Consider the following 142,857-nt stretch of genomic DNA (forward strand, 5'->3'; position numbering starts at 1 on the left):
CGTTCTTCGACGAAATTTCCTTCCTCGATAAAAACATTTTCTTGGAAGACCAGACAGTCATACGCACTAACATCTTCTCAAAACATATCATTCGCGAAGACTCGAAACGGTATTTTTTACCATTAAGTTTGTTGCTGATCACAACAAACTCTCAACGTCCTAAACAGACTTAGCCATCTCGTAGAGATGACTCTTGTACATCCGACACAAGGATAATAGCGCTATAAAAGAAACCCAAAATTTTTGGTCTGCACTTCCAGGAGGCTTTAAAATCGTCCTTGGAGAGATGCTCGGTTCCAACCATACAAGTCGTATAAGCCGAGAACCTATCGCGGACTTTAAATCGGTATGGAATAAGGATGAAACTGAAACGGGATACGTAAGTCGAATTAGTCATCGCACCCTCTAAAACCAGGAGTAAACCTAGGTCTTGCCCTAAACCCAGCGCACTGGTCTCTAACATCTCTAGGCATAGTATCAAACACCCTGATACGAGATCCCAAAATTTGTCTCTCTGCCGTATTCGAGAATCTTCAGAAATCCCGCAAGTTTACACACTGCGGAAAACTCTCGAAACAGATTACGGATATAGCAGTTCACACAGAGTTAAATTACGAGATGACAACTCGTAGTCTTCCTTCTACACCATTACAAAACGCCATCGGCAGCAACACTCTTGATAACCGCTACATAAAAACTAGACGGTCTCGCTGGAAAATTAGTCATAAGAACCTTAACAACAAGACGAATTACGAAAGGCTTGATCCCTTCAACAAGGGTACGTAGGCAGCCGTCATAAGGCGCAGCCCCAATCTTATCGTGTTTTACTTTTAGAAGAGCGAGAAGACCACTTGTCACTGACGTTTTCAACCATTAATTCCGCCTAACTCACCTAACTTGCCTAACTTGCCAAGCCACTCGCTAGAACCTCACGCTAGAAGCTCATGGTTCTAACGAGCTGGGGGGCTAACTGTTGGGGTCAAAATCGGTCACGACGGAATCAATGTCTGAAAATTAGTAAAAATCAGCATGAACATTTTTACGAAAAGTAATCTTCGTAAAAATATCTTTACGAAGAGCCTTGCGGTAAAATCTTGTTCAAATCTCAATCGAACCACTAAATACTGATTATCCGAAGCCAACGGACATGTATCCAAATCGGCCGCGGACAAGCTCGAGTATGGAAATCGGACCGCGGACAAGCCAAGCTCGATCGGTACGCGGCGACCAAGCATGCACACAGCTCGGTCGCTACGTAGTGACCGAGCCCGAGCCTAGCTCGGTCGCTACGTAGAGAACGAGCGTCCGTCACGCTCGGTCGCTACGTAGCGACCGAGCTCGAGCCAAGCTCGGTCGCTACGTAGCGACCGAGCGTCCGTCCCGCTCGGTCGCTACGAAGCGACCAAGCTCGAGCCAAGCTCGGTCGCTACGTAATGACCAAGCGTCCATCCCGCTCGGTCGCTACGTAGCGACCGAGCATCCGTTCCGCTCAGTCGTTACGTAGCGACCGAGCTCTTCCGAAACATCGACACGACACCAGTCCATGCATTCTCGTCTATCCTTCGATGCTATCTCCCGAAGACCGTAGCGAACTCAGTTCTTGTTTCCCGCCATTCAAAATCATCGATCAAACTTTGCGGTAAAAACCGCGGAAAGTCCGTTCTTTATCGGAAGAAGTCGCAATAAACGTTTCGAGTCGGAATACGGCCCAAAGGGACCTAAGACACGACTCGAGGCTCATCTTACGATTTCTTAACCAAAAGCCCGTAAACCGTAGGACGGTTTACGCTTGATTCGCAAGGGAAGATAAATGTCAAGTTTCCACGGATAAATACGGAATTTTGAAGATAATTACGAAGATCGGAAAAAATGGAATATCTTCATTTTATGCTATGACGGCTTAAGGGCAGAAGAGTAAATGTGTAAACCGACCTTGGAGCGAGTATATAAGGAGTCCTAGGCGAGAGGCATGGGGAAGAGCTTTTAGATTCGGAATTCTCTGCACTTAGAAACTTTAGGCTTTATTCTCGACAAGTTCGGTTTCTATGTCTGGCACTCAATTACTAGACGAACTCGCCCAGGCAATTCGGTCTCTTGTCCAGCTCTATCAATTGAACTACGTTCGGCTTGATCCTCGAAAGGGGTACGTAGGCAGCCTTTAACAAGGTTCAGTCTGAAATCAATCAAAAACCTTTTATGTATCTTTTTCGTCTTTTGTTATCGAGCTGCGACTCAACTAGGTTTGAGCTTTTAGGCCGCTAGAACTAAGTAACTCACTGACAGCCTTTGCGGCCAAAGCTTTTATGATCTCTTGTAATGATCGCAACGCTCTTACGCGGACTCGAAATAAGATCTACTGTTTTCTCTAAACTCGTTTGTTATCTTTTCATGATTTCCGCATATATTCGGTCACTTGTCGTTGGCTCTCGCAGAGATCCGGGACCTCTGGGAAATTAGGGTTTTCCTAGTTTCCTTATTTAAACGGAAATCGACAGTGCAAATTTCGGTTCCCACACCGTGTACCGTCTCGGTCTGCTTACATCCGGAATGGAGCTTCAGCCAGATACACGACCAGACATCCGAAATGACCGTACCAGAGTTCGTCCTTCCCAGCCATCTCGACAAGCCAAAGCCAACAGCCGAGCCAGACTTGACTTGGATCGAGAGGTTTCCCAAAATGATCACGACTTCTCTCTCTTGGTCCATTTGGCATGAACCAAGTGTCCTAAAGACCGAGCCGAATGACTATCTCTCATGTTCGACACTCTCTTGGATATCTATCATTCATATTTCTCTAAGGCACGAATCATCAAGCTATCTGAAGACTTAGGCCGCATCAGTGCACTGCTCGATCACCCGGCGAACTTTCCAGACTGTCCCGCGTTCGTCCAGCTCCTTACTGATATCAGTCAAATTACCCTAAGGAGTGATTTATACTCTCTCAAATAAGAGATCGAGTTGTAGTACTTAGGGATCAAATCCACAGAGAGATAGGACACACAAAAGATCTAATAGTTATACGATTAAGCTAGGCCAATAGTTTATAAAGCAGTGAATATAGTAAATTGCAGTGGTGAGCAAGGAAGTTGCTCGGCTGATTGATTGAGGGTTGTTTGATGGAAGGATGGTTTCTAGATCTAGGGTATCTATTCATGTAATCAGGATTATAATGATATAGAGACTAATTGTTGTATGCAAGATATTAAAGAGCTCAAAAATTAAGAACAAATTGATCGGTTCTCGCTTTCTAGATTCTTCTATTGACTAGATCTAATAATTTCAACCATCGTTTGTCAGTCAACTAGAAAGTGTCGATCGATGATTCTAGAGGAATATCGATCGATACACTTTTCACGACGTCGATCAATTATTCTATTGGAATATCGATCGATACGCTTCTAGCAATCTTTGCGCACGGTTGATAAAGTACTCACTAGGGTTCCTAGATCAGTTATCACTTGTTTCTAGTAATCATAGTTCAATGAGGATCTATTCAGAGAAAAGACCAAGCTATCGCTTGTGCCTAATGATTCTAAGATCAGGGTTCTAGTTCGCGACTCTAGAACACAAGCAGTAAGAACATCCTATTAATGAATATCACAACCTAGCAACTCTATATTTGGGGCTAATCCCTCATAACCTATTTGAACCCTAAACCTAAAAGGTGGATCTATTCAAACATGAAAAATAAATAAGAAATTGCAATAGATATAAAAACCAATGGAGTTCCAGGAGGACTCTGAAGGAGTTCCTCCTTTCTCTCCAAACCTAGAACAAGAATAATAGAAAGCTTAGTCGTCAACAATGGCTTAGAAAACACATAAATAGAGTTTTAGGTCGTCCAAAGGTATTCTGGTTATTTGTGGTTGCTTCTGGGCTTCAGTCGGTCATAAAATATGCTCAGCCCATATTCTGGCATCACCGTCGACCGACGGCAAGGGTGCACCGTCGATCGATAGTCCTTCATCTCCTCGACAGCTTCCTCTCGCGAGGCAGACTGACCACTCTTCAGTAAAGCGGGCATAACTTCTGCTATAGGTGCTGTTTGACCTCAAACCGGTGGCATTGGAAAGATAACTCAAAGATCTATTTTGTTTCAAAATATGGGCTCAATATAACGGTGGAAAAGTCTCTATCCATAGCTAGACATCTGACGCGTCTGTGCAGCTCTGCACTAAAAAAGGCTCCAAAAGACACCAAAATCATCACATTCCCCCAAATCATCCCTGAACCTGTAAATACTCTAAATAGACTCTATATAATAGTAAATACTCTAAATAGGCTCTATATAGTAATTAGTTACTTAAATGGAAATAGCTAGACTTAGGGTTTTTATTCAGGAATTCAGGATTATAATCTTACAGATGCCTAATAAGTTGTATGCATGATATTATACAACTTAATACTTAATAACAAACCCGTAGGCTTTCGCTTTCTATCTTCTAAATCTGAATTATCTTTTGAATTTATTGAATTTCCTATTTCTTCATCCAACTTTTCATAGGATTTTCTCGTTGCTAAATTTTCGATAAGGTGTCTAACATCTTCGGGGCTCCTAGTGACAAAATTTCCTTCGCTCGCCGTGTCGAGCGTGGTTTTATAAGTCAGGTTAACACCTCCATAGAAGATGTTAAGGAATTGTGGTTCTGAATAACCATGATGGGGACATTCAAGTTCATAGCTCTTGAATCTTCCCCATGCGTTTTTAAATGATTCCCGTGGATATTGGCAGAATGTAAAGGTTTGTCTCCTTACTTCCCAATAGCGATCATCATCGAAAAATTTCTTAAGGAAGGCGTTTCTAATCTCTTCCCAACAAGTAAGGGATCCTGTTGGTAAAAAGTTTAGCCATCTGAGAGCTTCTCCTTCTAAGGAAAATGAGAATAGTTTGCAACGATTGTATTCATCTGGGATTAATTCTTCCAAACCTTCGATGTGATCTTGTGGGTGCTCAGAGAGAGATCCACGGAATGGGTTTCGACGAACCATACAGTAGTAATCTGCGTTAAACTTAGATTTATTGGTATCGTCTCCTGGTATTTTAGTAGCGGACCTATTGGAATAGGTTCTACCAGGATCTAGGTAGTCTTGCATAGGCAATCTTATCTCTTCACCTTTTATCAAGGTGGGATTTATCTTAACAGGGATTTCAGTCCCCTGTTTAGTTTGGCTAGTTTCATTGCTTAATTGACCTATTGGTTCAGTTTGGACTACTTCCTCATTATTAAGCTCGGTAAGAGAAGACTTACCTGCTTCTGGCTGGGCGGTGTCGATCGATGTCAGGAGCTCCGTGTCAGTCGATTCTTCGGTCTCCACATCGCTCGAAAACGTTACATCTTCGTCGATCGATGCTCGGCCGAGCTCTATGTTCTCCATTCTTAGTGTCTGTGTAGACAGAGAAGAAAGAAAACTCAGCAAGTTTTTCGTAACAAGTCTATACTAAATTCTAAATTAAATCTAATGGTAATAAGAAAGAGTCTCCGGCAACGGCACCAAATTTGATATCATTTAAATTACACTAAGGAGTGAATTACTCTCTCAAATAAGAGGTTCAGATGTAATACTTAGGGATCGAATCCACAAGGACTCTAGGATTACTCAATAGATCTAAGGGATTAGAAATAAAGATAGACTAAGATAGCAGTAAATGATGAGTCAAACAAGGTAATTGTTTGGCGGTTTAAGTTGAAGTTGTTCTAAGGATGTGAAAACAGCTAGACTTAGGCAAATTCTCAGGTATGAAAAGCATGCAACTTAGTTCAGATTAAAGGGTTTGACGGTTTTTGAACTCAAACAATGGTAAACTAGATAGATTTTATTTACTAGATCTCGAATCTCAACTGTCGTCTATTGATCTCGAGAAAGAGTCGATCGATGTGACTTAATGCACATCGTTCGATACACCTTTCAAACAATCGATCGACGCCACTGTCATTACGTCGATCGACGGTTCTTCTAGCAAGCTTTGCGAGGGGGTTTGAATCTGTTCTCTAACCTTCTAGACCAACTCTCGTTGTTATCTAGTCAGTTAGATCACGCTGACTATTTCAGGTATTAAAGCTAACGATTGGTTATCTTAATTAATCATAAGATCTAAAATGAGGGTGATCAATCCTAATTTTAGCATTAAGCTTAACAAACATGAAAAAACTATCAAAACACCTTTTTAACAGTCTTATTAGCAGCACATACTTTCAACTTTTATGAGAAATCTAAATCTAACAATTGGGTTTACTCAGACATATTCATGAGAGACAAAGTCATGATGGTTTGAAATAAACTCAAATGAAATATTGAACACAGAAAGTAAAAGTAATAGAAATAAAAGAGTTCAAGATCTTCTCTGTTATGCAGTCTCAGATCTATCTCTCCAATCCTAAGCTCTTCTAATGGTAACCAAAATGCTTCTTCTCCAAACTAGGTCTTTAGGCAAGTTTGCCTCTAAAACGATACAAAACCCTAGTACATATAGCCTCACAGGCGGCTAAGGGCTTAAGTTGCAATTAATAAACTTTTAGGGAATGAAATCTTCTAATTTCGTGATTAATTCTCGGGTGATCCAACATCGATCGATGGCGCTCAGCGGCTGTCGATCGATTTTAATTGGCTCTTGTCGATTGATATATTGCTTTTAAGTGTCGATCGATGCTGTACGCGTAAAAATACTCCAAAGCGTCCCAAAAGCATCATTTCCTTCTATCAAACAACTGAACCTGTAATTGCTTTGAAAATACTCTAAAACATAGTAAATAGATCCTATAACACTTATATATCATAACTAAAAGTGGGTGAAATTCATGGTATATCACACCCCCCCCCCCCCCTAAGATTTAAATTTGAGGATGAAAATTTGGGGTGGAGTTTAGGATTTTTAAAAATAAACAAATAAATACTTAAATTTAATATATATTATTTAAATAGTTTTAAATTCTAATTTTCGGATTTCAAAATAAATTTCTAAAAAAGCTTCAAAAAAAATTATAAAGAAGTTTGAATTCAAAAATATATAATTCGAAAACTACAAAAAAAATTGTTTTTAATATTTTTTATTTATTAAAATAATTAAATATATTTATATATTTATTAAATAATAAGGGTATAAAAATGTGAAATGTCTTTTGGCTCTTTAACGAAAATCTTTTGGTGAAAAAAACACATATTTTAGGATTATTTGTTAGAATTACCCAATAAAAAAAGGGCAAATCTCCAAAATAGCACATTTCTAAGTTTGTATCACAAAAATAGGACTCAAAAACTAAAATGACCAAAATAGCATTTTATCTTTTGAAAAATTTAAATTTTTTTATTTTTCAAAATTTGAAATCTTATCCCCAAAACCTCACTTCTCAACTCTAAACCCTAAAACCTAAATTCTAAACCCTAAACCCTAAATTCTAAACCCTAAACCCCACCCCTTGAGTGCTATTTTTGTGACTTTTGGCCTTGAGTGTTAGTTTGGGAACAAAAACTTGATTTAGTGCTATTTTGGTCTTTTTCTCATAAAAAAATGTAATAATAAAAAATGTCAACCATTATTTTTTTTTTTTTAAAAGAAAAAAAAATATATATATATATATATATATATGTCAACCATTCGATCATAACTAATCTACGTCTCGTCTAAGTTAATTAAAAATCTCGTGTGCTGTGTGTGGAACAACAGCAAGTAAGTACCCTTTCGCTCAAGCTTTGAGTCGTCGTCGTCTTCTTCTTCTCTTCTCCGAATACGCCGGTGCGGTAGATCGTACAAACCTAACGTAATCCATTCCTTCTCCGCTATCGTTCGACTCTGCTTCCTTCGCCCTTCTCTTCTGGGGATTATGATTTCTCTATTCGTTTTTTTTGTCCTACGATTGTTAGATCCATGGCGATTTTGATCATTCGTATCTTAGAATACTGCTGATTTTGGTTTCAGATAAGAGAGAAAATGTGGGGAATCTTGAGGCAAAGAGGCATTGATGGCGGCGGCTTGGTAAGAGGACACGATTTGAGAGTTCTCCTCAGTCTCTGGGATACAGATGGATTTCTCTTTTTTTTTTTTTTTTTTTTTTTTTTCTTTCGCAATTTCGTGATTTTTGAAAATTGATTTTGAACAGTCTCTTAGGAGGACACGATCCGCATTGGTTTCCGCAAGGAGCTACGCAGCTGGGTCAAAAGAGGTATTGTCTCTATCCAATTCAGCTGCTTAGGAAGACGATTTTGGTGCTCTTCATTTCTCCTAAACTACCTGAAGATGACCTCTATACTCTCCCCTTTAAGTGAGCAATAGTCGTTAATTAGACGAAATGAAGAGATAGATAAACATAGAACAAATTGCTAATGACTCATGTCACTGAAATTGGTGAGTTTTGAGGACTCACATAGTAACATTCCTGAGACTACAGTTTTAGTTCTTAAAGGAGCTAACTAGTAAAATGAAGCTGATCAACCTGACTTAATCTTCAGTCTTTTATTCAATATTTTCTGAAAGATGTTGTTCCTTAAATACTAAAATTAAGGTCACTTACATTTTCCGTGTGCAAATCCTTGTTTAGATGACTGTCAGAGATGCCCTAAATTCTGCAATTGATGAGGAAATGTCTGCAGATCCAAAAGTCTTTGTCATGGGTGAAGAGGTTAGTTTCTGCTGACATGATTGATATCATCTAATCCTTTATAGTCAGATATTTACATTTCGTCTTTCGTCTTCTTTTTTTTTTTTAGGTTGGACAATATCAAGGTGCCTACAAGGTTAGAAACTCAGAATTATCTGGCCTGACGGAAATTGAATTTTTTAGTTAAATTTCTCTTGTTTTATCCTTATCCGATGCTGGTTTTTTTATCATCTATCTACTCACAGATCACTAAAGGACTTTTGGAGAAATATGGTCCTGAGAGGGTTTATGATACCCCTATTACCGAGGTCTGGATTTCTTATAATCTTTTTTCTTGTGTATCCTTATGTCCATGTTTCTCTAGTTTGGGAATATTTCTGACAGTAATCTGTTAACCATGTTTTAGGCTGGATTCACTGGAATTGGAGTTGGTGCCGCCTATGCTGGCTTAAAGCCTGTTGTAGAATTTATGACGTTTAACTTTTCAATGCAGGTTAGCGTTGGTTTTCGTTCTATTTTCTAATACTACATTTTGTCATCGTTGACACTAAAGTAGACAGACAGTTTTTATCTTACTATCTCTATCCTAACATCCTTTTGGACTTGTTTCAGGCAATTGATCATATCATTAATTCTGCTGCGAAGTCAAATTACATGTCTGCTGGACAGATAAATGTACCCATCGTCTTTAGAGGACCCAATGGTGCTGCTGCTGGTGTTGGTGCTCAGCATTCTCAGGTAACCACTAACACAAATTCTGTACAACGTATCTTTTCCTTCATACCAAAAGAAAAATGAATAATCTAGGATGAAGAAACTGGCTTTGCCTCTTAACAATGAACAAATTTTCCCTTAATAAATGCATTTGATTGATTGATTAAAACAGCCTTGTGCAACTGTTCTCGTAAGCTTGGTAATGATCGCATGGAATTATGACTGTCTCAGGGAAGGGCCTAAAATGTTGTACTGTATGACTAGCTTTATCGATATGTTAAATTTAGGATTTATCTCTGTCTTTGTAGTTGTAGTATTCATTGTTTAAAAAACATGATACAAGGATCCAGGAATAATCTGTGCTTACGACTGATTTTGAACTTGTATCTGCATCTCTGGGTGTTAAACGGAGGTATTATGCTCTACGTTTTGCAGTGCTATGCAGCCTGGTACGCCTCAGTTCCTGGTTTGAAAGTTCTCGCTCCATATTCGGCTGAAGATGCTCGTGGTCTTCTTAAAGCTGCCATTAGAGACCCTGACCCTGTTGTCTTCCTTGAAAACGAGTTACTGTAAGTAGAACGCTTAATCTGAATTCTGGACATTTGACTAGAGCCTAAAGTACATATTAATTTGATTCCCGTCATGCAGATATGGTGAATCATTTCCAATTTCAGAAGAAGCACTTGATTCAAGTTTCTGTCTTCCCATAGGCAAAGCCAAGGTACTGTCGCTCATATTTGGCGTCGTTTTTGTGTTTATCTTCTATCTAGCAAGTTGGATGCTTTATTGTTGTATTGGCTATAACAGATTGAACGAGAAGGAAAGGATGTAACAATAGTAACTTTCTCGAAGATGGTCGGTTTTGCCCTCAAGGTTTGAGATTTCCTATCTTCACTTTATCACATTTCAGTATTTTGAAACTGAGAACATTTTTGCTAGTTAGTTCCCTGCCTACCATACCAGATCAGATGTTACTTTTAGATGATTTATGCCTCACATGCTTAAGTATTTTATGGTTTTTTTTCAAATTGGTGCACCTGTTTGTTCTGTCTCTGAATTACGTAATGTACATGATTCCAGGCGGCTGAGAAGCTCGCAGAAGAGGGAATAAGTGCCGAGGTATGAAGATTTTCAGTCATCTGTCTTGCAATTCTTCGTTAAAGTGATTCATAAGCTCTGAAACTTTGGTTGTTGATAAAAATGGATAGGTAATAAATCTGCGGTCAATCCGTCCGCTAGACAGAGAAACCATCAATGCTTCAGTGAGAAAAACAAGTAGATTGGTAACAGTTGAAGAAGGTTTCCCTCAGCATGGAGTCTGTGCAGAAATCTGGTTAAACTTCATTTCATCGACTCAAAAAGAACCATATATTTATTGTCATTGTCAAAACTAATGTAATCTGTTATTGGTGGAACAGTGCGTCGGTTGTGGAGGAGAGCTTTTCATACTTGGATGCACCGGTGGAGAGGATAGCAGGAGCTGATGTACCAATGCCTTATGCAGCTAACCTAGAGAGATTGGCTCTTCCTCAGGTAGAGGATATCGTTCGAGCAGCCAAGAGAGCTTGTTACAGATCCAAATGAAAAAAAAATGATCATCGTCAAGAACACATTTTTTCTTTGATGAAAGTAAAATAAGAAAAAAAAAAGAGGAGAAATTGATGTCTCTTTTGCCACAAAACCACCGTTCGTGATTTTTATTTGATCTTTTGCTATTATTATTCTTGCTAATTTTCTCTCACTGCGGTTTTCTTTTTCTCTGTCCTTTCCTTTCCGAATTGAAAATTTTAAATTTTCTGGAGTAATTGATAAAGAGTTATTTTCATCTCAGGTCAGTTTTAAGTTTCTTATTACAGTATAGGGCAGTTAGTGCTCCTAGAACAGTTTTTTACAACTATATAAGTTAACTACATTTATTCTTCTAATTAAATGGGTCCCACAGTTTTCAATTTTATTTTTCTTCTCTCTCTTTCAATTATTCACTCCAAACTCAATCAAATTTAAATAGACATATATATATTAAACTATATACAAACTGTATGACTAAAATGAATTAGAAAATATTTTAAAACTCATAAAAATAGTGAGATATCAATAATGAAAAAAAAAGCGTACAAAAAGAAAGCTTGTACTTGTGTACAACACTAGCGGATTTTGATGTTGTTTGGTAGTTGTACACACAAAAAAATTGTAAGAGTGTACACAAAAAGTTGTTAGAATATGACCAAATATATTTGAAGTTTTAAATATGATATTGTATGAAGAACTCTTGTATGAAAGCATGGTGCAATTTGGTTGAATTTAAGAGTAAAGAACATATGTAACTGTACACATGTAGTTTAAAGAACATTTGCAAATGGACACATGTTCAGTTTGAAGTTAATGTACACATGTACACTTTGAAGTTAATGTACTATTATTTCCAATATCCTCTGTCTCCACCAACCAACATTAATTGTTTCTTATAACAAAAATACTAATATATTTGAAAAAGAATCAAAAAGCATAGAAGTTGATTCTGATATGTAATAAAGTAAACTAGGCAAAATATAAGAAAATGGAGCTCCGCGGTGTAATACATTATACACATGATGATTGATAATTTGATATTATATAGTATTATATGTCAGCAAAATAAAAAACAACAAGTTGATGAACAAAACACAAAATTCAATTTAGTTTGCATTATATGAGTCCAGAAGATCCACACGACAAAAATATGAGATTGACAGCCTTGATAATATATCTATCATATCAGATTACTCAACTTACCAGCACCATCATCAACATCATCACCATTATCATTGTCATCTTCATTTTTACTGTACGTGTAACGTGTGTATGATAAAGTATAATAGCGTACTTGTGTACAATAAATATGGATGTGTACATGTGTACGGTAAATATGATAGTGTACATAGTAAAACAACCAGAATTTAATCAAGCTAACACTTATCATGAAGCTAGCATGAAAACATATGGACAGATCATGTGTACGGTAAATATGATAGTGTACACATGTACAGTTTGAATGTAATGTACACACGATTTTTTTTTCATCAATGTTGCAAAATTACGAAAATAACCCTATCTTCTTCCTTAGCCATTGTCGACCAATTTTCGCCTATCTCGCCTAATTTCCAGGATTCTTTACATTTTCAACTTGTTTTTCATGTATTTTTACCCAGATGTGATATCTTTTAATCCTAATTCATGGCTTTAATCTTGAAAGTTCAAACAAAAGTGATTTTTTTTGTTTCTGATTTGTTGAACGATTTGTTCCATAAAAAATATAGCTTGATATATCTCAAAAGATAGATTGAAAAACAAAGACACTGATTATAAAGATATTTTCTTTATAAAAGATTCAGAAAAAATAACATTCATTTTACAAAAGAAATAAGAAACTCAAGAGGAGGAAACAAAGAAGATGATACATGGGATCCACTTCTTTTGTTTGCTAGGAATAACCGTAATAAAAAGAAAATTAGATTTGAAATAGGAAAAGATTAAGAGAGAGAAGAAGTGGGACCTACTTAGTTATAGTTTATTTTGGTTTCAACTATTAAGCGTAACGAAAAAGGAAAGAAGTTAAAAGAAACTACCTTGGTAGTATAAACTGTCTCATTGTGTAATAAAAAACTTAAAACTGTCTTACAGTGTAATTGTTTCATTGATAAATTGATCGAGAAAGCTAATGATGGAGCTCACAGCACCTGTCTTTTCTTCGTGGAAATTGGAGCACAAAGGCCCCCACCAAATAGGTTCACTACTAAACCTCAGAGACTGAAACTACTATTAACTATTATGTATTGACTTATTCTTGGGTTTATAACTAATAAAATTTGTTATTTCATATTAAATATCTTTTTTAAAAAAAAATATTGTCAAATTATATTATATTTTTAAAATTAAAAAATAAAAAAAAATAAAAAATAGTAGTAATTATAAAAAAAATATTTTAACGTCATCAGCAAAATACTAAATCCTAAATCATAATCCCTAAACTCTAAATCAAAATCATTAAATACTAAAACACTCAAGGGTTTAGGATTTAGGGTTTTAGTGTTTAGTGTTTTTTATTTAGAGTTAACGATTTATTCAAGGGTTTAGGGTTTACCCAAGGATTTAGGGTTTAGGGTTTAGGATTTGAGATTTAGGGATTATAATTTAGGGTTTAGTGTTTTGCTGACGACTTAAAAAAAAAAATTAATTCTTTTTTCTGCAACTACTATTTATTTTTTTTACTTTTTTTAAAAAAACAAAATATAACTCGACAATATTTTGTTTTCTTTTTTAAAAAATATCGAATTTAAAATAATGAAATCCTATTGGTTGGTGTACGGGAGAACAAAGAAAAGACATCTTCTTTCGCCAATTTAACAACTAGACCTTGTAGAGGGTGAAACTTTTTCATCATCAAGACCCTTTTGTAACCAGTGAGGAGCATCATTGGCCACATATGACTGAGTTCTCCATTTTTGGTTAACTTTAGACAATGTGATTAGCCCTCTATTGATATTTTTATCTTCCTTACTTACTCAATACCCATCCAAGGTTCCAAGATTTCAGAAGATAGAAACTTGAAAGATGGCCATCGCTTAGGCCGAGTTATCACTCCAATTATGCACTCATCGTTCATGGCTTCTTCCATTTTATTTATCTTGGTGACTGATTATACTTCTAGCCATTCACATAAACAAATGAATTTTCACTTCATGTAAAGAGCTTAGGAATGAGAATGTACGTCTACTGTGTAGCAGTACATTCCCGAGATGGTCTCTTTATACCTAAGCAACTCATCTAACCTTAAACCTTAGTTCCCATGTTCCCATATTACACTTGAGTGAAGCAGTAAGAGGAGGTTTTATCTGTTGAGGACAATGTTTGCCCTCTGATCTCATGCGCCATAAACCAGGTCTCAGCTTCTTCCTTGATTTTTCAAACAATCTCATCAGTTTGGTATCATTTTCCTTTTAAACATATGTCATTTCTATTTTCCACAAAAACTATATAACCCTGAGAAACACTTTCATAATCTCTGCCATAATCTTTTTAATTTTAGCCATTCCACTGATATAATGATACTTCTCGCATAAAGAGACTTTGCGGCTGTTCGTTTCACCATCTGTCATCTCCATCCAGATGATCCATTTGTATGATCTATTCAGATGATCCATTCAGATTTTTGGGACTGTTTGTTTGTCCATCCAGATGGTTCATCTAGATGAATCATTTAAATGAATTTTATCTTTGTTTCTTTATTTTTATTTCCATCTAAATGAGTTTAGTAAACAAATTTCCAAAATACCCTTGTCTTGATTTAATTATATGTTAAAATTTACTACAATAATAACTTCTAATAAACAAAAAAATTGATAAACATGTATTTGAAAAAAAATAACTTTTTTTAAACTAAAAGAGTATTAATAATAAACCAACTGTAACTTCGGTTTTGGCAGAAAATGAAATTTTTCGGTTATGACGGAAAGCAAGATTTTTTTATTTTCACGGGAAAGCGAGATTTTTCGATTTTAGCAGGAAAATACAAGTTTTGGTTTTGGCAAGAAAAGGCATTTTTTGCGGTTTTGGCGGGAAAACAAGATTTTTCGGTTTGGCGAGAAAACGCGTTTTTCGGTTTTGTCGGGAAATGAGAATTTTTTGGTTTTGGCGAGAAAATACAATTTTTGGTTTTGGAAAGAAAACACGTTTTGTGGTTTTGGTGGGAAAACGCGTTTTTGCGGTTTTGACGGGAAAACAAGATTTTTCGTTTTGGCGGGGAAACACGTTTTTCGGTTTTGGCGGCAAAACAAAATTTTTTTGGCAGGAAAACGACAATTTTCGGTTTTGGCAGGAGAACGACAATTTTCGGTTTTGGCAAGAAAACACGTTTTCTGATTTTGGCGGAAAAACGAGTTTTTGCCGTGAAAAAAACATTTTTGGGGTGAAAACGCGTTTTTGTAGTTTTGGCATGAAAACGTGTTTTTCGGGTTTCGGGAAAAATACGTTTTGGCGGGAAAATATGTTTTTGCGGTTTTCGCGGGAAATGCATTTTTGGCGGAAAAATATGTTTTTGCGGTTTTCGCGGGAAAATACGTTTTGGCGGAAAACACGTTTTGCAGTTTTCACAAGAATACGCGTTTTCGTGGAAAAATGCGTTTTGGGATTTCAGCGTGAAAACGCGTTTTTGTGATTTTGGCATGAAAACATGTTTTTGCGGAAAAACACTTTTCGCAATTTTGGCAGAAAAACACGTTTTTGCAATTTTGACAGAAAAACACGTTTTTGCAATTTTGTGCGGAAATGCCTTTTAGGGTTTTATCAAAATACATTTCCATACTGCTTTGTTAACTGTTGAATCAATAGCTCTTTCCAAATTGTATACTTCTCTAAGCATACGATAGCCACGGCCCTATCTTAGCATCACAAAATCACTATTGTCAAAATATATTTTCATAAACACTTTTGAAAAGAATGAATCAGGTTGATCTACTATTCCCCACCCTAGTTTAGAAATAATTACTCGATTAAACTAATGCATATCCTTGATTGCCAATACTCTTTGTTCTTTTGCTAAACATAATTTTGTCCAGCTCAGCCAATAAGTCCCAAGGAATTTCACCAGAAATCCGCCATTGCTTTCGACAGATGCTCATACAATTTCTTTGTCTGCTTAAAACAGGGCACGTCATACACTGGCATGGATATTTCCATAGCTTTTAGAATTGTCTATTTTCCACCTTATGATAGTTTTCTCGTAAACCAGTTCGAAAGTCTGTTTCTCAATCTATCATAGATGAAGGACAACATGTTTGTCATGGATCCGCGAAAATATTTTTGCAGCCATAGATTGTTTCATGTGCCCACTTCCTTTTGAATGTCGGTGATCCTTTTGATCTTCTCTTTGATCCTATTGGACTTTTTTTGGGGCAAAATCCTATTGGACTTTAGCACCAAAAGTTACTGCTGATTTCTCCAGATTTAGTTTTTGGTCAGTCACTAGACAATAGCTATCAAGAATCTTCATTAAGATAAGAGCTTGATCTTCAGCTACTCTATAGATGAACAAGCTACTGTCAGCAAATAATAAGTGATTAACCATTGGACATGTGTTTGAGAATTGAATGCCTTGCAGCTTCCTCACTTTTATCCTTTAGCTAACATATTAATGTGCTCTTCATTGCATAAAACAAACAAAAAAGGAAACAAAGGATCTCCCTGCCTTAAACCTTCTTTCGGGAGGATTCTTTCATAAGGTTTATTATTATTCAAGGCTAAAAAAATAATAGACGATACACACATTATTACTCTAGCTTTCAGTCTGGATGAAACCCCATACATTTCATCAATGCTTTTGCATAACCTAACTCTATTATGCCATAAGATTTGGGCATATGTATTTGTTGACATAAAGTCACCATAGAGCTTGACATTGGTTCTTAAGTTGTGGATGATCTCACGAGCAATTACGAATTGTTTGTTATTAGCCCTTCTTCAACAAAGGCAGATTGTGATTCTGATATAGTGTCAAGAAGAAATGGCTTGAGTCTCCATATCAGAATCTTTGAAATGGTCTTCTAGAGCACCAAACATATGCTGATGGGGCATAAATTGGGCATCCTCATTATGTATTAACTTTTAGAAGGAGACATAGAAAATGTACCAGAAATGAAAAAAAAAACATGTTATTTCATCAGCTCTAGAAGCACTGAAAGCTTTCACCGCAAAACATATTCCTTTTACTAATTTCAATACTTTCCTCACCAATGATCATTAGCATGAGCCTTTAGGAAGTAAACCTTGGAAGAACTGATCAAAGTTACCAACATTCGCTGACTTGAAAGATTTATATAAGTACTTGAAAGCCTCTTCAACCTTGGCTTCTTTTGAATACTGAAGTTGCACATTTTCATACAAAAGATTTGAGATGCGATTTTTAACTTTGTTTCCTTCATATAAACGTGAAAAAAAATTGGTATTTATGTCCTCATTACAAGTCAAAATTTTACTTGATTTTCTGACTCCAATACTTTTCCTCTTCTTTGTACTCTTTGACCAATGATTTCTTTAGATACTCCACTCTTATACCTGACAGAAAGAAGGTGGACTGCTCTTTTTCAAGAGTTTTTTCAATCTGGTAAATCTTATCCCTTGCATTCAAGTTCTGGTCCTTTCATTTTCTGAGAGATTTCTTACATCTTTTTAATTTCTCAGCAACAGATTCCCCAAGGAGAGGATGGTTAGTTAACGCTTTCTTGTGCTCTCCTTCACCAAGGGTTTATTAAGAAATCTACTACCAGACCTGAAACTGCCCTGGTATGAATCAAAATAGGCAATCAGCTTAACCAATACAAGTGTGTGGTCATAGCCTCTCTTCTCCAAAATGTTTGGTTAGATGTCGGAAATAAGTGAAGCCAAGTTTTGTTCCCCAAGCATCTATCCAGCTTGCTTTGAATCCATAATGTCCTTCTCATTCCATCCCAAGTGAATCTATTACCATACAATTGGAGCTCTTGAAGATAAGCCAAGTCAATCATACTATTGAAGGGTTGGAAAGATGCTTCACTTCTCCTTGGCCCTCCCAATCAGAGTTAGCCCTCATTGAGAGCAAATGAAACATTCGATTAAAACAGCAGATTTTTACAAAAAAAATTAATGGCATCATCTAAGACTAATCTTAGGTATATACCAAAGGTATAAAATTATTTAAAAACATTAGTTTGTGCGATGAAACAACTGTGGTACTTATAATAAAAAAAAATTGAAGTATAATAAAACCTTGAGTTTCTTAAAGAGCAAAATGAAAACAATTGCTAATTATTACAAAATAGAATAGTTAGAGCAGTTTTTGAAATGTTTTTAATGTAAAAACAGATAAAATTGTACTGTTTGTTTGAGTATTGCATAAGAAATATTGATTAAGATAAAAAAAAAATTTGTCAGCAGTATAAACAGAATCATCTTAACTCTGCAAACCAAACTGGTAGCTCCGATTGATTACGTTAGTTATTTTATCTGTAAATCCAATTAAAAATTTATGATTTGTAAACATAAAATAATATTTTTTGTAATTAATATTTTGTTTCTTAGTTTAATTTAATAGGTGTTGTTATTTTTAATACAGAAGTTTTTATGAATTTTTTTAATTTCTTATGGCAGCTATAAAGGTTCGCACGGCTCTGCTCCCAGTTTTCTCCATTATGTATTTTCTTTCTTTAAGATCATGGCTGATGTCTCTGAATGCTGTTTTTGGTGAGTCTTCCGCATATTTGGATTTGTCTTTTCTTAGTGGTTCACCGTATACACTAGAAAAAAATAAATGGTTATTATCCGCTGTACACCAAAGTCGATGAAATTCTTATCCACATATTTATATCTACATCAAGAGAATTCTTCCAAAATACTGCCAAATCGTTACTCAAATCAACAGGGGCTACTGTCATAACTCTATAATATCCCAACAAAAACGTCACGATATTGTTTTGTTTCCAACAAGAACATAATATCAAGGAAGATTTATTTCTCATCTCTCTGAGTCTTGGAATCACCAAGTCTTGTGCCCGGCCTAAATCTTGACAATTCAACTGAGCATTGTCATCTAAAGTTTGAACGGTCCCTCACTTTGGAATACCAATGGTTTCTTACATCTTGAAGAGTTTCAGGATGTCTCCATATCTTCAAACGCCTATCTTTTTCTTCACCAGACTCTTCTTGTTCCAGATTTTTTTTCTCTGTCTTTTGTTAGTCTTCCTCCATGATGACGTTCTTTATATTTCTTTTGTATGTACTAAGACGTTTATTTGGCTTTAATATACTAAATTTTGTCTGGAACACACTTGTGTCATCAACACCAATGCAGAAACCCGTTGGGAACAAAAACCACTAAAACATTATTCGAATACACTTCTGTCTCAGTCTATAAACATCCAATAATTGGGTTAATGGTCAGAGTCATTCCTGCTTTTGTCACTTCTCCCATTAACTAGTTTCTGACCATACTCTCATCCTTCTTACAGAATATGTTTATGTTGAAATTCAAAGATCACTCCCTTACCCTTATCCAGCATTGGAGTACTTAATGGAAAAGGTTTAAGCCATAACATCGTTTTCTGCCCGATGGAATCATTTTCCAGTTCCAATATGAATTGTTTTATCCTTTCTTGTCTAGCTATCTTTCAGCTCTATCAGAAACCATCAGGTAATCTTTCATTCCTTGAAGCATATATGTTGTCATTTCCGGTATGCATGTTATTTGATTGATCCCACCTGAAACACTTTCACTACTCCAAACTGAGGATTTTTTTCTTTGATGATGCATTCTGCTGTTATTTTATGTTTTGAAGGTTTAGAGCTTGCACTACCATCATGAAGCTTCTTCCTTAACTTCATAAGAGGGAACATATTCTGCTAGCGTGTTAACCGTTGGAATGAGTAACATCTCTTCTGAATCATTTTGTAGTCACAAAGGATTATGAACACTTGGTAGGTTGACATTCTCAGATCTCCTCAACAGTTTAGAAATGTCAAACATGACTTTTAATTACCCTAACATAGTCATTTAGTTTGCGTCTTTTCTGGGCCAAAGCAACAACAATAACTTGAAAAGCAAACTCCACCAAAGAAGTGATAGATTATTGGATGTAATGGTTCAAAGGAATGTTCCACATTTGAATCTAAATCTCCAAAAATGGCAAATAATCCATCAGTTTTTTTTCGACCCATCTTTCCATTGCATGCGACAACATATTGAAGGTGCTAACACCTACTCAGAATATCCTCCAAATCGTTTTCCACCAAAGTCTTCTCCAACAAAGATGATATTTTCCAGTTAAACACTCTAGTAATCACCTTTTCTATGACTAGTGATCAAGAGAATAAGAAGATAAGATGGAGAGTAATAGTAAACACGAACAAACCCTAGAAATTAGGTGAGATTTGCTTTGCAAAGAGTTTAAAACGTGTTAAATGGGATAGCTAAGTTGAAATATCAATGTTTTTAAATGCACCTAAACTCGGCGAGATCGATCTTTTCGAAACTTCCTGTCCAGAAAAACTAGCGATTGATGAGTATCATACTATAAGTCAGATATGATAAAGGTGTAATTCTTTACATGATACAAAACCTCATAGATAACCAAAACATTGTCGACTGCTATAAGTGTTGAACGCTAACAAAGAAATGGGGGCAACGTCTACTAAGTAACATACTAGGATTAAGGTATAATGGTTCATCAATTCAGTGCCCTCTAACGCAGATGATACCGCTAACAAATCAATTATTGGATATCGCTATTTAATAATATTTGTTAAGTAACATATTAGTTCATGTAAATGTTGGATATAACAAAACATGATTGTATGTATAACAAAATTCAGCCCTAACCAAGTATTGTATTTCACCCAACAAACTTAAAGCCAAAAATGAGATTGGTGTAATTCTTTACAATATACAGAGTCTTGTAGATAACCAAAACAATTTTGGTTAGTATAATGTTTAACGCTAACAAATGAATCATCGGACATCGGATGTTTTAATAAAGCATCAGCTAAAAACAACATTACAAATACTTGTAACATTAACTAATTATTACCCACTAACAAATATATTAATATTGATAGATAAATTACTCCACATCAATAATTTAGTAAGTAAAATTAATACACATAAATTTAATATAAAATAAAAAGTTAATTATGACATTTGTTAAAGATAATATAACATAACTATTTTTTTTTTTTTGACATCAAAAGGTCATTCTATTACTCAAACTTGAGGTGGTCTGGGTAACCAGACCGGGATATAACAACCAATAAAAAATAACTCCCTATGGAAGGATCTAGCAGTCTTAGCTAAAAAATCTGAAGTCTGATTGCGCGCTCGTGGAACATAAATGATGTTGAATTCCGGGAAACAAATCTGAAGCGTCTCAATCCTCTCCAACTCCGTCGCAAAGCGTGGCCAGGCTTGAGGATCCTTTATCATGGCAATCAGTTCCTTGCAATCTGTTCCAAAGTTCTGGCATGTCGAATGTTGAAGCATGTTCTCCATTGCCCACCGCAGTGCTTCTATTTCTGAATGCAAAGCTGATTCCCGTCGAATGAAGTTCCTTGTCCCCATAAGTTGAGTGGTCCCACCACTATCAATAATCTCATCCACATCCACTAAAATGAGCCGAAGCTGTCCAAGATCCATCTTGTTCGCCTCAAACCATGATAACATAACTATTTATATTACCAATTACATATACATGTACACATATTATATTAAGTAATTTTATATATGTGGATGAAAATGTCCTACGAGCAGTTCAACGGTTAACAAAAAGGTTATGAAATCCAGAGGAAAATCTTCTTACAATTTTCTAGGTGTAATTTTCTGAAACTTAGTAAAGTATAATTAGTGTTAGAGACTAGTTATAAAATTTGATTTAATATTAAATAGTAGATTATTTTAATAAAATGAGATTTGGCCTATAATCTAGTCATAGCAAAAGGTTTAGAGGTTTAATACTATAGCAAAATACTTTAAGCTACGATCTTTTCACCAATCAGGTTCTTTGTTGTCACAGCAAATGACAAATTCGATCAAAAATAGGTGGAATAAACCCAAAAGCAGAAGTCAAACATTTTGAACATCTTAATGCCTGAAACCACAAAACCCATTTCAACAATCTGTACATTCTAAAAAAGTACCTGAACTGTGTTTTTACATGAGAGTCAAACCACATTTCCATTTGTGCAATATCTCGCTCATACTATTCTGCTACAAAGAATATGATTTTCTTCAACTAATCTCTCTCCTTTGAATTGAAATGGAAACAACCTCTTATTCTTGATGCACTAATGTAACTTTCAACTTGTTTCCCGTTTACCTATCCTATCTCCGGTTCCCAAAAACTTCTGATCTGCTTCTGAAAAGTAAGTCCATAGATAGCCCCAGCGCTGGAGGAGGTTTAAGCCCCCATATGTTCTTTCTAGAAGAAGACCCCCGAGTTCCTTCTTTGTTTGAAACCTTTCTCATTGACGTCCCTTCCCCAGCCTTCAGTGATCTCGATGACCCGAAAGAAGCCTCAGGCTTTGCACCAAATACAGAGCTTTTCGTTGACTGATGATCTTCCACTGGGTGCCCAACAGCACCGTCCTGGTGAGGAGGCGGGAACTTCTCGCTCTTGCTCTTTCCATGTGTTTGTGGTACCACTCTGCACCTCTGCAAGACGCATTAGGGAAGTGTCAGATGCACATTTTTAACTACTCGCTCCTGCTCTTTCTATGTGTTTGTGCATGAGTAAGAATGAGATTAAAAGGGGATTTTCTTTCTCACATCTAAGTTTGCTTGAATCTCGGCATTAGCTTCTGGAGCTGGAATGGCTCTCCCAGTTCGATCACCACGATACCTTATTCTTCTTGCTCCTTCAACACCCCTAGCTTTTCCAGCAAGACCCTTTTGCCTAGACAAACAAATGCAGCCACCAGACAAGACAAATTACAAATCAATCTAATCAATAGCAAGTGCAACCAGAAAACGCACAGAAGAAGTAAAAATTAAGTACCTTCTTGCCTCTTCGTCCCTTAGCTTTATATTCAGCTCTTTGGAAGGTGGATATTTTGGTAGACTTGATGGATCACACGCTAAAGGTTCACTCGTAAAGAACTGCACACACAAACCAGAAGTGTTTTTTTCATCTAATCACGAACTTACCATATACAATCAAACAACAGAAAGATTTGGAGAGGAAGGATGACTCACTTCACTACTCAAGGCCGAGGTAGAAGTTCCTCGATCACCAGGATCTATGGCAAGAAGTGTCTCGACTAGATGCACAGTGGATGGATCGAAGCCGTTGAATGCTTCAGCCACACAACGTTTGTATGGATGTTGGGGCTTAAAAAGGGTTGCGTTTGCCAATTTGTACTTCTTCCAGTACAATTCTGAAGGGGAGCCACATAATTTAAATATCTTATGAAGTTGTTCCACCTACAAAAAGAACAAATTAGCAGTTTTAAACAACAGTCTCATTAAAATTTTGGGTGTATATGCATTTAATATGGTCCCATGATCATGCAAGTTGGTTTCCAAAAATAAGTCAACGAAGCAATAACTTCTCTCTGTAATGCAACTAAGATAAAGAGGCCCTACACATCTGTATATGATAAAGATAGACGATGATTTTGTTTTACCTCTGTTCTTCCTGGCATAACGGGCTTGCCTGCAAGTAACTCTGCCATGATACAACCGGCACTCCAAAGATCAACGCCAGTTCCATAGTTGGTAGCCCCAAGAAGAAGCTCGGGAGGGCGGTACCAGAGCGTGACAACACGACTAGTCATCGTTTGCTTTTGCTTTGGATCGAAAAACGTAGCCAAACCGAAATCAGCAATCTTCAGTATTCCATCGTTATCTATCAGCAAATTAGAACCTTTGATATCCCGATGTAACACTCCTCGGCTATGGCAATGCTCTAGCCCCGATAGTAGCTGCTTCATAAAACATTTCACCTGAAGAAAACAAACAAATTGTACTTGAGATTATGTAAAGATTATAAAAATCAATGAATGACAATTCATAAAAAAAAACATTAAAGTCACTTATATAATGACAACACACAAACCTGAGAAAGATCAAACTTGACACGTTGAGCTGCAGCGAGGCCAGTGAGATCATGCTCCATATACTCAAAAACAAGGTAGAGACTACACGAAACCCTCGAAGCAACTAACCCTTCAAGCTTTATGACATTAGGATGATTCAGCCGTCGCAGCACAAGAATCTCTCTAGCCATGAACTTAACACTCTCTGCTTCCAAATTATCAAATCTAACTTTCTTCAAAGCTACAATTTTTCCAGTCAATAGATCCTTAGCCTTATACACATTGCTGTAAGTTCCTTGCCCAATCTAAATAATTACAACATTCATTACATCAAAAAGTATAATTAATTAATCGAAAAAAGTAATTAACTTTCTAATTATATCACTTTTATGCTATTAGTGTTTTGATTATTATACTTACCTTCTCGAGCTTCTCGTATGTGGTGGCTCGCCGTGGAGTCAAGTCTTTGATCGACTCGCCGCAAGCAGCAATCAGCCAAGGTGGCCATCCTTCCGGCGCACGGAGACTCATCCCCAACGGGCGGCGAGAAGAGCCGGCGGAGAAGTCACCGGTGTGCCACGTTCTCGCCGTTTGAATCTGAGTCGAACCTAAATCCTTCTTGCTCTCTCCGGTTTCGATGACCTCCGGTACAGATACGGCGGTGGAGGAGGAAGAAGGCAAATGATTCGGCTTGGTTTCACGGCGGAGGTTTCCCGGAGGAGCTTCATCGGGATTATGCTTTCCTCCAGCGGACTTCTTGCAGAAAACGCAGCCCATTGTTTTGAATCGGCGAAAGCTCTTTTCTTTAGTTTATCATATCTCCGCCGTGAACGGCAAACCGCTAAACTGATGTTTCAGCTTTAATGTGTGCTGTTTTTGTTTGTCTCACTTGGAAATATACATTACACCGTGGGAATAGGATTTTGTCAAAACGACAGAGTTTTGAATCAGTGGAGTCTTTTGCACGTAGGAGAGTGAAGACGGGGTGGTTTTCCGTTAATAGTTAACGGTGGTTTCACATGGAAGATCTTTTTAGAGTTTTACTTTGAGATTTGTCTCTCTATGAGGAAGGCTATTAAAGCTGGAAAAGAAGTCTTTCTCATTGGCAAAAAAGAATTGAAGCCCAAAAGTTATTCTACTTTTTCGTTCAAACAGATTGGACTTTATGTTCCCTTCTTTAACTTAAATTTAATTTTTATTTTATTATGAATGTTACTCAAGCCGTTTGTCAACTACCAAAATAATTTGAAAACCAGTACTGTGTACAACAGAATTTTTAAGAATATCAACATTGGTTTTCAGCATTTATCACATTATTAAATTGTGTAAAGATAATACAAATACTTTATTAGCAATTTCAATTAAATAGTGTAAAATACTTTATTTTCCTATAAACTAATCATCGTGTTCTAATTATTCATACATAATTTGTTAATTGATATCATATACTATATGATTTAAATATTTAAATTTATTGTATCATCTTAAAACAACTAAACTAAAACTATTGTGTCACTGCCTAAACAGAATACCTAAACTCCATAAAAATAGGGCTAAATTAACAAACAAAAAAAAATCTTAATTAGATGGATGGATCTTAATTAAAGTTTTTAGAATTTTTAGTGTGATTTTTTTTATGACACATCTATTGAAATTCTATAATTAATTTAGAGATTGTTTACCTCCACAATTATTTCAGTGTAGGTCGATTTCTAATCAAAATCATATAGCATATCAAATAGTTTTGAATTTAGTTAATTTTTTTCAGTTTATTAATTTAATGATAAATAAAACTCTACAGCCTTTCCTTAATGATTTTTTCCAACGAATTTTGCCAAATTTGTTCAGTTTCAAAATGGCACAGAATTCCTTTTTAACACAACTTCTACTAAAAAGGAAAAAAAAAACCTAAAAAGAAAAGATATCTGGCAAAAACTCTACTACTAAAACAAAACATTCCAATTTAAATATGTAGTTGATTTCATCTCACCTCAGTTAACTTTTTGTTGCGAAAATCTCATTTCAGTTTAAAAAAATTACATATTTCTTATATCATATAGAAACATACGAAAATTAGAAAAACTACAAAAATATCCCGCTAAATCTGTACCATAAAATGAGAAAAAAATTAAATTGAATATATTTCTCATATGAGTTTAGGCAGAGCAGAGGAACATCAAATTTAAAATATTTAGAAGTTGATTGTTTACAAATTTTGAAGTAGTTTTGGTTTTTTTTTTTTTGGAAAAAAAATTAATATTTAGACAGTGGAGTTTTTATAGAAATATATTTCCTACTATCTATGGAAACTAGTTTTTGAAAATTTTGTTATTTAAAGAAAAACCAAAAATTCACTTTATTGGGGATGACTAGTTGAATTGTAACTATAGAAAACTTATTGTAAAATTTATTCTGAATGACTTTTCGATTTAGTTATAAGGGATATAGTTTTAAAATTTATTACAACAACAATATATTTCTTACAGCAAACAAGACATGTTTTAGAAATTAATGTTTTTACAGCTATTTAAAAAAAAATTGTAGCATGATTGATATTTTAAAGGATGTAGATAAAAAAAATAAAGGTAAAATCATCTCTTACAATCCAACCAGTCACGTTCATTAAGTTTTTCAACAAAATTGTTGGTTTTCTATTATTATTTTTCTTTAAAAGTATTTCTATTAATTTCATTAATCATGTTTTAGAAAAAATAACAGATATTTTATATCTTGAAATTAAAAAAAAATAGAAAAAAAAATCAACAAAAACATATTTTAAAACTAATTATTTTAATTAATTAATAGAAATATAGACAAAATACATAACCATAAAATATGTGTGCACCGCTTTGTTAAAAAAATATGTGTGCTCAAATTTCTTTGGAAACAAATTCATCAAATATCTGATATTAATATGTTTTATTTATAATGTTAAATTAATTATATAATAATATATTGTAGTATGTCTAAATATTAATTTAAATTTGTTTATAAAATTGAAATTTTAAATAAAATTTTATATAACTCTCTTGGTAATAATATTTATACTTTTATTATTCTTAGAAGAAATATTTTTTATTATTATCAAATTATTTATTAATTTTTGTAAATTTAAAAGTACTCCATTCAAGTATTTCAAAAAAGAAAACTAAAATCTACAACCAAAAAAAAACAAAAACTGAAAACTAAAGTCTATAAAGTAAAAGCTAACAACAAAATACTATAAACTAAAATTTGAAAACCAAACAAACAATCATCACTTTATTGACAAAGCATCGGATTTATGTAGGGATACAAACAAAATAAAACCAATGATTTGGTACAAAATGTACGATCATGCAATTTAGTCCTTAAGATTTTATAGAAAATGTATTTGACAAAATGAAAGATTATATAGAAAATGTACATCAGCAAGGACATTTGCTTGTCTTAATGACACGTAATCTAAACCAACCCACAAATTAAAGTTGATGTAATAAGCCCTCAAGATTCCATCCTCACAGCTGGAGACTGAACTTAAGTTTATTTTAATGATTAATACTCGAGAATTTATTGACAAGTAGATATTAAAGCAACTTCGTAAACATTTATATCAAGGAATGTTGCGCTATTTTCAAATTGATTAATGCAAGCAAGTCATATAACTTTTTTGACGATGGATATGTTGTAATTGCAAGTCTCCCACAAAAGACCAATTCAAATCCTAGTGCCATTATGTTATCATTCAAAAGAAAATTTAAAAGTGTTATCAAAGAACCAGAAAAGGAAAAAAAAGAGAGAGTAAGCATACCAAAGACCACGACGACGACAAAACTCATGCACGTTTTGTCGAGATATTTTTTTTTCTTAAAAGACCCGTGAGTTTTCCAAAGACGGTGATTTTAAAAATAATTCAGTAATGTTCAGGAATTTAAAATGAGTGAAAAAACTGAGAAGGCAGCAGGATTGGTCAACATTAGAATTTAGTGGTTGAGTTCCAAACTAAGAACATCATTAGTGGGGTATGCAACTCCCGTCTCTTAGTATTAATTAATTTTTTTTAAAAAATTAACATAATTATAAAGAAACGTATCTTAACTAGAGGAAATAAAAAACGCCTCTTCTGAGACACATATTGTTCTTTTGGTTGTTCTTGTGTGTGTTCTCTCTCCATGGAAACAAATCACCGCATCTCTCTATCTTCCCTCAACGGCAGCAAACCTGTCGACGGAAGCAAACCCATGCCTCTATCGATCGTAATCAAACAAGTTTACTGTTAGAGAAAAAGGTTAAGACTTGAGAAGTTTCTCTTCGATCTTTTTTATTCCCCTCGCCTCCAATCGCCCGACTTGTCTTCTGGCTCCGAGCTGATGATCAGTTCTTCGTATATAAGGAGTCCTAGGTGAGAGGCACAAAAAAAAAAACTTTTCCAGAGCAAACTTAGCACTTAGATCAATTAGGTAACTTTCTGTTTTTGTTATTTCGAGCTACGACTCAACTAGGTTCTGCAGTCTTAGGTTATTAGAACTAATGCCGACAACTCTTGTAGCTGAGGCTCCTACCTTGCTGTAAACGCTCATACGCAAATTCAGAATAAGACTTCTTTTTGCTCTCTTTTTACGATTTCATATATTTTCATTACTTTCATTCTCGTATTCTGATTGTTTGGCGTCTGGTTTAGCAGATATCCGAGACCTCTGAAAAATTAGGGTTTTCTTAACTTTCCTAATTTAACGGAAATCGACGGTGTGAATTTCGGTTCCCACACCTAGCTTAATCAATCTGATTTGATTTATTTGGCTTCCTAGCTCCCTGTGGATTCGATCCTTAAGTACTACAACTCGACCTCTTATTTGAGAGAGTATAAATCACTCCTTAGGATAGTTTGAGTGATATCAAGAGTTGATCTCTACAAAATATGTAGAGGTAAGGCTCATCCCAATAGTATATCTTCACATCTTTGTAGAACTTCTTCTTGGCATATCCCTCAAGACCCAATGACTGTCTTCCACAAGCTAAGTAGTTCACCAAATCAGCATACCAAAGACCTTTCTCTTCACCTGACTTTGCTTCTTCAAGCTTCTTCTCAGTTTCACAAACTGCCATCACTGCTCTAATAGCCATAATATGCTCCTCAGGAAGTCCTTCATCAATAGGAATCCCACACTCAATTCTCAGCGTAGACAAATGATCAGCTACACCATTCTCAACTACGGGCTTGTCTTTGATCTCAAGGTCGAACTCTTGTAGCAACATGATCCATCTCAACAGCCTTGGTTTAGCATCCTTGTTGGCCAAAAGGTGTCTCAATGCAGCATGATCTGTGTAGACAATGACTTTTGACCCAACCAAATAGCTTATGAACTTCTCAAAGGTATATATTATAGCTAGCAGCTCCTTCTTACTTGTAGCATACTTCATTTAGGCTTCATCAAGAGTTCTACATGCATAGTAGATCACATGAGTCTTTTTGTCTTTCTTCTGACCAAGGACAGCTCCCACAGCATAGTCACTAGCATCACACATGATCTCAAAGGAAAGATCCCAATCTGGTGGCTGCACAATAGGGGGGGGGGCACTAATCAGCTTATCCTTTAACATCTTGAATCCTTCTAGACACTCCTCATCAAAGTTGAATACAACCTCCTTGCATAGAAGCTTGGTCAATGGCCTAGCTGTCAAGAAGAAGTCTTTGATAAACCTTCTATAGAATTCGGCATGGCCAAGAACACTTCTAATGTCTTTCACTGTCATCGGTAGAGCTAACCCAACCATCACATCAATCTTGGCCTTGTTTACCTCAATATCCTTCTCTGAAATCTGGTGTCCAAGCACAATCCCTTCCTTAACCATAAAGTGACACTTTTTCCAATTCAGCACAAGGTTAGTGTCTTCACATCTCTTTAGGATCCTACAACGATTGGACAAACAAGCAGAAAACGAAGATCTGTACACAGAGAAGTCATCCATAAACACCTCCACAACATCCTCTATACGATCAGATAAAATAGACATCATGCATCTTTGGAAAGTGGTTGGAGCATTACATAGCCCAAATGGCATCCTTCGATAAGCAAAGGTACCATAAGGGCATGTGAATGTCGTTTTCTCTTGATCATTTGGATGTATGGGGATTTGGAAGAACCCTGAATACCCATCAAGAAAACAATAATATGGATGATTTGCAAGTCTCTCTAGCATTTGGTCAATGAATGGCAATGAAAAATGATCCTTCCTAGATGCTGAGTTAAGTTTTCGATAATCAATGCACATTCTATGACATGTTATTATTATAGTTGGTATTTATTCATCTTTGTCGTTTTAACAACAGTGATACCACCTTTTTTTGGAACAACATGCACAGAAAATACCTATTTACTATTGAAAATAGGGTAAATCACACCATCATCTAAGAGTTTGAGAATCTCTTTCTTTACAATATCCTTCAAGTTGGGATTCAACCTTCTTTGATGTTCTATAGAGGTCATAGATTCATCCTATAGATGTATCCTATGCATGCACAAAGAAGGTGATATCCCTTTAATATCATCTAGTGAGTAGCCTATTGCCTTTCTATACTTTTTAAGTTCATTCAAAAGTTTAGACAATTCAGTTTCATTCAGTTCACTACTCACACTGAAAGGATAAGTCTCATTAGGTCCAAGAAATGCATACCTTACACCAAGGGGAAGAGGTTTAAGCTCCAGTTTTGGTGCCTTGAGTTCGCTCCAGTCATCTTCTTGGAAGTTCTCTTGTTGATCCACTAAGGCAGCATGATGAACTTCTTGTAGAAACTTTATGAAATCGTCTTCTCCACTTTTCTCCTTGTGGTAGTCCAACATCTTCACATACTTTGCACTCTCCTCATCTTCTATCAATTGAGTCTCTCTTTCAACTGTTAGGGCATGTTGAAGAGAGTCCTCAATAGCCAATTCCTCCAAGTACTCATCAGCTAGAGCTTCCATCTCATCAATGTAGAACACTTGGTTTTAAATAGTGGATTTCTTCATCACCTCCTTAATGTCGAAGTGTAGAACCTTCTTTTGCTAATATGAAGATCTATCTTCCCTTCTTTAACATTCACAACAGCTCCTGATGTAGCCAAGAAAGGTCCACCTAAGATCAATGGGTCTGTTGGTTCTTCATCCATCTCAAACACCACAAAATCTGTAGGGATCTACAATTCCCAACAATCACATGGAGGTCTTCTAAGATACTTATAGGAATCTTCACCGAGCGATCAGCTAGCACAAGAGAAAGTCTACACTTCTTGTATTGTGTAAACCCAAACCTTTTAGCAATGGAGAGAGGCATAAGGCTCACACTTGCTCCCAAATTACATAGACACTTCTCAAAAGCCAATTTCTCAATGACATAAGGTAAAGAAAAACTTCCTGGATTTTCAAGCTTCTTGGGGATAGTTAGCCTTTGGATAATAGCACTACATTCATGAGTAAGAACCACCATGCCTTCCATCTCTTTCTTCTTTTTAGTCACAACATGTTTTAGGAACTTGTTGTATTGATGCACTAGCATGAAGGCATCAATAATGGGCATAGTAATCTAAGCTTCACTCATTTGCTTCTGAAACAAAGCCTTGTATTGCTACAAAAGCGTCTCTTAAATCTACAGGGGAAGGGAAGTTTTGCTTCATATGTAGGATGAATGAATGGAACTCCTTTTGATGAAGTAGCAGCTTCATCCTTGTTCACAACCTTCTTCTCCTCTCCAACCTTTCCTTTCCCTTTAGCTTCAACTATCTTTTCCAAAATCTCTTCAATAGTTTTCTCATCCACAATAACCACATCATCATCCACATTGATGACCATATCCCCACCTTGCTTCTTATTATCCTTAATGCGAGCTTTAGGAGGCAATTGTTTACCACTCCTAAGGGTGATGGATTTCATTGTTTCCTTGGGATTTTGCTCAGATGTGCTGGGAAGTGATCCCATAGGGCGTTTGGAGTTACTACTCAAAGAAGCAAACTGGTTCTCCAAAGCCTTAAAGTTAAAAGCAAGGTTTGAGAACTTGTTGTAGAGATTATTATAGCTTCCATCAATTTTGGTGTGAGGATTCTTCAACTCATATCCAATGTGCTTCTCACTTCTAGTTTGGGACTCCAAAATCTGTTTCAACATTGCATCAGTCCTACTTTCTTGTGGAGCAGAAGTAGAAGATCCAGTGTGGCCTTGTGTATATGATATACCTTGGATTTGACCCATTTTTATCCATGGTATATAAGTATTTTACTATATATATATCTATGTTTTCTACTCTTCTAGGTATGTTTTCAGGTTCAGGTGCATTTCGGAGTAAAGCTATGACTTTGGAGCATTTTGGAGCTTAAAAGACATTTCATCCGAGCTAACCACTTAGAGGTCGACGAGAGGAAGAATAATCGATCGATGCGCATCAGTGCTGACGATCAATATCAGGAAATGCCTCGACAGATGAAGATTAATATCGATCGATGTACACAAGTACCGTCGATCGATGTCGAGACACGAGACGCGACATTTTGGATTCAGCAGACTTAAAAACCAAGGCCAAGCCAAATTACCAAAATGCCCTGACGAGTTTTTAACCTAGTAGAATATATACTGCCTAGTATTTTTGACGGCAGAAAAAGAGAGCTTTTTCTAGACCTAGTTTTGTTACAAGTTTCATTTGGGAGAGAAGATCACTTGTGATTGGAACTCCTTGTTTCTATTTCTTTTCATCTATTCTATGAGTTTCTATTTATCTATTGATATGAATTGCTTTGCTATGTCTGAGTAGTTCAACTGTTAGATCCAGGGTTCAGATAGGTTTGTGGGATTAGCCCCAAACTATAGATATGCCTTGTTGTGATATTCATGATAGATTTGTATTCATTGCTTGTTTTAGCCTAGCTAACTAGAATTTGATCATAGGATTGCATATTCAAGCACCCTTGTTATCCCATCTTGACATCTATCTATCATATTAGGATTGCTAGAGAAGGCTAACCGCCAATTTAGAATCTTAGTAGGGCATTTCATACTCGCGCATAGGCCTGGCTAGAACCCGTCGATCGATGTCCTCAACTGACAATCGATCAATGTTGGCAAAGGTGTATCGGTCGACGTCTTAATAGACTATTGATCGACACTCTCTTGTGTCTGCATACTAACCGGTGAGACACAAGATCTAGTCTGTTAACCAGTGGTACATGCGACAGCTGATCACTGAGTTAAGCGAATGAGCTCTAATATATCATGCATGCAACAGTTAGGCATCTATAGGTATTATAATCTCCAACACCTGAATAGTGGCCCTGCATCTAATATCATTTCCAACCAAGTTACACTTATTATTTACTCGCTTGTTACTATTGTTATTTCATTAAAAAATTTACAACCTTTAGAATTAATAAACACTAGATTTAATTGTTCCCTAGCTCCTTGTGGATTCGATCCCTAAGTACTACATCTGAACCTCTTTTGATGAGAATAACACTCCTTAGGGTAATTTGAGTGGTATCAAATTTGGCGCCGTTGCCGGGGAGCTTTGATCGCCATTAGATCTAGTTTTATTGATTCTTATTCTTTTTTTTTACCTCCTTTCTAATAAACTTTTTCTTGTCTTTTCAGGTGCATGCCCAGCGGTACCAGAAGCAACAAGGAGAAAGACTTGCTGTTCTCAAACGATCCTGCTCATTTGGAACGCACCATCCGTAGAGGTCAACGTTCCACATCGCTCGACGCAACCATCGATCAATATTCGCACCGCAACGAAAATTCAGGAGCAGGAGAATATTCCCTCCCCAACTAGGTTTATAAATACCTATATAAATCATTTTACACCTCCGAAACCACCTACACACATCAGAGCAAACACACAAGCAAAAAAGATGAACATTCTTTCTTCTACATCAACAGAAAAATCAATGAAGAGCAATCATCTCAAGAACAAAAGTTCTGCAGAAATTACACTGCCATCGATCGATGTAACTGTATCTACATCGATCGATACTACTCTAAACCCTAATCTTTCTATTTCTAAATTGAATGATTATGAAAACACCGATTACGGTTTTCTAACACCTGATGAATTTGGTATTTTCAGGGACCCAGATGGCAACGCACGTGCAATGGATGGAAGGATTTTACAAGTGTCCAGAGAGGACATAGCAGACATCCTTCTAGTAGCCAATGGACCTGACAACCTATTCTCACAGCAACGTGGCACTCCAGACGTCATTCAAACAGATCCTAACAACCACGCAGGAGTCGCCACAACAGAGACCAACCCAGATCTATCACGCCAACCAAAAGGGCAAGCATCGATCGACGGTACAACGGAGACATCGATCGACAGGGTAACACCAACGTCGATCGATATAGATGAACCGACGTCGATCGACAGACGGTATGAATGTGGGAACCGCACTTTCGACATGTACGGAGCCAGAGAGTTCACTTGGGAACAAAGGGACGAGTATGGAGTCTACAGAGATGAGCGTGGACACGCACGAGACGTAGCTGGTGAGATGATACCTATCACAAAGGATAACATCAGGAAAATACTGGAAAGAGCATCTCTTTTTGAGGAGAGCCACATCTGTCTTCCAGAACATGCCACTTCCTTCACACTCACAAGACTGGCACCAGAACTCTACACCAAAGAAGAAATCGATGAGATGGTGTTTGGTATTTGTGGAGCTTAGGAGAAACTGGGAGAGGAGCTCAAAACATTGGTAGAAGATACACATCAGCCTTTGGATAGAGGCTACAATGAGCTTTTCAGATGTATGGCAGAAATGAGGACAGAAATTGAGAGTTTACGTCAGCAACTTGAGAAGGAAGCTACGACCTCAACATCGATCTACGCACCACATGCAACATCGATCGACGTCAGTCTTCCTACAGCTCAGATCCCTGCAGAACCGCAATGTTCAACACAACACAGGGATGAATAGGAAGTCTCATACATCGACACAAGGATGAACGACGTTTACTGCCCTCTCAACAACAACGTGGACTGGCTAAGCACTAAAATCGAGCTACTACAACAAGATCTGGACACCATTCGCAAGAAGGACTAACAACCAGCCACATCGATCAACATGTGTACTTTCACATCGATCGACATGTGTACCTTCACATCGCTCGACGCCAAAGTCTCAGCCATGAATGAGAGGCTGAGGACTTACGAGGATATGCATGACCGTTTATATCACCAGTCATGATTGATTTAAACAAATGGTCTAGTCAATTACTTCATGCCCAAAAGGATGTTGAGAACATTACTAATCAAAGTTTTTTGCAGGCAAAATCAGCATCGATCGACAAGCTACGAGGGCCTTGGATCGATGGCAAGAAACCTATGGAGTTACTTCCTTACACAGCAGCAGAGGTTGACAAGATCACATCCAAGATCTACACTGCTCAAGACACCATTGAGGAACGACTTGACAAACGCTGTGATGACATCTACTTTCCATTCGACAACAAAATCAGTGGACTAGACAACCACGTAGAATGGCTACAGAAAGAAGTCAAGCCATTCAGAGGCAACTCGTAGCTCAACATCAGATATCACCATCGATCGACAGGACGCTAGCGAAATCGATCGATGGCAACTCGCCGAGATCGACCAACGAACACATAATCGCATCGATCGACGCCGAGTCTACCCCAATCGGCGAGCAGCTGATACATAAGACAGTATAGTCAATGCAAAAGGAACTGACAGAACTTTCAGCATACGCCTATGACAACATAGGCTGGCACCAGGTCAGCATTGACAACATTCAAGAAAGGCTACAGAATATCTCCAAAGTACTTGAGATGATGGATGAAAAATGGACAAGAAATGATGAGGCCACAAGAAGTTTCATTGCATCTTGGTCCAGAATGCGCAGAGATGACGTGGATGCTTGCTTTCCAACAAGCAGCTGCTTCTCCAGGCAATAGCCAATCACTACCACAGTCAAGCTAAATGACTATAACCAAGAGCTGAGTGGGAGGTAACCCACTATTAGGTATTTTACTTTGGTTTTATTAGCTAGCATTTAATTTCTTTCGTTTTATTTCTTTCAGATTTAGGAGACCCACCGACGACGAGACGTCGACATCGTTCGACATAGGCAACCACACGACGATCAATGTAGCACTTACACATCGATCGATATCTAATCCGGTCAGATGTATCTTCGTTACTTGTTACATTTCGTACATCATAAACTATTCATCATAACTCCAGCTGAGTTACACTGGGACAGTGTAATTTAAGTCTGGGGGAAGATTCACTGATATAATTTATTTTATTCTTATGTAAAAAGGAATTTCAAATAAATTATGCTTAGCTATTGAAAATAGGGACTATAATTCTATATTGATTTAAACATGAATATCTAACCAATCTTTAGCACCATTTTAGATTTACTGATTGCAAATAGCACTAAAGATGCTAAAGCGGATCAACCTATCAACTACACACTTACCTTGAACCGTATGAAGTAACCAAAGCTGATTTCCAACACTAAACCTGACATAACCGCTTGTCTTGGGGCTTGGTATACATGGGATCGGATTCTCCAGACAGGTCTGGAAGGTAACGTCTGGTTTAGACTATTTATCACATTTTCTCTCTCTAAATTTTCGACCCTAAATTAGTTAGTGAGTATTTAAAATATATATATATATATATATATATATATAAAATATAAATAAGATTTATTGTTTAATTAGGATGAGTCTGAACAGGACTTTGTGGCTAAAACCATTAAGGCTTGATTCATAAAGACTCAAATAAAAGAGTTCGAAACATGACTTGGAGGCGGCAATCTTCAAGGCTCGCTTTCGCAAAGAACTCTTCGATATAGGTCAAAAAGAAGTGAACAGAGCTTGGTGGCAACCACCATTAAGTTTTGATTCATGGAAGCCTGTCCAATCTTGGTCACTGATCCTGGACTTTGACTCAAGAGAGAAATTTAGAGAGAGAGAAACTAGGAACTAACTTTTACCTGCAGCTCCAGATACCTGTCTGAAATTCTTGCATCATGTGATCGATACTCCCAAGGTAAAGCATTCACTTTATATTTATGCTAAGAAATGAAATCAGTAGAGGGGATGTCAGAGGTGAATTGATGAGTTGTGTTATGTTAGAAATGGTTGCTAAGCTAGGATATTGCATAGTGTGCTTTGGTGATTAGGACTTTTTAAATGTGGTTGCAAAATTGTTGAGGAAAGATTTCTATGTTTTAAAATCTTAAATCCCTAAATATTTTCAAACCTCTTTCAGAGAGACTGCCTATATGTTTTGCTTGAGGACAAGCAAAAGGGTAAGTCTGGGAGAGTTGATATACCTTGGATTTGACCCATTTTTATCCATGGTATATAAGTATTTTACTATATATATATATATATCTATGTTTTCTACTCTTCTAGGTATGTTTTCAGGTTCAGGTGCATTTCGGAGTAAAGCTATGACTTTGGAGTATTTTGGAGCTTAAAAGACATTTCATCCGAGCTGACCACTTAGAGGTCGACGAGAGGGAGAATAATCGATCGATGTGCATCAGTGCTGACGATCGATATCAGGAAATGCCTCGACAGATGAAGATTAATATCGATCGATGTACACAAGTACCGTCGATCGATGTCGAGACACCAGACGCGATATTTTGGATTCAGCAGACTTAAAAACCAAGGCCAAGCCAAATTACCAAAATGCCCTGACGAGTTTTTAACCTAGTAGAATATATACTGCCTAGTGTTTTTGACGGCAGAAAAACAGAGCTTTTTCTGGACCTAGTTTTGTTACAAGTTTCATTTGGGAGAGAAGATCACTTGTGATTGGAACTCCTTGTTTCTATTTCTTTTCATCTATTCTATGAGTTTTGATTTATCTATTGATATGAATTGCTTTGCTATGTCTGAGTAGTTCGACTGTTAGATCCAGGGTTCAGATAGGTTTGTGGGATTAGCCCCAAACTATAGATCTGCCTTGTTGTGATATTCATGATATATTTGTATTCATTTCTTGTTTTAGCCTAGCTAACTAGAACTTGATCATAGGATTGCATATTCAAGCACCCTTGTTATCCCATCCTGACATCTATCTATCATATTAGGATTGCTAGAGAGGGCTAACCGCCAATTTAGAATCTTAGTAGGGCATTTCATACTCGCGCATAGGCCTGGCTAGAACCCGTCGATAGATGTCCTCAACTGACAATCGATCGAAGTTGGCAAAGGTGTATCGGTCGACGTCTTAGTAGACTATCGATCGACACTCTCTTATGTCTGCATACTAACCGGTGAAACACGACATCTAGTCTGTTAACCAGTGGTATATGCGACAGCGATCACTGAGTTAAGCGAATGAGCTCTAATATATCATGCATGCAACAGTTAGGCATCTATAGGTATTATAATCTCCAACACCTGAATAGTGGCCCTGCATCTAATATCATTTCCAACCAAGTTACACTTATTATTTACTCGCTTGTTACTATTGCTATTTCATTAAAACATTTACAACCTTTAGAATTAATAAACACTAGATTTAATTGTTCCCTAGCTCCTTGTAGATTCGATCCCTAAGTACTATATCTGAACCTCTTTTGATGAGAGTAACACTCCTTAGGGTAATTTGAGTGGTATCAGTATACTGATTTCCTTTGGAGAAGAAACCTTGAGAGTAGTTTTGTCTAGCTTGGTAACCACCTTGTTGGTTGTTGTAGAAGGGCTTTTGTTGGTAGTTTTTGTACTGAAAGTTAGGCTCCTTCTTGTACCATGTCCCATTAGCATTCACGAAACATAGCTCTTCTTGACTTTCTAGACCATCAACTTCATGAACCACAACTGTCTCCTCTTGTTTCTGCTCACCAACAAAGTTTACTTTCTCTTGTTTGGCTCTATCTGAAAGAAGCAAATCCATCTTATCTTGTAGAGCCTTCAACTCTCTCCTTGTGTCGTTGTAGTATAGTGGTAAGTATTCCCGCCTGTCACGCGGGTGACCCGGGTTCGATCCCCGGTAACGGCGCCAAATTTGATAAGGATGTTTCTATCCTAAGTCAAATCATTGTAGTATTTAAGAGTCAATCCAATTCTAAGTGGTTTCAGTGCAAAGAGAATACAAGTGCATACTTAACCTAAGTGCACTCAATGTAATGAAGTGAAGTGATTGAATTTAACTACCATGACTCTAAGACAACAAATTAACAAACTTTCAAGCAATGGGATAAAAGAGGAATCATGGGTCTAGGAATTTGATTTCAAATGACTAAGATCCGATCTAAAATGGCAAGGTATCAATCAACATATTTCCTTAAGTCTAGACAACAATCCTAAACAAGTTCTTTGTCAAGATAAATGCTCATTTACTCTCATTGATTAAACATCAAATGCCTTTGGTTTGTGTCAATCAAGCAATCATTAAGAACATGTCATTTAACTATTTAAGATTCCCTAACATCAAATGCCTTTGGTAAGTTAAGCAAAGAGCAAGTTGAGTTGGCTCAGACATTTCATCGAACACCTTCCGGATAATGACATGTCTAGAGTTCTAATCTAAAGAGGCCAACTCTAGACTAGCATTAATATCACTCAATCAAGCAAGGAAACATATTAATGTAACTCTAAACACTCTAGATCATCACTTAATCATCATAATCATCCTGACCCATGAATCCAAAGATGACTACTCACTAATTGTCATGATAAACCCAATAATCAATGATGATTTAAGGTTAGTCATGATTAGTGATCAAGATAATCAAGCAAACACAAGATATCAAGATGAAAAGAAGCTAAAGATTGAATCTTTCACCAAAATAGGTTTGTGTTTGGATGGAAAACAAGATATGTCCTAAGATTAGGTCTAAGAAACGTTTATAGTAGCTTAAAATCGAACCGGGTCAACCCAACAAACCTGGATTGACCCAAACACAAATGGGTAAATATATGGTCAAACTCTGAAATGTTGACTTTTTGAACTCGCAGTGGCTTCACAAAACCGCTCCACTAGGCCGCTGAGGCTCTCGCAGTGGATTCCTGCAGTTTACGTCATGTCGTTGTGGTCATCAACAAACCGTTGGGAGCTTCACAACGGCTTCCTTGCTTCGTCTTCAGGCCGCTGCAACAAGTATATATGCGGCATGGAGTGGGGTATTTTCCCAGCGGCTTTAACACACAGCTGCGTAGGGCCGCTCCCACACTTACTCTCCATCCCTCGAGCGCTTGCAGCGGATTTTCGATGGGTCACAAGGCCGCTGGGACAATTGATCATCTCGTCTCATGCTCGAAAATCATCAATCTTGCCTCCAAACAATCTCTAAATGCTCCAAAGTCACCATTTGACATCTTGATCACCTGATAAGGACATAAAGCATAGCTGAAGGAGAACTCCTCGTACCATGTGCAAGTTTGTCCGCCAAGGTGTTTTGTGCTCTTGGAATATGTCTGATCCGGAAGTCAGGGAAGAAAGTTTTACCGTGGCTGAATTCTTCCATGTGTGTAGAGGAAGCTGGCCATTCTTCAGGTGTCGACACCATCTTCACCAATTGAGAACAATCCATCGCAAAAACTACATCAGAAAATTGCAGGGTCTTCATGCACTACATTGTCCAAATTAGTGCTTTACACTCAGCATGCAGGGATGACAGGCTTCTACGAAGATTCGCCGCCCCCATCATAACATCTGTCGAGCCACTCTTTCGACAAAACCACCCTTGTCCTGTCAATATGTCATCTTCTTTCCAGGCTCCATCAATAGAACAAACTCTAGTATTTTCCAAGGACATATAATCCGTCTGTTGTAAGTTCCCATGCTGGGAATTTTTAAGAGGTCGGTTCACTAATAATTGAGCCTCCATCCAAACCGTACATTCCACATCAGCTAGCCGAAGAATCTCCAACGGGTTTCCATTCCTGTTCGAGTAAATCTTATAATTTCTTTCCTTCCATATATACCATAGTATCCAAGGGAAATAACTAAAGTCATCTTCCTTCGGCAGTGTCCAGAACAGATAATCCATACTGGTGAAAACCAAAGATGATGGAAAAATTGCAGGAGAGGACGGGATCCTTGAAAGTGTCCATGTTTGTAGTGCTGGGGAACATTTGAAAAGTACATGATTAATGGACTCCTCATCTGCCCCACACATACTACAGCGTGTGTCACAATCAATTCCCCGTGCCTTAAGGTTTTTTAAAACTGGTAGCGTACCAGATAAAATTTGCCATACAAAACGTCTCAACTTTGGAGGACACTTCAGTTTCCAAAAAAATGCCAACAAAGGTTTTATATTTGGTCCAAAAGATAAACTTCTTTGAACTCTATCTGGATATAAAGATATAACCATGCACCCTGATTTGACCGAATATTTACCAGACTCCGTAAAACTCCATCCAAATGTGTCTGGTTTATGGAATCTACTGACCGCCAGACCCCTAATTAGTTTCACATCATCAGGATGTATATAAGCATTTAGCAAATCCACATTCCATGAACGATCAACCGGATTGATGAGATGTTCCACCCTTAAAGAAGGATTTAAAAATTGAGTAGTAATTTTTTTGGTAATGCTGACATCGGGCAAGGAGCGGGGATCCATGGATCGGTCTATACAGAGATAGACTGTCATGTTCCCACTCTTTTGATTAGTCCTTTTTTAACCAGAGATCTAGCTGAGCAGATACTTCTCCATCCATAAGAGGATGAGTAAGATCTGTGTTCGTCCAAAGGATCGGTATTCCGATAATATCGTCTTTTGAAAACCTTTGAGAACAAACAATCTGGTTTGTCCAATAAACGCCAGAATTGTTTAGCCAACAGGACTGTATTGAAATCTTGAAGATCTCTAAAACGTACTTGTTATTTTCTTCGTTACCCCTTTAGGAAGACTGAAACATGACATGACATGTGTTGGCATCGATGAAGCCACTGATTTAATTAATACTTCCTTTCCCCCTCTTGTAAGAAACCGAACTGTCCAACCATTCACTTTATTATTTACTCGTTCATTTAGGAAGTCAAAGATTTGTATTTTTGATCCCCCTAGACTCTCCGGTATGCCCAAATAAGTCCACATCCCTCCCAAATTAGTAATACCAAGGATATTATGAATATCCAACCTTATATTATCTGGAACCTTGTGACCGAATTGCACCGAGGATTTCTCAAAATTAAATTTGTTGTCCAGACACCGCCTCATAGTCTTTAAGGAGTTTTAATATAACCCCACATTCCTCCGTAGTGGCCTTACAGAAAAATAAACTATCATCCGCAAATAGAAGATGAGAAATATATGGGCTTCCTCGTGCAATTTTAAGCCCGTTAGGCGTTTCTCTCTTTCCTCTTTCCTAATATTAGCTATAAGAGCCTCAGTACAAATAATAAATAAGTATGGTGACAATGGATCACATTGCCTTAAGCCTCTCTCCGGAACAATATGCCCTTTTGGTTGTCCATTTAAAAGGACCTTATAATTAACTGAAGAAATATATTGCATCATGAGGGCCACCCAATCAATAGAGAAACCCATCTTCAACAATAACCGCTTGTCAAAAGACCACTCAACTCTGTCATAAGCCTTACTCATGTCTGTCTTAATTGCCATAAATTTATCTTTGCATGAATTGTTTGTACGAAGGCTATGAAACATCTCCTGAGCAATGAGAATTTTGTCAGAAATTAATCTTCCAGACACAAACGCAGACTGAGTTTCTGAAATCAAATTTGGTAATAAACCTTTAAGACTCTGGCATACCTTTGAAATAATTTTATATCCCACGTTACATAAACTAATAGGTCTCAACTCAATCATTCTATTTGGTCTAGACGTATTTAGAATAAGACAGATATTTGTCATGTTTAGTTTGACATCAAAAACTCCTGATGTAAGGAAATTATTAACCATATCCACCAAATCTTTTTTAATGATTGACCACGACTGTTGATAAAAAAGTGCAGTCATTCCATCCGGACCAGGGGCTTTATCCGGGTGCATCATGAAAAGTGATGTTTTCACCTCGTCCTCCGTGGCCTTAGCCATTAGTTTTTGATTTTGAACTTCCGTTATCGAGTTCGGGACTTCCTCCAAGAAACTATCAAACTCTTCAGGAGAAGACGTATGAATCAAATCTGTAAAATACTTAACTGCTACCTCCTCTACCTTAGATTCCAAACTAACCTAGTTACCTTCATCATTATATAGACCAATAATTATGTTCTGAATCCTCCTTTGTTTAGTGAGGGCATGGTAAAATTTTGTGTTTCGATCACCGCAAGTATGTCATTCCGTCTTACTCTTTTGTTCCCAATATTGTTCCTCGTCCCGATATGCTTCATGTAATTTCCAAGAGACCTCTAAAACCTCATCATTTGTCATTGAAAAAGACATTTATAATCCAAAGGTTAATTAATCTAGACTTAAGTTTTAGAGTTGAGGGGTGAGGTATGATTTTTGGAATGTGAAATTTAGGATTTTAATAAACGTATAAATAAATAACTACAAGTTTTTAAAAATTTTGAATTTTTTTTTTAAAAAATAGTTTCAATTTTTTTTTGAATTTTAAAAAGAAATTATGAAAAAAAAAATTAGAATTTGAAAAGTATAATAAGAAAACATTAAAAAAATCGTATTTTTTATTTAACTAATTATTTATTATATATATATAACAAGGGTTTAAGAGTCTTTTACCTATTAATGAAGAATATATTTTTGAAAATGTATTTTTAGTAGTAGTAAACATGAATAATTGTACTAACAAAGTTGTAAACATGAAAATTCTCCAAACAATGTTATAAACAAAATGTAGAATAACAAAAAAGAAGAAGAGAGATTTGTTAGCGATATTTTGTACATACAATGAACGATAGTAAAAAAAGAAATTGACAGATTTTTTTTATGCTCACAAAACTCAAGCTTCAAAAAATAGTTGAAACAAAATCATGGAACTCCAACCAGTGGATCACAGTAATACACCATCAAATATTTTCAAAACTACCACAAATTCTTCAAACCAAATTATAGATAATGTTGCACAAATATCAAATAACTCGCGCGAAGCGCGTACATACCACTAGTTTATAGTATATAATAATAATGTAGTATCGTGTGTTGGATAATATATTAAAAGTATATTTTATATGTATTTGTAAAGTTTTATCATTATTAGTAACTTTTGTTAATGTAAATAAATAAATTTTAAGGATTTTTTGATGATTCATGGTTGGAGTAATCAACCTTCAAATCCTCGTTTTGAGGTTTTGCCCCCTTTAGAGCATCTCCAACCCAAGACCTTATTTTAAAGGGAGCAAAACCTCAAAATGAAGATTTGAGGGGTGGTTACTTCAACCATGAATCCTCAAAAAAATCTTTAAAAGTTTATTTTTTTGCATTATAGTCCTCAACATTAACAAAAATTACTAAATAAGAATAAAACTTTACAAATACATATAAAACATACTTTTAAATATTATACAACGTACAATATTACAATATTATATAATAAAAATAATACAAATTACATATATAGTAAAACAACACACATACACACAAATTTTAGAAATTTATATTATGTAAGTTGCTTTAATTTATGTTAAATTTGTTTAATACATTTTTGTTATGTGTGAGCTTTATTTAATAATTTTTCTCTTTGTGTGAATTTTTTTTTTTGTGTGAGATTTAATTAATGTATTTTTCTATTTGTGTGAATTTTATTTTAATGTTATGTAATATTTATTCTATTTTATTTTATTTTGGTATATTCAAAATATTCTAAATAAAGTTAGTGGATCTATTTATGAAAAAAAATAGCTATAAAGACTAAAAAAAATGAATAGTAGTTTTGAGGTTTTAAATAGTAAAACCTCAAATTTGAGGTATCACTATTCAAAACCTCAAAAATTGAGGATTTAATATTGGATTGGAATGACAAAAACCTCAAAATTTAAGGATTTGAGGTTGGGTTGGAGATGCTCTTAAAACCTTAAAATAAGGTTTTGAGTTGAAGATTCTCTTATATTTATCATCTTCGAGTTTCGATTGAAAAGAGAGAGAGATAATTGAAGAAACCGTAATTACAGAAAAGATGTTTAATCGATTATGTTCCGAGAAATCATCAGGCAGAAAGCCTATATCTAAAAAAAGAGATTAAATCCAAATGCCTTTCCCTCGCTCTAAAAATTCTTCTTTCTCCTCTTACTAAAATATTACTTATTATTTATATATTTTTAAATAGAAAACATGGGTCCAAAGTGGTAAAGACTTTAAAACCCTTAATGAATTTTGATAATTACTAACCCAACCACTTCTTAGTCGGGTTATCCACCCATATCAAATTAAAAAAAAAATTCATAAATTTAAGGGCAATTCTTTCAAATAGCCATTTTTAAGTTTTTGTCACAAAAATAGTCCTCAAAAAAATGAGCAAAACAGTTTCTTTTTATTTTGAAAATTTTAATATTTATTTTTTATTTTTAAAAATTTGAAACCATATCCACAAAACTCCACCCATTAGCTATAAATCCTAAGTCTAAATTAGTTAACTATAGGGGTAAAATATATTTTTACCCTTTAATAAAAAAAATTTTAGTCATTTTTTTCATTGAGAGCTATTTTGTAACAAAAACTTAAAGAGGGCTATCCTAAAAAAATTTTTAAATTTTTTTTTTTAAATTTAATTTAAAACAAAAGAAAAAATCATAAACTTGGGCCTCCACACCTTTTCTCTTCGTCGTCTACCCATCCGACTCCTCCATTTTTTTCTGCAATCAAAAGAAATGAAATCTGCAAAGTCCATGGAACTAGCTTAGTCTTTATTTGAGACCGAGGTCTTCACGGCAAGCGTTTTCTCGGCATATATTGAGCAATTTCTTTTTGATTCTCTCTATTTTGTTTCCCGATGAGCATTTTATGTGCCGTGTCATACACCGATTTCTCTTCGATTCTCCCCAGTTTGCTTGCAAACGTTGATTCTGAGGCAGAGATGAAGGGCACAGAGGCTAGCCATCACAAGCTCTCAAACGGAAGCTCTTCGATCAATCTGAACATCACAAGCTCTCCAATCGAAGGAGACGGTTGCAGTGGAAGACCTAGTCTTCTTTTTCTCATTAAGAGCTCCAAGACCATTCTTCTCCATCAAAGATCCTTTATGTGCCTTTTGTAGAGGTTTTTGTATAAATTGTATCAATTTGGAGGATTTCACTTGACGTTTCAATTAGAAGACGACGGCCCAAGCGCCCAGAAGCCGATGGCTGTATCTGAAGATCAGAGCTGCAAGGCAGTTTTAGAGAGGGTAATTTTTTTGGACAATCCGTCAAAAGAAGAGTTAGCTTCATGTTTTACGGATGTTATGACTCAGATAGCTCAAGACGTAGGTCTTTTCAATACTTTCTTTAAAGATCTTATTCAAATGATTGTAAGCGGATATTGATACAGAGTGCTGTATTGTTTGCTTTCGTTTTGCAGCTTACGATGTCAGGGGATCACCGTTCTCGCATAACAAGATTGGTCAGTATTTCTACCTTGTAGCGACTGGTTGTGGGTTTGCCCTATCCATTTTGTTTATATTTGTTGATGCATCTCCTGTCTAACTTGATGGGATCGATATTGTTCAGGAATCTGAACTGGTTTGAGAAGTTGAAAGGCCTACCTTATGGTATCACTTTGTTCAAGTAATACTTTGAGGTCTAAGGATAGATTTTCTTTAAGTTTCAGTTAGCTACAAAGGAATCAAATATTATTAGTTGATATAGGATCTTCTGATGTCTTTAATAACAGGGAGGCGAGTTGTCAGTGCATCTCCAATGGTGCATCAAAATGAGGGAAAACATCAAAAAATGAGGGAAACTCATCTCCAATGGTACATTATTTTGAGGGAAAAAATAAGTATATGAACAGTATTACATCAAATTTGAGGGAACACTATTCACAACCTCATTTTGATGTCAAGCTTTTTTTATTTACATAATGATCCTTTATTTTATGCATAAACAAAACATTAACACTAAACATAACTTTTATAACTTTATACCCAATATGTATATACTTATTAAACTTCTTAAAATAGAATTACCAATAATTAATTATTAAAATATAATTAATAATTTAAAATTTTATAAATTATACTATATAATTTAAAAAAAAATAGAAAACAATACCATTGAGATACATAAGTAATACAAAGTTTAAAAAAACACAAGAAACGTAATACAACATTTAACAACTCTAAACATAAGACAAACTTAATACAATATGCAGGCTGTAGCGGATCACCAACTATTATTCTTGAAGCCGTAGCAGATTATGATCTTTGGATATGGCATGCATATTTTGGTATGCCGGGCACCAATAATGATATCAATGTGTTAGAATCTTCTCATCTTTTCTCCAATCTTGCTCAAGGTATTGCTCCTCCTGCTCAGTATGTCATTCAAGGAAAAGAATATAATCTGGGTTATTATTTGGCTGATGGAATATATCCAAAATGGTCTACCATAGTGCAAACTATTCAAGAGCCTGTAGGTCCTAAAAATAAATATTTTGCTATGCAACAAGAAGCATGCAGAAAAGATGTGGAACGTGCTTTTGGAGTTCTCCAGTCACGTTTTGCTATTGTGAAGGGACCCGTTCGTTTTTGGAAAAAAAGATGTGATTCATGACATAATGTTTACTTGTGTAATTTTACACAACATGAGAATTGAAGATGAGCGTGATCTCGATGCACCAATTGTAGTTGGAAGAGAAGTTTCACCTCCGGAAGTTGAAATAGCTGAAGACGAACCTACCCGATTCCAAAAGTTTTTGAGTCGGTTTAGACAAATCAAGGATAAAGAAGCTCATTTCTCTCTTCGAAATGCATTGATTGTTCATTTGTGGGAAAAATATAGTAAGAGTATTGTTTAAGTAAAATTATACTATTACTTTGTATGTTGTTATGTACTTTTATGAATGTAATAAATATTTGTTTTTTACAAGTTGAAGTTTGGTTAAATTGTATAATTTAAAAATAAGTGAGAATAATTTAAAATCTTATAAAATAAAGGTGTTCTTTGCAATATATAAAAAGTTGAAAAATGAATATAATAAGATTTGAAGGAGAAAATGAGGGGAACCATTGGAGCAAATCACAAACTCATTTTGAGTTTACTTCATTTTGAGGAAAAAAATGAGGTAAACCATTGGAGATGGTCTCAAACCATAAATTGTTGGCAATGCCGGTAAGACTTGAGCAAAAGGACAATGTTGACGCTCTTGTACAGAAGGTAAGCATGCTCCCCTGTCTTTCTCAGTGCATTAGTGATGAGGTTCTGTCTCTATTAATGTTAGTTGTGTTTGTGTATTCAGTTTCTTCGGCAAATTTCATGCTGAGACGTTCCTCGGCATCGTCGTCGGTCTAGAAGAGAGGTGAGTTGAGGAAGACAAGAACTGGGTCGACCGATCTTCATCGACAAGGAACCGTATCAGCCAGCAATAAATGGAGGTTTAAGCGGATTAGTGTGATATCATGTTTATTGCAGAGGCAAACTGAAGAGAATACGAAATAAACACATACAGTTTTGTAATCTGATCAAATTAAATATAGAAAAAGATTTAAATATATGTTAATATTTAATTATACACTCAATTTGAGCATGTTTCATTTGAAAAAAAAATTCTCATATTAAATTGCTTTTATAAAATGTAGGATTAAAGTTTAAAAGTCTTTTTTTTTTCTACAAAGACATTTTGTTTGTCAGTAAATATTAAGTTCAGGTAATATATCACATTACACCTTCCATCATTTACAAATAATTAAAAAGTATTAAAAATATTTATATCTTCTTATTTTAATTTTAAAAACGTTTTATGTTTCATAAAATTCTTTTTGTTTTCACATGTTAAAATAAAAAGTACACATGTAAAACATGTATGCACAGCACATTTAAAATAATAATTTACAAAAATACTCATGTAAAACATATAGCCATTGGGCAATTGTCAATAATAGCACTTTTTGAAGTTTATGTCTCAAAAATAGCACTTGAAGGAGAAAGTCACAAAAATGACATTCATTAAAGGGTAAAATATCCCTAATACCCTTGGTTTAAAATTAAATAAACAAATAAAAATAAATAAAAATAAAAATAAAAAAATAAAATAAAAAAAAAAGAAATTTTTTTTATAGTTCAGATTATATGTTTTCAGATTCGAAATTTTTATAAATTTTTTTTTTTGAAAATTTTTTTTTAATTTTTTTTTTGTAATTTTCTTTTTATAATTTAAAAATACGTTTTGAAACTGTTTTTAAAAATTTTTATTTTTTATTTTAGTATTTATTTTTTATAAAATTTTAAACCCTAATTCCAAAACCCCACCCCTTAACTCTAAACCCTAAGGTTTGGATTAATTAACCCAAGGGGTATAAGTGTATATTTACCTCTTTAATGAAACCTATTTTTGTGACTTTGAGCCTTGAGTGCTACTTTGGGAACAAAAACTTGGTTTGGTGCTATCCTAGTCTTTTTCTCTATAGCCATTATATACAAAAATTTAATATTCTAATTACAGTTAGTAATTCTTGGTAATCTTCAAGATAGTAGTAATACTACCTTACACATAGTAATACTTTGGCAAATTTTAAGTTTTATTAATAAAACCATATCCAAATAAAATATCCCCTATATATTAATCCTTGAGCATTACAACATATTTTCGTAGCCATATGTCATCACGAGAATGATTCTTATAATTTTTAGAAAAATAAGTTGGTCCATAGACACATATATTATGTTTTTTTATTAAACTAACTATCAAATTAATTAGTAGTGTACAAGAGAATATTTTTTATTTCCTTAAATAAAAACTACGGAACTACCTAATATGGTTAACATATATATGACAATTAATGATTATGAATAATACATATTTGATAACAATTTATCTAACATATCTTTTTTTAAACTTTACACTATTAAAGAACTTAAACAATCACATTAAGCATATAATAAAAAAATTTAGATTTTTCTTATATGTTATATTTTGAATTTTTAAAAACGATTATAAATTACTAAAAATGGTAAAAGTCACACATTGAAAATTTTGTGATCAATGGTTTAACTTTTTTTTTGTTCAAGGAAGATACAAATGATCATATATCGTAGGGGTGGGCGTTCGGATACATGTTTGGGTTCGTATCGGATATTCAGAATAAAGTTATAGAACCCATTCGGGTATTTATACATTTGGAGTCGGGTTCGGGTATTTTATGTTCAGGATCAGATATTTTGGGTTGGGTTCAGATATTTAAAGTTTGAAGAAAAAATAAATAAATTATTTATTGTTTAAGTTTTTTGTATTTAAAATATATTTTAACTTAACTGGTTTTCTAATTTCTAAAAGACTAAACTATTATTAGGTTAGAAAGACACTAATTTAGTTGTTGTTTTGAAATTTTAGATGCAAATTTTGTTAATGCAAGAAACAAGAGCTTCGTATGTATTTCAAGTGAGTAGCAAATGATTTTGTCCATAATTATATGTATATTATCTATTTTGAGCAATAAGCATCATTAATATAAATATTTTGAATAAAATGAGAGAAGTAAACTAGAAATATAGGGTTAAGTATACTTATGTTTGGTTATCTTTAGATATTCATTCGGGTTTGGATATTACCCGTTCGGATTCAGATATTACCCGAACTGGTGAAATAAGTAATTTGATTTGTTGTTCTTGAATTAGATAATTTTTAGACCGAGCTGGTGAATATATACTTGCCAGACATTTATATTTCGAGTCTGCCCTTATATTCTATAACAACTTGATATATTAGATTTGAACACTAACCTGATAATATAGTTTTCCAGTGATTTTTTTTTCAAACTTTTGAGTCTTAGATATGTATCTGGAGTGAAACTAATTTTTACAGATGTCTATTTTTAAAAAATTTACACATATAATTCACCGAATTCATAGAAAAATTTTTAAAAAGAAACTTAAATCATATCAATGAAACAAAGACGGGAACGAAAGCACAATTTATAAAGGTAGAAAATGAAATAACTTATAGAGAGTCAATAGTTACAAATCGAGAGCAGAAAACCTAACCCTCTTTTGTCATTATACAATCGATGTTGCCTATTTAGTTTTGGTGATTTGTGTCAGTTGCAAAACTTAATTTTTTTTTGTGCATATAAAGTCTTAAAATTAACTAAAATGAGATGTAATATGTTAACTATTCAACAACGATGATATATTTAAGAGACCAACATTTGTATTCATCATTATATAATCGATGAAAATTGTAGTATTGCAAAATGTTAAAACCATTTAATAAATAAACATTATTGTAAAAACTCACCCCGCGCATACGCGCGGATTATCATCTAGTTTGATAGTAAAACCAATGATTTTATACACTGAATGTCATTAAAGGAGAATATTACATAAACAGTTTACTAGAAATAAGTTTTTTCTTATAGATTCTTCTTAGTATAACCTTATGATTCACACAATAACCATGAAAATTAAGGAATCATTTTGAGAAAATGATAAATATTCCTATAACTATAGAAAATAATCATCTAAATAGTTTTAATAGTCTTATTTACTATATACATAATCTACAAATATATAATATATGGGTTTATATGTTAAATATACGCACCACTTGCAATATATAGGAGTTTCAAATTACAGTTAATAAAACCAAGTAATCTTAATAGCCCAAATTACACATAATAAACCCAATAATGCTAGTAGTATGTATTATACACGATAAACCTTGTAATCCTAGTAGTCTGATTACACACAATATATCCAATAATCCTAGTAATCCGATTACACACAATAAAAATATAATAAAGAAAAGTTATCTTCTGGATTTCCTCGCACTTCATTAGGAGTTTGTCTTATTCCAATTCATGTTGTTGCGTATGATACATCAACACCAGTCATGTGTATAACCAAATTGATCAGAGTATTGGGGACATACAAGACAATGGACATAAAAATGTATGTATAATTTATCTTCCACGAGATTCTCCAACTGATGGAAACCATGTTTGTTGCGGTTTTCCTTTCCTCATTTCAATCTGGAAGAAATACTTTTAGTGTATGTAAAACTTCTTCCTTGTTTGTTAATCTTTCTGCAATATTGTGGCATATATTTATGACCTGAAACTCCATAGAAGAACTCATAAAATATTCAACATGTAACATAGTTAAAACTTTTACAACTAATCAACCATAACTCTATAAGTATTATAAGAAAACTCTATAAGTAAGGTCACTATGAAATATTATAACCACTGTACCAAACTAGTTAATTCTTAGTCAGATCATTTTTACTGTGAATTCTTATATTGGCTGTATAGTTTAGGCTGTATAGTTTACTTACAAATCGCTCGCTTGATAATTTTGGGATTGGAGGTTAGTGTTTGAACGTCTGTCATCAAACAGAAGAGCTATGTTCATTGCTCTAAGTGTTCTTAAGCTCTATCTTTCAGTCTTATGTTGCAGCAGACTCCCCAATCTGGCTGTCAACATTACTGGAGGATGAATGTATGCTTTCATCTACTTGATTTTTTGGGTTTAGGCTGTTGTTTATCACTGATGACTGTTGGTTGTTTGTTGCTCTGTTTTTTTCGTTTTATAGCTACTGTGGAAATCTTTGTATGTTGTGGTAATGATGATTTGGTTTATAAATTTACATCAAGTTCGAAAAAACAATGTCAGTTCAAGATACTTTTTCCTTTTAAATAACAACTACAGTTTTTAAAGCCAAGCTTAAACCTAACCACAATTTTTAAAGTCGTTTTCAATTTATCTTTGAATTACTATCTAATTTTACATTACTCATGATATATATTTCATTTTAATGATATTCTACAAACAAATCATCGAAAATGGACATAAAATGAACCTGAAACCCAAAAACACAGTAATGAAAACGTTTTAATCTCTCGAAATTTTCATCAAATCTTATTTTTTATATTATCCATGGTAGAAACTTCATTTTAATGATATTTATTTAAAAAAATCATCAAAACGGACATAAGTACCTCTTATTTGAGCTTAAAAACTTGTCAATGGAGGATGAAGATGATGAGTACGATTGGGAAAAAGGAAAGAAAGTGGGCCTAGTGTGATTTCACTAGTTAAGATTGCATTGTGGAGTCAGGTGGTTGGGATTTATTGTCAATTTATTTAAATGAAAAATTAAATGTATTTTTTTTTTTTTTTTGACGTCAAACGGCCATTCTATTACTCAAACTTGAGGTGGTCTAGGTAACCAGACCGGAATAGAACAACCAATAAAAAATAACTCCCTATGGAAGGATCTAGCAGTTTTCGCTAAAAAGTCTGATAGCTGATTGTGTGCTCGTGGAACATGAATGATGTCGAAATCTGGAAAGCATATCAGAAGCGTCTCTATCTTCTCCAATTCTGTCGCAAAGCTTGGCCAAGCCTGCGGATCCTTTAACATTGCAATCAGCTCCTTGCAGTCTGTCCCAAAAGTCTGACATGTTGAATGTTGAAGCATATTCTCCATTGCCCAACGCAGTGCTTCTACCTCCGAGTGCAAAGCTGATTCTCGTCGACAGATATTCTTTGTCCCCATAAGTTGCGTGCTTCCCCTACTGTCCATCCAAGCCCAGCCACATCCGCTAAAGCGAGCTGATGATGTCCAAGATCCATCTAACAGACAGATATTACCCAAGCTTATGACTTGGGGCACCACATTATCACTCTCTTGTGCCACTGTTTGCACCACATCGTTCGCATCAAACCAGGCATGACATTCGCTTTCTGCATGTCGAACTATCTCCAAAGGATCTCTATCAATCCCCCTGAATAGTTTTTCATTCCTAGCCTTCCAGATATACCAGATAATCCAGGGATAAGGATCTCTATCTAATTCTGGCGCGATAATACTGTTCTTCCTCCAGAATAGATAATCCATATTTGTATACACGCTTGATACCGGAAAAATATCTGGACATGTAGGAGTCGATGATAAGGACCAAACTTGCAGCGCTGGCGGACATTCGAATATGGCATGGGTTACAGATTCTTCTGGCTCACCACACCTAGGGCAATAGTTATCACACCTCATATTGCGCCTTGCTAGGTTCCTTGTTACTGCTACATGACCCGTTACCAATTGCCATATAAGATGGCATATTTTTTGCGGCGCCTTTAGCTTCCAAGCAAAGGCTTGGAGCTTAGTGATGCCCGGCTCCAGAATTTCATGTTCCTCCACTGTCTTTAAGAGATTCTGAGCCACCCAGTATCCAGATTTTACCGTGTATTGGCCATTCTTCGTGTAGTTCCAGCAGAAAGTATCACGACGATGAGTCGAGCTTATGGCCAGACTCCTTATGAGCGGTATGTCATCAAGATTGACATATTGTTCCAGTAGATGAACATCCCACTCCTTTGTAACCTGATTAACGAAATCACTAACACGCATATTAGGGTGCATAACTGGCGCTACAGGGACCGCTGGTCTCGCCGGCGTCGTTGGAATCCACGGATCCTCCCACACCTTAACTCCATAACCTGAATGTACTTTATGTCGTATTCCCAGTAGTAACAGCTTCCTTGCAGCAGAGATACTAGTCCACACATATGATGGACTGTTGGCAGATTCTACTCTTAGTGGAGAACTCAATCTATAGTATCTTCCCCTCAAGACCCGGGCTACCAGAGAGTCTGGGAATTGAACTAGCCTCCATAGCTGCTTTGCCAGTAGAGCCAAATTGAATTCGTGGATCAACCGAAACCCAATTCCTCCCTCTTCTCTTGATCGGCAGACCTTTTCCCATTTCGCCCAGTGTATCCCTCTTTTTGGCGGATTTGAACTCCACCAGAATTTAGCGATAGCACTTGCTAAATTTTCACATATCTCCAATGGGAGCAGGAAAGTAGACATAACGTAGGTCGGAAGAGATAGTAGAATTGACTTAATCAACACTTCCTTCCCTCCTTTCGACAGCCATCTTCCTGTCCATCCATTCACTCTGTGCATCAACTTCTCCTTGAGAAAAGCAAAAAGTCTACATTTTGAACCACTTATGTCTTCCGGGATACCTAAGTAGGTTCCCATTCCTCCTTCATTTTGTATTCCAAGTGAATCTTTAATCTCTTGTCTAATCGTTGCGTTAATCCGCTTACCAAAGAGTAATGACGATTTGTTGAAATTGATACATTGACCTGATGCTTTGCCGTACTTCCTGACTACTTTCATCACTTCTTCACATTCACGGGGCTCCGCCTCACAGAAGAAAAGGCTATCATCAGCAAAGAGAAGGTGGGAAACCGAAGGACACGCGCGTGTGACACGCATCCCCGTTATCCTCCCTTGGTTCTCTGCATGACTGAGAAGGCGAGAGAGCGCTTCCGTGCATAGAATAAAGATGAAAGGAGACAAAGGATCTCCTTGGCGTAGGCCTCTACCAGGGACAATATTTCCTCTTGGTTGTCCATTCATGAGCACCTTGTATTTCACCGACGTAATGCAACGCATTATCCAGATAATCCAGGTTTCCGAGAAGCCCATCTTACGCATAACAGCTTCAATAAACGACCATTCCATCCTATCATATGCTTTACTCATGTCTGTCTTAATGGCCATCCTCTTGCTACGACCACTTGGTTTAGTTCGCAGAGCGTGGAACATTTCTTGTGCAATCATAATGTTATCTGAAATCTGCCTTCCAGCAACAAAAGCAGACTGAGTTTCTGAAATCAAGCCTGGTAGCACTTTTTTTAATCTCTGGCATAAGACCTTAGAGATTATCTTGTAACTGACATTGCACAAGCTGATTGGTCTAAATTGAGTCATCTCATTCGGCTTCGTTGTCTTTGGGATGAGACATATATTCGTGTCATTCAGTCCATTCGCCACTGTCCCCTCAAAAAGAAATTCATTAACCATAAGAGTTAAATCGTCCTTTACAATATCCCAAAATTTCTGGTAGAAAAGTGCAGTCAAACCATCTGGTCCTGGGGCCTTTTCTGGGTGCATAGCAAAAAGAGCTAATTTGACCTCCCATTCGGAGACCGGTCCTGTAAGGTTATCATTCATCTCCCCGGTAATAGTCGTAGGGACTTGTGCTAGAGCCTCTTCGATCTCCTCCGGGATTGAAGACTCAAAAATCTGTCTAAAATAGCTGGTAGCAATGGCTACCAGTCCTTCGTCATCCTCAACTATATTTCCATTCGCGTCTAGAAGCTGCGTTATCTTGTTCCTCCCTCTTCTTTGCTTTGTTAGGGCGTGGAAAAATTTAGTATTCCTGTCACCTTCTCGCAGCCAAAACACTCGACTTTTCTGTTTCCAGAACAGTTCTTCCGCCTTAAGAGCATCAGAGAGTTCTTTCAAAGCTGCTGCAATTTCCGCAGTTGTGGCGTTGTCATCTGCATATAGACCCTCCACTTTTTCTTTCAACTCCTCCACTAATTTCGCCGAATTAACATTATGTTGTCTTCTCCACTCGCTTAAGGCTTTCCTGCAGCTCGAAATATGTTCCATAATAGTCGCACTGGGAGGGAGATCAGGAGATTTCCATCCCTCAAGAATAACTTGCCTTAGCTCCTCATTATCCAACCATCTTTTATCAAATTTGAAATTTCTTGATCTCCTCATCGGTTTAATGAGTATGTTTGCAAGAATCGGACGATGATCCGATCCCCATAGCCTCATATATTTCACATTCGAGTGGGGAAACTTCTCATGCCAGTCTGCATTTCCTACTGCCCTATCGAGGCGACATCGCACAGTTTGTCCTCCTGCTCGCTTCCCCACCCAGGAGAGCATGTTCCCAGTGAAAGGGAACTCTAGCATCCCACAATCATTCAGCATCTGCTTAAAAGGCAGAAACGAACTATCCGGACGTTGTCTCCCTCCTTCTTTCTCAGTGTGTCCTGTAATTTCATTAAAATCACCTATCATGAACCAAGGTCCATTTCTTGTTGTTGAGAAACGCGTAAGGCGTTCCCAAACTTGATCTCGTCTTTCTAGTACAGGATCCCCATAAACAAACGTCATATAGACTTTTATTCCATCAATGACTGCCTCAATGTCAATCATACGGTTATTCGAAAATAAAACATTAACTTGAAATTCATCCATAAAAAATAAAGCTAAACCTCCGCTGAGTCCAAGTGGCTCAACAGTAAACAAATGGTCAAAACCTAAGTCGGTCTGAATGTTTTGCAACATCAGCCTCCTGTTCTTCGTCTCAGAAAGGAACACAAGTCCTGGGTGATGCTTCTGACACATCTCCGTAAGGCGTCGAACTGTGAGGTCGTTCCCAATCCCTCGACAGTTCCAACTGAGTGTCTTCATGGATGAGTTTTTGGGGTTTTTTTGGACCCCTCCAACTCATTAGCATCGTGATGAAACGTTCGTCCTTTCCTCGAACTGGTGTGACGATTGTGTTTTTTGTGTTCTGGATCCCCCGAGGAGGAGACACCATGCTTCCTTGGAGAACCTCGACGGAGGAACTCCACTTTCCTCATCGGCATTCCACGTGGGGCCAAAGAACGTGAGCTCCCCTTACTTGAACCTTTGCTCTTGTTACTCTTTCCTCCAAAGTGGGAACGTACCGGAGCGTCTTGAGACACAGCATCTTCTTCCATTTCTTCCAGCTCCTCTCCAATTAAATCATCCGCTTGCTCATTCCACACCTCCATATCGTTGTTTTGCTCTTGTTGATGCACCACCACACCGTCGGGCTCGACAATCTCCATATCCTGCAATGCACCTATTATCTGACCTCTTTCCAAATCCTCCTTATAACCATCATTCCCCATAGGAGAGAATGTAATAGCTCGAGGATCACCCCTATCGCGGAAAGTGATGTTGCCATCATTAGAAAGCAATCGGGATGGAGTTACAATAGTACTTGCAATTTTCCTTCCGCTACTCCGAGACGTTCCAACTATCTCGGATGGCTCGGACTCAACTTGCACTATTGACAGCCCCTCAGCATGAGTGTCATCATAGCCACCCGACTGCATTATACCACCATGTCGCTGCTCACGTCGGGAGGCCACATCCCTGACGTCTTTTGCTCTCCATGTTTGTGTCTTCTTCACCTCATACGGAGCGTATCTGCGACTATAACGCTGAGGTCCACGTTTGTCCTCTGATCTATGAACCCGGTTATCCCTATCGCTGTCATAGCGAGGCATAAACCGATCGTCCCGCGGTCTGTAAGCAATCTCAGAGCTCGATGATTTGACAGTCTCTGGTCTACGCTCATTACGCAACACAGGTTTGCGATCATTCCAGCTGTGATAACGATCACGCTCTGTTCTATCAGCCAACAAAGATTGGCGATTGTTTGGCTCAAAAGGAAGCTGAACCCGAGAGAAAACCCCAGCCTCCTTAGCCTGTAATCTTTGCTCTTCCATCTTCTTAGGACAATTCTGAGCTTCATGTGTCAGGAATCCACAATGTGAGCAGTGTTTAAAAAGCTTTTCATACTTGAACTGTATGGTTACTTCATCACCTCCTGGAGACTGCACCTTCTTATTGAAAATCAAAGGCTTCCTTGTGTCAACCTCCACCAGCAGCCGTCCCGCAGATAACTCAATTGTGTCAACGTGTCCAAGCTTCTTACCAATATTCTTCAAATTCCTCACCGTCCAGTAGTGCAGAGGTATTCCTGAGACCTCTACCCAGAATGGGATGACCCATGGATACTCATCGTGGACTACGGGTTCCCAACGAACCAGTACAAACATACAAAAATTGTAGTGGAAAGGTCCCTGACTAAGAACATGCTGAATATCCACTTCTGATGTAAAGTTTAGCAAGAACTTTCCATTACCAAGGTCATTTGCCGTAATTCTGTCTTGCAGACCCCATTGAGTAGGCATTGCTTTGATGAGCTTCTCAACGTTCTGTTTCTTAGGGTTCAGAACTTTACCAATGAGGGACATACGAAACTCCCGAATGGTATGAGACCCGTCATCCTCCTCCAACAAAATAGGCTCATCATCATCTTCAGACAAAATTCCTTTCCCTTTAACGTCTGCCATAGGAGCAGAAGAAAACCTATGAGAAGATCCCATAGTTGCGCAAGAGACCACGGATCCAGCGATCCAATGACAAGACGGATTTCTATACAAGCCAAAGAGCTAGTAAAAACCGATCCAGACAAGGGCAACAGCAGAGTTCAAACAGATGTAACAGTCGAGACCGAAAGCAACTTCCTTGGCGGGGAAGCTATGAAGATCCCGATCACCCTGTTGACGGAGCCGTAACACCACACGCACAGAGTCGATGAGATGGCTGATCTAACGTCAATGAACGTCTAGATCAGAGGAAGATCGAAATCCCAAAGAAGATCTCGATCTCAGAAGACGTCGCCTTAGAATCGCCTCAGAGCGCCGCTAGGGTTTTTTTTCGATTCAAAATTAAATGTATTAGTAATGGTGAAGTGTAATATTTATATTAAATAAATGGAAGATTACTTTAGTAAGTGCAAACACTAAAGGGTATTGAAAATAGAGAAGGGGTAGGAAGAATAGTTTTTTTTTTCAATAAGGGCATCTTGAGTTAATGTCCTCTAAAAAGGGAAAATGAAATGTCACCCAAATTGTATATTTTTGGTTGATTTTGCTTACAGAAATTTGAATAATTTTAATTAGTTTAATGACATACAATATAATTTGAAACATTTAAATTTCAAAGTTATCCTCAAATGAACATGCTTCTCGGAAAAAAAAAATATTTTTTTATAAATGTGTTAAATATAATTTGGTAATGAGATTTTTGAACATACGAAAGGCCATATGTTTTTCTAAAAGATTATATAGGATAACATATGTTTTTTATCGTTTTTTATAAGAAAAAGTAAAAGTTGATAGATTTTTGTCATAATATGTAACTTAAAATGTGCATAAAATGAATATTTGAACATAAACTATTAAAATAAAATAAAAAATTCTAAATTGCATATTTAAATATTTGTTTTACAAATTTATACATTTGATTGATTCTCACTTGGATAAACAAAAGTGACAAAAAAGGTGTTATATATAATTGTGGATTTAGGTCGGATGTTTTAAATATGTAGATGTAATATGAAGAACAAATTTAGAAATAATTTTTCAATTAAAAAATAATAATTTTAATGAAAATATAGTATCAATATTAAATTTCAAAGGAAAATATTTCTTCATAATAAATAAAATATTATTACATTTTGAATTGTAATATTATTGTTTTCATTTATTTTAAATTTGAAGTATAAGTAAATTACATTAAAATTAGGAGAAATCATGATATTTACAACTGTTTTCTCTCTCGGCCGAATAAAGCGACTTTCCAAAATTGACTCCAGCACCGGTTGTGCTCATTTCCTTTGTTTTGTTGTTAATAGGATAGATTAATAAAATTCTCTTTTGGTTCTATGGAGAATGCGAAAGGGAACGGGATTTTTAATCTTCAAAATCAGGTCCGTTCTCTGAGAGACTTCATTGACGTTTCTTCGTTGGTGATGATTGCTGTCTGTTTACTCTTGTTCTCTACCAGTACCAAAGCAATTCGCTGGTTCGTCTATGTAACCATTTCGTCCCTCATCAATACTGATAAGAGTTTTTCTGGTTATTTGATTTTCTTCGCCGGTGTCCTTCTTACTGGTATTTACTGCTCATGTTAAGAAATTTAGAGTTGCATTTCTCCAACTTTATTCCTTTGTGCTACCGCAGATGGCTATTTATATGGGTTGTTTATTGCGAGTATGTTTTGAATTCTTCTCTCCAAAGGTTATTTACTCTTATTACTAAACAGTTATAGGCTTAGTGGTACATACTCATCGTAATTGGGATCCTGGAGTATTATTAGTGGAGATATGCATAGACGAAGAAGTTTGTGTGGAACAGTCATACCTCTTGAACAATATGGAAAATTATCTTTGCATTGATATGTGTTGGCCTGCCTCAGTGAATGGAGTTCAATGGAGACGCTCATTTATCGTACTCGTTCAAAAAGTAGTGGATTTCACTATGATTAAGAAACTTGGTATCACAGTTCTGGAGGGGCAGATTGTTATGATGGTGGACACCCGACTAAGAATGTTTTTACTATTAACGAATCAAAAGATGATGATCGGTTTATGTGCTTATCGATATCAACACAAAAGAATATTTATAACTTGGAAAATAACTACAACAAAGCATGTTATCTCCTGGAGCAGGAGTGTGTGGGAACCGAAATTCACACTGTCGATTTCCGTTTAAATAAGGAAACTAAGAAAACCCTAGTTTCCCAGAGGACCCGGATATCTGTTAATTACCACACGTCAAGCAATCAGAACACGAAAATAACAACGATAAAAATAAGAAATCGAAAAGAGAGCAAAGTAGATCTTATTCCGAATCTGCGTATGAGCGTTACAACAAGGTATAAGCCTGAGCTCGAGAGCTGTCGGCGAGATTCCTAGTTCTAGCAACCCTAAGACGGCTAAACCTAATTGAGTCGCAGCTCGAAATAACAAAAACGAAAAATTGCCTAAATTGCTCTAAGTGCTAAGTTTGCTCTGAAAAAGTTCTCCCCTCTGCTCCTCGCCTAGGACTCCTTATATACTAGCTCCAAGGTCGGTTTACGCTTTTACTCTTCTGCCCTTAAGCCGTCATAGCATAAAATGGAGATTTTTTATTTTTCCCGATCTTCATAATTATCTTCAAAACTTCCGTATTTATCCGCGGAAACTTGACATTTATCCTTCCTCGTGGGCCAAGCGTAAACCATGCTGTGGTTTACGGGCTTTTGGGTAGGAAAATCGTAGGATGGGCTTCGAATCGTGTTTTAGGTCCCTTTGGACCGTCTTCCGACTCGACATGTTTACTACGAGTTTTCCGCGGTTTCTAATCCGCGAAGTTTGATCGATGAATTAGAATAGCGGGAAACATGGACTGAGCTTGCTACGGTCTTCGGGAGATAGCATTCGAAGGTTTGACGAGAATGCATGGACCGGTGTCGTGTCGATGTTCGGAAAGGTTCAATCGCTACACAGCGACCGAACTTTGGCTGGAATCCGGTCGCTACGTAGCGACCGAGTGAGACGAGCGCTCGGTCGCTACGTAGCGACCGAGCTTTGGCTTGAGCTCGGTCGCTACGTAGCAACCGAGCGGGACGATCGCTCGGTCGCTACGTAGCGACCGAGCGGGAAGATCGCTCGGTCGCTACGTAGCGACCGAGCTTGGCTGAGCTCGGCCGCTACGTAGCGACCGAGCGGGACGAGCGCTCAGTCGCTACGTAGCGACCGAGCTTGGCTGAGCTCGGTCGCTACGTAGCGACCGAGCGGGACGAGCGCTCGGTCGCTACGTAGCGACCTAGCTTGGCTAAGCTCGGTCGCTACGTAGCGACCGAGCGGGACGATCGCCCGGTCGCTACGTAGCGACCGAGCTTGGCTGAGCTCGGTCGCTACGTAGCGACCGTGCGGGACGATCGCCCGGTCGCTACGTAGCGACCGAGCTTGGCTGAGCTCGGTCGCTACGTAGCGACCGAGCGGGACGAGCGCTCAGTCGCTACGTAGCGACCGAGCTAGGCTGAGCTCGGTCGCTACGTAGCGACAGAGCGGGACGAGCGCTCGGTCGCTACGTAGCGACCGAGCTTGGCTGAACTCGGTCGCTACGTAGCGATTTGTTTCGAGCTTTTCGTCGGACATCTCGATTCTTTCTTCCGTAGAGCTTTTTCGTAAGAAAGAGTCTATTTTGAAAAATACTCTTCGGAGAGATTCTTATTTTTCTCCTCGGACGTTTTGAATGTTAAATTCGTCGTAACCGTTTTTGACCCCAACAGTTAGCCCCCCAGCCCGTTAGAGTTGTGATTCTAGCGGGTGGATAGGTGATTTTGACAAGTTTAAGTGTATTAGACAAAATTTACATTTAAAATTCCGCGGAAAAAAGTTGTCGAGACGACATTCCGAACCCATACTTCTATAAGTAGTGAGCTCCTGTCATTCATTTTCTTCACACCTTTCCTTCTTCATTCCTTCAAAAACCTCTCTAGTTTCATAACTTTCCTCTCAACATGTCTTCCTCCCAAGGTGATAAGAAAGATTCCGACGTCGAGATGGGTGAGGCCACTTCTCCGGCTCCGATTCCAACTTCTCCGGCGGAAGTGCCGGCTTGTGTTGCCGGTCATCTTTCTTTCCGAGAAAAACTAGTTCGTCGTCAAGCCGAGAAAGAACTAGCTCAAACCGGGTCCGAGCTTCCGTCTTCTTCCGTGCAGGTCGTTGCCCCGTGTCATGGGATCGTCGTCGCTGCTCCTCTCCCGCAAGTCCTACCTGCGGGATCTTCCACGACTCTGATCCTCGTCGAGGACAAAGAGAAAGCCGCTGACTCTATACCTCCGCCTCCAGCCAGAAAAGAAATCGTTCTGCCATTGCGTGCTCCTAGCGCTGTCCTGGCTACTCAGCCTAAGAGTCAGAAGAGGAAACTTGCCAAGGGCGGCGACGGGGAGACTTCGCAGCGAGGTGGGTCGAGCCTAGCGTTGGGACTTCGCGGAAAGGTTTGTTTCTTGTTTGAATTCTCGATCGTCTTTCGTGTATTCTTTCCACGGACTTAGTCTAACCAATTTTACCGTTCGCAGTTCATATCGTTGATCGATGGGATGATCAGCGAATGTGGTTCTGAGACCAGTCGCCTTTCCGGGGAGTTGGTGGAGCTTCAGGGCAGATGGTCCGAAACCGAGGCTATGTTGACGGCTGTCGAGGACTCTCACTCTGCGAAAGTGTCGAAGCTCGAGGTTGCGATAGGAGAGCTTGAGAGGGACCTCGGGAAGACGGCGAGTTCCTTGCTTAAGGAAAAGAAGGCCAGGAAGGCCAAATCCTCGGAGGTGCGTCGACTCCAGCGTCAAATCGAGAGTGATGCTGGACTAGCGTGCCGCGGGATCCAAGAGGCTACGGATGCCCTTCGCGCGGAGTTTCAAGCTCGCTTGGCGAAGATTTCTGCTTCCCTGGGTTCCCTCGAGTGTATCCGGAGTAGGGATTTTGCTTTGGCGACGATTGAGGGTGGGATGGCCGTAGTTCAGTCGTTCCAAAGTGAGACTCCCCCGACCTTGGAGGCCGAAGAGGCCCGGCTGTCCGGCTGCAAGGGAGATATGGCGGCCGGGGATGGAGATTTTGATCTTATCCTGGCCGACCTGAAATCCGCATGCTTCCTTCCGACGTGTTCAGAAGACCCAGAGGGGAAAGACCCTATGGTCGGAGAGAACGGAAGTGACGCGGCTCCAGGCTCGGACGAGGCAGCGGGTGAAGAGGGGGCGTAAGTTCTGAGGGTGACTTGGGTTAGATCTCTTGCGAGAGATTTTTTTTATGTTTTTATGTTTCGGCCTTGAATGGCCTTGTTTGTATTTCGGGACTGGCCGTGTGTGGCTTTGAATCCCTGCCGCTCCGCGGCTTTATAATATGATAATCGGATAACGCTTTTTATGAATTTGTGAATAGTGGGGAGGAAGGTGATGAGTTGTCGTCTCATATCCTTCTTCGATTGTGAAATGTTTTATTCGAGGCCTGTTTCGAGAGTTCTTCCGCGAGACGTGAACTCTGCGGGGGTGCTGAAGGTATCGAACGTAAACATAGAGGCGTGGTTTAAGAATCTCCTATCTTTCGATATCATGCCTTTGAGATGTTAGAGACCAGTGCGCTGGGTTTAGGGCAAGACCTAGGTTTACTTTCGGTTTAAGGATTGTGCGGTGACTAACCGGCTATTGTTTTTCCTGTCGCGATTTCTTCCTGATTCGTATCAATGTAAAGTCCGCGAAAAGTTCTCGGCTTATATGACTTGTTTGATACGAATCGAGCATCTCTCCGGAGACCGGAAGTGCTAGACCAAAATTTCGGATTTCTTTTATAGCGCTATTATCCTTGTGTTGGATGTAAGAGAGTCATCTCCGTGAGATGTCTATGTCTGTTTAGGACGTTTGTGAGTTCGATGTGATCAGCATCGTACTTGGTGGCGTGTGCTTTTGTTTTTATTATTTTGCGCAAAATGAATGTTAATGTGTGCATGTGTGTGTCTTTTTGCGGAGATTTCGTTTGCTCGGAAGAAACCAGCTTTGAGGCATCTTTTGCGACGTCTCGCGATGCTAAAGGTTGATTCTCCCAAGCGGCCAACTGATTTCCGAAGACCTTGTTGCGATTTCGCGGGTGAGGATGTTTTAGTAAGTCGAAAACACCAAAAGTGTGGTAAGAAGTTTTTTCGATTTTTTGGGAGTATACGAGTACACGTACCCACTCCCCCCCCCTTTTTTAATGAGGGGGGACAGCTGAATTTGCCTTTCGGCAAACTGCCTACGTACTCCTTGCGGAGATCAAGCCGTCTCGTAGTTCAGTGATTGCGAGTTGGTTTGTTTAGTGATAGTATTTTTTGAGATGCATCGCATTCCAGGTTCTAGGGATTTTTATGCCTTGCATGTTGGTTATTTCGTAAGAACCTGGTCGGACGACTTTTTCGATTTTATAGGGACCTTCCCAGTTTGCTCCGAGTTTTCCCGCGTTTCGTTCAGCGGCGTTTTGGAAGACTTTGCGAAGGACCAGATCTCCCTGATTGAACCTACGATTCCGTACGTTGGAATTATAGTATCTTGCAGCGGCGTGCTGGTAGTTTTGAATTCGGATGAGCGCTCGATCCCGGCGTTCGTTAATGAGGTCGAGGTCGTCCAAGAGCATAGCATTGTTGAGTTCCTCTCGTTCAGGTAAGAACCTTCTTCGAACACCGGGAAATTCTACTTCTGCGGGAATCATGCACTCCGTGCCGTATACCAGGGCGAAGGGAGTTTCTCCCGTTGCTCGCCTTGGGGTGGTACGGTGAGACCAGAGGACTCCCTCGAGTTCGTCGGCCCATCTACCTTTTTTGGCCTCCAAGCGTTTCTTCAGCCCGTCGAGAATGGTCTTGTTGATTGTTTCAGCCTGTCCGTTGCACTGCGGATATCTGGGAGTTGACTTGTTGAGTCGTATCTTCCACTTTTCGCAGAATGCCTCGAATCGGGTGGAAATGAATTGAGACCCGTTATCGGTTACGATTTCGTAAGGAACTCCATGCCTACAGATAATGTTTTTCCATACGAAATTCTCGACTTGGACGTCTTTTATACTTGCGTATGAGTCCGCCTCTACCCATCTTGAGAAAAAATCGGTAAGGACTAGAAGGAAACGCTTTTGCTTTGAATTATGTAGAGGTCCGACGATATCCATGGCCCAGCGCATAAAAGGATAAGGCGATGTGATGGAAGAAAGAACTTCGGCCGGTTGTCGGATAGTTGGCGCATGCCTTTGGCATTTTTCGCATTTTCGTGTGAATTTCTCGCAATCTCCGATCATTGTTGGCCAATAGTATCCGTGGCGTTTGATTTTCACGGCCAGTGATCTTCCGCCGGAATGGTTGCCGCATGAGCCGGAATGTATTTCCTCCATTACTTTCCTCGCCTTTTCTCCTTCCAGGCACGTCAGGAGTGGTCCGGAGAATCTCCATTTGTAGATTTCGCCGTCCACTGTTACGTAGCGTGCGGCCTGTGTTCGGATCTTGCGAGCCGCCCATTTTTCGGCGGGCAGTTGCCCGTCGATAATGTAGTCTCGAATCGCAGCCGTAATCAGATTGCTCCGATGGTGGTGACATCGTAATCTCTTCTTCCTCGTCGTCTTGACCCTCTATGAGATTGCAACGACTGGTGGTCCGATACTCGGATGTTCGATGAATTCAACTGGAATTACCCTTTTGAGTCCTGGATCGGAACTTGATGCTAAGGCCGCGAGGGCGTCCGCCTGGACATTCTCGGAACGGGGGATCCGGGTAAGGGCGAAACAGTCGAAGTCTTGAGCTAGACCTTGGACCAGTTTGAGGTACGCGCTCATCCGTTCGTCTCTGGCTTCATATTCTCCGCTGAATTGACTGGCCACTAACTGGGAGTCGCAGTAAGCGTGGAGATTACGTATTTTTAAGCCATGAGCCAAACGTAGACCTGCGATCAATGCTTCGTATTCGGCCTCGTTGTTTGAGGCATGGAATTCCAGTCTGAACGATTGTTCCAAGATCTCGCTCATTGGAGATGTGAGACGGATCCCGATACCCGATCCTTGCTTGGATGAGGATCCGTCGACGTGGAGGAGCCAGGTAGAATTTGGTTCCTCATTGGTTATTGCCCCCGCTGGAAGTTCGACCAAGAAGTCTGCAAGCACTTGTGATTTTGCGCTTGTCCTTGGTCGCTATTCGATGTCATACTCGCTCAACTCGATCGCCCACTTAGCCAAACGACCTGATTGACTTGGGCTATGCAGAATTGTCCGTAAGGGAAAAGTCGTGAGGATGACAATCGTGTGGGATTGGAAATATGGTCTTAGTTTTCGGGCCGATGTCACGACCGCGCATGCCAATTTTTCCATCAACGGATACCTAGATTCGGCGTCCAGCAAGGTTTTGCTTACGTAGAAAATAGGTTTCTGCTCTCCGCATTCTTCCCTGATCAGGACTCCGCTTACGGCCGTTGCTGACACCGCGATGTACAAGAATAAGGGCTCTCCTTCCACAGGTTTTGCGAGGACTGGAGGAGTAGCTAAATAACGCTTCAGCTGTTGGAAGGCGTTTTCGCACTCTTCCGTCCATTCGAATTTTTTATTTCCTCGCAGGACGTCGTAGAAGGGCAAGCACTTATCTGTTGATCGTGAAATAAACCGGTTAAGTGCTGCGATTCTGCCGGTCAGTCTCTGGACCTCCCGCTTGTTCTTTGGTGAAGCCATCTCGATTAGTGCGTTGATCTGTTTTGGATTTGCTTCGATGCCGCGGTTGGTGACCAAGTAGCCGAGGAATTCTCCTGATGCCACAGCGAATCTACATTTCGTCGGGTTGAGCTTCATGTTATGGGAGTTTAGTTGTGCAAAGCATTCTTCGAGATGTGATACGTGATCTCTTGCTTTGAGGGATTTGACGAGCATGTCGTCGATATAAACTTCCATCGTTTTTCCGAGTTGTTTGGAGAACATTCGGTTCACGAGTCGTTGGTAAGTTGCTCCAGCGTTTTTGAGGCCGAAGGGCATTACCTTATAGCAATAAGTTCCGCGATCGGTAATGAACGCAGTCTTCTCACGATCGTCGGGATTCATCCTAATTTGATTATAACCTGAGAAGGCATCCATGAAGGATAAGAGTTCGTTGCCCGCTGTTGCTTCTACCAATCGATCGATATGTGGTAGAGGGAAGCTATCCTTTGGACATGCCTTGTTTAGGTCGGTAAAATTTACGCAAACTCGCCACTTCCCGTTTTTCTTTTTGACTACTACGGGGTTGGCGAGCCAGTCCGGGTATCTTACTTCCGTTATCGGCCCAACTTTAAGCAGTTTTTCGACCTCATCGTTTACTGCGGTAGCACGTTCGGGTCCCAGCTTCTGTCTTTTCTGTTTGACGGGTTTGAATGTCGGGTCGATATTCAGCTCGTGACATGTTTTATTAATGTCGATTCCTGGCATATCTTCTGCAGCCCATGCGAAAGTATTAAGGTTCTTTTTAAGACAGGTTATGAGTTCTGTCCTTAAAGGCTCGTGGAGATTGGCTCCAATCTCGACGCAGCGTTCTGGAAAGGCTTCGTCGAGACAGATCGTTACCACGGGTTCGCATGTTGGCTCGCGTTTTTCATCTAGAGCTGCGATGCTGCGAGACTGCCAAAAGAATTCTGCTGAATCCTGACTTCGCGTATTTTTGCTGGAGGTCTTTTTCTCCGCTTTCTTAGGAGTAACTTCGAGGATCGGTCTCTTTCGTTTTAGTTCCGCGGCGAAACAAACCTGCTAAACTCTTGGATTTCCCCAGATTACCTCGACTCCGTTAGGGGTCGGGAACTTGAGGCAAAGATGGTAGGTTGATGGGATTGCGCGCATGGTGTTTAACCATGGCGTCCCCATGATAACGTTGTAAGATGCGGGGCGGTCAACGACTAGAAACTCTGTGACGTTAGTCACGGTTCTGGCTTTGACAGCGAGTCTAATCGATCCATAGGCCATGGTCGTTTCCCTCGAAAGTCCTAGCAATGGGCTTGGGTATTTCGCGATTTCGGATTGACTGACCCCCATCTTTTCAAGAGTGTCTTTGAAGATGATATCGGCCGAGCTTCCGGTATCGATTAGTACTCTAGCGACGTCGATATCTCGAATCGTCAACTCGATAACAAGGAGATCGTTTCGAGGTTTGGCCCGATCGATCGTTTCTCCCCCCTTGAATGAGATGACGTTCGCGCACGTCGAATCTCGCATATCGTTCCTGATCATTGAGTGGCTTTTGCGGGTTAGATTGATCCGTAAGTTCCCCTCCTTCTAGCGCCAAACTGTGGGAACCGAAATTCACACTGTCGATTTCCGTTTAAATAAGGAAACTAAGAAAACCCTAGTTTCCCAGAGGACCCGGATATCTGTTAATTACCACACGTCAAGCAATCAGAACACGAGAATAACAACGATAAAAATAAGAAATCGAAAAGAGAGCAAAGTAGATCTTATTCCGAATCTGCGTATGAGCGTTACAACAAGGTATAAGCCTGGGCTCGAGAGCTGTCAGCGAGATTCCTAGTTCTAGCAACCCTAAGACGGCCAAACCTAATTGAGTCGCAGCTCGAAATAACAAAAACGGAAAATTGCCTAAATTGCTCTAAGTGCTAAGTTTGCTCTGAAAAAGTTCTCCCCTCTGCTCCTCGCCTAGGACTCCTTATATACTAGCTCAGAGGTCGGTTTACGCTTTTACTCTTCTGCCCTTAAGCCGTCATAGCATAAAATGGAGATTTTCCATTTTTCCCGATCTTCATAATTATCTTCAAAACTTCCGTATTTATCCGCGGAAACTTGACATTTATCCTTCCTCGTGGGCCAAGCGTAAACCATGCTGTGGTTTACGGGCTTTTGGGTAGGAAAATCGTAGGATGGGCTTTGAATCGTGTTTTAGGTCCCTTTGGGCCGTCTTCCGACTCGACATGTTTACTACGAGTTTTCCGCGGTTTCTAATCCGCGAAGTTTGATCGATGAATTAGAATAGCGGGAAACATGGACTGAGCTTGCTACGGTCTTCGGGAGATAGCATTCGAAGGTTTGACGAGAATGCATGATCCGGTGTCGTGTCGATGTTCGGAAAGGTTCAATCGCTACACAGCGACCGAACTTTGGCTCGAACCCGGTCGCTACGTAGCGACCGAGTGAGACGAGCGCTCGGTCGCTACGTAGCGACCGAGCTTTGGCTTGAGCTCGGTCGCTACGTAGCGACCGAGCGGGACGATCGCTCGGTCTCTACGTAGCGACCGAGCTTGGCTGAGCTCGGTCGCTACGTAGCGACCGAGCGGGACGATCGCTCGGTCGCTACGTAGCGACCGGGTTCGAGCCAAAGTTCGGTCGCTGTGTAGCGATTGAACCTTTCCGAACATCGACACGACACCGGGTCATGCATTCTCGTCAAACCTTCGAATGCTATCTCCCGAAGACCGTAGCAAGCTCAGTCCATGTTTCCCGCTATCGCCCGGTCGCTACGTAGCGACCGAGCGGGACGATCGCCCGGTCGCTACGTAGCGACCGAGCTTGGCTGAGCTCGGTCGCTACATAGCGACCGAGCGGGACGAGCGCTCGGTCGCTACCTAGCGACCGAGCGGGACGAGCGCTCGGTCGCTACGTAGCGACCGAGCGGGACGAGCGCTCGGTCGCTACGTAGCGACCGAGCTTGGCTGAACTCGGTCGCTACGTAGCGACTTGTTTCGAGCTTTTCGTCGGACATCTCAATTCTTTCTTCCGTAGAGCTTTTTCGTAAGAAAGAGTCTATTTTGAAAAATACTCTTCGGAGAGATTCTTATTTTCCTCCTCGGACGTTTTGAATGTTAAATTCGTCGTAACCGTTTTTGACCCCAACAGAGTGTGCGACGTATTGCGATGTAACAGATGGGTCACATCAAATGATCTTATAATTGATGAAAGGCTTTTGATCACAACATATGGCAGCCAAAAATAAGATCATATTAGACCAAAATGAAATTGAATAAAGTTAGCGAATCAGTTTATTCTACGGATGAGTTAGTTAGCATCATGTTATTATTTTTCAATTTCAAGTTCATAAAAAAATGTAACTGTTGAAATTTTGTTTTTTCTTGTAATGTGTTTGAACTTTATTTGATATTAATAAAGTTATAATTGTTTCCGTAAAAGAAAATCCAATTACCACCGTCAGACCAAGTCATGAACCAACCCCTAAAATCAGTCTCCAAATTAAAGAAAATGATATTTGGCTCTCTTTCACTCTTTGTCTTAAATCAAAATGTCGTCAAGAAAGGAGACTCACCAAACTAGGAAGAATTGGGAGAAGCTGATACGAGAAAGAAAACAAACAAGGTAAGTATCTTCACTCATATTGATTTTGATTTTGATTTAGGGGAACGTTATCTCTCGTTAAGTCGTGTATTTTGAAGTCAATTTGGGGTAGCGTGGTGTCTCTCTCGACTCATGTATATAGTGTAGGTAATCAGTGTGTCCTTAACTATGGCAGAGAAGAGAAGATAGATAAGGAAAGGTGGACGAGAAAGAAGAAAGTGAAGCGTGTGACGGAGAAAAGTTCTTCTAAAGAAGAAGCTCGAGAAGTAGAGACAGCAAACTCTTGAGAAGAAGAAGAAACTTTGAACTCTTGTAAAGAAGAAAACACTAAGTTGAAGAAGTACAAAAACAGAAGAATTTGAAGAATATGTAAACTCAAGTGAAAGAGAAAAAGGAGAGAGAGAATCTTAGAAGAGCTCGGCGTCATGGACTCGGATTGTTGATAAAATCCATATGAATGTAGAAGAAAGAGATAAGGATGAAGGAAGTAGCAGCCGAACCATAAGCCACAGTAAGGACACAACAGTTAGTAGTTCTACCTCACTTTCCTCGTAGTTTGGCAAACACATTGGTAGAAATAGGGATCACTACTTCGGTATTGATAGGAAGAAATATTGGTGAGTGATCATAATTAAGTAATTGGACATAGTTTGATGATATCTTAGCTGGTTTTGGGGTAGAACTAGCTAAAACTAGTCTTTTTATTTTTGTACTGCTGGTATAACTAGGTAGAACTTATTCCAACTGTTTACTTGTTGCAGGATTCCGAGGATGAACCGACATAAATACAACCTATGTCCATGTACTTCCCTCTGACAGAGTATAAAAAGAAGAATAATAATATCAAAAAAAGAGTTTTATCGCTGAATGTTTGAAAATCTAGAGGATTTAAGCTCTCTGCTCAATAGAATAAAGAGGAATTGGTTTGAGAATCCTCCACAATTCAAACACATATTCCACATGCCAAAGGACGGAAACTACAAGCTTATAGGCATGTGGATGCTCATGCTTTGAATGACATGCTTTTTGAAGAAAAAAGAAGCTTGGTTTGCGGTAAATTGATGTCTCATCCTCTATGGTATTAGGGAACACACGCTGTTATCAGGATTAGACTGCAAAAACCTATCCAACAAACTACAAGCAAGCCGGAAACATGAAATTAGTGAAAACTTTTTTTGGCAATGGAACAGTAAGATATCAAGACGTGAAAGAAAATCTTGAAGAAATGGAACCTTCTCAACATATGATCATGTCTTGTACTTCCTATCCAATAATATTATCGAGAAGAGAAAGATCAAAACATATGCTATTTATGTAAGACATTTTCTTGGAGAAGATTTTCCTTTGAACACATGCTAAGAGAGATTTCAAAGACTTTGTCTCATTTTGGAGTGGTCGTTAAGTAGGGTGTGATATGGCCGATTCCCAATTTCGGTAATCCTATGGAGGTAAGTTTTATTTGGTGCAGTGACTTACAAATTATATTCGTTTACGTTACTGTCCAACTGATTTGTTCCACTAAAATGCTTTCCATTACAACATTTCAAAAACAAGTGCATAGGATCAGAATATATATGCTACGTGATATATGAAGGGAGTTATGTTCAACATTTTCAGGGATAAATTACGTTATTGTATTCCTTTCCGTTTTTCATATTTTTATTCTATTATTTTTTCATGATAAGTTTTTAGTGAGACAATACCTAATGCAAAATGGATAATCAAAGACGAGTGTTAAGAATAATGATTATCCACCATAATCCACCTTATGAGATAGATACCTATCATAATCTCATAAATGGTATCACCCACTGCACATATTTTTTTCACCTTCAATAAAAAAATGTACGTGTAATGTTTATGCTATAAATGGACTCGTCTTTAACTTGTATAAAATCATTTGCTCATGTTCTCTTTTAGAGGCAAAATATATGTTAATTTTAATATAATTTGTTATCCATTTCGATTCAAATCCAAAGTCTGGATATCTCTATCTTTATGAAACAAAGAAAAATACTGATACGCACTGTTCGTAAGAACAAAGCAAATCTCAAATATTAATATTTTTAAAAATAGATATCTGATCCATTATATGCTTATATCTATTCTATTAAAACAGCAGTGTGACCCATTGATAAAAAGTTATGTCCAACTTAAATTTTAATAATACATACCTTTTTAATATAACTGCAATGAAATATATATATATTATGTAACCCCCCACTTAAAGTACCTAATGATCGGCAACCACCACTTTTTGTAACTGTATCCATATATCTTATTTTTGTTATGTAACCACCATTATTTTTACTGTTCAAATCCCAACAATTTTTTCGATGATGTTCATGTATTTTATTTTTCCTAACATAATCCCAACTATTACTCGGATTCTTTATTTTAATTAATATTTTTTATTAAATATTTTTACTTTCACCCATAAATTTTTGAAAATTTATTGAAACTGTTTTTATTATAAAATTTTATAATATTAATTAAAATATAATAGATATATTTTAATATTTTTATAATTTCAATTTTAAATTTTTTATTAAATATTTTTACTTTTGTATATATATTGATTTAAAAAAAGAAAAAAATTATCCTCCCGCAACCGCCCGCAACCGCAAACGGTAGCTGGAGCCAGCTTTTGAATTTATGAGATTCGGAGCGGGTTGAAGCGGTTTAGAGCGATTTGAGTGATTGTTGCAAACCGCCGACAACCGCTACCAACCGCAAAAGCAGCGTTTGCGGGTGGTAGCGGAAAAACCAGTCGCACAATTAATAGAATTTATGGTATATTTGTATTTTAATATTTTTACATAATTTAAATGAATATCCATATTTGAACTGAACCCGTAATGATCCAAACTGAATCCGAACTAAAATTTATAAATATCCAAATAGGTTTTAATCTCTCATCTAAAGACCAATATCTGAATAGTCGGAATCGAACCTGAACTCTTATCCCTCATGTAGTCTATAATATGAATATATGATCACAGATAAAAACACAAATATGATTACAAAAAAAATACATATATGATATAAAGAAAGACACAAATACATATGGAACTTGATTTATTTAATATACTTACAAAAATTATCTATTCTATTAAATTCATATCATACAAAAATATGATTCTACAAACACACAATCATATAAATTATATTAGACAAAAAAATTTAAAAACAAAACATATACCCGCCCTCTCGAGGGCGGGTCAATATCTAGTATATATTTAAAATTATATATATGAATCAGAAATCTGGTTAAAATTTTAAAAATTTCTGGATATCTGGAACACCGCATATCCGGATAGCTACAGATCGAATCGAATTGGATAATTAGTTATTTGACTAAACGGATCGGATCATAAATACTTCCAAAAACCGCGATATTCGATTCGTGTAAACGACAAAGTATAAACATTACTATTATTTCCTCTTGTTTACTTTTTAAAGAAAAAAAAATAGTATAATATATATTTGAATACACGACAAACTGTATGCATAAGCAACGAGTATAAACATTTGATAAAGAAAAAGCTTTCTTGGTATCATAGGATTAGTAGTAAGAAGTACTGAAAGGTGAAATCTTTCACAGCACACATACGCGCTTGCATTTCTGGCTACCACACTCCAACGTGGACTAATTTATGGTTATACCCCTGAAGCAAAGACCTTCCACGACAAAAACGTTGAGGGTATAAATGGTATTTACACATAAGCCGACAACAAAAAGGAGATGACCGTTTGAAAGATCCGCAAATCTCAGACGTTTCAAATCATTTATTTCACATTAATCACAATCTAAGAAATTAAAACTTTGTTTTCCAGTTCCACCGCTAGAAATAACCACTCGAATCCGTTTCTCACTGAGAACTGAGAAGAGAGTTATCTGAATCTGTAGTTTGCTTAGAAGAAGAGGAAACAAAGAGCATATTTTTTTACAATGTTGATGTCGAATTGTGCGTCGGTGGAAGAAGAGACTAAGGAATCTGAATCCGTGGCGGCGAAGGAAGATGACGCTGATCATCATCCTTACGCGTTTCACGTTTCTGGACCGAGGAACGTATCTTCTCCTAACTGGAGAGATCTAATCAATTCCAGTTGGTATGATTCCTCTCGCTCTGTTTTCTTACTATTTCTGTTTTTTTTTTGGATTCTTCTGTAGATTTTTAGACAATTTGGTTTGTGTTTTTTTCTTTTCTTTCAAGTTTCTGAGAGAGACATTACAGCAAAACCCTGTTTCTGTTCTTCGGATCTGGACTCAGAGTTGGTTTCTGTTTTTAATTCACAGATCTTGTGTCGATTTTCTGTATCTGTAGGAAGGATCCAAACTATAAGAGGACAGTAATGGCATGTTTTATTCAAGCAGCGTACTTACTTGAACTCGACAGACAAGAGAACCGAGACGAGCAAAACGCTCTCGCACCCAAATGGTGGATTCCTTTCAAGTACAAGTTAACGCAAACGCTGATTGATGAGAGAGACGGATCCATATTTGGAGCTCTTCTTGAATGGGACAGATCTGCTGCAATGGCTGACTTAGTCGTCATCAGACCGAGCGGTGCACCAAAAGCAGTACTTGCGCTAAGAGGAACGATACTCAAGAGCCTTACCATGAGACGTGATATCCAAGACGATCTCCGGTTTTTAGCTTGGGAGAGTCTTAAAGGCTCTGTGAGGTTTAACGTTGCTCTCGAAGCGCTGGAGTCAGTAGCGAAGAGATATGGTAGCAGTAATGTCTGTGTTGTGGGTCACTCTTTAGGAGCAGGTTTTGCTTTACAAGTTGGCAAGGCATTGGCTAAAGATGGGCTGTTTGTTGATGCGCATTTGTTCAACCCACCTTCTATATCTTTAGCTATGAGCTTAAGAAACATTGGTGAAAAAGCTGGTGTTGCTTGGAAACGACTCATGTCGATGCTTCCTCCGAGAAACGAGCCTTTGGTACCAAATGGTTGTGAAGAAGAGGCTGCTCCTGGGAGTGTTTCAGGAGGGTTTAGGAACTGGGTACCGAGTTTCTACGGACAGAATCAGAAATCTTCTGTGGATTTGAGAAAATGGGTGCCTCATTTGTATGTGAACGACAGTGACTATATCTGCTGCCACTACACAGACCAGGATGGAGTGAACGACAAGGGAGAAGTGAACAACGACAAGGAGAACCAGAGTCCTGTTGTGAAGAACACTATTCCTCAAGCAGCAGCAAAGCTTTTCGTGATGTCAAAAGGGAAACAGAAGTTTCTCGAGGCGCATGGGTTAGAACAATGGTGGTCGGAGAATCTAGAGCTTCAATCAGCTATTCACAGCAGCAGGCTGATCACTCAGCAACTCAAGTCATTATACAGTGTCAAGTAAACATCAAGAAGTCGTTCAATAAACGCCTTTGTTCCCTTTTGCTATCTTTACGGTTTGACCTAAGAACATTTTTTCCAGGAAATGTAATTAGCATAAGTGTTCTAGCATAAGTGTTAGAACAATGGTGGTCGGAGAATCTAGAGCTTCAATCAGCTATTCACAGCAGCAGGCTGATCACTCAGCAACTCAAGTCATTATACAGTGTCAAGTAAACATCAAGCAGTCGTTCAATAAACGCCTTTGTTCCCTTTTGCTATCTTTACGGTTTGACCTAAGAACATTTTTTCCAGGAAATGTAATTAGCATAAGTGTAAGAAAGACCAGTTGTAATGGATCTGCAACATTTTGTCAATAATTGTGCCAATAACAATCATACGGGGGCCACAGAAAGAAAAAACAAGTTAAAATGCACCGACCGACTGGCTTTTGTTGCCAATACTTGTGCCAATAACCATCATATGGTTGTTGTAAGTCGCTTATTCATTTTGTTGACAAAAAAAAAATATAATTGAATAAATCAGCAAATCAATGCTAAGAAATCCTAGCTGTCTGCTGATGCTGCTGCTAAAAGATCCTCCCATGTGACTAATTTTTCTCTTGGTTTATTTCTGTCAATACCCATTTGTTTTTCTTTGGCATCAATCTTCTCCCAACCACTAGAACCTACCATCTTCACCTCTTTCTTCTCAAGCAACTGCATCAGTCCCTTGCTTCCTTCTTTTTCGCCTTTACCAACACCTTCTTCTTCAATGTCTTGGCTTATGCTACCAACCTACAACACATTTTTTTTAAATCCCAATCTTAATAGATTAAGAACATCAGTGGACAAGTTTGGTGTTGCTTACTGTTTCTTCTGCACAGTAAAGGTTTGTGGCAATTATGCCTACTGGTCCTCTTTTGAGCCATCCACATACGTATAAGCCTGGCTCTGTCTGTGAAATGTCTCCACTAACCACTCGACCTCTTACATTCGGGACAATACCTTCAAACAAGACAAAAAAATCAGAAGAACACATCGTTTTTTTCCTTTCTCATACGCATTTATCGCACAAAACTTTCATATCAGACCCACCTTTCTTGTGATCGAAGGGTAAACCGTTGACTGGAACCGACTTGTAACCAATGGCTTTCAGCACCATACTGCAAAAACCGAACATGCTTTCATTCAAATTTGTTCACTGAGAATCTTTCATTAAAAATGATCTTTTACTACCTGCAGTTAATATCTTCAAACTCTCCTGTACCAACTGCAATTTGCTTTCCGCTTCCAACACCTACAAGTAAGTACCAAGAGACATATGGTGGATCAAGTGTTTACACTATTGTATCCTTAGCAATCACTTATCCATTTCTAGTGCTTTTAGACAGCTGAGCTATAAAGAAACAGGACATGATGATATAGTTTCAACTTGAGGTGCACTTACTTTCAAGAATGGTTTTCTCCAAGTTTACACCAGAAACATGACCCTTGCTTTCATCTGACTCTAAGAACCGCTCAGGTTGGCGGAAGAAAACAAAGTGAAGCTCTCGTTGACCACAGTCTCCTTCGGATGTTCCTTTTGCTGCTGCAGCAGCCTTTGACAGTAATTCATAGATCCTCTTCCTGGCTCTACTGCTTTTCATTTCTTCCTTTGGAAGAAAAAAAAAGGATAAACATCCGGGTCGATATACCACAAAGGATTGAACCAACTTTTGTGGATTCCAATGAAAGTAGGCATAAAAGTAATATTACAGTTCCTCTTAAATGCAAAAAGACGGTTTAAAATAGGTACCTCATCAGCAGGAGTTACACTCAAGTCAGTTTCCTTTATTCGAATGTGCAAGTTCTTAATCCCTGCATTGTAGAGAGATGCAACAAAAGACATTACAAGATATTGCACATCATTAAATATGGAGCAGAATGATAGAGTAGTTTTAACTAAATGTAAGAAAAAACAATGGAACCTGAGGTCTGTTTCTATCCTAAATATATAATTTTGATGCAACTTGGAGAGACCGGTAAATCTCCGAACCCATTTATCAAAAATTAAAGAGATTGTTTCATGCAACCACACTTCCACAGTTCTACTCAAACACGCTCACAAAAGCAGGCTAAGCAGCAGCAGCACACACACCATACCACAGTTAAAATCATATAGTTACAGATTGTTCCCCATTCACACGATTTGGTCCCAAAGTTAATTCCTCTTTGATTTTTTCTTTAGGGGATTTATCGACAAACACAATCTAAAGCCCACTATGCGATGGTTTAGATATGTAACATACCTAGAATTTCTCGAAGCTCTTTAGCAGTCAATGCTGCTTGAACTGGCCCCCGTCTTCCAACAAGATACACCTTCCTGTAGACGTTACGGCTTTGTATTATGAACTATAGTTGGTTGTCTCGACTATAAGAAAGATGGAATGCAACAGTATCTAACTGGTGGACCTTATAGAACTTTCTTCCAGCGCAGATAAAGCATGAGTAGCTATATCAGTCGACGCCAATTCTGTTGTCGGTCTTAAGAAAATCCGAGCAACATCTAGAGCTACATTACCCTTAAATTTGAATGATTCATATGTCAGAGAGATCCTGAGAAATGCATTTACTCGGATACATTTGGTACAAAAGAAAGAATTATCAAACCATATATTATATTAGAGTACCTGGCCAAGAATAACAGCAGTGTCAGAGCTTTTCAAGTCAGGTTTCAAACTACTGTAGTCGGGATGCCCATTATACCACCAGACGAATTCTCTTGCGGAGAACACACCACCCAAACTCTATCAAAGTAAATCAGCAACAAGTATAAGCAACCAAAACCGAGTAACTTATGCTTAAAGACAGGCACATGAAACACTTTTAACGGGCATACCTCACCTGGAATGCCAAGATCTTTGTCACTTTCAGCACCATATGCAAGTACAACCTGAACAGACCATGCTTCTTATAATAATAAGTAAGTTGAAGGTTCTCAGTCAACTTGTTACTGAATTTAGACGTTATGACTAATGAGAGCAAGGGAGAATAAAATGAAATAGGCCTCATGGAGTATAGAGAGTATAGTAAACAGATAAAACTTGTTTAAAGTGCATAGTGAACAACAGCCATAAACTATTGTTAATCTAACAGACAGATCAATGTACATCACATAAGAAGATAGTTTAACGAGAACTTACCACGTGATACAAATCCCGCAGCTCAGAAAGTGATAAGTCGGAACCAAGCTTTACATTCCCGTAAAAAGCGCAACGCTCGTGTTGTGCCACGCGAGAAAACTGATTAATGGCAATCTACAGAAACAAAGATAGCAATGTTTCTAAAGAAACAAGATTCAATTCAGCCAATGAAATGAGATTCAAGTAGAGTACCTTAGTTTCAGGATGATCAGGGGCAACACCGGACCGAACAAGTCCATAAGGTGTGGGCAATCGATCGATTATATCAATACGTGCTCCTTCATGTGCCTTCAATAACTGATTATCAAATCACAAAGAGTTTATTTAATTGATGACTTAAATCACCATTAATCAAATCAAAAGAGAGGAATGAAGAACCTTGTCGGCAGTGTAGAAACCAGCAGGTCCGCTGCCAACGATGCAGACGTGGAGAGGACGGGAGGAGAAGCATCTTGTTACCAAACGACGTGCTAGAAACTTACTCATTGACTAAGTGAAAAGAGCAAAAGATTTACTTGCTCGGGGCACTTCGATTCGGCGTTTAAAGAAAAAGGCTTAACTGATCGTACCTGTGAGAGATTTTGATTTACCGCCGCCGGATTCTGTTACAAACTTTGAGCGTCGTTCATACCTTGGGGGCTGGGCTGGAGAAGAAGAATAAGAAGAGGAGAGACGCTGGCCTAGAAAGAGTCTTCAAACTAGGCAGGTTTTTATTACAACGAATACTCTTGGCCGAAGGGGCGTCTTTCACCATCGTTTCCTTTTTTTTTTTTGTCACGAAATAACCATCCTCGACCCATTTCTCTCTTTTTTCCCAACTAAGCTGCTTTTATTAATTTGTAAAGCACAATCGAAATTTACGAAGCACACTTGAAAATTTCGGAGAGCTATGAAACAGAGACCATTGAGAATTACATAAAAGTATAATTAAAAGAAAAAAATGATTTCAGTTTCTATATCGACTAGCTAAACAAAAAATGATGATAAAATGAATTAGAAAGTTGGGGCAAGTTTACAAGGCTACTAAACTAAGGGTTTGGCCTTGCGTACATGGCCCATGCTATTGACGAGATCTTTACGTGTACACACAGGGAACATATTGACCTTCTTGAGACCTTTCAATCGCCAAAAAACGTATGGGAAACTCAACTGATCACGCGACGTGTAGCGTACAACTTCATTGAACCAGAGGCACATGAAAAGATTCGTTGATGGAGTGTGTTCCCTCACAATCACAGAGGCTTCACACAAAGCTGTAAGTTTAAACACACACAACATCCTCAAAAGAGTTTTTAAGAATTTTGTTGCTGCAAACATAGATCGTAAGAAGACATGATGAACTCACCTTTTTTCCCGTTGAATCTTTTATCCTCAGGTAACTTGTCATGCCGGTACTGATTTATCTGCACTTCAACTTCTTCCGGTGTAGCTTTGTGTTTCTTGACGACAGCCTTTGCCTCGTCATATACGCTGCTTCGAGCTCCATGTTCTGAGATCGCAAGCACCGAGTTTGTCCTCCAAAGAAGAGCATCCAATACTCCTAGTGGATCCCTTCTAAACTGGGACTTGGAGTCTACCCAAATCGAGTACTTGGCCTCCGGGAAAAGGCGATGAGACAACATCTAACAACAACAACATGTAGACCTTCATGAAAACATACTCATATCGAATGCGTGCTTCAAATTTTTATAAAAGTGAGAGTCAAATTTGGTGCCTCCAAAGGAAGAGTACCGTGAACACATCAGCAAAGGTCCAGTTAAAAATAGCTCAGCGGTAAAAGAGAAGGACATGTGTGCCTCTCAAGTAAGTAGTACCTTTGGGATTTTGCCATTAAGCCTTTGGTCCACAAAAGGCAGATCCTTAACGACCACAATTCGCCATTTTCCAATGTAACCATTCTCGCCAATCCTTTGATCCTCTGCCTCCTGCGTTGCGAGTGTAACATCATCCCAGAATGCAACATAGCAAACCTGAATCCAAAAACAAATGAAGCAGGAAAAAGAGTAACAAAAAGAGTTCAAGAGCAGTGGATATGAGAGAGTGACAAAAACCTTTTGAGTTGATGCCTTAGACATTCCAATAGGTTGGTAAAGGTTATCTCCACCACCAAAGGCACATGTGGAGACAACAACTCGACAACTTTGCATAAACTTGTTATCCTCATCCTTAATCCTAAACCCTCCATTCTCATTGAAAAACCCACAATGCACCGAAACAGTCTCACTCACCTAATTGCACAAGACAATACTCAGCAATGGGGAAACCCAAGTTGTTAGAGTTACCAAGTGATGACCTGAAAACTATTCTCTCTCTCAGCAAAAGTCTGGTTCCCAGTAAATAAATTAAAACGCGTGGTCCCATTCACACGAACCGGAGAGCTTGAATCTGTACCGGTTAGGTACACAAGTTTCTTAACAGGGGAGCTTGAATCTTTACGCTCTAAGATATCAAGATGCTCAAGCTCTTCAGGAGGCAGAAGCTTCAAACAACCTACAAACCTATCAATGGCAGATTCAAAGATGAATGGAGAGAGAGAGAGAGAGCTTACGTTGCCTAACACCACCGATAACCTTTGTAGTAGGATCCAATCTATTCAAATTTCCTTCACTTTTCTTGTTTGGGATCGAATCTGGAGACTTTTTGAGCTTCGCAGATTTGGTGATGATCCTCGTTGATTCGAAGAGAAGCAATCCGACGGCGAGAAGGAAAACGAGGACGATCCAGTACCTAACAAAAAGCCTGAGAAAGTAGCGTGGAAGCTCGAAGGTGGTTCGGTGACCCGGTTTCTTACGTTTTCTACGGGTACGAGCGCGGATCCGGTTCTCGTTGGACTCCTCGTCTGATACTGAGATCGATACACTGTTGTTGGTACTGCTAAACATATTGGTTTATAACTGCGTGAAGAAATGTACTATCTTTACTGGCCGGAAACGGCTATTTCAGAGCACGCTGCGAAGGTGATGCCAGACAATGGACAGACACCGCGGAGACGAGAAGTGTGATTTTGTTTGATTGGAGATTTTAATTTACAAAATAGGACATTATTGTAAAAAAACAACAATACTCCTATAATTGTTATGAATACGAATTGGTGCGATGTTAACTCATTTTATAAAAACTAGAGCCGGTGTCCGCGCTTCGTGCGGATTACTTGTTTCATTAAAGTATCGGTGAATTAAAAATGGAAGATTTTTGTTTCTAAAAGTATAAGTTAAGTTTTGTTTCTTTTAGAATGTGAAGACACTGGATGCGCGTCATCTGTTTCATTTTTTTAAACTAAAGTTAGTTTTAATAATAAATTGATGTAGGAAGCGGTAACGTAAATTTTGAAAAAGTTGACTCGTGTCGTTTGCTATCAGGCTTAGGATAGTAGTTTATTTCCTTCCTCGAACCGTTGATACATTGTGTTAGACGTAGAAATAGGCACTCTTCCTTCCATTTTTTTGTTCTTGATTAGTGGTTAAAAACAATCATTTGAAATGTAGTTGGAACAATTAAAATTAAGTATTTTGTAGACAAACGTGGATGTCAAGACAAATGAAAGTTGTTCCTAACAAAGCATTTTTATTTGTGTGATTTGTGATGGGCCATATCCTAATGATCCTAACGATTATTGGTTGCGGTCCGAGGGTGTTGCCCCAATTGTTGTGATCTTTGGCTGCATGTTCTGCACACATAAGAATGAGAATTATTTTGTATTGCCCATTTTTAATAATTCTTATATTTTTTTGAACCATGAGTATTTGGAGGTGTTAATTTTTAATTATTTTGGTAGGTTTGATAGTAGGTTAAAATTTTCATCAAATTTAATAATTAAATAACATAGAACATTGCTGGATTCACTCATTAAATTTTGTGTGTATCTTTCACTTTATTCCGTACTCCTAGCGGTCGTCCACGTTTACGTTTCATTGTGATCGAACTTTATGACTCTGTTATTGGAAAGAAGAATATTTTTAATATATAAAGTTATGACTATAAAGAATACACAAATATATTAAATAATTGTAATCTACAGAGAACTTGATAAGTCAATAGTGTGTATATAATAATTTTAATTAAGTATTAAAAACTAAGAACCTCAATTGGAACAATTAACTTGTTGTCTCTAATACATTATAATAGTATGTATATGTAGGTTGATGTGACCCAATGATAATAGTTGATTTTTAAAAATTGTGTACCACAACTTTTGAATAAACTCATCACAAAAGATCTTTCTGCACTCCTTTTTGGGTAAAATAGAAAGGTCATTTGTTATCTTAGGCAGTACAAATTTAACCAAATTATCTATATTGACGCTTGAGGTTGTATGTTTGAGGTGTGTCAATTCGGGCAAGCCCAACCTAGGGCAGCCCAAGTTCGTTAAGTCTTTGATATTTTCGAGTGTTTGGTTTATTTGAAAAATAATTTGAATGTATAGATAAATATATCTTAAAATATGAAATTTATATAAAAGAATTTTTATAAATTAATATCTCTATAAATTAATAAATTTTCAAACTCTCTACTATTATTTTCCGAATTGATTTTTCGCATTCGAGCTCTAACATGAAAAGTTTAAGCGGTTAAAAATTGTTGGTACCGTTAAAAAACATTGCACTTAGACTATTTTATTTATATATATATTAGTATATTTGATAACTTTAACAAAAAACTAACGACAGGATTTGTATATATATATATATATACATTATTCATTCTCATTATGTATAGTACTGTAATCATCATAAAACTACAAAATAAAAACTAACCATAATTTTGAATGTGACATCATGCAATGTTGGTTACGTAATCAATTTTTTTTTAAACAGATGCAAAGGTTTATGAATATCATATTTTTAAAATCTTTTATAATTTAGCTCTTTAGTTTTAAGGTCTGATGTTCTACTACCCATGAAACTAAGATGTTCTTGCTACTAAGAACCATAACTGTAACAATAAACTTGCTATCTGTATAAAAAATGATTTAAAATAACTCGCTATCTCTATATAAAAAAAAGTTAGATTATTACAAAAATTAAAAAAGTGGTAAGTTCGATTTACCTCCAACAGGTGGAGGATCATTGTTGTTTGATTTGACCATTGTGTTGAGGAAGCCAGCCCTGAAACGAAAGAAAGATTTAAAACGTGAGACAGTGTAAGAGAGAGTTCTTGAAATGTGGAAATCCAAAGATTGAGTGAGTTACGACTATTACTCGTCTCCTCCTTTCTTCTCGTTCTAATGTTTTTAGTGGAAGATGATATGAATCTTAAGCGGAGATGAGGTTGGTAAGCGGTGTGTATCAAATATGCAATCTAATGAATTTATTTCATATATTCTGTTGATATATGTATTAATGAGAGAAAACAAAATTTTGGAAACTATCTGTAATTGTATCCGGTGCTAATTGCCTTAATGATGCAGGAGAAGTGCTTCTTGTCTTTCTGTTATAACTGTCTAACGTGAATTAGCGGGATACGTTCAAAATTTGAAATTCTTGTGTGAATTGAAGCAATAGAAAAAAAGAACAAACAATATGATAATACGAAATCATAATTTTTTTATAAATACGTAGGATATATGAATACGTAAGAGGCTGGGCCAGTACCTGAGTTTTTTTTTCCAATTTTTTGGGCTGAACTCCAATCTAGGATGACATGGCAAATTGATTGGCCAGGAATTTTTTTGCCCATGTGGCTCACCTTGGAAGCCCCCAAAATAGTCCCTTTTATATAGTAGGATAAATTTTCATATATTGCAATAGAAAGTTTTGTATATGTATCAAAAATTATTCAACCTATCTTTGGTCCTAAAATATATTCAATCATATTTTGAGTTTTTAAAGTATTTAAAATATTGATGTTAAAAATATTAAATTATTTATTTCCAAGTTCTCTTGTATCAAGTATTTCATAATTAATATATATTTATATATTAATTTCCATTTGTATCGTTTCCAAAAAGTGTGAACGAAAAATTATGATTGTTCAAACATAACTCCATCATCTTTTAATTTTTATGTTTTAATAAAATGTTAATATAAGAAAATCTATTTGATATTTTAAAATATGTCTTTATCAATGAGTTTAAAATATATTTCAATTTATTTAATTAAAAGAAAATAATACACCCATATAAACATAATTTTTTTTTTTGGGAACGTATCGGCTTGGGTTTATGATTGAAAATTTTAATGAAATCACTGATCATAATGTAAAAGAAGGGAGCAGATGGCGACCTAATAGCTTGTTTCTACCATTCAAATAGATGCTAAGTGATTGTAGTATGTTAGAGTTTCTATCTACTGGAAATATGTTATCATGGGTAGGAAAACAAGTTGGAAAAACTATTGTCAGATGCCGACTAAACCGAGATGTTGGAAATGAGGACTAGCATAAAAAGTTTTCTCACTCTGCTGTAAAGTACATGAGTTATGGAGATCAGATCATCGTGGGGTCTTGGTAGATTTTTTTTTCTGTCAATATGTTTTTTATATTAAAGGATACGGGCCAAGCCCAGAAAAATTACAATAAAATTCCAGAAAAAAAAACCAAACTCGATAACCAATTGGGCCCATAACCGTCTGGCCCAACTTGAGAAACCCTAATCTCATAACCGGATAGAGAGCAGCCGCCTCGAATGTCCAGCTTTTTCGATGCGAGGACACGTGTTGCCATCCTCGACGACGAGGGGACACGTGTCACATCTCATCCTCGCCGGAGATCCAGCCTTCGGATCTCTCGACCAAAACGGAGCTCCGCAGCTCCACCAAACCTCACCGCAAACATCTTTGAGCCTCTAAAACCGGAGAGAATCGATCGCCATGTCAAGATCTTCTCCAACACCGTTCACCGCAACCACCCAAAGAAAATATCGCATGCAACATAACCGTTTCCACCGGAGAGCTTCACTCTCCTCCGACGAGAGCACAAACAACCAAACTAAAATTAAAGCGATGAGATAAAATTAAACTAAAAAGACCAAACCCTAAAGGACTAGGGGACGAGATCCGGCGACGCGAAGCTGTGATAGCCTTCACCCCCCGGGGACTAGAGCCGACGACGGCGGAACTAAGGAAGCTTCCCCGCCACGGATGCAAAGACCAGCGGCGACGGATCTGTAAGAGCCTCCGTCTCCTGGAAACCGAAAACACACTACTTAACCGCCCCGTCCTTCCCGCAAACACGTCGTGACTCCAGTACCATAACCACGACGGTTGATGGCTGACCAGAGCTCCGACAGACGGAAACCGGAGAAAGAGAGGAGGAGACAACGCCTGGTGATTTAATCTGAAGGAAGAAAGGACTCCGGCGGCGGCACGGACGCTCACGCGCCGACCGACCGCCGGATCCCCAAAGTTTCTCTCTAACTTTCTCTGTCTAACTTTTTGACGTGAGTGTTTTTTTTTATTTCCGTGGGGTCCTGGTAGATATTCCCACAAAACCACAGCATTAACTAGGCTATGATATTTATGAAATAATTTATATATTACCCTTTCTTACTTTCACCTCTTTTTTTAATTAACTTTATAAGTTTAAAAATTACTTATTCGAATTTCTTAAATAACTATAAGAATCATAGATTTTTTTTCTGTATATGAAATGTTTTGAATTTTTCAAAACTAACATATATTTATAAATTGTACGTTATAATATAATGTTTGTCTATTCTATTTACGAGACATAGAATAGAATTAAAATTATACAATATGTATTTGCTATATTTTTCCCTCTATTTAATTTTTCAATCTCCATCTCTATTCCTTTTCATCTTTCCTTCTTTCTATGTATCTTTTTTTATTTCTTTCTCTCTCATCTTTTCTTTCTCCAATATATAATGTTCAAATAATAGATTATTGTATTATATTTTATTTACGAAATATGGAATAAAATTGTAATTATACTTTTTTTTTCTTTCTCTCCCTCCCTCCCTCCCCCTTTCTCTCTCTCTCTCTCCCTCCCTCATTCCCCTTCCCTTCCTCCCTCCTTCACTTCCTTACTTCTAATATACTTCTACATACTATACTATATGGCCATCACATATGGAATAATAAATTGTTTTAATTTGTACTATATCAACTAAATTTGCTTTTTCATATACTATATCATGGTAAACCATTTGTACTATGAACAACTATACTCTTTTATATTACACATTATATTTATTCCATTAAACACTACAAGTAAATAATATAAAGAAAATTAAATTCTTCTATATTGTTGAATTTCTGTTTGAGATATTTATACTATATAGATAATATAAATAGAATGGTATATGTTGTTGCGTGTGGCATACAAACGTTCACGTACTACGGAGAACTTTAATGTTTATTTACGGGGTAAAAAGACACGACTCCCAAACTATAGTTTTTTTTTTAACATCAATTGCATTAATTATTCAAAAGAGTTTACATAGTCATTATGCAACAAAGGTGAAATTGATCTAGGAATGTAATAGTAAAATTCAAATAGTTTCAATGTATCCATCTTGGATAACTTGTCCGCTACTCCATTGTCAGCTCTATTGATCCATTTGAATTCGACCTCTTGAAATTGTCTGCTCCACCATCTTGCTTCTCTAACCCAATTATACAAACCAAATTGTAGTTTCCTTGATTAAAGGTTATCAATCATTTTCTTGTTATCACCTTCAAAGATCACTTTAGTATAGCCTCTTATCCAACATTGTTGCATAGCTACTATAAGTGCACTATATTCCGCTTCCAACGGTGATGTAACCAAACTCCCTTTCGCATGTCCTGCTCCTTTATATTCACCAAATTCACCACGTATTACCCATCCCACCTTACATTGATTTGTCGTTGAGGTAAATGATGCATCAAAGTTGCATTTACTCCATCCTTGTCGTGGTTTACGCCATCTACTAACTCGAAGTGTATCAGATAATCCTCTGTTATTGTTCTGTTGGAGAGGAACCGTATGTCTTGCCTTTGACCATTCTTGTGCCTCTGTTTTTGCTTGTTCCAGAGCTCTCCACCATTGTGTATGGAATATTAGGGTATTCCTACTCTTCCAGATTCTCCGTAGAATACTTATAGGAAGATCTTGAAACTGTGGCCATCTTGATGATATGTTGCACATAAGACATACATCAATCTTCTCCTCTAATGTAGCTTGTACATTATGTAATATGGTATTTGATATTCCAGAAGCTCGCCAAATACGTTGTGCATAAGGGCATTCAAAGAACAAATGTATTTCTGTCTCAGGAGCAGAACAACATCGCTTACATAGATCATCTTGAGTAATATGTATTCTTTTGAGATTGCTCCCAGTGGCTAATGATTTTGAAAGTAATCTCCACAAAAAAATGATTAATCTTTGGTGGAGTATTACATTTCCAGATTTTCCTCTTTAGTATTGGATCACCCCAAGTTGGAGTTGCTTGTTCCTGTTGCGGTAGGTGGGTGCTTAACCAATAGCCAGACTTCACTGTGTATGTACCTTCCTCAGTGTAATGCCATCCTAACAAATCCAATACCGCATGCGGACTTATTCTTATCAGTAAGATCTTCTCAATATCTTCATCAATTACCACTTCTCTGAGTTTTTCTATATCCCAACCAGTCCCATCTCTTTTAATGTAGTTGTTGACTGACTCTACTCGTGAAACATTATCTCTTGATCTTGGCGGCCTTGGAGGATGATCCGCCAACCATGGATTACTCCACATACTGACTGTAGTATCATTACCAGTAATAAATTGTAATCCTTGTATCAAGAGATCTTGTCCATATAATAATGACTTCCATGCATATGAAGCTTTCCTTTTAGATTGTGTTGTTAGAATACTTTCCTATGGGTAGTACCGAGCCTTTAAAATACGAACAGCTAGACTTTCAGGTTGTTGTAGTAGTCGCCATACTTGCTTGCTTAATAGTGCCTGATTAAACCTTTCAAGATCTCTGAAGCCTAATCCTCCCTCTTTTTTTGGGACACATATCCTTTTCCAACTATACCAGTGCATTCCTCTGTTTGATCCCGAGCCCCACCAAAAATTTGCTAAAAGAGTATTAATTTCTTCACAGATGGTCTTAGGTAATCTGAAGATACTCATTGAATATATTGGCATAGCTAGAGCTACTGTCTTGAGAAGAATCTCCTTTCCTCTATGTGACAAAAATCTTCTATTCCATCCTTGAGTTACCTCTTTTACTTTGTCAATAATGTACTGAAACATTTCTCCTTTCTTGTTGTTGAACTGTTCTGGTAATCCAAGATATTTACCGTTACCACCTTCATTGAATATTCCCAGTAGAGCCCTCATCCTTGTTTTAACTGATGGTGACACCTTGCTTCCAAATGTGATAGATGATTTGTTCAGATTCACTGCTTGTCCAGACACCATCTCATAGAGATTGAGAATTTGTTTTAGTTTCCTTCCCGCCTTTGGGTTAGCAAGAGAGAAGAATAACGAATCATCCGCAAATAGTAGATGATTTACTGCAGGAGCTCGCAAGGCTAGTTTCACTCCCAACAGGGATCTATCACTCATTGCTTGATTCATCAAATGTGATAATACTTTAGCACATAGTATAAACAGGTATGGTGATAGAGGATCCCCCTGACGAATTCCTCGTTTAGGGATTATTCTTCCTTCTGGAACTCTATTGATTAAAACTGAAAAGCTTACTGAGGAGACACATATCATGATCGATCGGATCCACTTAGGATGGAATCCCATTCTCTTCATCGTTTCTTCCAAAAAACACCATTCTAAACGATCATAAGCTTTTGTAATGTCTGTCTTTACCGCCATGTAGGATGTTGCTTGTCGTTTTCTTACTTTGAGGCTGTGAAAGACTTCATGAGCCATGATTATGTTGTCTGAGATCATTCGGCCTGGTATGAAAGCTGCTTGATTCTCAGATATAACACTACCAAGATGTTTCTTCAAACGGTTGATTAAGATCTTTGAAATAACTTTGTATGTGACATTACATAAAGCTATTGGTCTGAATTCTGACATACCCGTGGGAGGATAAACCTTGGGTATAAGACAAATGTTTGTCTGATTCAGCTTATCATCGAAGTCCTCATATGTGAAGAAGCGTTTTATTTCTGCCATCAGCTCTGTTTTCACATCTTCCCAGTGTTGATGATAAAAAACTCCGGTAAACCCATCTGGTCCTGGGGCTTTATGTGGTCCAATATCAAACACAGCTTCCTGAACCTCTTCTTTTGCGATATCTCTGATAAGATCATCATTCTTGTCTGAAGTAACTCGTTGAGCAAATCCTTGGAAAGTTTGTTCAAAGTGCATGCTTGCATCATTAGTTGAAGAGAATAGGTTGTTGAAATAACTCTATGCCACCTTTGCTATATTCCTCTGGCCTCGATGCATCACTCCATTATCATCTTGTATTGATGTCAAAGTATTCTTTATTCTTCTAACTCTCGAGACAGCATGGAAGTATTTTGTATTTCTGTCTCCTGCTCGCAGCCACATAACTCTGCTTGTTTGTTTCCAGAAGATTTCCTCTTCCATGTAGGCTTAATCTAAATCCTCTCTGATCAGATTGATGTCTGCAGTAGAGTGAGATGGAGAGCATAATGTCGAGTCCAATCTATGCCGTAGAACTTTGATCTGCTCTTCAGCAATGTTCCTGTTGTTACGCTTCCATGTTGCAATATGCTGTCTACATCTGCTAAGTCTTTGGGTTAATGAAATTTCTAGCAAACTTGATTGTCCAGTACCTTTCCAACCTCGTTTTACTGTGTCTTTGAAACCATCTTTGTCAACCATGCGGCTATCATAACAAAACAATCTTCTCGGCTTTTCTCTTTCAGAAGATATATAAGTAACTAGTGGTCGATGATCTGACTCACCTAGCTCTAGGAAAATCGTTTCTGATGCTGGATATTCTGAAAACCACTTAGAATTGCTCATAACTCTATCCAGGCAGCACTTAATCAAACCGTTCTGTCGTCTTCCTACCCATGAGAACCTATCACCAATTGAAGGTAGATCAGTGAGATCACAATGTCGCACCATTGTTCTGAATGTACCAAACGAAGCCTCTGGTCGCAGACTTCCTCCTTCCTTCTCATGATTCCCCAATATCTCATTGTAATCTCCTAAAACCATCCAAGAATCATGTTTTCGGTTTATTGCCCAACGTTCGAGTCTTTCCCATGTATGGTGTCTCATAGAAGGGTTTGGATGGCCGTAGATGAACGTGTAGTAAAACCAACTTCCATTACATTGAACTTTACAATCGATTACATTAGGAGACTGAAACAAGATTTGCAACTGTACATGAGACTTCCAATACATAACTAAACCACCACTAAGACCTACAGGAGGGACAGATACATAATTCAAGCAATCTAACTGAGCTCCCACGTCCCTAATGACATCGTCCTGCTGCTTTGTTTCGGAAAAGCATGTAATGTCCAGGAGATATTTTCGATTTATCTCCTTAAGGCGTCGAACTGTCGAGTCATTGCCTATACCTCGACAGTTCCAGCAGGCTGTCTTCATGGTGAAAGTACTGGTTCAGGGCCCACCGCGCCTCCCACTTCTTTGGTGCCATCTTCAGTTGGTTTTGTATCATCTGTCACTGAAGGTTTCTCAACCCGCTGCAGCTTACTCTCTTGACTTGTTTCACCTCTCTCCCGGTTGTTGAACATTGAAGTCTGACCATTCGCATCTGATAACCACGCTCATGTGACTTCCAAACTATAGTTATATTCTTAATCGATCCAAAAAAAAGCTGACAAAAAAAGTTGTTCATCGTAAATAAAAACTTTTCATCAAAACAATAAAAAGTTAGTTGCCATCCAGTGTGGTCAAGAGAGGGCCACGGCAAGTGTAGGGCCCATTATGAATCCATCTGTACTTCACTGCAAAATTAACTTTGCCTCTACAATAGAAAACAGAAACAAAATGGCCAGCCGAAAAGCTCTAATTAACATCCACCGTATCATCCGCTCCACCGCGGTGGTTAACAGGAGATCCGTGATTCCAGCCGCTGCTGCCCGTTCACATCCTATTTTCCGGTATTCTAATATTTCTTGCACCGATTAACAAAAATGGATTCCGAATATTTATCTCTCTTTGATCTTTTATAGAAATGGAGTTGATTTTGCGCCGAGATTCTTCTGCGGGAACACGTCGAGTCCACAGAACTTTGATATAGATCTCTCTAGCGAAGAGAAGAAGAGGATTACGATTAACAGGTCTTCTTAATTTTTTTATAGATTTGGAATAAATGAATGTATAGGTGATTGAGTTTCTTTTGGTTATGCGTGTGAATATAGATTGTTGTATAGGAGCAAGCAACGAGGGTTTCTGGAACTTGATCTTGTTTTGGGGAACTGGGTTGAAGAGAATGTCAATTCCATGGACGAGAACACCGTCAAATCCCTTATTCATGTCCTCGATTTGGTATGTCTTTATCATCAGGATATTTCACATCTCAGATTCCATATATAGTTAGTTCTCTTGTGCATATATGTAGCTGCATATTATTTTGAGAAACATGTTATAGGAGTTTCTGTAACTTCTTACGTGATCTTATTATAATCTCAAAATGATGTTGTCAATTGTTAAATAATTTCCCTGTATTAATATTATTGTAGAGAACATATACAAGAGTATGGATTTGCTAAGAGCAGATGATGAAAACACGATGTGATTCATAGTGGCCTCAAATACTTTTCTTGAACATAACTTTTTTTTTGATAATAGTGGTTTTGGCTCTGTGCAGGAAAACCCTGATCTTTGGAAATGGTTAACTGGTCAGGAACAACCTCCGGAGATAGTGAGCTCAAATCCGGTAAGCTCAACCCTCATGATATATCCTCCAATGTCTTAGAAAGCATAAGTAGCCAATCATTTGGTTGTAATGAATAAAGGTATTCTTGGCGTTGCACAAGAAAGTCATGACGAATCTGAACAAGCATGCAGCACCAGAGACGCGTGCAGAAGCTGGACAGCCTTGGGTCAAAGGCTGGGATGATTTCAAGAGAGGCCGTGATGCTCCGATATCAGGGAACCAGTAAAATAAAATAAAAACACTACTTACGAAAGTAACAAATTTCCAAAAAGAAAATACGTTTATATAAAAAGTATCTTTACATAGATACCGAGTAGTCTTTACCTTTTACTATTGTATGAATAAAGCGTGAGAGCATATAATGCGTCTCAGAAGTAAGGTTGAGAGAGTGAATTACAGGATGTCTTGCTTGTCGAAGTTCTTGATATATAAATACAGGTATCAAGGGATTGCGTTTGTTGAATTCGTTTTGTGTTTTCTGGATATGGGCCTGTCTAAATAATGTATTTGTTAAAAAAAAAACTATAAAATTATAACTTTACAACTAATTTTAATCACAATATTTATAGTATAATTTAATAAAGCACATACAGTTATACTTAATACTCTTATATTTTACACTCTAGAGTATTAATTTATCAAGTCAAATCAATAAAAAGTACAATAAAAGAAGAATACAACGGTATAGTTTATATATGTATGCTAAACAAACTGAACAAGATATATTAATGCTAAAATTCAATAACCTATGAATCATTAACATGAATGTTTATATAAATGAAAAACATATAGTTATCAAGAACAAATATTTCCGCGTCCGCGCGGATCAGAAGCTAGTTTCAACTTATGGCGAGTGTTAGACAGTAAAGTAGAGACTTTTCTTGCGCCAAAATGACCTGATCCAGCATAAGCTAGGATATTCGGGTATATTGTTTGGTTCCTGATACGGAGATCGTTTTCGGATTTGTCAGGTAATTGTACTATGTTCCTTTGTAGGAACCAATGGTGGTTCAGTTTGTTTTTAGATTTTTTTTGATTGGTTCGGAAATTTCATAACTATTTTTTTAATAAGTATATCAATAATACTACAGATTTATAGAAGCCTTTTAAAATTTTTTTTAAAAAACATAATAATACTACAGATTCAGCCGAGTCATTAAGTGAGAGTTATTGGTTGTTGTATTTTAATGGATTTGAAAATCCGAACTAAATCTAGTGTTATTAGTTCTATGATTTTCAAATATATATTAAAATTATGTGTTATTGGTTTAGTGATTTATAAATTATATATCAAATCAAATGTTATTCAATCGTACGGATTTACTAATAAATTTGATTTTATAATAGATTTGAATGAATTTGTTTGGATTTTTTTGTTAAAAATACAAAGACTCAAATTTAAGGGAAAACCTCCAGATTTGTAAATACTAATCCGAAAAAATAAAAATCTTCATATTTTACTTGGATTTATAACTATTATGTGGATTTAAAAATCTGCATATTTTACTTGGGTTTATAAATATTACGTGGATTTCTAAATTACTTTGAACCTTAATTTCAGAAAATAATTAATACACGTGATGAGAGCAATCTTTCATCCTAAGCTGTATTTTCATTATGTCCATTGTTTTGGTGGTTTGGTGCTGTAATGTAAACTAGATCTTGATCCGTGCTTCAAAAGCGCGGGTTTTCTTACAATAAAAAGTTTAATAATGTTAATTATTTTTGTATGTTATTATGTTACAATATTAAATTATATTAAAACATAGAATTTTATAAAATTATATGATTTATGAATTAATTTATTTAAAATTTTGTATGTATATTGTATGTAACTCTTTCTTAGGTCCAAACATTTTGTTTGGTTCAAATAAAAACCGATCCGAATCGGTTCAGATCCAAGTCTACGACAAAGTATCTATTGGGTATATTTCAGACCCGCAGTGACGGTTTAGGTTTGGATTCTACAGAGATCTGAACCGGTACCCTGAGTATCTAAAATGTATTATGTATATTAAATATATTTTTTTGTTTCAAATATGTCTTTGGTATCACGATTATTCTTTTGTGTTTTAGATTCGGTTTTCGGTTAATTTTTCAGATTTCAAATAAAATGTTAGATTTTTAGAAACATATTTCGTGTATACGCATAAAATTTTGAATATAATAAAAAAATTTAAACTATTGTCATGTTTCTATACATTATGTTTTACATAAAAGTTTTAAATTCTGTATATAAAAAAATTTGGTTTATATAATATGTTAATAAATGTTGTAAATCAGCCTTTATGTAGAGCGGATAAATGATCATCATAGCTGACAATATAAACTATATCTAAACATTATCTTTCTTGTATTTGAAAATAAATGCTACTATAATTATTTTCTGTTAATAAGCACAAAATCCCGTGGCAGAATCTTTTAGTTTGGCACAAATATTAAATATATTATGTGGAATTGATTAATTAAGGTGATATAAAATATAACATTCTAATGAAAGGGTCCAACAACTTTTTATAAGTAGATTTTTAAAAACTGCTTCCCTTTTAATAGTATAGATATATTTTTTTTTTTTTTTGTGTGCACAGCAGTAATGTAAATATCTATTACTGCAAAATATGTGTTCCACAAGTTAGAATTTTTTAGAGCAGTAGTAAAGCAGTCACGTGCTTTATAGTATTCAATACACGATCGTTTTATTGCTTTAAGAGTAGTCATCTATACACTACTATTAAATTAACATTTTCTTGATTTTAAGTGAGCCACACAATTCAGATCAGTATTTGAATGATTTTTTTTAGCCAAAAACAGAATTATTGTCAGTTATAAATATGTTGATCTTACTTTCAAATAACTAGGGGCATTGCTCCTGCGCAAATGCGGAGTTGTCGACATATTTTTTGTTTCATCTAAATATTTGTTAGAGTTATTGTAGCTGTGATTTTTGCATTTTGGATTGATCATTGTTTTTCAAGTTTTTTTTATTGTTATTGTGTTAGAGTTGTGATTATGAACTGTGTATGCATTGTTCTCCACTCATAAAGGACTAAACTGTGTTAGTAATGTGACTGATATAGTTCGTGATGTTGCTTGTTGTGTCACTGAGACTTATTGTTTGTTTGTTTTTTTAATTTGTTATTTGTACTGTTGAGATTTCATAAGTTATATTAAGATTGTTGAGAGTACCTTTTGTTTCTAGATATTTTTTATCCAGTTTAGTTGTGTAAGTTGTGTGTATTAAGTAGTAATTTTATTATTCTTATTATCTTGGTTATATGTTTTTATTTTATTTTTAAACTTGTTTCTTTTACTCGACCTTTAAAACAAGAGAAATTGGTAAGAATGCACCCAAACAATCACCTATTTTGCCATATACCCTTGTTTCTTTTTAATATTTTTTATGACTATAATACCATTATCTCTACATCTCTCTCTTCTCCCTTTTATGTGTTCTAATCTCTTTATCTCTCGTACAGGTTATTCAAATCATCTTTTAATTCAACACAAATCTTTATTTTTTTATTCTGATTCTTTTGACACCCATAATGCTAATCTTATTATCTCACCCCAATTTCAATGTTAATCTTGAAATCTACATTCTTTTATTTAGATAATATATACGCTACTAATATTTTATTACTTACCTGCTATTACTTAGATTTTAATGAATTTTTAGTGGATACATGAAATGTTAGTTGTTACAAATATATTTGGGGCTATTTAAAAGACAACTAATTAATTGTTAATAGTTTCATTAACTGATATATGATTTGTTAGTCGATACATTTGTTTGATACGTAGATTGTTAGATGATACTCAAATTATTAGCTGATATGTTAGTTGGTATGTAGATTGTTACCTGCTATGTAAATATTTAGCTGATAGATCTAGAGTTACATGTTTTCGATAAAGCATGAGGGCATTTTCGTCCGCACAGTATCAAAAAGTTACTATTTTTTCGGTTTAATCACATCATGGGTATTTAGCTAATATGGATCTTTATTGGGTATATTACACTAATGGTCTCTTAAAACAAATACATGAAGACTGGTAAAAATAACTATAAAATGAATTACAATTAGTATTTGGGCCTTAATGAGTTTTAAACGAATATATGAATTTCTCATAAGAAGACAATAGCATTGACCCGTTGACATTGAGCATGTAAGCTATATTCAGAAGACAAGACGAGTGAACAAGTGGAGATGTTGTTGCCGCATTTGTGTCTGTTGGGATTATCTCTTGTATCTCCTGGTGTGGCTGTGTTTGTTTCTCTTTTATTTGATGGGTAATATGTAAACAAAAATCATTGTTATTTGTATATATCATAGTGTAACTTACTCTTTTTTTTTAGGTAATTTCACTGATCTTAGTTATCGTCTTCGTCTTCTTCGTAAGCATCTGCGAAAGTAAGTATGTAAATTGTTAAATAGCTGGCCGTGTAGTTTGTATTTGTTTAGTTGGCTCAATGTATGTGTCATTGAGTTTAGTTGAGTTGATTGGTTTGATATATTTGTTTTGAAGTTTATTTGTAAAATTAGACAAAAAGAGAGGTGATCATTAATGATTCGTCTTTTTTGGGATTATAGTTTTTTTGGTGTTTTGATTGTTTGGGTTATCGTGGTTTCTTTTAAGATGTTTTGTGTAAGAATGATAAGTAAGGGAGATAAATAGACGACCACAAATCTTAGGTAGGAAATATTTTTGATTATTGATGTTAGCACAATATAGACAGTAATATAAAAAGATTATGTGCTGATTGTTTCTTACGGATCAATGAGGAGACGGATAACGACTCGAGTTGTTTCTTTGGTGAGATCAGAGCCGTGGACATAAGCCCAACCACATCAGTGAGTTTAAATATCAATTATGATATCAAAACATAATACAAACTCATATGCAATATGATAATATACATGGGAGTTCTAGGTTTGTGTTCGCAATCACTTGGAGATTGTCGAACAATCTAATCTTGACTGGAGATTGATCTCAGGAGCATCCGTGGTGACTTCATCAATAATGGTTAGTGAGATGAAACGAATGAGGAATAGATGATCAGTTATCTTGTACATGCTTGAGCACCTAGCAACCTTAAAACGATCGACTTTCACAATGGAACCTGCTTTCAAAGATGGCATGTAATGATTAGCACATCCGACGGGAGTAAACCCATGAATCACATAATTTATAAATAATATTATTCAACAAAGATTCAGGAAATCAATTAAAACAATTATGTTAAATAAGTGTGATAGATCGAAGATTAACTTACTTTTTCATCAAGGAAGAGAACTGTGATTCCCACAAACTCCATGTCTTTCTTGAAGTTCAGGGAATCCCAGAAGCGAGGAAGCCAGAGGCTATGCTCTGACTACTACGACCAAGACGGAGAGACTCAAAGGTTGAGTGACGGACACCGGGACGCCGGTTTGACGAACTGGAGAGGTAGAGAGAAACATTTTCTAGAAGATGGTTAAATCTAAGAGGAATCAATGAGTTTTGTGGAGATGCAGATTGGGTTCATCAAAGATGAAAATCATATATATAGGGTTTACAGAGTGGCTACAAATCAGGAACATTTATCATCAAGCGATTTAAGATGTGGACATGAAGAGTTCACCGGTGAAAAAATAGATTACGAACTGACATATGGCACAACTCTGTAACTCAGACTTGTTTGAGACAATGATGAAAAGAACTCAAACTCATGTTAAACGACAGCAGTTTACAATATGGGAAAACTATAATTGTTGCAAACTTGAGTTTTTTTTCATATAACGTGATGAATCTCATTTAAAAATGAAACCCATAACACACTTGTAGGCCCAACCCTCAGAGGAAGCCGAAGAAGCAAGGGCTTCCGACCTTCATAAATATATATTAGGTTCGGCCATCAATGTACAAAATATCATTTAGCTTAGTGGTATAAATGTTGGTGTTTATAGCTCAATATATTAGGTTCAGCCATCAATGTACAAAGTATCATGTAGCTTAGTGGTATAAATGTTGGCGTTTATAGCTCAATATCCCGGGTTCGAATCATGGACTTGACACTTTTTCACACTTTTTAAAGTAGGATCCACAAAACGCTGATGTGGCGCGCTGAGGAGTGAGCAAAAACTCAACTATTATAATAGCTTAGTGGTATAAACGTTGGTGTTTATAACTCAATATCCCGGGTTCGAATCATGAACTTGACACTTTTTCACACTTTTTAAAAGTGGGGTCCACAAAACACTGATGTGGCGCGCTGAGGAGTGAGCAAAAACTCAACTATTATAGTATAGATTATCTTCCCATTATAAACTATATACCACATCATACATCTCATTACAAGATCTCATTATAAGGAATACGTTCAATTCTTCTTTAGTAAAATAACATATTTTTTTTGGTAATAATCTCACATTTAAAATTTTGTGATCAACGGTTTGAATTTTTATTATAACAAAATACAAATGATTATAAAATTATATGAACAAAAATCTCATTTAATATAAATTCATATTAAAATTATGTACAATATAAAATAAATATTTTAGCTCTTAAATTTTCATTGAATAAGTATTGAGAACTTAATAATTTAATTTTTCATTTGCATTGGATTTTTATATACAATTATAAATTACTAAAATTATTAAATGTCCATATTGATTTTTTTTGTTTTCAGCAGTTTAAAATTTTTGTTATTAATATAAATGATCATAAAATCATATAAGTATGAAATCTTATTTAATAGATAACCATATTAAAATATGTAATATACATGTATATTAATATCATTTAAATTTAACTGCATACCATAAAAACTAGATAAATATGATTGTTTTGATTTATATATCATAAAAAGATTGTATATAAAAATGATTATTTTGATGTATCTGTTCATGCCAATTTAATTATATATATATAATAGTTACTTGCCTCTCAATTATTCAATATATTAGTATAGGGATATGGGACTGGACACTAAACCATTATTGGCGTATTCTTGGAAGTTACAATGCTCACCAAAACTGAAACATTTTGTTTGGCAAATAATTAATGGTTGTTTACCGGTGTACGTAAATCTTCACTCACGAGGAATTAAATGTGGTATACAATGTCAAATGTGTGGGGCTGAGGAAGAATCTATTAATCATGTGTTTTTTGAATGTCCATTAGCACTTCAAATTTGGGCATTATTCCGACCCCATCTCATTTTACAAATATGGACTATCTCTTTTGGCGGACACCAAAAGAATTAGATTTGAGCAATTTTTCATGGATTCTCTGGTATATTTGGAAGAATCGGAATGCTAAGATTTTTAAAAATCAGATAAGAGATCCTTTAGATCTTCTCCTGACTGTGGAAATTGAAGGTGTTTTGTGGGCTGAATTTCAGACCAAAAATTCTACAAACCGGGCTTCCCCAAATATTGTGGAGAACCATGATGCTTTTGACATAGATAAGTGTTACATTGATGGGGCATGGAAGGAACAAGATGGATTTACAAAAAGGTGGATCAACTGATACCATGATGGGTGCAATGGCTATTCGTAAGAATCTATCACCTTTACATGCTGAATGTGAAGCTTTGATATGGGCGATGGGATGCATGAAAACCATACAAATCTCACAAGTGGTATTTGCAACTGACTACTCTCAACTGGTGAAGATGGTGTCTACGCCAACAGGATGGACGGCGTTCACTACACACATGGAGGAGTTTCTGCGATGTAAGGAATTTTTCATCCTTTACTATTCAACATATTCTGTGGGCACAAAACATAATGGCGGATAAGCTGGCACGAGGTGCTAGGAATCAGCCTTCTGCTATGGTTTATGTTAACTCAATTCCCCCAAGGTGACTCTTGGATCAGAAATCACATTATTTTTGTTCTAGCCTTTTGTTGTAAAAAAAAACATTTATTCAATATTATTATTATTATTATTTATTATTTTATAAAATGTAATAATTCAAAATAAATAATAGTGTAAGTAAAAAGATATGTATGCCGAATGTTCATTCGACAGAAGACGTGGATCTTAATCTAGTGTGTAAATATTTACGAGTTAAATAAGTTACAATAATTGATCATTATCCTATTTACATAAGAACTACTTTATAATTTATATGTATAAATTTTTATTTCAAATTTCATTATGTTAGTTCTACATGTGATCTTGTGCAGAATATTTAGTTGGTTTGGTTATCATTTGAGTATTTTGGGGGTATTGATTGAGCTTTATCTTCATACTTTCGCTTTACTTATTTTTAAATCACTACATTTAACAATTATGTTGTACCTTTATTTTTAAAGCATACATCAAGTTTCTATTAATTTTTACCAATCATGCTTTAGCTTTATTTTTGAAGCTACATCAAAAAAATTAAAGAAAATTTTGTTTCTTATATATTTTAGCCAAAAACCTACATCTTCTTTTTATAAGCCGTAGAAGCTGCAAAATGAAAATAACTATCTATAATATCAAATAAATTAGATAATAATAATAATAAACATTTATAACTATTTTAATTTCTTTGGGTGTTTTTCAAATTGTTGAAATATTTTTTATTACATATCACATTTTAAATAATAGTAAATTTTGATATTTTATAAAAAAATATTAATATAAATTATTTAATTGATAAAAATAATTATTTCATATATACATTACATAGTTCTCATATTATATTTGCAAATATCTACAACCTATACCTTACAGCTGCAACAAATTTAAGTATAACAAAAGTCTCTGCAAAAAAATACAGTATACAGTAAAAACTTTACCTTTACAACTAACTTACCCACAACTAAAATTTTACAGCCACAATCGAACTAATCACCACTATTATATTGCAGATCACATACTTCAAATTATGTGAAGACTGTGTCATGGGAAATACACAAAGAGTGAGTTTTGGCTCAGCTCATCAAGTAACGAAGAACAAGTTAGATTACGTTCACTCCGACCTTTGGGGCTCTCCAAATGTGCCCCACAGCCTCAGCAAAAGCCAATACACATCTCGTTTACAGATGACTTTTCACGTAAAGTATGGATATACTTCCTGAAGTACAAAGACGAAGCTTTCAGAAATTTTGTAAATTGGAAGCAGATGGTTGAAACGCAGTCTGAAAGGAAGCTAAAGAAGTTAAGGACCGACAATGGTCTCGAGTTCTGTAACCACCTGTTTGATGACTAATGCAAACAAGCAGGGATTGTAAGGCATCACACTTGCACTTACACTCCACAGCAAAATGGAGTTGCTGAGAGGTTATGTACAAGACCATCATGAACAAAGTAAGGTGTATGTTGAATGAGAGTGGTCTAGGACCGAAGTTTTGGACAGAGCGACTTCAACAGTGGTGTATTTGATCAACATATCTCCTTCATCAGTGTTAGAATTAAAGATTCCTGAAGAGGTTTGGACCTCCTCTATGCCAAATCTTTCAGGATTGAGAAGATTTGGTTGTATAGTGTATGTTCACACAGATGATGGGAAGTTGAAGCCTCGTGCGAAGAAGGGGGTCTTCACCGGTTATCCAGATGGGGTCAAAGGATTCAGGGTATGGGTCTTAGAAGAACAGAAATGCATCATCAGTACGAACATCATCTTCAGGGAGGACAAAGTGTTCAAGGAGTTGTCTAATGAGGAGAGAAAAGATGAAGACTAATCAGATGACATAACAAGAACTATCAGTTATGATATCGTAGAAAATTCACAAGAGAAACTCCAGAGTGCTTCTCAAGGTGGATCATCTACAACAGAGGATTACGCAAGCTTCAGCCAGTGTCCATAAGATCAGACAGAGGTTGTGACTGATTATAAGTTAGCAAGAGATCGATCCATAAGACAAGTTTTTCCTCCTGTGAGGTTCAGTGATTATGAGTGTGAGTATGTAACATACGAAGAAGAATACGCTGCTCTTATTTGTGTTTTAGCAAAAGATGGAGGAATAAAACCATGAAGCTATCACGAAGCCATGGAAGATCCTGATAGTTAGAAGTGGGATGAAGCAGCACATGAAGAGTTGATTTCACTCAAGAAGAACAACACTTGGGTTCTTGTAGACATACCAAAGAACCAAAAGGCTATTGCTGTAGATGGCTCTTTAAAAGAAAGCCATGAATTCTAGGAGTTGAAGACCCGAAACATAAAGCAAGGTTGGTTGCTAAGGATTACTCCCAAAAGGAAGGAATAAATTATCAAGAGATCTTCGCGCCTGTAGTAAAGCATGTATCTATAAGGTTTATGCCAACTGCAGTCGTTCATCATGATATGGAGTTAAAGCAAATGGATGTCAAAACGGCATTTCTTCACGGTGAGATTGAAGAGTACATTGTGATGGAACAACAGAGGGATTCGTTGACAAGAAGAACCCAGACAAAGTGTGCCTACTGAAGCGATCGTTGTATGGTCTCAAGCAATCACGAGACAGTGGAACAAGCGCTTTGATGATTTCATGGTTAAAAATGAGTACTGTAGAAGTGATTATGATAGTTGTGTGTACTATAAGGAGATAGAAAATGAGGTGTATGTGTATTTGCTACTTTACTTGGATGATATACTAATCGCATCAAAGGATAAAGTGGAAGTTCATAGATTGAAGGCACTTCTCAACAGTGAATTTTAAATGAAAGACTTGGGAGATGCAAAGAAGATTTTTGGCATGGAGATATAGAGAGATAGAGCAGCGGGTTGCCTATGGGTATCTCAAGAGAGTTACTTAAGAAGAGCTCTGGAAAACTTCAAGATGGATCAATGTAAAGCAGTGTCTACACCTATGGGAGCTCATTTTAAGTTGAAGATGCCAACATATAAGGAATACGAGGAGGAGGTGGAGCTTATGAAAGATGTACCTTATCAGAGTGCTGTTGGTTGCATCATGTACACCACGATAGGTACAATACCATATTTGGTATATCCATTTGGGTTGGTGAGTCGCTTTATGAGCAAACCAACTCAAGAGCATTGCAGTGCAGTTAAATTGATCCTCAGATACATACAAGGAACCATTGATACCAGATTATGTTTCAGAAGACAAGGGGAGTTTGTGGTCAAGGGATATTGTGATTCTGATTATGCAGCAGATCTTGATCATAGACAAACGGCATTGTGTTCACAGATGGAGGCAACACAATTAGTTGGAGGTCTCAGCTATAACAAGTGGTGGCACTTTCAACTACTGAAGCTGAGTACATCTCACTTTCAGAAGCTATAAGAGAGGGTCTCTGGTTAAAGGGATTATCTGAAGAGTTGGGTTTTGGAAAAGACTCTGTGGAAATACATTACGACTCGCAGAGTGCAATAGCGTTGTCAAAAAATGTGGTTTTCCATGAGAGGTTGAAGCATGTTGCTGTAAGATATCACTTTGGAAGAGATCAGATCAAGAAGGGAGTGATTCGAGTATTGAAGATTTCTACGGCTTGCAACCCTGCAGACATTTTTAACCAAGGTACTTGTGGGAACCGAAAATCGCACTGTCGATTTCCGTTTAAACAAGGAAAGTCAGAGAACCCTAGTTTCCCAGAGGTCCCGGATATCTGCTAATACCACACGTTAGGCAATCAGAACACGAGATAACAACGATAAAGTATAAAAATCGTAAATGGAGAGCAAAGAGAAGTCTTATTCCGAATTTGCGTATGAGCGTTAACAACAAGGTATAAGCCTGGGCTCAAGAGCTGTCGGCAAGATTCCTAGTTCTAGCAACCCTAAGACGACTAAACCTAATTGAGTCGCAGCTTGAAATAATAAAAACGGAAAGTTTTCTAATTGCTCTAAGTGCTAAGTTTGCTGTGAAAATTTTTTCTCTCCATGCATCTCGCCTAGGACTCCTTATATACTCGCTCCTGGGTCGGCTTACGCTTTTCCCCTTCTGCCCTTAAGCTGTCATAGCCTAAAAATGGAGATATTCCTTTTTTTTCCGATCTTCGTAATTATCTTCAAAATTTCGTATTTATCCGTGGAAACTTGACATTTATCTTTCCTTGCAAACCAAGCATAAACCGTCCTACGGTTTACGGGATGCTGGTTAAGAAATTGTAAAGTGGCCTTCGAGTCATGTCTTAGGTCTCTTTGGGCCGTCTTTTGACTTGAAGCGTTTATTACGAGTTCTTTCGATAAAAACGAACTTTCCACGGTTTTTATCGTAAAGTTTGATTGATGACTTCAAATGACGGAAAACATGAAATGGGTTCGCTACGGTCTTCGGGAGATAGCATCAAAGGGTAGACGAGAATGCATGGATTCGTATCGTATTGACGTTTTGGCAGAGTTCGGTCGCTACGTAGCGACCGAACGGAACGCATGCTCGCTTGTGAGCGTTATAGTTGTGAGCTAAGTCGTTATTGTTGTGATAGCCAAGAGCGAGAGAGAGGCACCAAGAACGCTTGTACCGGAGCTCGCTTATGAGCGTTATAGTGTGTTGGTGGTTTGATTACAGCTCCAGTGAGCTATAGCGGCTTCTCCTAGTTAATGGAAGAGTTCGGTGAACATTGGGTCAACAACCACCGTGTCGTTTACTTTCTTGTATACGAGTTTGATTAGAGAAGGAGAAGAGAAGAAACATTGAAGTGAATCGAGCTCTTATCATCACAGAGACGTTGATATGGAAATTAGTTACTAAATGGAGGCAGTCATCTCAGCAACGATTCCAAATATTATTAAAAAAACAGAACTATGGATCATCTCTCAAGAAAAAACAGTCTTAACGAGATATTGCATAAAGCTAAAGACATAAGAACCAAGAGAAATCAACAACTTACTGGTCGTGATTGGTATTCGGAAATGGGGAGGGATATAAAATCGATCATCACTTACCATCTCTCATTTATCGCAAAAAGATAATTTTTGAATCTAAAAGATAAGAGAATACAATATTTATTAGAGTTAAAAAGACCAAATTACCATTAATAAAAATATTTGAGTTAATTAAAATTGGAGTGGTAATCTCAATAATATATTAAAGGAAAAATTTCATTAATATATGCCAATTAAATTCCATTAAGCTTTTTCATATCCAAACTTTTTCGCTATCCAATTTAATACCTCAACTAATTATTTTGTTCATTTTAATAAACAAATTTTAAAAATTTATCGCCTTTAATACCCAAATTTTATTTATTTTAATTAAAAATACTAATAAGTTTCAAACAAAATTTAAAAAATCTAGGAAAAATAATCCAAATTTTTTTTTGTAATTTTATTTTAAGATTTAAGAAAGAAGGCAAATAAATTAGAGATAAATTTTTTTAAAATTTAATTTTGAAGAAAAAATAAATAAATTCATTTTCTATTTCAGAAAAAACTGAATTCAATATTTAAAATTTTTATTACAAAATTTAAGATTATACACAGTTTAGTTAATTTTATTTCTCAGATAGAAAATAAAATAACAATTTTCTGATATTTTATGTAATTTTTAGAGATTTTTAAAGTTTTTTTTGAAATTTATTAATATTTTTAGTTAAAGTAAACAAAGTTTAGATATTAAAATGTGCATAGTTTTTAATTTTTGTATATTAAATGCGCAAAATATTTAACTGGGTTTAAAAAAACTTTGGGTACTAAAAAGGTTAATGAAATTTAGTTAGAGGAGATTATTGAATTAAAGATTTTATAAAATTTCATTTTTTGTCAAATCCTAACTTATTGGATATGGTGTTTGTAAAAGTTCTAATAAATCCTAGGTTATTGGATCTAACATTTGTATAAATCCTATTAAAACTCTTCTTACTGGAAAAAGTGGATTTTCATCAATAATTTATATCAGAAATATTTGGATTATTAGAAAAAATGATTTGTCTCTTCAAATTCAATAGAAAAGAATACCTCCTCCTAATAGTATTTTTTATGGAAAAATTTATCTATATTAAATAAATATAAAGTTAAATTTATAATATACTTTTGTTTTAATTGAGGAGAAGAAGATACATTCATACCAATGTCAACCATTGTGTGAAACGTGGGATTTTTCAACAATTTGAACCGATTTAAATGCAAAAGCTCCGGGAGGTGTGTCAAGATAAATCTAGTATCTTTGGACCCGTCAACCATCACTAAAAGATATTATATCATCTATAGTAATACGAGAAAGTATATGATGAATGGAATATAAAAGGGAAATTAAACTTTTGGTTTCCCAAAAAAAGATTCATTTTTAAAATGGAGAAATGAATAAACCAAAAAAAAAGTGACAATGATCACATAAAATCGAATATCCAATGCGAATCTCGACTCCACACCGTTAGAGAGATTGGCCTTTTCCCATTTCCACCTCTCTTTCCCTCAGCGTCACCTGTAAGCATCAGCACAAATCCACCATTGTGCTTTTGAGTCAATATCTCTTATAGTTCTTCATTGGATTTACATCTATCTGCCTGATCTCACTGAAGTCATCTTGTTATTGGAGTGAATCGAATAATCAATCATCCCTCTGCGTTACGGGTTTTAAATGGTAAGCGTTTTGGAGATCGTAGATTACATTCGTAGTAGATCTGGGTATATATGATCAATCTTCCCTCCAATTCGATTTCAATCTGATCGATCATGTCGAGTCACCATGGCGTGGAGCACGTTGGATTACCGACGCAAATGAAATCCAAACAGGGCTCGTGCAACCCGTTCAAGAAACCCGGACCCGTTTCGATGGATCACGTTCTTCTGGCTCTCCGCGAGACGAGGGAGGAACGGGACGTGCGAATCCGGAGCCTATTCAACTTCTTCGACTCTGAGAATGCTGGGTACTTGGATTGCGCGCAGATCGAGAAAGGGCTGGTCGCGCTTCAAATCCCAAGCGGGTACAAGTACGCCAAGGAGCTGTTTAGGGTTTGCGATGCGAATCGAGATGGGCGTGTGGATTATCACGAGTTTCGTCGCTACATGGATGATAAGGAACTCGAGCTCTATCGAATTTTTCAAGCTATTGATGTTGAGCACAATGGTTGCATTTCTCCCGAGGGACTCTGGGATTCTCTCGTTAAGGCCGGTATAGTCTTCTCTTCTTGATTTTGGAGTGTAAAGTGCAAACCTTTTCGTCCTATAAGCCACAACAGCTTGTATATTGCAGGAATTGAGATAAATGATGAGGAGCTGGCTCGCTTTGTGGAGCACGTTGACAAGGACAATGATGGAATCATACTGTTTGAAGAATGGAGAGATTTTCTTTTGTTGTATCCTCACGAAGCCACCATCGAAAACATTTACCATCACTGGGAAAGAGTGTGTCTTGTAGACATTGGAGAACAAGCCGTTATCCCGGAAGGAATGAGCAAACATGTTAAGAGAAGCAACTACTTCATTGCAGGTGGCATAGCCGGTGCTGCTTCTAGGACTGCGACTGCACCTCTCGATCGCTTAAAAGTCCTTTTGCAAATTCAGAAAACCGATGCTAAAATCCGAGATGCCGTAAAGGCGATATGGAATCAGGGTGGGGTTCGGGGTTTCTTTAGAGGTAACGGGTTGAATATTGTGAAGGTTGCACCAGAGAGTGCCATCAAGTTCTATGCCTATGAGCTTTTCAAGAACGCTATTGGTGAAAACATGGGTGAAGACAAAGCGGATATCGGCACTACCGCTAGACTTTTCGCTGGAGGTATGGCTGGTGCAGTGGCTCAAGCCTCTATATACCCTCTGGATCTTGTCAAAACGCGGTTGCAGACATGCACTAGCCAAGCAGGTGCTGCTTGTCCCCGGATTGGAACGCTCACTAAAGACATATTGGTTCATGAGGGTCCACGTGCCTTCTACAAAGGTCTTTTCCCTTCACTTCTCGGGATTATTCCTTATGCCGGTATCGATCTTGCTGCATATGAGAAATTAAAGGATTTGTCCAGGACATATATTCTTCAAGAGGACGCCGGTAAATCTCCTTATTGCCATGTGAAATATGCTATATTTTTTTTCACATTCAGGCTTGAGCGTAGACTCATTAATCTTGGCTCGGGTTTGGACTTCAGAACCAGGTCCGCTCATTCAACTAGGATGTGGAACCATCTCAGGAGCTCTTGGAGCAACCTGTGTTTATCCTTTACAGGTTGTTAGAACAAGGTAAATCGATTCCAATGCCTCTTTGCTTTTCCTGCATAGAGAAACATAGATCAGTTCTCGCGTGCGTTTTGAAGTGTTTTATTCATATATTTTATATATGTTTCTGTCTAGCAGAATGCAAGCGGAGCGAACAAGGACGTCAATGTCTGGAGTATTCAGGAGGACAGTAAGTGAAGAAGGGTACAAAGCACTCTACAAAGGGCTTCTACCGAATCTTCTAAAGGTTGTTCCTGCTGCAAGCATTACGTATATGGTCTACGAAGCAATGAAAAAGAGTCTTGAACTTGATTAATGACTTCATTTTGATATTGACGAAAGAGTGGAAATAATAATGAAAAAAGAGAACCTAGTTAAAACTAGGTTGTTTTTAACATGCTTGATTCTTCTAATCATCATTTGTAATGAGATTAATATACTTTAATGTTGTTGTTTCTTTAAACATTTTTTCTTATTGTAGAAAGCTCTCTATAGATTCCAATTCCTGGCTGAACAAACTTCAGTTACGTTTTGATAGAGAGCGGAAGCTAAATAAAAGGATAGAAGTTGGGAATACTCTTCCCCGAGTTTTCGTGCTTAGAAAGCTCGTTAAAGATTAGGAATATTCTTCCTCGTACTATAAGAGCTCGTTTAACTATAAAACTCAATGTTTATTCATTATCAAAGTTATTCTCTACAAAAGCTCCTGAAAACTCATATATCTATTACTAAGGGTAGGTCTATGCTACGCGCGGGATTTGATGGTCGTGTGATATATATATAACTATATTATTGTGTATTTTTATTACATATGTTTTATGTTATATGTTATGATTTGCAAGAAAGGTATATAATGACGTTGATCGTTTTAAAGTATGTTTAGGCGTGAATGATTTATAAATGTTAAGATTGTTTAAATTAGATTTGATGGTTGTGTTTATATTAAGAATTTGTTGTATATACAATACCATATAGTTTGGATGAGGTTCATGTGGTCTTTTGATTGGATGTTATTGACAATTCCGAATACATAATTGGTTGGTTAATGTGGTTTTCTATATTTTGAACTTTGAAGAATGTGTTTGGGGGTCTTATGAGTATCATTTGTTGGAATGAATTGAGCAATAATAGATTTCGTTACGCTTTATGATAGGCTGCATTTGACATTTAAGAGGTAAGTAAAACAATGTAAATTATAACATAAAATGAGTGAGTGATATATAATCAAGAATTCCTTTTGACATTTAAGAGGATATTAATTTTTATTGTTGTCATTTTGTATTTTTCTGAAATGGCTAATCTGAACTTTTTTATTTATATATACATTGAAATGTCTAGGGGTTAACCCGGCTTGCGGATGGATAAGTAAATGAATATAAAAAATATAAAATAGATTCAATAAGTATATATTATTTAAGTGTACTGTAGTAATATTAAATTTTACTCTCTTTTTTTCTTACATATCATAAATATATCTCACATTTTTAAAAAATATTTACGAAAGAATAATTTTTAAAATATTTTTCTATTTGTTGTCTGACCAAAAAAATAGTCCTACCGGCTACAGAGTTGACCATATCTTTCTCCATGTTCTTGTATTGGAATCCTTGTTTATAGGGAAGGAGAGTATCTTTCAAGAACGCACTGATCATAATGACCTCTAATGTCGGATCATCAGCCATTGCCAAAGGAAGACACGGGTCTATAGGTTTTATCCTCGATGATGACGAAGATGAAGCATCTTACGCTGGAATGAAAGCTATGGTAGTTGAAGAACTCAAGAACTATTTCCGACCTGAGTTGTTGAACCGGATAGACGAAATCGTCATTTTCCGACAGCTTGAGAAGGCTCAGGTTAGTCATTTTCTCTACCTCTGAACCTTAAACTAAAACAGAACTTAGTGGAACCAAAAGTCAGATTAAAATTCATAAAAATCAAAATCTTCAACTCCGATTTTACAGATGATGGAGATCCTGAACCTGATGCTACAATACTTGAAGTCGAGGCTTGTAGCACTTGGAGTCGGTTTAGAGGTTTCTGAACCTGTCAAGGAGCTTATATGCAGACAAGGCTATGATCCAGCTTACGGTGCACGGCCACTCCGTAGAACAGTCACAGAGATTGTGGAAGATCCACTCAGCGAAGCCTTTCTTGCTGGGAGCTTCAAGCCCGGTGACACGGCTTTTGTGGTTCTCGATGATACTGGAAACCCTTCGGTTCGGACCAAACCAGATTCTTCCACTGTACGAGTTACGGACAAGAAATCAATCGCATAGTTTACAGCATTGGAGGATTGTATATAAAGATTCTTTGGTTATACTCACTCGTCTGATACTTGAATCTCAATTGCTTGGTGCAAACCTGTATATATAACGATACATAGTGGATAGTCGTGAGGTAATTGTATTAACTATTAAATTATTAAGGATTTGTTCCTACTTGAATTATTTTTACTTTAGTTTTCTAAATGGGCTGAATCATGCGTCTGCATGGAAGAAGAGTTGAGGAACAAAATAAAAGAGAAAAAAAGATGAGAGTTGAGAACGTTTATACGTTCTTAGGAAAAAGAAAAGAATGATTATACACTATACTAAAATAGAAGTCATGACTTCTTTCATGTATAATATTAAAAATTAACTATTATTTAGAAAGTTAAAACTACATTATTTTTGTTGTATTTGCAAAATAAAATCGTAACAATATATTTACGTTGTCTTTACTCCATCAATATAACTAAGAATATTTGGAGCAACTTTTAGAACGTTAGTTAAATGATTATAAAAATACTAGGTGATTTTTCCGTGATTTTTCTGTGTTTTTATAAATATTTATAAAATAAAAACTCAACAACTTAGGAAACAACTCTTCGGGAAATTGAACAAAAACATACAAAACTATCAGAAAACGGCAAAGACAGATAATATATAAGTATCCTTGACACAGTATATTCTAACTAACAAAGAGTATAAATGATCAATCGATTCTCTCACATCATATTTTGATGCAGATTGGTCGGTTTGGCTGATCAGAAAACCACTCATGTAGACATATGGCCAAACCAACCAAGGGTGTCAAGATCCAGCTGTGAAGCAGAGTACAAGGATGGATGTCACTAACACAGTTTTGTTGGATACACAACTTAATGCTAAAGCTTATATCATATCACAATAGCTTCTCTGGCGTATTGACACAACATCTGTTTTGTTTTACATTGCTACAAATGATTAAAGCATCAAAGGACTAAACATGCCGTGTTTGACTTTCGAGCAAGAAGATTGCTATTTTTAAAATCAAGGTTCTAATAGGGCTGGGTTAGTGGGTCAACCCGCCCCGCATGATCCGCCAATCTGAGGTCGACTCTATTTTTTTTATTCAAAATTTTGACCCGCATAATCCGCAAAAGGAAAATTGTACACCCGCACCCGCTCCGTTGATATTTGCACGTAACCCGCAGATAATATTAAATTTAATAAATAATTATTTTTATTATATATTATTTACTTTTTTATAATAAAATTAATAAAAATTATACATTTATAATTTAAATTAGGAAAATATCCTAGGACAACACTAAAAGTGTTTATGTCACAAATATAAACTCTAAGGATCAAAATGACCAAAATGTTTCATTAAAAAGGTAAATATACAATTATACCGCTAGAGTTAACTAAAATAATTATTTTTATTATATATTATTTACTTTTTTATAATAAAAGTAATAAAAATTATACATTTATAATTTAAATTAGGGAAATACCCTAGGACAACACTAAAAGTTTTAGTGTTTATGTCACAAATATAGACTCTAAGGATCAAAATGACCAAAATGTTTCATTAAAAAGGTAAATATACACTTATACCGCTAGAGTTAACTAATCCAAACCTAGGGGTGGGGATTTGAGATTGAGATTTAAAATTTTATAAAATAAAAAATAAATATTAAAAATTAGAAAACAAAAATAAAAAATTTAAATAGTTTCAAAAAGTATTTTTCGAATTACAAAATTTTTTTTTAAAAAAATTCGAAGTTATTTTTTTTTTAATTATAAAAAGTTCAAATTTGAAAACATATAATCTAAAACTAAAAAAAGTATTATTTTTTTATTTTTTATTTTTAATATATATCTAGGGTATTAGGGTCCTTTTACCTATTAAATAAAACATTTTAGTCATTTTCCTCCTTTTTGTCTATTTTTGTGATCAAAACTTGAAAATGGTCTATTTATGAGAATTGCCTTTTAAATTATATAATTTTCATTATTTTATATAATTATTTATTTATTTTTTAAAAAATATTGAAAAAGAAAAAATTTATTTTACGGATCGGCGGGTAACCACGACTCAAATTCAGCTGACCTGCACCTGTTCCGTTTCAAATCGACCCAACCCGCACTCGTACCCGCATCAGCATGTCGAAATTTGTGAATCGGTCGATCCGCATCCGTTCCGCTTTACTCGACCCGCATCCGCATGTCGAAATTTGTGAATCGGTCGATCCACACCGCGGCAGGTCAAACAGGGCGGGCCCGCGGATAATGACCAAATTCCCAGCTCTAGTTCTACATACCTTATCTCTCCTGACATCTTAAGAAAACTAGGGATTCATAAACAACACACATCTACCTTTCTTCTTCTTCTCCGCAGTTCCCATGGCCTTTCGTAATGGTTCTCTGATCCCTGCCCATGATCCATCCACGAGGGAAAATCAATCATCATCGCCGACCATACAACGGGGAACCGTGCCTACAAACACTGAAATCACGATCGAACAATCTAACCATCCTCAATTTTTGAAATCGATCGACGATTTAACTGCGTTTTCAGCTGCAGTGGACGCCTTCAAACGCCACTACGACGACTTGCAAAGCCACATGGATTACATCAAGAACGCCATTGACTCCAGTCTCAAGAGCAAAGGCATCACCGCCGAGTCTCCCTCCTCCCGATCGCAGTCTCCTCGAAACGATGCTTCCGGAGAAACAGTAGCGGAGATTTCGGATAAGGTGGAGCGATTGTGCGAGTTGATGTGCAGCAAAGGCCTGCGTAGATACATGTACTCGAATATCTCTGACCGAGCTAAGCTGATTGAAGAGCTTCCTGCAGCTCTGAAGCTAGCCAAGGAGCCTGCTAACTTCGTGTTGGAATGCATTGGCAAGTTTTACTTACAAGGGCGCAAAGCTTATGCGAGTGATTCCCATATGATCCCTGCCAGGCAGGTTTCGCTTCTGATCCTGGAGTCTTATCTTCTAATGCTTGATCCGAAGAAGCCCTTTGATAGAGTTTCTATCAAGGATCAAGCCGAGGCGGCTGCTGTTGCGTGGAAGAAAAGGATGATGAGCGAAGGAAGGTTAGCTGCGGCAGAGGCAATGGACGCTAGGGGTTTGCTTCTGCTAATTGCTTGTTTTGGGATTCCTTCCAGCTTTTCGAGTATGGATTTGTTTGATCTGGTACGGAAGAGTGGTGCTGCTGAGATTGCTGCTGCTCTAAAACGGTCACCTTTCCTTGTCCCTATGATGTCAGGTATCATCTTTTTTCTTGAGTCGATGAGTGGAGTTTCTTTTGTGGTCAGGATTCAGTTCCCATCTTTATTTTTGCTTCCTTATAAGAGCTTAAGAGTATTTTAGAGTGCAATTGCCTTGGAAGTAGATCATATGACTCTTCTGTTGCATTGAGTAATGTTCGATGAAAGGGTTTAGTAACTGGTCCTAACACAATATTCTATCGGTTGTAGGTATAGTTGATTCAAGTATCAAGCGTGGAAAGCATATTGAAGCTCTTGGGATGATTTATACCTTTGGGATAGAGGATAGGTTTTCGGCTTCTTCGCTTCTAACTTCATTCCTAAGGATGAGCAAGGAGTCATTTGAGAGGGCAAAACAGAAAGCTCAAGCACCGATAGCATTTGCATGTCCCTTCTTTACACATTAGCTACCTCTTCATTGACTCTTTTTTTCCTCTTCTGATTCGTACCATTGTTTGCGTTTTGTTCTCTTAACAGAAAGAGGCCAACCAAAAGTTTTTAGCTGCGTTGTTATCAGTGATGAAGTGTTTGGAGGCTCACAACTTAGACCCAGAGAGAGAAGTACAAGGGTGGCAGATCAAAGAGCAAATGATTAAGTTGGAGAAAGACATTATTCAACTCGACAAACAGATGGAAGGGGAAGCAAGATCCATCAGTTTAATGGAGGAAGTGGCATTGATGAAGAGATTGTATAACCAACAGTTGAAACGTCCAAGGTTGTCAGACATGGAAATGCCACCAGCAGCTTCCTCATCTTATTCTTCTACCTACCCGGACCGAAGCTTCCCTAGTCACAGAGACAATGAAATATCAGCTCTTGTCAGTAGTTACCTCGGCCCATCATCAGGTTTTCCTCATCGTTCAAGTCTCAGGAGATCCCCTGAATATTTAGCTCCATCTAGTGGGTTAGGAAGAAGTGTACCTGCATATGAACATCTGCCTCCAAATTCTTACCTTCCCCTTCCAGGACGGCACTCTCCGGTTCAAGGACAGAGACTTCCTGGAGAGTACACCCCTCCAATTCATGGGCAACAACAAATACCATATGGTCTACAAAGGGTTTACAGACATTCACCATCTGCAGAAAGATACTTGGCTTTGCCCAAACTCAGGTCTCCTCGAAACTCATAAGAAGACCACATAAGAGGAATGTAAAATATGTAACAAAGGTTTTTGTTTCTCCAGCAACAGTCTCAAAGAATTATTTAAAGATTTAAGGGTTGATAAGCAAAGTTTACACAGTAAAATTGACATTTCATTCAGATGCTAATGTTACGATTGATTCTTAGTTATTTTAGTCAACCTCAGATACATCAACATCACTATCTAAGTAAACCTCTGGCTCTTCATCCTCCGAATTCTCTTCATCTTCGGTATATGTTCCTTCTTGTTCTCTTTGAGCTGCTCGAGCCATTGCAGATTCTAGCCTCGTGCTTACTGTTTCCCATGAATATATTTATGTACTCAGCTCTTCGGTTCTGCGCAGAAACACAACAACATGAAGAGCATTGAGAACCACTGCTTTCAAGATCTAGTGAAGAAATAATTCGCATTTTGATGGTACCTCAAAATCCAGATAGTAAGCGTGCTATTTGGCACAATGAGGCAAAAAAAAAAAAAAAAAAAACTACGTCAGAGATTAAGAAACCAATTTTCTAGTTGAAATTAAGGGAGGGAAATCAATAGCTTATATTATACCTCCCATGTATCAATGGCGAGAAGTGGCTGCACATAAAACGATGGACAAAAAAGTGTGACATCAGATCCACTGCAAACAACAAAGATTCATCTATGTTTTAGACACTTACAGAATAATCCCATACGAGCGGATTTACTGCATTGGGAGTTTTCACTATTACAAGCTTCTTGTCTTCCTCCTTTGGAAGTGGATTTATGGCATTTGCAACATCCAGTCTATTCGCCTTGTCTGCATCAGTTGAAATATGTTTTGGGATTAGCAATTTATTTATTTTCGTGGAGAAGCAAAAGCAAAGTAAAAAAAAAAAAAACACTCACATGCAAGCCAGGTCCAACCGGAACCAAAGTTGGAGGCTGCAGCTGCCTTGAACCTTTCTAAAAAGTCATCGAAAGAACCAAAATCTCTCTCTCTATCAGTCTGAGGAGATATCCACTTGGCTTTCCTCCACCTCCAGGTTGAATAGACTCCCAGAAGAACTCGTGGTTCCATGCCTGCAAATCCCATCATATAACCCAATTCACATCCAACCCTGAGAAAGGAACTAGAGAAGCAATATTTGGCATTTACCTGTGCGGCGTTGTTGAAGGCAGGAAGCATATTGCCTCTGTTGTATGAAAGAAGCACAACCTCTTCCAGCGACAATCCATCAAGATCCGTGCCTAGGATTTGCTTGTTCAGGTTCTCTACATAAGTTTTGTGATGCTTGCCCCAGTGAAAATCCAAAGTGTCCCGGCTCATATGCGGTTCCAGAGCATCCTACCAACCATTGAGTCAAAACACGCCATATTTCAAATCTTAAAAGTTGGGTCTTTTTGACTCTACTCGTTTCCTATTGAGTTTAGGGAAACGTACAAGAGGATATGGAGGATGCTTAAGCTCAAACCCCGCTGTTATAACAGCCACTTTTCTCGAGAACCGTTTCTGCCCGAATCAAAAGAATGTGTTATTAAGTTGTTTAGAAATCAAAGCTATTGTTGGGCTAGAGTGATAGCTTTGGAAACAAAAACAAGTTCAAGTTTTCGTTGAAGCATGTCATCAAACACTATATATGCACACACTTACTCTCCGTATAGGGTTTATCAGTTGATTGGAGAAAAAGGAAGTTTTACCTTTTCGTTTCGTTTCCATTGCATTCGCCCTGTAACTTCACCAAAAATAAGACCCTTGTCAAAACTTAAGCGCTTCGTAGTCAGCTAGACAGAGACAGAAAAGAGTGATAGAGAAATAGAGACCTTGACAAGGAAGCAGAGAGCACGACGATAGAGACCAGAAAGGGGCTGTAACTGCAACCGTCATCATCTTTCCTTTCCTGCGTTACTGTTAGTGTCTGCAACGAATATACAGAGACACACACTCTCTCTCTATTGCTAAATAAGAGAGGCTTCTTATCTCAAGCACTATCATGCTATATATTACACAATGCCCATAATAAGTTTCTTCTTTTAAATTTGGCTCAATTTGGTGAATATACAAATTGTAAGAAAAATTTGCGGAAATGTGCATTTTTTTTATTAATTTGCAAACATGGAGTTTCACCATGGTGCATTGACGCTTCAGTCCTCGACAGCTATTTAACATCTCTAGCAGCTTCTACCACTAGCTTCTACCTCTAGCCTGATATTTGTCAACTAGTGAGTTATCTTATAGTTTGATAGGTGACATGTTGAAAAGGACGTCAACGGTTTCAAAAAGATAATAGCATACGTGTTTCTATGTCTTCCACAATCTAACCATCAAACTAGCAACAAAAAAATAATTAAAAATGAAAAGTTCAAGGATATTTATAAATTTATGGACATAATGGGTTTGAGCACTGTTGGAGCAAACTGTTAAAGGACTTATTATGAACCAAATCCAAAACCACCTTCGGGAACTAACTATGGCGCGAGAGAATTGGATTCCATGTCCATCTCATGGTCAAATAAATCAGTTTCGTTGGACCATCTCATCCATGTTGGTCTTAGGATGAGACAAATCTTCAAGATCTACAACAGATATCTCGAGAAAGAGAATGGCATATGATCTCCTTTTGAAAGAGCTGAAGCTTTAAAAGAGCGAAGATGGTGTAGGCAGCTAAACGGAGCGCGGTGGCGCTGGCAGAGTCTTTCAGAACACGGCCATGGAGACAAAGATTTTTCGAAGTACAACGATGACGGCGGTGGAGGCTGAGGTTTATGGGCACACGGCATTGAAGGCTGAGGCGACAACCTTCAGGAACACGTGGACGCGGAAGATGACTGATCCTTCATAGGGGGCAAACATCAAATCAAGTATCGGCAGAGAACTTTCTGGCTCGGTTGAATCGAGCGAACCAACCAATTGGACATACACCATCTTTTCTAGACGTATGATGCGATCTGGATTTCTGAAACAATTGGTATGAGAAATGGCAAAAGTTAAAGGAAAATGACATGAATTTTTGAAAAAGTTAGTTCTTTGTAATGAATATAGTTCTGGAATATTTAACTAGCTCTCGTAGCTTAATAACTACTGAAAATGTGTATGAAGGATTTATAGTATCTATGTGTCAGAGTTATGGAATGGTATGTCTATAGGTTTATGCACAAATCATTATTACAAATGCGTTTTGACTTTTAAGACAACTCACCATGACACCATGAATTTATGTCAGACCTGTGTCAAGCCCTATATTTCGGTAAGCATAGGTAAATAGGGTCACTTTGGGAATTAGAGAAAAGTGTACAGTCTCATGTCCACTTACCTAATAAAAAACTTTTTTGTTATTATCCAGTGCAAATTCCCTTTAAATTTTCCCAACAAAATTAACACTAATCACTAGGCATAAATACTTGTTTGGCCTATTACATCTCCAATCCCACTCTATTTTCTAAACTAAACTCTATTACCGAATAAAATCTTCTCAACACCACTCTATATCTCATTAGTGTAACTCTATTTCTTACTCTATATTTGGAGTAACTCTATTTCTTATTACTCTATATAGAGTAAAACTTTTTTATTTATATTTTAGTCCTTTTATTTTTTAATCTTTTCATTTTGTAACTATTTATGTAATTTAATTATCCAAACATCACATAATTCTCTTAAAACAATATACAAATGTTTGAAAGTTATTATTATTAGCCAAAGAAAACAAGAATTAAAATTTAAAATAATTTTATAAAATTAGCCAAACAAAACAAATATTAAAATTAGAAATAAGCAACATAACATAAATTAAAATCATAGATAATTATAATTTAATATTGGAAAAATTCTTTTAAAATATACGGACTAATTTTCATTTGCTAATAAAATACACGAACTATTTTGAATCTCCGTTTAATACACGAACTAATTTTTGTTGCCTATTAAATACACAAACTTTTGAAATTCGCAGGTTTTACACATCGTTTTAGACGGCGTTAACTATATTTAACGGCAGTGACGACGGCATTAGTGTTTAATTAACACGTGTTTAAATTTTGAAATACTTTTAAAAAAAATACACAAACTATTTTTTATTTGCTAATAAAATACACGAATTATTTTTGGATCCCCGTTTAATACACAAACTTTTGAAATTTGCAGATTTTACACATCGATTTAGACGATGTCAACTATGTTTAACAGAGTGAAGACAATGTTTTAATTAAAGAGTGGTTTAACTGTGAAAAGCACGCTCACCCTCAGCCAAATGAAATTAATTTGAGTCAGTTTCAAGTCGAGTTTGGCACTCTAATCTGTTCCAACCTCTTTTATTCTCCAAAATATGTTTCTTTTCTTCTTCTTTACTTTGATTTCCCTTTATATTGATTCAAAGTGGAGTAGATTTCCATGTCGTAAAAAAGACGAAGAAAACTGCATAATTTTAAACGAGTTTCTGATTTTGGAATTAGTTTAGTTTTATGCATTTATAATTCTTGTTCTTCGCTTAGATAGTAGTAATTATGATTCAAGGTTAATTTACACTATGATAAGTAAGTGTAGTGTTATGAATTAAGTTCTACATATATTATTTCTACTATGATAAAACAAATTTGAAATTACATGAAAAAAAAATGTACACTATTGAAGCGTAATGGAGAAGAAAGCTAACAATATAATCTATCGAAGGACATTTAAGAATTTTTCTTCTTCACAGTTTAACCATATGCTCAATTAAACACTAACATTGTCTTCACTCTTCACTTCTAAGCATAGTTGACATCATCTAAATCGATGTATAAAATCTGCAAATTTCAAAAGTTTGTGTATTTAATAGAAAACAAAAATTAGGCTGTGTATTAAACGGGGATCCAAAAATAGTTCAAGTATTTTATTACAAAATGAAAAATTGTTTGTGTATTTAAAAAAAAAATATTTTCAAAATTTAAGCACGTGTTAATTTAACACTAACGCCGTCATCACTGTCGTTAAATATAGTTAACGCTGTCTAAAACGATGTGTAAAACCTGCGAATTTCAAAAGTTTGTGTATTTAATAGGCAACAAAAATTAGTTCATGTATTAAACGGGAATCCAAAAGAGTTCATGTATTTTATTATCAAATAAAAATTAGTCTGTGTATTTTTAAGGAATTTTTCCTTTAATATTCTGGTAAATTACCTCCATATCCATCAAGATTGCTAAAGTATTGTCCAAATGAGGTAGACGAAGGAGTAGTTTCTTGTTCATGTTGTTGACCACGTGTAAAATTCGTGTTCGTTCCTCTTGAAAATATGCATGAACTTCTGGATCTTGCAATGAATTCAAGTCACAAAATAAATATTTATTTTCTTCCTCCAGCTCATTCAAAGCATAATTCTTCTTTTGAATCTCCAAGTGGTATTCTCGTTGTGCTCTTATCTTCTTTAGTTGTTCCAAAAATTCAGTATGTCCTTCTTTTAAGGTATTGATAACCGATGTTGTTTGATCACCAAGTTATAGACTGTTCAACGATTACTTTTCGGAGACGTTGGTGTACAATGATGTCATGTTTTGTAGGAGATATTGTATGTCGCGTCCTATATTTCTTCGTATAATTGAAGCTGTTGAAAGTTATGAAAACTACTTCACACAAAAAAAAAGATGCAGCGGGCATGGTTGGATTAGTCTTTGCAAAAATTAACTACCGCATTTCGGATGTTAGCATATGGTCTTCTTACTCATTTGGTCGATTTAAAAAAATCAAAGATAAAGAAGCTCATTTTGTGCTTCAAAATTCTTTAATTGATAAATTTGTGGGAAAGATACACTAATTAAATGTATTATGTTTTAATATAATGTAATGTAATTTTTAAGATAATAAATGTTTGATATAAATATATAATTTATAAGAATTTTGTGAAAAATAAAATATAAGGGATCAATTTAAAAATTTTGTAAACAAAAGGTATTAGTCATAAAATAAAAAACATATATTTAAGAATATTCCTTTTAGAATTAAATATAGAGTAAACCATTTGAGGGAAATGGTACTCTATTTTAGAGTTATTCTATTTTAAAGTAAAAACTACTCTAAAATAGAGTAAACCATTGAAGATGGTATAATATCTTCTTTTTTTTTTTTTTTATAATACCTATTATTATTTATCATCCCAAACGGGCATAAGTAATGGATACAAACAGAGATTCGGATAAAATTTGTACGACCTAAAACTGCCCCGCTACACTTCCGAGTGATACACAGTCGGATTACTTCCTAAACTCCTGACCCGACTCGAGGAAGGATACACAGACAGCTTATCATAACCCCTGACCCGACATCAGTGATCACCGGCTGGTTCCGGTTAATCGGGGCGGGAGAACAAGTCTCCACTTCCTCCTCCCTGATTGACACATTACGACCATGAAGTCCAGAGAGATTACAACACAACATCATGATCTAAGCTTATCACAACCTAAACACAAGAAACTAAATAGACAACTACACAACCAAACATGAAATTAAATAACGCGGGACTGGAAGAGGCTGCAACACACCAACTAGAACAAAACCTGCAACGAAAATGGTTAGAAACACACCCACTAGAGCAGCCAAATGACTAAGACCCTTGCGCTGGGATGATGTGCTTCAAAGCAAACTGCCTTCGAGACCAGTCCATCGCTAGAAGGACCAAGAACCCACCTTTCTCAGCCTCTGAGAACCAGAGGACTGGCCGCTTGAAAACCCATCCAGAAGGTCTCGAAGACAAGCGACAAACTCCCAAATGAAAGCAAGCATCAAACACTCAGAGAAGTGACATCGCGAAGTCACAAACCCAATAGCTAGCTGTGTTGCCATGACCTGAGGAATCAAAGAAGAAGCAACGGAACCCGGGATTGGCCGGATCCATAGACGACTCACCGCCTCCGCCGAGCTACAACTTGCATGCGCCACCACCAAGAAGATGAGACCGACACGCGACGACCTAACCTCCTTGTACGCGTCGGTGAGATACACCAAAAACCTCTTAGATTACGACGAGGTGAGCTTTCGCCGCAAGACACCAAGCAAGCAGAGAACCCACGCTCCACCACCTAACGTTTTCTGAACGGATTGATAAAGTTTATACCAGTGAAGCACAGATCCGGGAAGAAGAAACCCATTGAGGAAGCCACGCGCCACCGTTCCTTGAGACTGTTGCAAACTGCAGAAAATTGCAGGTTTTCTTCATGCTTCTCTTGTTCTGTTTTTGGTCTTGTTCAAAGAAAAGAAAAGAGAGGAATGTTTGTGTGTAGAACGTATGAATGAGAGGTAGTAGTAGATAGAGAAGGATGAAGTAGAGAACTGATTTCTTAGTTGCTTGAATTACACAACAGGGCCATTACATATTTATACAGAGAACAGAATTCTCTGGATCTTTCACCATTTATCCTTATTATTCACTTATTACTTTCTTTTCCCACGTTTTATTTGTGTGGTTTGAGAACAAATAGACATTATTCAACACTCCCTCTTGCCGTTTTGTTCTCAAACCAAGTTGAACACGAAACCTTTCAAAAGGCTTTCCTCCCAATGCCTTAGTGAGTGTATCAGCCAGCTGCTCTTCACTCTTGTAATATTCCAGCTTGATGTCTCCATTTTTCACAGATTCTCTAACAAAGTGATACTTGATTTGAATGTGCTTGGTTCTTCTATGTTGGACTGGATTTTTCCCTATTGCAATGGCTGATTGACTGTCACAGTAGATAGGAACTCCCTCTTGAGTGTTGAACTTCAAATCTTCAAGCAAACGCTTTAGCCATATTGCTTGATTTGTTGCTGCACACAAAGCCATGTATTCTGCCTCAGCGGTGGATTGAGCGATAGTGTCTTGCTTGCTGGTTTTCCATGAGAATATTGCGGACCCAATGCTAAAGCAATATCCAGTTGTTGATTTTAGATCTTCTTTGCATCCTCCCCAATCACTATCTGAATATCCAACAAGCTTTGGCTTCTTGACTGCAGAAAACATCAATCCTATATCAGCTGTCCCTTTGATGTATCTGAGAACTCTCTTTGCCTCCTTGAAATGCTTGGCTTTAGGTTCCTTCAGATACCTAGAAAAATAAGATGCAGAGAACATCAGATCAGGTCGAGTAGCTGTTAGATACAGCAGACCTCCCACAAGGCTCCTATAAGTTTTAGAATCAGCAAGTTCTTCTTCTTCATCTTTAATCTTGCCTTGAGGTGCCAGTGGTGTTCTCATGATCTTGCATTCTTTCATTTTGTACTTCTCCAGCAGCTTCTTTGCATAACATTCTTGGGACAGAAAAATTCCTTCTTCACTCTGCACAATCTCCATCCCCAAGAAATAGTTCAATAGTCCTAGATCAGACATCTCAAATTCATTCTTCATTGCCATCTTGAAATCATCCACCATTTTCTTGTCGTCTCCAGTAACAATAAGATCTCCACATAGATGCACACCACCAAAATCTTCCCGTGAGCTTCTTTTGTGTATAAGGCATGATCATTGTCACTTCTCTTAAAGTTTTCTCGTAAGAAAAACTCATCAATTCTGCTGTACCATGCTCTAGGCGCCTGCTTTAAACCATAAAGAGCTTTGTGTAGACGAAGAACATAGTCTCCCTTTCCTTCTTCTTCAAACCCAGGTGGTTGCTCAGCATATATCTCTTCTTCTAGATTTCCATTTAGAAAAGCAGACTTGACATCAAGTTGAAATAACTCCCATTTTCTTTGAGCAGCAACAGCAAGAAGTAGTCTGATAGTTTCATGTCTTGAAACTGGGGCAAAAGTCTCCAAATAATCAACTCCATACTGCTGAGTAAACCCCTTAGCCACTAACCTTGCTTTGTGCTTCACAACATCTCCTTTTGCATTTGTTTTGAGCTTGAATATCCACTTGACTTCCACCACATTTCTGCAGGTCTTTTAACCAATTGCCATGTGTGGTTCTTCTCGATCATGTGTATTTCTTCTTCCATAGCATGTCTCCACTCAGTATGCTTTACAGCTTCTTCGAATGTTGCTGGTTCTTCAAAACCCAAGTAACATCCTTCACATACTTCAGCAGATTCAACATCAACGTGTGGAGCAGTACGTAAGATATCATTCATTGATCTGGTTCTTCTATTTGGCTGGCTTGGACTGCTTTCTGGACTGTCAGAATCCAGATTAAAGGACACCGGCTGAATGAATCTTCTCCCTCTGGATTCACCATCGCTAGAACTTGAATCACCAACCCTTAGATCTTCTTGTCTACAATCTGGTTCCAGAGATACAACAGATTGTTTGTTCACTTCTTTTTGCTTCCAGTCCCATTTGCTTCCTTCATCAAATATCACATCTCTTGAAACGTCTATTTTGTCTTCCTCCAGCAAATAGACTCGGTAGCCTTTAGTTTGAGAGCTGTAGCCAACAAAGATTGCTTTCTTGGACTTGTCATCCCACTTCTTTCTCTTTTCATCTGGTATGTGTACAAAACATACACACCCAAACACCTTTAAATGATTCATTGATGGCTTTGTTCCATTCCAAGCTTCAAGCGGGGTCTTGTTCTCAAGTGCTTTGGTTGGAATTATGTTCTGAATGTAAGCTGCTGTATGGACAGCTTCTGCCCAAAACTTCATTGGTAAGTCTTTAGCTTTGATCATGGCCCTTGCCATCTCTACTAGGCTTCTGTTTCTTCTTTCCGAGACACCATTTTGTTGTGGAAAATATGCTGCTGTTAACTGCCTTTCAATGCCATGATCTTCCAAAAACTTTGTGAATTCTCCAGAGAGATATTCAGATCCTCTATCTGATCTAATCTTCTTTATCTTGCAGCTAGCTTGATTTTCGACAAGGTTTTTGAACTTCTTGAAGGTTTGAAAGACTTATGATTTTGACTTCAAGAAATAAACCCAGACCATCCTTGTTGCATCATCAATGAATGTGGGGAAATATCGGCTCCCAATGATTGATAAACTCTGCATTGGTCCACACACATCACTGTGAATCAACTCCAGTTTCTTTGTTGCTCTTGTCTCTGATTCTTTTGGAAATGAATCACGACTATGTTTGCTTAGAATACAGCTCTCGCAACCTTCCTTCTCCACCACGAACTTGGGAAGATTCAGAACCATATCCCTTGACTGCAAGATCTTCAGATTTGAGTAGCCAGTGTGTCCAAGCCTTTGATGCCATAATTCTGCAGCTTCATTTTTTGCCACCATTGCTGTTTCAGAGCTTGAGGACCACTTGATGGGAAAGCTCTTGTTCACCATCTCCACTTCAGCTACCTTTCTTCCAGCACCATCATGTATGATGCAACATCTTTTCTTAAAGGTGACTTGATATCCATTTTCAATCATTTGAGGGACACTTAACAGATTCTTTGCAAGCATTGGCACAAGAAAAACATCTCGAATGATTCTCTTGCCTTTCTTTGTCATGACTTCAACGTCTCCTTTTCCTTTGGTCATCAACACAGCTCCATTACCAACTCTTATTGGAACTTTGATGTTTGTGTTGATTCTGGAAAACACCTTTTCGTTTGGAGTCATGTGATTAGTGCACCCACTATCAATGAGCCATAAGGTCTCTTCAAATGACTCTTGATCATCCTGTCTTGCGGTGAACAAGTGATTATCTTCTGCTTCTTCTTGTTGATGAGACACTTGTGCTTGTTCAGGTTTCTTGCTTCTGCATTCTCTTGAAAAGTGACCAGGCTTTCCATAGTTGTAGCATTCACTTCTACCTTTGTTTTTGTTGAAGTCTGGCTTCTTTCTTCCATTCTTTAGATAGCAGATATCTTCATTGTGATTGTCTTTCTTGCAGAAGCCACACCGCTTCTTCCCTTTTCCTTTATAGCTTGTCTTCCATGAGCTTGTATTGCCACTGTCTCAGACTTTCAAGCTTCTAAAACGTGCATGGAATGCACCTTCACCATTTTCTTCATCTTCAGGGAAGAACTTCTTTTCATGAGCTTCCAAAGATCCCACCAACTCAGCAAATGTTACTGTCTTGAGATCTTTAGTTTCTTCCATCAGTGATGACAATGGAGCATAGCTCTTGGCATGGATGCTAAGATCTTAACTACCATATCAAAGTTTGATCTACCTTCTCCTAGAGCTCTCATTTGATTAGCTACAGCCTGGATTCTTTCAGAATAAGGCTTAACCTTTTCTCCTTCCTTCATTTTCAGATTCTCAAAATCTCTTCTCAAGGCTTGTAGTCTAACCATCTTAACTTTTTCATTACCTTGATAGGAATGTTCCAAAAGCTCCCATGCTTGCTTGGCTGAGGTTGCAGAGAGGATTTTGTCAAAGACAACATCAGCTACTGCATGTTGAATGAGTTGTAGTGCTGCTATGTCTTTCGCCTTAAGAGAACGCCAACTTCCAACCTCCTTTGCATAGTCTCCCGGTGTTTGTGTTGATCTTGATGGTGGTTCTGAAAGTCCTTCTTCAACAACCTCCCAAAGCTCTCTGTTCATCAGAGTTGTCTTCATCCTAGCTGCCCAGAACTCATAGTTCTGTCCATCAAAGACAGCCACAAGTTGTGAAGATTGCAGGTTTGACGCCATGTGTTTTTATTCTTCTTGTTCTCCTTCTTTCCTTCTTGTTCTTTTGATTTTCTAGTTCTGTCTTGTTCTCTTCTTCTTCAAACTTGTTCAAGCTTCTTCAGTCTTGTTCAGGAAGGCTCCAGAGATCAGCAGGAGCTCTGATACCATGTTGCAAACTGCAGAAAATTGCAGGTTTTCTTCATGCTTCTCTTATTCTGTTTTTGGTCTTGTTCAAAGAAAAGAAAAGAGAGGAATGTTTGTGTGTAGAACGTATGAATGAGAGGTAGTAGTAGATAGAGAAGGATGAAGTAGAGAACTGATTTCTTAGTTGCTTGAATTACACAACAGGGCCATTACATATTTATACAGAGAACATAATTCTCTGGATCTTTCTCCATTTATCCTTATTATTCACTTATTACTTTCTTTTCCCACGTTTTATTTGTGTGGTTTGAGAACAAATAGGCATTATTAAACAGAGACACGCCGAAGATCTAAGGGAGAAAAAGAAACTCCGACGAACCATAATCTCTAAAAACCGACCCCCTGAGCTGAACCACCCTTGTGCACCTCACCGGACCTCCAAGCAGCTGGCGAACTCCACAAGCCGCGAGGCCTCACCGATGATGAGAAGCCGGCAAAAGATCAGAACCCCAAGTATATCGACCAAAGGGAGAGAGCAACAGCAGGAGGCAAAAATGAAAACGAGGAGGAGTAAGGAGGAGCACGCCTCCGACGTCGGAGCAAACGGATTACGAGAGAGACGAGAGGTTTTTTTAGAGAGAGGTTTTCAAGTTGAAAAGATGTGTTTGCCTTATATCTCTTATTTGTTCCTTACTTGTCTCGACTTTTCAGATACTCATTTTGTTAAGTCCAATATCAAGTAGCTGAGTTTTCTACTTGCAAATACAAAACAAGTAATAATAGTAAAAATAAAAAATTACTGACTCGGCTTTTAAAATTACTTGTTACTTATTTTGTGACTGAAAGGAAAATGATAATTAAACCATATAAACGGAAAACAAAATATTTTGTTATAAGAAGTAAACAACACTTTTTATGTTGAGAGTTACTCAAAAATACTCCACGTAATTCAGAAGCTCAAAATACTCTACTAGATACTCTACTAGATAATACTCCACGTAATTCAAAAGCTCTTTTGTAAATAAGGGAAATTTCTGCACTATTTTGTAATTCTTGGAAGTTGATAAAAGCTCGTTGGTAATTTATCAGGAAGGGCGTCGTTCGATGCTCAGGTGGCGTCGCTCGACACTCTTTAGTTCTCTTGTATTCTCGCAGGTTCCTTACCCGCATTAGACGGACCACTCTTCAGTAAAACGAGCATAGCTTTCGATCTAGGATCCTGATAGACCTCAAACTGGTAGACTTGGAAAGCTAACTTAAAGCTCTATCTTGTTTCAAAATATGATCTCAGTATAACCGTGGAAAGTCCTCCATATGTTGCTATACTTTTGACGCTTCTATGCAGTTCTGCACCTCAAATAGCTACATAATCTCCAAAGTTGGCAAAAACGTACCTAGACCCTCTATAACACCAAAAAAATACCAAAACGAATCCAAACACATAGTAAAAACTCTAAAAAAGACATATACTATGGTATAAAAAGGGAAAAATTAATGGTATATTAAATCAAGGAGGTGCAAATAAAATATGTGGCTGAAGCAGCTCTGACTTTCATTATGTCATGTTTCTTGCTATCAAAAGGCATTGTGGATAAACCAAAAGTATAATCTCATATTTCTGGTAGAGCTCAAGACAAAATAATCAAGGCTTCCATTGGATAATTTTGGGATAATTTTTTTGTCCCACTGGATCAGGGAGGGCTTGGATTTCTAAATTTTCACAGTTTTAATGTAGTGTAACTAGCAAAACAACTATGGAGATTAATACAATTTCCAAACTCACTACCTCTCGAGTACTTAGAGGACGCTACTACAACCAGTCATGCCCTTTGGAAAGACTATCGGGGAAGGCATCATCACAAGTGTATGAAACGAACCTTGGATCCCATACACAGAGGCACGACCACTGAGGGCCTCTGACCGAGTGACATACATACACCCAAAACTCCCCGTTCATTCCTTTATTAGGCGTAATATCAGGGATTGGAACACTTCTCTCTTACATGATTAATTATATACTGAGGACATTCCTCTTATCCTCGGACTGAGACCTAGTAATATGTGGTTCATGGATAGTTACGAATGGAATCATACAAATCCGGAGTTTGCTCAGTTAAAATCCAGGTATGATTTGCTACAAAAGAGTGCTCAAACTCAGTTTGTTCAACCGAGTATCACTGGTCTACATAGCCATGTGTGGAGTGTTCGGGCTTTGGGAAAGATGAAACACTTCATGTGGCAACCTCTCACAGAATGTATTATGACAACAAAAATACTTGCTTTTAACCATTTGGGTACCGATATGAGCTACTTTTGGAAGGGAAGAAATGAGAAAATATTTAATGAAAATAATGTTTCACCAATACATATTCTCCAACTAGGCTTATTTGAAGCGAAATGGTGGAGAAAAGCTAACCTCAGAAAAAAAAACAATCCCAAATTGCCACTTTAATGCTTCGTGGGATGTTACAAAAAAAAAAAAAAAAAATGCTTCGTGGGTAAACCATGGTTCAGTTAGTGTACTAAAGTGAACCCATAAATATCAAATAGGAGTTGAACGCTTTGGACTACAAGACTGCCTCTCAGCTCCCAATGTAATGTTGAGATGGAAGGGTTATTATGGGTGATGTCATGTTTACGAGATCTCTATACATTACTACAATACAAATATAGACAGATTGCTCAGATGTGATTGACACGATTGCTAACTCAATCAACTTGCCGATTTTTGTTTCTGAGTTTGTTTCTTTCTGCCTTCTACAAGACGGTTTTATTGAGCTTCAACATCGCTGGTATCTCTCAAGCCAAGAAAATGTGCACAGATTTAAGAGGCGAGAACTAATGGTATTCTTTTTTTTCTCATCTACATCAGATCTGGTCGAAGCAAGCGTCTCTTCAGGACAGAATAAACTTGACTACCATTTGATCTAATAATTGGGTGTTGACAAAAAAAATGATTTTAAGCTGTTGGAGATCTGTGAAAACTTTTTTTTTTAAATTCTTGTGTATGCCAATATTAACTAATCTCCGACATAGTTGCTCAAAAAAAAAAAAAAACTAATCTCCGACATGAAGACCTCATACACGACTAAAGAATGCTTCACGTGCATTATAGTAGAGACAAAAAAGAAGTCATAAACAAATGGAATAATAAGATAAAAAGCCAACTCTGTTATGCCCAAACTCGTTTCGTAGGGGAGAGATTAGAGGGTTTTTTCCAAAATTGACCTATGACTCAAAAGTTAAACACAAAACTAACTTTCTTTTTTTTTAATTAGTTTTGTTCTATTCATCCACAAGTTCATATAATTCACGAAAATGCCATTAATTTTCTTTATTTTACTTTTTCGAAAATGACATTTTTACTCTGTCACCTTCATCATCTTCAAGTAATTACAAGATTGTCATTATCATCAATACCCTAACCACCATGAACAACCAATTTGAAGTTCTTAATGCTCCCAAAATCGATTTACCCCTCTTCTTTCTTCATTCTTATGAACTAAACACAAAATCTCTCTCACTTTCTCTCCACATTAGGCTAAAAAAAACCAAAATTTGGATTCTATATTTTTTTATGGTTCATAGAGTCAAAGAAGCTAACAATTCTGGGTGGGTCACTTTCGTTTGAGATTATGTGTTCTTGGAGAAGCCTTATGTGTGTTAAAGGAAGTTATCTCACCAATTTAAGGTATAAAATCGAGTTTTTTTCCAGATCTGTTCGTCCAGACGACTAAAGGTAAGCAGAGGTTATTTTTGTAATTGACTTTGAAATCTGTTGAGACGACTGAAAGTTAAGTCGTCTGATTTTGTTTGGCTACAAAAATTTTTCCAAAGAACCTAGACGACTTACATTTCAGTCGACATAGGTTAGTTTTGCATTTGACTGGATTATTTCAGAAGTTTGACTTTCCTGGACGACTTACATTTCAGTCGTCTGGTAAAAATTGAAATATCAATATTTTATTAAAACTAGACGACTTACAGTTAAGTCGTCATAGGTTAGTTTTGCAATTGAAAAATAAAACTTCAATATTTAATTATATATAGACAACTTACAATTCAGTCGTCCACCCGACGACTTACATGTAAGTCCTCCAGGATTTTATTCTGAGATTCTGGTCAAACCTCGTAAATCATGGACGACTTACATGTAAGTCGTCGGACAGACGACTGAATTGTAAGTCGTCTATATATAATTAAATATTGAAGTTTTATTTTTCAATTGCAAAACTAACTTATGACGACTTAATTGTAAGTCGTCGAGTTTTAATAAATTATTGATATTTGAATTTTTACCAGACGACTGAAATGTAAGTCGTCCAGGAAAGTCAACTTCTGAAATAATCTAGTCAAATGCAAAACTAACCTATGACGACTGAAATGTAAGTCGTCTAGCTTTTTTGAAATTTTTTTTTAACCAAACAAAAGTACACGACTTATTTTTCAGTCGTCTCAGATAACAGATTTCAAAGTCAATTGCAAAAATAACATGTGCGTTGACCAGACGACTTATATTTTAGTCATCTGGAAGACTTAGACTGAAGTCGTCTGTGTCGACCTAAATGGACGACTTCTCTGGCAGTCTACTAGATGACCTTCGTGGATGTCGTCTTGTTAAGCTAGATGGGCTTCCAACCTAAAACCAATTGGTGCTAAGTGGAGTGGCCCATCCATCTTATATATTGCTAAGGATCCCTTCCAATATCCAATGTGGGATATTTATCCCTAATACGCCCCGTCGAGATGATGGCTCTTTGAGCGTCAATCTTGGAATGTTGGGGCAAGGATCGATGGGCCGACTTTGGGCTGGATCGATAATGGATCGGATTGGACTGTATGGATCGGGCTCTGATACCATGTTAAGCTAGATGGGCTTCCAACCTAAAACCTATTGGTGCTAAGTGGAGTGGCCCATCCATCTTATATATTTCTAAGGATCCCTTCCAATATCCGATGTGGGACATTTATCCCTAATGTTTGCGTCAATGTTTAATAAACTTGCATTTTCTCTTAGACTATAAAGATTTTTTAACATTTTCTTGTTAATTCATGTTTATTATTATGAATATTTGAGCTACTGAATGAAATTTATAACTTAATTGGTGATATTTATGAGGTTACCAACATTCACGTTAATTAAAGTTTCTAACTGATCCGAGAAGACTTCCATGGTAGTCTTCTCCGCTAGTTTTCAAGTCTTCTACGCTAGTTTTTGAATAACTTGTATTTTTAAGAGTGATACGTAACTTCAAGATATGGAACTCATATTTTCAAAATATGTTCTCTCCCTTAGTTTTACTAAATTTGACTAAGTTTTTCAACACAAACTTATAAAAAATATGATAATCTTTGACTAGTTACTATTGTTTGTTTTCATCTCTTAAGTATTATTGTTATAGACACTAATGATAATTATTGTTATGAGTTGGAAGAATGGTTAAAATGCTTCTTAAAATGTTGTATCAATATGAAGCTACCAACATTCGTGTTTATTAAGATGAGAAAAGGCCATTGGAGTTTATTATTGCATATGAGAGATCCAAAGGTAAGAAAAAGGCTACTGAAGTCTATTATTTCATTGATTTGTAAATGTGTAAACACATTGTTAGCACATGTATTACATCTTTGGAAACATTATTACTGATTTTACAAAAAAATTACAACTAAAAGAGTAGACATGCAATTCACAAAACATACCACAAACAAAACTATTATAGATCATTCCTCTACAAATACAAGTCCAGACAACTTCCAGACGACTTCCAGGAAGTCCAGACGACTTTCAGGAAGTCCAGATGACTTTCAGGAAGTCCAGACGACTGAAACGGAAGTCGTCTGGAAGACTTCCTGGAAGTCGTCTAGTGCATTATATTTTAGACGACTAACAAGTAAGTCGTCTCAGAAGTCTTCCAGATCTGAAAAACCTGCATATCAAATCCAGATCTGAAAAACCTGCATATCCAAAAACGTTCAAAAGGCTTAAAAACAGAAAAAAATGAGTGGAATATTAGATAAATCTACCTTCATAGAACATACAAAAATACATATCTAAAATTAATAGATCTACCTTTAAATGAGTGGAAGATGAGTATCATCTGATTAAAAACCTGCAAAAAAGATAGATTAGTAAGAAAGACATGAGACAAAACTGAAAAATTCATATAAAGTTTGGTGTTTTCAAGTCAAAGAGATTAGAGTGGGTTTGGAGAGTTTTAGTTTGGGAAAAAAAGTAAGAATTTTATACAACAAAAAGACGGTCTGTTTGGTAAGGCAGACCCATAATTAGCACCCAATTCTGGCATAGCATAGTACGCCCACACTTGGACGACTTGTATGAACCCATCAACAGTGTAACCTGTTTGCGTCAAGTCTTTTGCCTTCAGAGAATCCATCAGCACCTTAAACGCCACTCTCCCCCATGGATAATTATCAAATTTTTCTAAATCCATCACTAGCCTTGCAAGACTAGCTGGTGTAGCGGATGATAACTTTTTCCCTTCAATGTATCCTGCGTAGATGGCAAGGTATCCCAGCCGCATGCGATCATCCCGAGACCACTCGTCGCAGTGGTAAAATACTTCTGTTATCTGTTCAATACTTGGCCCAGTATTGAGATCAACACACATCTTCTCCCAGAAAGCAGCCATCTCCTTCGTAACCTCACACCTTGGATTTTCCAGATCCTTGATATAATCGCAGTTCAGACCAGTGAGGTGTTCAAACTCTATCAGTGAAAACCTCGCAGGTTGTGAAGCGACAAGACTCCAGAGCTCAAACTTCTTCTTGATGTCCAGCTGGAAATAGAGCATAAAATGTACTAGCCTTGAAGTCCAACCAAACTCAAGCTCCTTGAATTTGATGAACACTCCCAACTTCGACGCCTTCAGATCCTCATATTCGTCAGCTGTGTGACAATCACATAGAGCTTTAAACAACTTCGTGTCATCAGAATGATACGAAATGCTCCTGATTGCAACGGGCTCTTCTCCTAATGTAAACATCCTCGGCGGGAGTTCTGGTAAATCCATTTTAAGGCCTGCAAACAATCACAAACAACCATCTCAAACACATAGGTAGCGCACTATTCTAAATACTATAGAAGACTTGAAGACGGCTTCCAGGAAGTGAAAAGACTACTCAGACGACTTCCAGGAAATGAGAAGACATCGTAGAAGACTTCCTGGAAGTCGTCCAAGTCTTTCAATAAAAGACTACAACAATCTTAAAATCTTGTTGAGCATGCATATCTGAATAAATAGAAAAACAATCTTTTAAACAAAAGACGAATGACTTACAGTTGGAGAAGATATTGTCGGAGAAGATGTGGTCCCAAGCCGTTACAGATCTGCAAATCGAAGTGAAAAGAAGAATCAAGACTAAAATATTTAGGGTTTTCCAGCAACTAAACGCCTTAATACATGAGAAATAACATACCGGCGGCGGAGTTTGGCAAACGAGATTTCAGATCTGAAAAAAAGGAAGCGGATGGTCAGTTTAAACTACGAAAATACTCTACGACATGAAGGAAAAACGAGATTCGTCGTAATCGGAGAGATTACCGGTGAAGATAACGGCGGAACACGACCATGGTAGGGTTTTCGTCTTATCGCCTTCGAAATCGCCCTTGGAGAGAAACGGCGCTAGGGTTTCGTAAAGTTGTGAAATAGTAAAAAAATAGTTTTTATATGTCCGGTAAATGATTCGGTTAGGTTAAAACGTACATTGGTAAAATGAAAGGTTCGGTTCGATGTGGACGACTGAAATATACGTCGTCCGGGTAAATTATTCAACAGACGACTGAAATATAAGTCGTCCACACCCTAAACATAACCCCTAAACTTAATTATCTAATTAAACACTTCATAAAATCAAATCAAACTTGAAAAGTGTTTATTATACATAGAAATAAACACATATAGGTGAAAACTAATTTTTGCAAAAAACATTTCAGTTTTCCAAAATCTAACCCTAAGAATATATACAATACTACAACATATGTTTGCCAAACTCCTAAACCAAAGAATATCATGATTCACTACTTCCACTCATCTATCTTGAAAACAAATCAATTTTATCATATCTTAATTTATATCACTTAAAATTATTTATAATTACATGATTTTTATTTTTCACGCATCAAAATATTTTTTACAAGATTTATAAATTATTTTTAAAATAAACTGGTACCAGACGACTTACACGTAAGTCATCCAGACAACTTCCAACATCTCAGACCACTCAAACGACTTATTGGGGCTATATTCGTAAAAATGGCTTCTGTTTTTTTGTTTAGTCACATGGGCTGAGCTGTAATTTCACTAAGCTTTTAGGTTAATTTTGCATTTGATTCAAGTTTGGGTATAGGTTTGAGGTTAAAATCAACTTGTTGGTTAGTTTTGGCAAAAACCCCAAGATTAGAAGTCTTGATATCATCTATTTTTGCGACCATAATGAAATCGTTCATGCTCAACCCTCTTGCATAGTTCACCCAATAACAAACAGTAAATTGTTTTAAGAAACCGTTATACTAAAACTCTAAATGTACAAGAATGTTTGTTTGGTTGTTTTAAAGATGTGCCAATGGACGTGGTGGATAGTCAGCTCTAACTTGGGTAGGACTTTCCAAATGGAGAGAAGGGAAATGACCAGAAGCTTCAGGCAACCTTATGGATCCTATTGATGAGTTCAACACCGTACCCAAAATCCCTCACCTTGCACATGCACCTTATTTTCAGACCGCCTGTTTCATCCTCCACTATACTCCATCCCAAAATCTGAAAACGTTTAGATAATAATTATAAATATATTTGAGATAGCACATCATTAGAGTGGTCACAGTGAATCAAATCATGGTTTTACATTTATAGGATATTTAATATATAGTATCTAACAATGATTGTGATATGAGAAACATCAAGTAGAACCTAGATGAACACAAGGCTTATCATTTTTTAAGAGCATACAACTTCACTTGATTATTAGTAACAAGCTATGACATACATGCATGTTAAATTGATAATAGCCGTAAATATAAACCCTAGTTCATCAGAAAGAAATAGTTAAAAGGATATATATATACGAGAAAAGTAACCTTATGAGGAGCTTTCTGGCATCATCGGCAGATAACAGAGTCTGTGAAGGAGAAACAAGAGAGCATTGGAGCTGCGAGAGGGAGAGAGAGAACATAGGCATTAGTGTTGACATGAAGCAATAAATAGAAGACAATGAAGTAAGCCAAGAAGAAGTAATTATCCAACAAAGTCTGCCATGGTTAATGTTAGCAAGGCTTGCCAAAGAGAATCAAGTAGTTCTGGTTTATCTCTTCTTCTTTATAATGTATTGTAATGACTTTTCTAAGATTTAAGAAAAATTATTCTCTCCTTCTCTCTCTTATCCTCTCTCTCACTCTCTCTCATGTTTTTCATTCTCTAGAAACTAAACTCTTACTACATCTCTTACTCTCATAATTCTAACATGGTATCAGAGCATTAAGCTCATCAACCTTACAAAAGCTTCCGCAAATGTATTTTTATCCCTTTTTTCAGATTTTTTCTTCAAAAACTGTTGGATACATCCTTTTATCCACTGGTCCAAAGACCTTCCAAGAGAGAAGAACCTCACCAGCACTCAAGATAGTGGAGTACACCTTATTCACTGGAACTCAAGAAAGCTTCAGCCATATCAGGAGAAGCTTCATCAAAGTCCAGTCTATCTCAAACCAGTATGAACAGTCTATTGTCCACTGGTCCAGATCTCCCCATGAGGGAGAGCTCAAACATAATGTTGGTTCAAGAGTACAAGAAGGCTAAGGAACAACATAAGAAGCACAATATGCGAAGAATAATTGATTTGAATCGTGTCATGAATGTAATCAAGGAGTTTGAGCATCCATCGATTCAAGAAAAACCCATGTATTCATCTGTCATTGGTGGTTCAAATGAAGGAGGAACGTGGAGAAGTACTGATAGTGCAGCCAACACTGATGGTCCAGCGACCACGAGTGACTTACATGCCTTTATCGAAGCATTTATTTCATCCAAGAAGGCTGGTACACACTCATCCAACAAGGCTGGTACACACTCTCTTGAATCTAAATCTATCATTATAGACTCAGGAGCAAGTCATCACATGATTAGCGATAGAAACTTGATTAGTGATTTCCAGCCTGCCTCAGGAAATGTTCTTATAGATAATGGTGATAAGGTTAAGATAGAAGGGATATGGAACCTTAGGTTGTTTAATAGGGAATCAGCGGCCTTGTATATGCTTCAGTTTACATCAAATCTGCTATCAGTAAGGAAGGCTACGGTTGCTATAACTTGTCAGGTTGTCTTCAGACCAGATGAGGTTGAATTTTAAGACTTAAAGATAGGCCAGGTGATTGGAAAGGGCACATTCACAACGAACTCTGTCATCTTCAGAAGATAGGGTGATAGGGGTGTCTGAACCATCTACTTCTCGTTGTTTGGCCAGTACCTCCAGAGGGGTTGATAGCACATTATGGCATGCTAGGCTTGGACATCCTCATGCCAGAGACCTAAACCTGATGTTTCCAGGTGCGGTCTTCAAGAATGATGATTGTGAAGCTTGCATATTGGGAAAACATTGTAGAACAGTCTTCCCACAGCCTAGCACCATCTATGAAAGAAGTTTTGACCTAGTACACTCTGATGTATGGACTGCTCCGCTTGTGTCCAAAGAGAACCACAAATACTTTGTCACCTTCATTGATGAGAAGTCCAAATACACTTGGGTGACACTGATTCAGTCTAAGGACAGGGTGTTGGATGCTTACAAGAATTTCCAGACCCATATCTGCAACCATTTCATTGCCAAACTGAAAATTCTAAGGTCAGATAATGGTGGAGAGTATACAAGTATGACATTCAAGAAATATCTTGCTCAACATGGGATTACTCACCAGACAAGTTGTCTTTACACTCCTCAACATAATGGAGTTGCTGGGAGGAAGAACATACACTTGATGGAGGTAGCAAGATCAGTGATGTTCCACACCAATGTTCCAAAAAGATTATGGAGTGATGCTGTGATGTCTGCTACTTATCTACTAATAATAGCAATCTCAACTAATTCCAAAGGTTGTGAATCCCACTTATGTTGAAAGGTTGTGTCTTTTGAAAAAGGTTTTTTTTTTTTAACACTGAGTTTTCATTAATTTGAAAGTCCAAAAGGACAATGTTACTGCAAAGACAAGAGAATATGAAAAAAAAAACTGAGAAAAATACAAGTACCAGTAGGTACCACAGCACTCTTGTAAAAGAGCTATAGAAAAAGGGGACAGCTTAAAAACCACCAGAGAACGGAGAACGGAGCTATAGAATGTTACTTAATTCCCTGCCTCTTGCTGAATAAGTTGCTGCAGCCACAAAGGTCCCCCAGACCCAACATACGATTGTGAGCGAGCCCCTATAACCACGCTTTCTGCAATTGCTTGTGCTACACTGTTATTCTGATCAGATACATAGCATATAGACCATACCTCAAAACAGTGTAAGAGAGCTAGGATTCGTTGGATAAGGGGTAGGAGATCCATATAGTGATAGGGGTGTAGGAGGGACTGTCTCACCTCGAAAGAAGAAGCTTCAAAGATAACTTTCTTGACCCGCAAGCTACCCATCGCTTCTATAGCCCACAGAAGAGATTTAAGGTCTGACTCCCGTTTATAGGCAGAGGAACAGAAAGCTCGACGACTATGATGAATAGGACGCCCACAGCTATCTCTTGTGATCCAGCTTGCTCCCGTAAACGGTCCCAAACTACTCCAAGCCATTCCAATGTTACATTTGATGGAACCCAAGGGAGGCTTAGTCCATATATTTTGAACAGTAGGAGGTTGAACCTGTACTTCCTCGCATGCCAGAACATTCGAATTAACCTTATTCCAAATCTCTGCTTCTTCTAGAGCTTTAGTAACCATTGAAGAAGCTGATATACGGGTCTTTTCAAACATCAGAGCATTCCTCCCCTTCCAGAGATTCCAAAGTATCCAGGGGAAAGATTTAATGATGCTCTGCCTCCAACTTTGTTTTTTTGTACCCGCCACAAGGTAATGAAGGTTGAGGAAAATGGATGTAGTGGAGAATCCTGTGGGAGGGGGCTCAATATGTGCAAGTCTCCAGGCCTCTACTGCTGTAGGACAGAGGAACAATACATGACAAATCGTTTCCGATGCCTGACCACAGGCTAGGCAAGTCGAATCTACGTGTATACCCCTGGACTGAAGACGTTCTGACACCGCCAACGCACCAGACAAAGCTCTCCAGAGAAAATGTTGGATCTTTGGGGAAGTCTTGAGTTTCCAGATGCTTTTCCATAATTGCTTCTCCACTGGAGGGAGAGGACGAGGAGACGGGTTGTTAGAGTTATGGATCACAGACAGCATTTTGTAGCCACTTCTCGTCGTATACACACCATCTTTTGTAAAACCCCACACATCTGTATCTTGCTTATCCAAGGAGAGTTTGATTTTAAGAATCCGAGCCGCATCCTCTTCAGTAAAGGTATCAAACACTTTCTGAATATCCCAAGCAGAAGAATTAGGGAGCCTCAAGTCACTGACCAATAATGTGAGGTCTACGATACTATTTTGGCGGTACATGGGGGGTCTCGACTCGTCATCCAGCAACCAGTTAGAGGTCCACACATTAGTCTGTTCCCCTGACCCAATAGTCCTTAGCATACCTGATTTTAAAGCTTCTCTACCATGGAGTATGCTCCTCCAAATGAAAGACGGACGGGAACCAATACTAGCTTCCAAGAAAGACCCATTTTTGAAATATCTGCTCTTTAAGACTCTAGCCATTAGAGAATCAGGTCTCGAGAAAACTCTCCACGCTTGCTTACCAAGTAAAGCTTGATTAAAGCGTCCCAAATCATGAAAACCCAGACCACCCTCTTCCTTGCCCTTACACATAGTGTCCCAAGATACCCAAGGTAATTTCCTTCTTGAGCCTCCATTGCCCCACCAGAAGTCTCTCATTGCCGAAGTAAGCTTAGCACACAAATCTTTAGGCAATTTAAAGACTGACATGGCATAGACTGGAAGTGCCATACCTATAGACTTCAAGAGAATTTCCTTGCCTCCTTGAGATAGTGTGCGAGCAAACCATCCATGTAATCTATGCTGCAGTTTTTCACGGATGTAATTAAGTATATTCTTCTTAGAGCCTTTAAAGACTTCAGGTAGACCAAGATATGTGCCTTCTCCACCTTCTTTCTCAATCCTGAGGACCTGTTTAATGTCTTCACGCAAACCCAGGTCAACCAAATCCCCAAAAATGATAGAAGATTTAGCCGGATTGATTTGTTGACCTGACGCATCCCCATATAATTTCAGACATCGGAGGACCTCAAGACTCTCCATCATATTGGCTCGACACATCAGTAAGCTGTCATCGGCAAACAATAAATGATGCACCGCCGGGCCTTGCTTATCTAGTTTGATCCCTTGGAGACGTCCCTTTGCTTCTGCCTGATTAAGAATACTAACCAAAGCTTCTGCGACGATGATAAATAGAAAAGGCGACATGGGATCACCTTGTCTAAACCCCCGCTCAGGTTTGATGAAGCCATGCGTTCTTCCATTCAAGAGGACTGTATACGACACTGTACTTACACATGCCATCACCCAACAGACCCATTGACGAGCAAAACCCATTCTCTCCATCAAAGTCTCTAAGAAACTCCACTCCACACGATCATAAGCCTTTGACATATCTGTTTTTATGGCCATAAACTGCTCACTTATTGACTTCTTAGTCCTCAAGCCATGGACCATTTCATGCGCAACCACTATGTTATCAGAGATGAGCCTCCCTCCAACGAAAGCGCCTTGAGTATCTGAGATGATGGAATCCATGATCGGCTTGAGTCTTTCAGATAATAACTTAGAGACTATCTTATACTGCACGGAACAAAGGCTAATAGGTCTCATATCCTTCATCGTTTCCGGTTTAGTTATCTTGGGGAGGAGGCAAAGTTGAGTGTGATTCCAGCCAGCAGGTAAGGAGGAGGTGCGAAAGAAACTCCGTACTTCTTCAGTGACCTGAGGACCCACAATCTGCCAATAGTTGCGGTAAAAAACGCCAGTAAGTCCATCCTCTCCTGGGGCACTACTACCTTTAACAGAGAAAGCAGCTAGTCTGATCTCCTCATCAGTTATCTCCTTTAGCAACGTCTCATTCATCTCCGGAGTTACACGTCTTTGAAAGCCTTCAAACAGGGTCTCAAGGTCTGAAGGGTTAGTACTCATAAAGAGGTCCCGGAAATATTCCACAGCTAAGTGGCCTTTAGCACCTTCAGAAAAGTGTTCAACGCCTCTTTCATCTTTCAGCATTAGAATGTTGTTTCTGATTTTCTTTCCTTTAACAACATTATGAAAGTAAGATGTGTTTTTATCACCTTCTCTAAGCCACTGCTCTCTACTTCTTTGTCTCCAGTATCTTTCCTCCTCCTTGTACGCTTCAGCCAGCTCAAATCTTAACAGCTTCATCTTCCTAGCACTTGGCCAGACCTTAGCGATCTCAAACTCCAGTTCCTTCTGCAGCCGTTGGATTTTAGTCAAAGAGTTGAACTGAGAACTCTTTTTCCATCGGGAAAGCTCCCTTCTACATCTTGATAGCCTATCCATTACAGAGGATGTCACACCATAAGCGTCACCACTCCACCCTCTTGTGATAGCTTCTTCAATTCCCACTTTACCGACCATTCTCTTATCAAAATAGAAACGACCAAACCCTCTATCTTCCGGCTCCAGAGAGAACGATAGTAGAATAGGTCGATGATCAGATGGCCACATTTCCAAATACTCTAGATTGGCTCGGGGGAAGAGTTGGAACCATTCATCGTTCCCAAAGCTCCGATCTAAGCGGCACTGTATCCATATATTATCGCGCCATCCCGCCCAAGACAGAACGTTACCAATCGATCTAACTTCTTTGATCTTACAGTTCTCCACCATATTACGGAAATCCCAAAAAGTTGACTCATTGCGCAGAGAACCTCCAAGCTTTTCTGAGTTGTCCAGAAGCTCATTGAAATCACCAATAAGTATCCAAGCAT

General features: G+C 37.2%; 10 protein-coding genes, 1 long non-coding RNA gene, 1 other non-coding gene and 1 pseudogene across 20 annotated transcripts; 8 read left to right on the forward strand and 5 right to left on the reverse strand.

The window, feature by feature from the left end:
• Positions 1-7,602: 7,602 nt before the first annotated feature.
• LOC106346079 (pyruvate dehydrogenase E1 component subunit beta-1, mitochondrial-like) lies at positions 7,603-11,049 on the forward strand. Its single transcript, XM_048742080.1, has 14 exons — positions 7,603-7,757; positions 7,916-7,972; positions 8,097-8,159; positions 8,535-8,615; positions 8,704-8,730; positions 8,840-8,902; positions 9,001-9,087; positions 9,207-9,332; positions 9,744-9,877; positions 9,957-10,029; positions 10,116-10,181; positions 10,389-10,427; positions 10,517-10,641; positions 10,727-11,049. The coding sequence occupies exons 2-14, from the start codon at positions 7,928-7,930 to the stop codon at positions 10,890-10,892; spliced, it is 1,095 nt and encodes a 364-aa protein (XP_048598037.1). The 5' UTR covers positions 7,603-7,757; positions 7,916-7,927; the 3' UTR covers positions 10,893-11,049.
• Positions 11,050-21,949: 10,900 nt separating this feature from the next.
• LOC106346078 (probable serine/threonine-protein kinase At1g54610) lies at positions 21,950-24,973 on the reverse strand. The gene is made up of 7 exons (XM_013785320.3): positions 24,318-24,973; positions 23,918-24,202; positions 23,487-23,804; positions 23,056-23,283; positions 22,859-22,959; positions 22,630-22,756; positions 21,950-22,515 (listed from the first exon to the last, which is right to left on the reverse strand). Exons 1-7 carry the CDS (start codon positions 24,672-24,674, stop codon positions 22,186-22,188), a joined length of 1,746 nt encoding a protein of 581 aa, XP_013640774.2. The 5' UTR covers positions 24,675-24,973; the 3' UTR covers positions 21,950-22,185.
• A 13,846-nt stretch (positions 24,974-38,819) lies between these two features.
• On the forward strand, positions 38,820-38,891 carry TRNAD-GUC. The gene has a single exon. It is a non-coding gene; the product is annotated as a tRNA-Asp (tRNA).
• A 5,749-nt stretch (positions 38,892-44,640) lies between these two features.
• LOC106364197 lies at positions 44,641-48,481 on the forward strand. 3 transcript variants are annotated; one of them, XR_007317246.1, is made up of 6 exons: positions 44,646-46,228; positions 46,324-46,365; positions 46,473-46,529; positions 46,611-46,717; positions 47,116-48,119; positions 48,202-48,481. It is a non-coding gene; the product is annotated as an uncharacterized LOC106364197 (long non-coding RNA). The 3 variants fall into 3 exon arrangements; XR_007317244.1 differs by having other exon boundaries at positions 44,641-46,228; positions 46,611-48,119; XR_007317245.1 differs by having other exon boundaries at positions 44,641-46,228; positions 46,473-48,119.
• Positions 48,482-53,405: 4,924 nt separating this feature from the next.
• LOC125578963 lies at positions 53,406-57,120 on the reverse strand. The gene is made up of 4 exons (XM_048742122.1): positions 56,988-57,120; positions 55,336-56,762; positions 53,578-55,008; positions 53,406-53,534 (listed from the first exon to the last, which is right to left on the reverse strand). The coding sequence occupies exons 1-4, from the start codon at positions 57,118-57,120 to the stop codon at positions 53,406-53,408; spliced, it is 3,120 nt and encodes a 1,039-aa protein (XP_048598079.1).
• Positions 57,121-74,942: 17,822 nt separating this feature from the next.
• On the forward strand, positions 74,943-76,913 carry LOC106406695 (GDSL esterase/lipase At4g10955-like). Of its 2 annotated transcripts, XM_048742215.1 has the most exons (3): positions 74,943-75,292; positions 75,508-76,452; positions 76,665-76,913. In XM_048742215.1, exons 1-3 carry the CDS (start codon positions 75,132-75,134, stop codon positions 76,750-76,752), a joined length of 1,194 nt encoding a protein of 397 aa, XP_048598172.1. In that variant the 5' UTR covers positions 74,943-75,131; the 3' UTR covers positions 76,753-76,913. The 2 variants fall into 2 exon arrangements, with proteins under 2 accessions (XP_048598172.1, XP_013702857.2); XM_013847403.3 differs by having other exon boundaries at positions 74,945-75,292; positions 75,508-76,913.
• Positions 76,871-80,473, reverse strand: LOC106406693 (NADPH:adrenodoxin oxidoreductase, mitochondrial). 6 transcript variants are annotated; one of them, XM_048742212.1, is made up of 14 exons: positions 80,269-80,473; positions 80,078-80,188; positions 79,892-79,996; positions 79,700-79,813; positions 79,401-79,463; positions 79,187-79,303; positions 78,969-79,078; positions 78,806-78,879; positions 78,313-78,374; positions 77,965-78,169; positions 77,754-77,814; positions 77,613-77,680; positions 77,386-77,522; positions 76,871-77,312 (listed from the first exon to the last, which is right to left on the reverse strand). In XM_048742212.1, exons 2-14 carry the CDS (start codon positions 80,183-80,185, stop codon positions 77,082-77,084), a joined length of 1,455 nt encoding a protein of 484 aa, XP_048598169.1. In that variant the 5' UTR covers positions 80,186-80,188; positions 80,269-80,473; the 3' UTR covers positions 76,871-77,081. The 6 variants fall into 6 exon arrangements, with proteins under 6 accessions (XP_048598169.1, XP_048598167.1, XP_013702856.2 ...); XM_048742210.1 differs by having other exon boundaries at positions 79,401-79,466; XM_013847402.3 differs by having other exon boundaries at positions 79,396-79,449; positions 80,269-80,471.
• An 82-nt stretch (positions 80,474-80,555) lies between these two features.
• On the reverse strand, positions 80,556-82,770 carry LOC106406692 (probable hexosyltransferase MUCI70). Its single transcript, XM_048742214.1, has 6 exons — positions 82,248-82,770; positions 81,993-82,189; positions 81,751-81,927; positions 81,514-81,669; positions 81,045-81,321; positions 80,556-80,952 (listed from the first exon to the last, which is right to left on the reverse strand). Exons 1-6 carry the CDS (start codon positions 82,579-82,581, stop codon positions 80,723-80,725), a joined length of 1,371 nt encoding a protein of 456 aa, XP_048598171.1. The 5' UTR covers positions 82,582-82,770; the 3' UTR covers positions 80,556-80,722.
• Positions 82,771-92,462: 9,692 nt separating this feature from the next.
• Positions 92,463-93,946, forward strand: LOC106402770 (succinate dehydrogenase assembly factor 2, mitochondrial). The gene is made up of 5 exons (XM_013843559.3): positions 92,463-92,704; positions 92,777-92,884; positions 92,966-93,092; positions 93,415-93,483; positions 93,563-93,946. The coding sequence occupies exons 1-5, from the start codon at positions 92,529-92,531 to the stop codon at positions 93,707-93,709; spliced, it is 627 nt and encodes a 208-aa protein (XP_013699013.2). The 5' UTR covers positions 92,463-92,528; the 3' UTR covers positions 93,710-93,946.
• A 13,691-nt stretch (positions 93,947-107,637) lies between these two features.
• LOC106406522 (calcium-dependent mitochondrial ATP-magnesium/phosphate carrier protein 2) lies at positions 107,638-109,969 on the forward strand. Its single transcript, XM_048742216.1, has 4 exons — positions 107,638-108,459; positions 108,541-109,332; positions 109,430-109,520; positions 109,635-109,969. Exons 1-4 carry the CDS (start codon positions 108,021-108,023, stop codon positions 109,810-109,812), a joined length of 1,500 nt encoding a protein of 499 aa, XP_048598173.1. The 5' UTR covers positions 107,638-108,020; the 3' UTR covers positions 109,813-109,969.
• A 1,143-nt stretch (positions 109,970-111,112) lies between these two features.
• LOC125579116 (chaperone protein ClpD, chloroplastic-like) lies at positions 111,113-111,945 on the forward strand. Its single transcript, XM_048742701.1, has 2 exons — positions 111,113-111,350; positions 111,459-111,945. The coding sequence occupies exons 1-2, from the start codon at positions 111,150-111,152 to the stop codon at positions 111,771-111,773; spliced, it is 516 nt and encodes a 171-aa protein (XP_048598658.1). The 5' UTR covers positions 111,113-111,149; the 3' UTR covers positions 111,774-111,945.
• A 2,072-nt stretch (positions 111,946-114,017) lies between these two features.
• On the forward strand, positions 114,018-116,310 carry LOC106406773 (protein FRIGIDA). The gene is made up of 3 exons (XM_013847507.3): positions 114,018-115,017; positions 115,229-115,401; positions 115,496-116,310. Exons 1-3 carry the CDS (start codon positions 114,147-114,149, stop codon positions 116,147-116,149), a joined length of 1,698 nt encoding a protein of 565 aa, XP_013702961.2. The 5' UTR covers positions 114,018-114,146; the 3' UTR covers positions 116,150-116,310.
• On the reverse strand, positions 116,214-117,669 carry LOC106406774 (annotated as a pseudogene).
• Positions 117,670-142,857: the final 25,188 nt, after the last annotated feature.

Source organism: Brassica napus, chromosome A10 (genome assembly GCF_020379485.1).
Source record: "Brassica napus cultivar Da-Ae chromosome A10, Da-Ae, whole genome shotgun sequence".
In the NCBI taxonomy this organism is placed as follows: Eukaryota; Viridiplantae; Streptophyta; class Magnoliopsida; order Brassicales; family Brassicaceae; genus Brassica; species Brassica napus.

What these genes read in the sequence shown, in the direction of transcription:
- LOC125578963 (XM_048742122.1), bottom strand. Translation starts at nt 57,120, where the DNA reads ATGTGTCAGAAGCATCACCCAGGACTTGTGTTCCTTTCTGAGACGAAG. An exon ending in GCCACTTGGACTCAGCGGAG is followed by an intron (nt 56,763 to 56,987) that starts GTTTAGCTTTAT and finishes ATGAAATTACAG; the next exon opens with GACACACTGAGAAAGAAGGA. An exon ending in TGGCACAAGAGAGTGATAAT is followed by an intron (nt 53,535 to 53,577) that starts GTGGTGCCCCAA and finishes TCTGTCTGTTAG; the next exon opens with ATGGATCTTGGACATCATCA.
- LOC106406692 (XM_048742214.1), bottom strand. Translation starts at nt 82,581, where the DNA reads ATGTTTAGCAGTACCAACAACAGTGTATCGATCTCAGTATCAGACGAG. An exon ending in TATCGGTGGTGTTAGGCAAC is followed by an intron (nt 82,190 to 82,247) that starts GTAAGCTCTCTC and finishes ATAGGTTTGTAG; the next exon opens with GTTGTTTGAAGCTTCTGCCT. An exon ending in AGAGAGAGAATAGTTTTCAG is followed by an intron (nt 81,928 to 81,992) that starts GTCATCACTTGG and finishes TTGTGCAATTAG; the next exon opens with GTGAGTGAGACTGTTTCGGT.
- LOC106406773 (XM_013847507.3), top strand. Translation starts at nt 114,147, where the DNA reads ATGGCCTTTCGTAATGGTTCTCTGATCCCTGCCCATGATCCATCCACG. An exon ending in CCTTGTCCCTATGATGTCAG is followed by an intron (nt 115,018 to 115,228) that starts GTATCATCTTTT and finishes TATCGGTTGTAG; the next exon opens with GTATAGTTGATTCAAGTATC. An exon ending in CTCAAGCACCGATAGCATTT is followed by an intron (nt 115,402 to 115,495) that starts GCATGTCCCTTC and finishes TTCTCTTAACAG; the next exon opens with AAAGAGGCCAACCAAAAGTT.
- LOC106346078 (XM_013785320.3), bottom strand. Translation starts at nt 24,674, where the DNA reads ATGGGCTGCGTTTTCTGCAAGAAGTCCGCTGGAGGAAAGCATAATCCC. An exon ending in AGGGACGAAGAGGCAAGAAG is followed by an intron (nt 22,757 to 22,858) that starts GTACTTAATTTT and finishes TTGTTTGTCTAG; the next exon opens with GCAAAAGGGTCTTGCTGGAA. An exon ending in AGATTCAAGCAAACTTAGAT is followed by an intron (nt 22,516 to 22,629) that starts GTGAGAAAGAAA and finishes TGCGTCTTGCAG; the next exon opens with AGGTGCAGAGTGGTACCACA.
- LOC106346079 (XM_048742080.1), top strand. Translation starts at nt 7,928, where the DNA reads ATGTGGGGAATCTTGAGGCAAAGAGGCATTGATGGCGGCGGCTTG. An exon ending in TCTTTGTCATGGGTGAAGAG is followed by an intron (nt 8,616 to 8,703) that starts GTTAGTTTCTGC and finishes TTTTTTTTTTAG; the next exon opens with GTTGGACAATATCAAGGTGC. An exon ending in AAGAGGGAATAAGTGCCGAG is followed by an intron (nt 10,428 to 10,516) that starts GTATGAAGATTT and finishes AAAAATGGATAG; the next exon opens with GTAATAAATCTGCGGTCAAT.
- LOC106406522 (XM_048742216.1), top strand. Translation starts at nt 108,021, where the DNA reads ATGTCGAGTCACCATGGCGTGGAGCACGTTGGATTACCGACGCAAATG. An exon ending in TATTCTTCAAGAGGACGCCG is followed by an intron (nt 109,333 to 109,429) that starts GTAAATCTCCTT and finishes TTTGGACTTCAG; the next exon opens with AACCAGGTCCGCTCATTCAA. An exon ending in TTACAGGTTGTTAGAACAAG is followed by an intron (nt 109,521 to 109,634) that starts GTAAATCGATTC and finishes TCTGTCTAGCAG; the next exon opens with AATGCAAGCGGAGCGAACAA.
- LOC106402770 (XM_013843559.3), top strand. Translation starts at nt 92,529, where the DNA reads ATGAATCCATCTGTACTTCACTGCAAAATTAACTTTGCCTCTACAATA. An exon ending in CGTTCACATCCTATTTTCCG is followed by an intron (nt 92,705 to 92,776) that starts GTATTCTAATAT and finishes GATCTTTTATAG; the next exon opens with AAATGGAGTTGATTTTGCGC. An exon ending in TTATTCATGTCCTCGATTTG is followed by an intron (nt 93,093 to 93,414) that starts GTATGTCTTTAT and finishes GGCTCTGTGCAG; the next exon opens with GAAAACCCTGATCTTTGGAA.
- LOC106406695 (XM_048742215.1), top strand. Translation starts at nt 75,132, where the DNA reads ATGTTGATGTCGAATTGTGCGTCGGTGGAAGAAGAGACTAAGGAATCT. An exon ending in GATCTAATCAATTCCAGTTG is followed by an intron (nt 75,293 to 75,507) that starts GTATGATTCCTC and finishes CTGTATCTGTAG; the next exon opens with GAAGGATCCAAACTATAAGA. An exon ending in GCGCATGGGTTAGAACAATG is followed by an intron (nt 76,453 to 76,664) that starts GTGGTCGGAGAA and finishes GTTAGAACAATG; the next exon opens with GTGGTCGGAGAATCTAGAGC.
- LOC125579116 (XM_048742701.1), top strand. Translation starts at nt 111,150, where the DNA reads ATGACCTCTAATGTCGGATCATCAGCCATTGCCAAAGGAAGACACGGG. An exon ending in GACAGCTTGAGAAGGCTCAG is followed by an intron (nt 111,351 to 111,458) that starts GTTAGTCATTTT and finishes CCGATTTTACAG; the next exon opens with ATGATGGAGATCCTGAACCT.
- LOC106406693 (XM_048742210.1), bottom strand. Translation starts at nt 80,185, where the DNA reads ATGAGTAAGTTTCTAGCACGTCGTTTGGTAACAAGATGCTTCTCCTCC. An exon ending in CTGATCATCCTGAAACTAAG is followed by an intron (nt 79,814 to 79,891) that starts GTACTCTACTTG and finishes TTGTTTCTGTAG; the next exon opens with ATTGCCATTAATCAGTTTTC. An exon ending in TTTACTGTGCAGAAGAAACA is followed by an intron (nt 77,313 to 77,385) that starts GTAAGCAACACC and finishes AATGTGTTGTAG; the next exon opens with GTTGGTAGCATAAGCCAAGA.